The sequence below is a fragment of the Rhipicephalus microplus genome, chromosome 4 (assembly GCF_043290135.1).
Source record: "Rhipicephalus microplus isolate Deutch F79 chromosome 4, USDA_Rmic, whole genome shotgun sequence".
Taxonomy (NCBI): domain Eukaryota; kingdom Metazoa; phylum Arthropoda; class Arachnida; order Ixodida; family Ixodidae; genus Rhipicephalus; species Rhipicephalus microplus.
In genome coordinates, this window is record NC_134703.1 from 87,004,682 (window position 1) to 87,148,860 (window position 144,179).

At 45.5% G+C, this 144,179-nt stretch overlaps 3 protein-coding genes, 1 long non-coding RNA gene and 1 other non-coding gene across 7 annotated transcripts; 1 reads left to right on the top strand and 4 right to left on the bottom strand.

Moving 5' to 3' along the window:
- Window positions 1-3,509: 3,509 nt before the first annotated feature.
- On the bottom strand, window positions 3,510-3,582 carry TRNAV-CAC (transfer RNA valine (anticodon CAC)). Its single transcript has one exon. It is a non-coding gene; the product is annotated as a tRNA-Val (tRNA).
- A 1,657-nt stretch (window positions 3,583-5,239) lies between these two features.
- LOC119172182 (histone acetyltransferase KAT7) lies at window positions 5,240-63,114 on the bottom strand. 3 transcript variants are annotated; one of them, XM_037423208.2, is made up of 20 exons: window positions 62,773-63,114; window positions 61,890-61,950; window positions 60,410-60,653; window positions 58,675-58,818; window positions 53,171-53,286; window positions 51,471-51,555; window positions 50,457-50,620; window positions 48,590-48,740; window positions 45,210-45,422; window positions 44,477-44,559; window positions 39,097-39,174; window positions 33,968-34,059; window positions 27,690-27,783; window positions 26,316-26,570; window positions 21,851-21,940; window positions 20,728-20,868; window positions 18,869-18,962; window positions 9,419-9,565; window positions 9,111-9,226; window positions 5,240-8,986 (listed from the first exon to the last, which is right to left on the bottom strand). In XM_037423208.2, the coding sequence occupies exons 2-20, from the start codon at window positions 61,902-61,904 to the stop codon at window positions 8,882-8,884; spliced, it is 2,427 nt and encodes an 808-aa protein (XP_037279105.2). In that variant the 5' UTR covers window positions 61,905-61,950; window positions 62,773-63,114; the 3' UTR covers window positions 5,240-8,881. The 3 variants fall into 3 exon arrangements, with proteins under 3 accessions (XP_037279105.2, XP_037279106.2, XP_037279104.2); XM_037423209.2 differs by having other exon boundaries at window positions 48,590-48,737; window positions 58,675-58,821; XM_037423207.2 differs by having other exon boundaries at window positions 58,675-58,821.
- Window positions 52,153-63,852, top strand: LOC142814490 (uncharacterized). The gene is made up of 3 exons (XR_012894935.1): window positions 52,153-52,240; window positions 61,089-61,166; window positions 63,785-63,852. It is a non-coding gene; the product is annotated as an uncharacterized LOC142814490 (long non-coding RNA).
- Window positions 63,853-68,328: 4,476 nt separating this feature from the next.
- LOC119172184 (major facilitator superfamily domain-containing protein 6-like) lies at window positions 68,329-79,303 on the bottom strand. The gene is made up of 4 exons (XM_075893259.1): window positions 78,476-79,303; window positions 74,550-75,899; window positions 72,703-72,882; window positions 68,329-71,206 (listed from the first exon to the last, which is right to left on the bottom strand). The coding sequence occupies exons 1-4, from the start codon at window positions 78,537-78,539 to the stop codon at window positions 71,106-71,108; spliced, it is 1,695 nt and encodes a 564-aa protein (XP_075749374.1). The 5' UTR covers window positions 78,540-79,303; the 3' UTR covers window positions 68,329-71,105.
- A 6,673-nt stretch (window positions 79,304-85,976) lies between these two features.
- LOC119172185 (glycine receptor subunit alpha-2-like) lies at window positions 85,977-121,060 on the bottom strand. The gene is made up of 9 exons (XM_075893262.1): window positions 120,860-121,060; window positions 108,666-108,766; window positions 107,415-107,482; window positions 102,566-102,822; window positions 100,734-100,816; window positions 97,809-97,946; window positions 89,973-90,233; window positions 87,101-87,270; window positions 85,977-86,453 (listed from the first exon to the last, which is right to left on the bottom strand). Exons 1-9 carry the CDS (start codon window positions 120,925-120,927, stop codon window positions 86,106-86,108), a joined length of 1,494 nt encoding a protein of 497 aa, XP_075749377.1. The 5' UTR covers window positions 120,928-121,060; the 3' UTR covers window positions 85,977-86,105.
- Window positions 121,061-144,179: the final 23,119 nt, after the last annotated feature.

The following is a 144,179-nucleotide window of genomic DNA, read 5'->3' on the forward strand; positions in this document are numbered from 1 at the left end:
AACATGACTACATGCCACGCTCATGATGCGCTCGCGGCCGTTCCGCTAGCTTGACATATACCAAATTTGATATTACGGAACGTGAATGGATGACGAAGGTATGTGACTGATGCAAACATAATAATCGTGAGATGCGTGTCATGTAACGACATGACTACATGCCACGCTCATGATGCGGTCGCGGCCGTTCCGCTAGCTTGACATATACCAAATTTGATATTACGGAACGTGAATGGATGACGAAGGTATGTGACTGATGCAAACATAATAATCGTGAAATGCGTGTCATGTAACAACATGACTACAGGCCGCACTCATGATGCGTTGGCGGCCGTTTTACTAGCTTCCCTTATACCAAATTTTGTATTACGGGACGTGAATGGATAACGAAGGTATGATACTGGTGCAAACTTGATAAACATGAGATGCGTGTCATTTAACAAATTGACTACATGCTACGCTCATGATGCGCTTGCGGCCGTTTCGCTAGCTTCACATGTACCAAACTCGGTATTACGCGACGCGAACGGACGAAACAGGTAAGTGACACATCCAAACATGATGATCACGACATACGTGTCATGTAACAACATGCCACATTGATGATGCGCTCGCGGCTGTTTCGCTATAGGTTCACATATGCCAAATTTCGTATTATCTGAGGCCAATGTATGACGAAGGTATGACAGTCATCAGAATCATGAGATGCGTGTCATGTGAGAACATAACTACACGCCACAGTCAAGCCGCCAATGCCTTTCGACTTGACGCGGTGCGCGTGCTCAGTGGCGTTAATTTTGCCGCGTCAGCCGGCGTTGCCACGCCAGGGGCCGGTCCTGTCATATTCTCGTAGGCGCGCGCCACGCTGCGTTGCTTTGACGCATGTGCGCTTTAGCGCGTCCAGCGTCTCTCCGTCACAAAAAAGAGGGAGGCGCAGTGTTGTCTGGGTAACGCATCGGTGCGAAATGCAGCATGTCGCATTTCGCGCCGGTGTCTGTCATGCCGCGCCGACAGACGCTGGTCGCGCCTCGTCGCTGTACACGGCGTGCACGCTCGTCAATGCCACATTGGAGCACATTGGGCCCTTCATGACGCGCTCGCGGCCGTTTTGCTAGTTCCACATATACCAAATTTGGCGTTACATGACGTCAATGAATGACAAAATATATGACTGGTGCAAAAGTGAGTCTTGACAGGCGTACCATGTAAGAACATGACAACATACCACGCTCATAGCGTGCTCGCGGCCGTTTCGCTAGCTCCACATATACTAAATTTGTTATCACGTGACGTGAATCGATAACGAAGGTAAACGACACATCAAAACATGATAATCATGACACAAAAGTTATGTACAGCATTATTTACCTCCACCTCGTAACTTTGTGCTAATTTTAAAGTGACATATTACCATTTCTCATTTGTGCTTCGCATATCATCGATTTTCCATGGTACGTGGGATCTGCCTTTTTTTTTTTTTTTGCACGGTGTGTGTTTTTTGTAAACAAAATGCCTTGACAGTTTCTTTCTCTGTCGCCTGACTAATGAGTAATTGTAGCGTTGTACGTAAGAGCACTGTGCCATATTCGAACGGCGTCGCTACGGCGCCTGTCACTTTTTCTGTAGCGTTAGTCGGCCTTCCAAGTGATGCCTAAAACCTTTCCTTCCTCCGTGGTTTGTTGCATCAATGCCTCCTAGATTTCCTGTGCCTGCCGGATTATCGGCGGTCACTTGGGAAGCGGCGGTCGTCGGAACTACGATGGTGGCGCTACTCAAGTAGGGGTGTCTTCAAATAGATTTTTACGTTTTTGAACCTTATATGCAATAAAAATAACGTAAAAAAATTTTAAAAAAGCGTAAACTTAATTATAATTAACCCTACGTAAGTGACGCCGTCATTCAACTAACAACTTTTTTTATTACAAGGCATCCTCTGAAATTAGTACCAAACGCCAAAATTGCTCATCTTAAAGGCCAAGTACAAAAACCCTTATTCCTACGTAGGCAGTGCCACCATAAATGACCGGCGTTTCGCGCTCATCCGGCAGGCACGGGAAATCTAGGAGGCGTTGGTTGCATGGACTAGTTGTAGATCACAGCACCCCGCTGTTTCGGACGGCATCTGTCGTTTTCCGTGTAGCGTTGGATGGCCGCAAGAATGTTATAATACTATAAAAAGAAAACACAAAAATTACAATCACAACTGCCACCAGATAATATATCAATTACACGCCTAAAGCACCCAGAAGACGACAACTTCCGGGACAGTAAAGGAACTTTCCGGTGGCTTCAAAAGCACCCGCATCAGAGAGCAGGGGCGTGATGCCGGTGATGTATATTGAACCGCAGTCGAAATGGCATGTCTGTTTGGCTTAAACATTCTTGCGCGCAGACTTTGCAATGCAGTGTGTATATCACGTTACTGGAGTCACAGTTAGGGGTTCCAGTTATGCTGAATTTGAAACCCGAGAAGTTCGCTTTTGATGCATGTGTTGTGACCACCTGTGGGCATACTTTGCAACGAGCTTTTCGGCAGGGATGGCACCCTGACCGAATGTCAGAGTGGTGTGCTTTTGCTCTGACAAGAATGTCTTTCAAGTTTTTATCCTTGCGTTACACCATATGAGATAGCTCCGCGAAAATTGAAGTCAGTCGTTTGCTTTGCCTGATTTTGTTGAAATGGCGGGAAATTATGTTGTTGACTCGTGGCACTGATGAGTAAGTTATAGTACTCTTCTTGGCCCCTTAATTTCGTCATTCCGGTTCGCGTTGCGAGAACGTAGTATGAAATTATCAATAATGTCTTCGGGATAATTTTGTTTCGATAGAGAATGATTTAGGTGTTCTGCGTGTGTGTCACATTCCTGCATATCGGTGCATATTCTTCGATACCAGTAGGCCTGAAAATGCAATGTTCCGCAATGCTTTAGACTGCTGCTGCTGAAACGTAGGTACTACATTTGCAGATCGGTAGGCTTTTTGTAAAGGTTTGTTGACAGGCGGTCATTTTCGACCGAAACAGCGGTGTCCAAGAAGTTAATATGCTAGTTTTGGAAAGTTTGTGCAACACCACACAAATGTTTATTGTCCCCTTTGATAATGAGTGCCTCATAAAGTAATATCTGGTGTTTTACCTGTCAAAAATCACGATATCATATTAGAGGCATGCTGTCGGGGGAGGGCTGCGGCAATTTCGACAACCTGGGTTGCTTCAAGTTCGTGCACGAGCTTACAGCGTTTTCACCTTCAGTAAAAATGCAACGGCTGGAATTGGACTCGCCACCCGCTTCATAAGATCTAACGTCGTGATAGAAAAAGAACGAATTGATGAGTGCTGAATTGTTCGGGAAAGTGCTTCTTCATTTTTTAAAAGCATTTGCGATATTCAGCAAGGCACGACGTTGGTCTTGCCCTTTCACGTTCATTGCTTGGTGTGCTCTGCGTTGTACCGAAGCCTGGCTCTAAGCTCACTGTATTAAAATATACCTGTAGTAAGGAAAGAAAAAAAGTGTTTCCGCCCGGGATCGAACCGGGGACCTTGCGCGTGTGAGGCGCACGTGATAACCACTACACCACGGAAACCGCCGTGGGAGGGTGGGTCATTTACACCATATTCATAAAATTGCAAACAATTACTGCATAGTTTTGTGTGCATTTCTAGAAGTATTACAATAACCGTAAATAAATTTTTTATATTTGGCAATTATTGAAACCTTTCTTTTTGACTATTTGGTCAAAAAGACTGCGAGAATAAACAGCATTCACTGCGGCGCACTGTTCCCGCACCGGAACCGGAACCGTGACCGCTGAATAGTTTGATCGTTTGTCCCACAGTGGTTTGTCGCATAAAGTTGTAAGGCTGTTCTGTAGATTCGTCTAATCGAGGCGTTGGTAAAGCTACTGTATCGTGGCCTAAGGTCTTGCAGTTAACCTGCGAGAAACCTCGTTATTAGCGAGTGGCTAGCGGTATGTTTCGGCATTGATAACTTCAAAGTAGTCGGTCTGCGCAACAACCCCTAAATGAAATACTGAGGCGCTTAGCTGACGACCTCGCTGGCAAAAGGGTTCTAACGTTTGCTCAACACTGCGGGAGGCGGTAAAAGCTTCTCGACAGATCTCAAGACAGCGTTACCCTCGTGTTGAAGCTTGGTTGCAGGCTTTACTAGAAGTGCGCAAAAATCAACGCTTGACATTCAGCGTGTGAAGCGTTCGTTGCTGATCGTCTGCAAGAAAAGGGCACTGCGTGAGAACGGCTATTTTCAACTTGTGACAAGAGCTTAAGCTCAAGCCGTACCTGTTTGTGCATTCTCTCTCGGCACCGACCTTTGTTGTGGACTTGACTGCATTTCCACTAACCTGGGCACCGACGCTAACCCTGAAGGGCTCCCGATATTACAGTAACCGGATCGCAACATCGGAGCCTTTGCTTTCGCTACCGCCGCGATTGACCTGCTTTATAAGACACGTTAGAAACCTTTGCGAGGACGCGTCCTGCACAGAAATCGCGAGAATCAGTCAAGCTACTCAACGCGTTTCATAAGCATAGTCCGGGGGATCGAATCAACTTGTTTAATACGCGGTATACGGAAAGGGGACACCTTTCTGCGAGACACAAGACGACGGCACGCTGAACTCTGCAAAGCAAGGAAGGCTTTGCTTTGAAAGATTCCTAGTGGTTAACCTCAGCGAGTCGCTCATTCTTGTGGAGATGAAATGTTATCTTGCGAAGGTATCCTGGAAGCGTTACATGCCCTAAAAAAATATTTAGTTTCTTAAATGTGTTGTCAAGTGCTGCATTGTCCAGGAAAAAATCCGTAAATGGGTTGTGTGCTCATGCCGACGTTTCGACAAGTCCCCTTGTCGAAACATTGGCTCTAGCCCAGAGCACTACTTTACAAATTTTTTCCTCACAAGCTTTGATCTTCCCCTTTCTGCCATTTGTTGAATGTCTGGGAAATTATTACAACACGGTATTTTCAGTAGACTGTTCATTTTATGAATAATTCTGTTGTAGAATGGACAAACAAGGCTGCCTCAGAGCTAGCCTTCTAGCATTGCATCGGTTGCCACTTTCTCCTGGCACACTTCGAGTTGGGCACATTCTTGCAGCATGCATTAAGGTGAATAATACGGCTACCATATTTAGTTTTCATTCATGCACATTAGAGAAGGCCAAATCCGAACGTTGAAAGTAACATAGCACAATTTTACCACTTAAGAACTCAAACATACACAAGTCTGAGTTAAAAACGTTCTTTATTCTGATAGGTCGATCTCATTAAAACATTTCATCTATAAAACAAACACTTCCAGGAATGAATAAAACATTTTTTTCTTAGGTTGCCACATCAGCCACTCCATAAAACAGCATTGGCACAGAAAACACAAGAGCAACTAAATTCATCAAACCAGTGATGATACAACAAGGTACTGTTCTGCACTCTCTGAACAACCACACTCACAAAACACAAACAATATGGAGGAAAAGGTGTCTGCTAAGCACAAGGAAATGAGATGGTGGGAACAAATTGCACAGGGATACTTGAACATCAGTCTTTTTCCTAAATCCCCACATTCAGTTCATTTATCTTGCCAAAAACTACTACTATGTCCTGGTTCAGTCCATTCGTATCTGCGTTTTGCCCATCGTAGTTGCTACACTCAGGTCACTTCCACCCCAATGACTTCACGCAAAGATTAAGGTGAAAACTAGGCAGTTCAATATATACTAAAAGATAAACGTCAAAATATGCCACCCAATGGTGCATGCTCAGCATTTAATTCACTTTCATGAAATGCTCAAACGCGAAGGATATCCAGGCACACATAAACCTCTACAACGTGTACACTCATCCCCGCAGATTCGTCAATGCAGAGAATCTCCATAAGAAGGATGCTATTGTAATGCTTGAACAAAACAAATTTCAAGATGTTGAGCGATGCCGAATTAATGCAACAGCGCGAACTTTTGAATAACACTGGAGATCTAACATGGGTGATCTCAAGCACAGAGGCATATAGCATAGCAACAGCAGGCACTAAAATTGGCTTTATGTTAGTACAGCTAACTACTATATGCAATGGACTCTGTAATGCATAAGCAATTTTAATAGCAAACAAACTTAAATAAGAAACCTGATGATTTCTTTTGCAAGAAACTACATCGATGGCTTTAAAATGAGCCTTGCGAGCAGAATAAACAGAACTTAACGATAATAGCGTATAGAACTGGTTATTCACACTCTTGCTCATAAAAGAGAGAAAATGAAACGTGGAAACCACACATGATCATGTGAGGCCAACGTACCAAAGGACTGCAGGGAATTGCGGTGCATCAGTATTGCACTCCTGTCAGCTTCTGAAAGCGCGCAAAAAAAAATTGCATAACCGCAGTCCCCCTCATCAGTGTTGCAACCTCAAAAACCACATTGCAGTTGCATGCGACTCCTTTGAAGCACGCGATTCCAAATTGCCCGATCAATAAAAGCATGCTCTCCTTGCTAATGTTCACAACGAGCTTTTCTTATGCTACTTATGTTAATTTGCCACGAAGGCCTTAGTTCAACTGTTGATGCAGAAATTTGACTGGATGAGATGTGGTTGGAGCAACTTGGCACAAAGTCAGCTTGGCTGGCAACATAACTGGTACGTTTTCCTTAAAGTAAGCAATAGGTGTCTTCCAAGTGGTTTCCTTTCTGAGCTAGAGTTGACTTCAATTGCCTAGCAGTGCATTATCCAGCCTAAGCTGGCAACTGTGATAACATAGTACACGAGTGCTGGCATTACGGGAGTGTAAACTAACCAAATGATTAACAATAAGCTTTGTGAGAACTCTGACAAATGTGGTGTCTCAAGAAATGAAGTGCTCCAGTCAGTTTGGTCTCAACAAATACACAAAAAAAAATTTCACCTGCTCTCATTTTTTCAGAACTGCAAAACAAACCAGGGCTAGGCAGTAGGCTTACTAGTGAGAAAAGTTGTTGACAGAACTATGCATATAAAAGAATCTACAGGAAAGCATCTATTTTGCACTCTCATGCAACTTGCTCGCAGCATTTAAACTTATATGCAACTTCCTCGCAGCATTTAAACTTATAGCATGTCAAAAATAAGTTGACACTTTTTTTACTGCTCTTGAAAGGTATAAAATGCTCGCCACAACGTAAAACTTGTGTAGCAGTTACACTGGCTAGTAATACTTTGGGAAGCTAAGCAGCAGCAGTGGGTGGTAGAACAAGTTTGACATGGCGACGTGTTAAAAAGTGCACTACTTGCACGATGCTGGAAATCTGGACACCCACACCTTGTGCTCAAAGCACACTAAAACAAAACACACATTCACAATTGGACGTTTTTCGCAAAGCTACATAAACACACACACATACTCCGTTATAAAGTCTCTTCCCTCACAGCAAATACACTATATTAATAGGAAAACTGAGAGTGAGAAAGTCTCTTTCCCTTGTTTGTGCAATATGTGAGGTACAGAAAACAGTTTCAAATGACCAACAAGCCTGCTTTGGCATCATAATAAAAAAAATGATAACTTTCTCGAGATAAGTTTTTCGATAAACTGAATAGCCTACGCACCAATTTACTCTTCTTTTGATGCTAGTACACACAGCTTTGTTCACAGGATGATGAAAAAATATGCTTGAAGGCCCGGTATGTAATGCTAAAGGAGCATCAACAACACTATTTCATTCTTGCTACCTTCCCTCCACTCCAGAGTGCTTGAAAGTGCAATTTGTTGAAGAATTCATCACCCACACATATGCTATATGTAAATACTTACTGAAGCATACATCTGTAAAAAGAAAGTTATCCGAGGGTAGCACTGTCCTCTGAACTTGAAGGAAATGGATGATGATGCTGATGAGGTAACAGCAATTATTTAGCAAATAGCACAGCTCAGCTAGTGCTCAGTGACTGTTAAAACAGAAAAGGATCAACTGACTAATACATTCACACGGTGACACCTGGTCATCTATGGTCCTTTGTTGATAATGTTTTCTCTGATAACCACTAGCTTTGGGCACCACAGCTCGTAGTACCTTCAGCTGCAAAGCTCCACGCTTGTGTGCCGCAAACCGCATGTAACTGCTACTGCACACATGGCTGTGAGACACATTTTTACTTTCTCGAAGATGTACTGAACTGGTAGTGTTAGCCCCGGAGCAACTGCAGCACAAACCATCGATTAGCGCAGCACATATACAAATTTCACGACACATCAATTTGCGTGCTGCATAGCGATACCCACAGCCGAATCTCCTGCCCAGTCTTGGCCGCCAGAGCGGGTTGTGTTAACCCCAGAAACTCTCATCCTTGATAGAACTATGCAAATTTTAATGTGTGCTTTTGCTCTGCAACAATATTATCCATCAATTAAGGGCACACTGTAACGGCAGCTTCCAGTGCATGCTATTTCTCTGTTCAGTACTGTTGGGCACCACGAGTTACTGGTCGTAAACCAGTGTGCTTGTGATGCCTCAGAAAGGATGCACGCAAGTACTGCGTACATCCAGGTGGTCACTGCTGCATGACAAGAGCATACCACAAGGCATAAGATGCTTCAAAAGGGCAATCTGCTACGAACTGCGGGCGACCCCGCACATCGGTGCAGAGCAGAAGCACAAAAACCCGAATGTTTCGAAGATGCGGTCACACACGCGTGCAATACTAACAACGCCCACAGCCCGAGCTGACAGGTAGTTTGTGCGGCAGGCTGTTACTGCGCCTGTGCTTCGACTTTCATCGACAAATCCTCCTCCTCGTGCTGCATTTTGTCTACACCGGTGCATGCCAACCACTCCAGATGGCTGGCCTTTTTTTTTTTTTTTTTTCTTTCGGCCAATGCTTGGTCTTGCTTGGAATGGCATTATCGATTGGGCATTGTGTAGGGTTTCCACCGGAGGCACTCGGGGTCCAAGGTGCGGTCGTGGCGAACTTTCTTTACTTTGGAGGAGGAACTTTCAGGCGTCTCCTGCATTTGAGAAAGAGCAAGAAAGAGAGAGAAAAAAGTAAGGCTTCATTCTCACGGCCAGAGAGCAGGACTTGCAATAATGCAAGCAAAACAGACGATAAGAGCGAAGGTCACAGGTACTCACAGTGTTTACGTAGTTTCTGAGCACAAGGTGTCTTCCTTTCCAGTACTTCAGCATCCCCAGGGACTGTAACGTGCTGACAATGTCATACGCGCTTATAGCAGTTTCCTGGCTCAGATCTGGAATGAATTTAACAACAAAGAGACATTAACGACCCAAACTAATAATTCGGGCAGTAGCCCTCAGCTCTAAAAATAGACGTGACACATGACAAAAAGAAAAAAAGAAAAGCAACTATGAGAATGAGTAATTCAGTAAAAAAAAAAACATGGATGCAAGCAGATGGGAACGAAGTGGGGTGTCGTACTGACCCTTGATGGAAATGCCCTTTCCCTGAAAGCGTCGGAGGTAGTCCAGAACAACGCTCTTCCAGTAACTTCGATATGAGATCAAACCCAAATCCGACAGGGGCTTTTCTGGGGAGCCAGACTTGCCTTCTACTTTGCTGAGCAGGTAACCTGGGCACAGTAGAGGGCACATCACTGTCTTTCTGGGCTACAACTGGTCCAGATGGTAAACAACATCGAATAACGTTTAAGCAACTTGCTCGAATTCTCAGGTCTGCATTATGCCATTGTTGAACCATGGCCTCCGAGACAGCGCGCGTGCGGCGTGTTTTTTTCTTGGCTGACCCAATCGCCGCGTTACCCAACAAAATGAACCAGTATCGGCTCGCGTGCTCGGCTACTGTGAAGGGGCACGGATTCCGGCGGTGGCGGAGACCGCGGCTGACAGCAGAGCGCATGGAATTTCAGCGTGCGCATGGTTTTTTTCCCGCATACGAGCAAGAATGATTGCCAGAATATTCTGGCTGCACTGAAGGAAAGTATTTTTTTTTTTCTGCTACTGCATTTATTTTGGTCCAATTTACGAAGAAAAGCATGACAACTGCTGCATTTTCTTGATAGGTAATTGTAATAAGGAGCTATCAATTCGTCTGAGGCAGTATTACTTTTTTTTTCATTACGGTCCGTTTTGTCTGAGTGCTAAATAAACTCTATTTGAGAAATATATAGAGGCATTATAGCGTTCCTCCTTTCTGCAGACTTGTATAGGGAAAAACTGGGCTAATTATCATCGTTGAATGGAATTGTTCTCCTATCCTGACTCCTAATTTTACTATTATATCCCGTACGAATATTTAAGTGGTCAACCGAAGCGCAGCTACACTCTAGGTAACTGAATGCCGTGGTCTATTGTTGAAATAAGGCACGTAAAAAGTTTATTTTGCCTAAAATAAGCTTCGATTAGCCGACCTACATTCACTCTCCACGTCTTTCACCATAAAAGTGCCTGAGTTGCCATTGTCTCCCTTTTTGTCATCTGAATTTCGATTGTGTTTTGGTAGCACAAGCAATATCAGTGTTATGTTCATTTACTGTACTCTCGACTGCATCCGAATCAAAGGGTCGCACAAGTTACATAACCGCCTCCTTGTAATAAAAACTAAGTATTCGTCGAGGTAGACTACTAAAGAAAGAAAAGGTGCAAATTGCCACTGCTATGTAGCACCGCAGTGTTTCACACCAGGTACATCAAACTCTGAACGCGTGTTGCGTACTTCTTGAACAAACAAAGCATTTTGATGTTCGTTCTTACATTGCCCACCGTATCCATTGAAAATCACAAAATTTACAGTGCGAATGGGTGACCATGAGTGACCAAAACGTGCCTGTAACCGGCCCATGGTCGTCGCAGAACCGGTGACGATCAGTCTAAACATAGTCTAGACGCATGGCGACCGCTTGCACCCTACTCCCTGTATCCTGCTTCTGCGGCTCGACGAGAGAATTCTTGAAACGGCGTTACAAAAAAAAGCAGCTCTAGTTCCATGAAAGCAAAGAAAAAGCAACTCGTTTGATCGAGTGTGACCCGTGAGCGTCACACTTCGCTTGTTGATCGGGCTGCAATTTTTTTTTTTGCCAGCGGCCTTCATACTACACAGCATGCAAACTTCAAAGTACAGTAATGTTCCAGCATGTCCAGATTTCTCGCAGGAGCATCACAATTACAAGTGCTCTGATATGGGCGGTGCAAATCTACAGCAAAAAAAAAAAAAAAAATCCAATTTGAAGAGTGACCGCTAGGGGGCCACGGAGTGCGGACGTGTTGCGCGTCGGCTCCGCAACTTTCCTATGTTTTTGGTGGATTGTCGAATTTATTGTGGAAAACGCTTCTCACCATCGATCGGCGGCAGTTTCAAGGACTTCCCTGACACCAAGTTTTGCCAGGTGGGACCACTTTTTAGCCACTTATTGGCGCCTTTTATTCCACCACGAAAGCAAGAACGCCAAGTCCAGCGTCTCTGCGCACGACGCCATAGGCCGGCCGCTGCGGCGGTGGGGCCTGCAAGCCTAACGTGTCGCCGGACCTCCTCGGAGCTCCCGATCCCCGACGGCAGCGTACAAGGCCTTTGCCAGGGCTAAATGGATGTCGTAGAGGTAGAAGGAGAGGACATTCGGCCGGAAGATTTCGGCGAGGGAGCAGGATGGTGCAGCATAAAGAGAACGAAACAGGCCAACGGCGCGTCCGAGTCAGCGCAAGACCAGAAGACGGAGACGCAGCAACAGGCGGCTGCCGCGGAGACTACAGGGATTGCCCCGGATACTGCCACAGCGGCGCAGAATAAAAAGAAGTGTGCTCGTTACTTGCAGCACCTCGCTAAGGCGAGCCGAATGCCAGAGCTACCGCCCGATGACTACAGGATCATTGTGCGCCCCCGCGGCGGATTCAACGGGGCTGAATACAAGATAGATCGCATTTACTGCTGCCTTCGTAACGCGGCAGGTATCGGTAGAGAAGCGGCTAGAGAGGACAGCATCTGCCTCAACGTTAAACAGAACGTCGTGGTGCTCAGCACTCCGTCCGCGGACAGAGCCAAACGCTACGGAGCCATCAGCAAGCTTTGTATCGGGAACCGAGAGTTCGAGGCGAACGCCTATCAGGCCGCCCCGGAGAACACTTCCAAAGGCTTGATTAGGAACATTTCCAAAGACGAGAGCCCGGAGGACATCGTTAACAACCTAGTGACGCAGCGCAACCCCGGCGTGCTGCATGCCAAGCGAATGGGCACCACGGACAACATCATAGTATTGTTCGACGGTTTCCATGTTCCCAGACACGTATACTATGGACCTATGCTTGTGAGATGCTCCCTCTACAGAAAGCACATCGACGTGTGCTACGCGTGCGGGAGGCTGGGCCATCGCTCCGATGTATGTCCCAACCCTGCCGACAAGATTTGCCGTGGCTGCGGAAGCAGTAACCCACCGCCTGACCATCGCTGCGAGCCGCGGTGTCAACTGTGTGGCAAGGATCATCTCACGGGTGACCGCGTCTGCAAGGCGAGATACAAGACTCCTTACATAGTCAAGCGTGGCCGCCTAGAGCGAAAGCGGCGTGAAGAAGAGCAAGCGGCCGCAGCGTCCGACAGCATCTACAACAGCGGCATTAGCACCGAAGGCAACGGAGGTTACTACAATCATTATCCGGCGTTTGACAGTCGTTCATCCAACGCCACCCGAAGAGGACGCTCGACAAGCCGAGACGCGAGAGGCGGCGGCGGTAAATCCCGGTCCCGCTCTCGCAGCCGGACACCAAGGCCGAGAAGCATGTCGAAGACGCGCGGTGGCGCCGTTCCGGGCGCCGCAGCTGTCAATCAAGACACCCAACAAAGTCAGCAGCATCAGACGTGGCGGCAGCCGCAACAACAAGGACCCATGGGCACATGGCAGCAGGTGAGATGGGCGGATGTAGCCGCCTTTCGCGCCGGCGGCGTTGTCTCGGCGGGACGTCCTGGCGGTCCCGCCGTCGGTGGCGGCGGTGGGAGCGAGCTCAAGCTAGTGGTAGAGCGAGCGCTAGAACAACGCCTAGGACCATTACAATCGATAATTTCAGAGCTGAAACGCGAGAACGCCGCCCTTAGAGCGGAAAATTCCAAATTGAAAGGAGAGGCTCCACAAATGCAACAACCGCAGCAACAGTCGACGGCGCCGCCACCACCGACGCCTCGGTCTTCGACTCCGTCGAGACCCGAGGCGGCGGAGATGGACACGGATGACGAGAGCAGTTCGGGAGAGGGGGCAGGCGGACGCGAAGACCGCCCGTGTATCGCGAAAAGGATAGCACTAGACCCTGCCAGGCACGAATCCACACAGCGATTTGGCCGTTATGATAAGCTACAGAAACAAATCGATACTATCGAGACCAGCCTCGATGAACGTTTTGCTAAACAGGTGGCACAGATGAATGACATGTTCAATAGTGCGATAGCTAAGCTCTCTGAACAAATGACACAAATGCTCACCGCGCACACGGCGCGCATAAAAAACATTGAAGCGCGACTCCCGCCATCTGCGGGCAGACCGATTAGAACGGTGAGTAAGCCCTACGCTAGACAGCAACAGAGTCAGCAGCAGCAGAACGCGCTGCCAGACGCCGAGCCGCGGATTCAGCCGCACCCCAGTCGCCTCGACGGCGATGGGCTAAATTAAACACAAGCATCACCATGGCTAGACACGCGCACACTCACACTAACACTCACAAACAACAGTACACGATCTGGCAGTGGAACTGCCGGGGATATAGGAGGAAGCGGGGAAATCTCGAGCAATTTATTCGAAGCCGTGAGACGAAACCGGACATTATCCTTTTGCAGGAAACAAATTATCCGGCAAAACTAGCTGGTTACAAAGCCATAAATGCGGCCGCGGCGAACAACAGGCGGAAAGAAAAACGTGCTACACAGCGCTCGGCGCGTGGTGGGACGCCGGGGGCGGCCGCGGGTCGCCGAGGGCGGGGCGATCCGCTCTCGTCGTCGGCGCGACCGCGGTCGCTGCCGTCGCCCCCGCCGCGTCCGGCGCCGGTCGCCGCCGTTCTAGTTAGACGTAACATCACGGTGGCGCAGCGCGAACTTGAGTGCGTAAGGATACCGCATGTTTTTGTAGAATTAATTCCTAAGCGCGGCCGAGGCCTGTTTGTACTTAACGTCTACAGTAAACCCGCGCTACAGCACCGATTTGGGGAGATGCTCCGGAGAGCAAGCACGGCCGCCAACGGCGCACCTCTGCTAGTTGCGGGTGATTTTAATGCGCCCCATGGGGCCTGGGGATACACGCGTGAAACGCTCAAGGGCAAACACCTTTGGGAAGACTCGCAAGACCAACGGCTTGAACTGATCGCGAACCCCGCCGATCCGACGCGCCGGGGTAACAGCGTGAGCGCAGACACGCTACTGGACCTCGCGTTCGTGTCGAATGTCACAGCGGCGTCTTGGCAAAACACGCAGGAGGACTTAGGGAGTGACCACTCTCTGATAGAGATTACGGTAGACACGGGCCCGAGCGTTCGTAGAACATACTCTGAAAGCACAGGCCGTAAACTCAAATTAGTGCAGTGGGACGCGTTCCGCAAAAAGAGAGCAGAAGGCGGGCGGGGCGACGAGCCGATCACGGATATAGACGAGTGGACCGCGACGCTCAATCGGGACGTAGACGCGGTAACGTGCCACATCCCGCCCGAAGCGAAGCTCGAAGTAATCGACAGCAGGCTCCTACACATGTGGGAAGCAAAGCAAGCCCTACTCAAGAGGTGGAAACGCCAAAGACATAACCAGGCGTTGAGGAAACGCATAGCACGGTTAGACAGAGAAATTGAGGAACATGCGTTCCAAGTCTGTAGGTCACAATGGGAAGACCTGTGTAACGGCCTCGAACGACAGATGCGAGGGGCGAGTGCTTGGCGCCTTTTCCGGCACCTATTAGATCCGGAAGATACTCGTGCCGCTCAAGGCCATAAAACTCGGAGACTTGTGAACGATCATAAAGGCGATGACCTGCTCGGTGCAATACGTGACCGTTACTTTAAGTCGGCAGAGAGCGTCCAACACCCAGATTATGACGGCGTTGCTAATGAGCAACTAGACGCCGAATTTAGCGAAGCGGAAATTCGGGCAGTCCTTTTTGAACTAAACACCCGATCGGCGCCCGGCCTGGACCGGGTTTCGAACAAGGCTCTCCGCAACTTAGATGACGAGTCAATCTCCCGATTTGTGACTTATATCAACGAGTGCTGGCAACGCGGTTCCCTTCCTGAAGCGTGGAAAAGAGCTCGAGTTATCATGATTCCTAAACCGGGCAAGCAGGTTGCGCTTGATAATCTAAGGCCAATTTCGCTCACGTCTTGTGTAGGAAAAGTTCTGGAGCACGCAGTCCTCAAACGCGTGACTGACTTTCTCGAAGTCCGCGATGTATTTCCGCACACCATGCTAGGATTCCGCCGCAATCTCTCCGCACAAGACGCGTTGCTTCAGCTGAAGCACCACATTGTTGATGACATTACCAGCTCAACCAAGGCGATCCTTGGCCTAGATATTAAAAAGGCCTTCGACAGCGTTAAACGCGAAGCAATTTTAAACAGAGTTCAAACATTAGGACTAGGACAAAAAACATATAATTACATACGTGACTTCCTTGCCGGCAGACGCGTACGCGTCGTCGTTGAAGATGTGGAACTGCAAGAATTTGAGTTGGGCTCGAGGGGCACGCCACAAGGCTCCGTAATTTCGCCATTACTCTTTAATTTAGTTCTATTGGGGCTACCCGAGTAATTATTAGGCATACAAGGATTGTATCACAGTATCTACGCGGATGACATCACCCTCTGGGTTCCCGGCGGAGGTTGTGATGGTCACGTCGAGCGTACGCTCCAGGCAGGTGTAGACGAAGTTCAGGAGTACTTGCGAGGAACGGGCCTCGAATGCTCGGCAACCAAGTCGGAACTTCTAATCTACAAACCTACAAGTAGAGGTCGCAAAACCCCGCGCGACGAGGAAAGGGAGTGCTACAAAATAAGCGTTCTATTGGCAGATGGCACTCCCATTCCACACGTAGACAAAATTAGAATTCTGGGGTTACACCTGCAGGCAAACGGCCATAATGGTGAGACGGTGCGAAGACTACGTAGTTCGGTAGACGACACGATCCGACTCCTACGTCGTATCACGAACAGACGTACTGGTATGCGCGAACACTGCGCGATCCGTCTAGTGCAGGCGTACGCAATAAGCCGTATAACATACGTTGCCCCCTACCTCAAATTGCTAAGCTCAGAAAAAAACAAGATCGAATGTATAATACGAAAGGCTTTCAAGAGAGCAATTGGAGTTCCACTGAATGCGAGCACTGAAAAGTTACTAGAACTTGGACTGCACAACTCACTCGACGAGTTAATTGAGGCCCATGTCCTTTCGCAAAACGAACGCTTGTCGGGGTCTAAGACGGGTCGACACATCCTCGAGTCACTTGGCATCCGGTACCACACTCAGCAGGGAGAAAAAGCGGATGTTCCTGCCTCGGTTCGCGACCGCCTAATTGTTCCGCCGCTTCCTAAGAATATGCACCCGACGCACCACGTCGGGCGCCGTAACCAGCGAGCTAGTGACCTTCAAAAGAAGTACGGCACTAGCGACGAAGTTGTGTACGTAGATGCCACGAGATATGGGGACGGGAGACACGCACACGCCGCTGCGGTCGTTGACCGTGCGGGCAAATGCCTCGCGAGCGCCACGGTGACCACGGGACATACGGAGGCGGCCGAAGAAGCCGCGATAGCCCTAGCAATCGCCACGGTGCCGAACGCTACGATCGTAATCAGCGACTCGCAGGCAGCAATCCGCGGCTTCGCGCGCGCCCGCGTCTCGCGGGAAGCGGCCCGCATCCTTAAGAGGTGTGGTGATGGTGACTCAGCGTCGCGATCGCCACAACAAAATTTAACAGTCTTCCTCCTTTGGACCCCGGCACACACCGATGTCCCGCTTCCGGGCAACGAGGCGGCCCACGCCGCGGCTCGAGGTCTCACTCGCCGAGCCGCGGCACATTCCGTGGACGCCGCCTCCGCTCACGAGAGCGGGGCTTCTGATCTGCCGGATCGAGACACTTTGACAGACACGCAGCGACAACACAGACCACAATGGTCGTGGGGTGATCGTCTCATCACGTTCCGAGATATTACGCAACACTACAGACTGGAAAGGCGAAAGTTCCCGCCACCGCATGACAAATTAAACAGACACGATGTCGTAAGCTATCGCTTACTACAAACCCACTCTTACCCCAGCCCGGTCGTCTTACGCCACTGCTACCCGCACTTACACATTACCGATCTATGTAAAGCATGCGGGCACAGAGCAACGCTGCGCCACATGCTCTGGGAATGCGCCGATAACAATGGTCGAGAAACGGCCGCCGTTCGCGATGCGCCTATGGCGGCTGCCAATACCAGGCAACAGGAAGCCTCGAGCTCACTTGTTCCCGCCGCCGTCCCGTCTGCGGGAGCCGCGGGGGACCTTCTCCGTCGGCGACGCCGCCGCTGGGAGGCGGCGCTCAGAAGCTCGGAGCTCAACGACCAGCTCTGGGCTGTCCGGCAGGCCGAAGATGCCGCCCGAGTTCAGGGACTCAGCGCCGCCATCTGAGGCCACCAAGACCAAGCTGCCGGCCAAGTTCTAATAAAGTTTCCCCTCTCTCTCTCTCCCATTTGAAAATATATACCCCCAAGGATTGACTTTGCCTCTTGTACACATTGGCCTGACAATCCCAACTGAGTGTGAAGTTATATAAAAGCGCAAAACTATATTTTTTTCACCACATACAAGTTTTGCCAACAGCACGGCAGCCTTTTCGACCATACGAAGGAGCGCTGCGGTGCGGAGAAAAAAGCAGGCCATGCCCACCCTTTCTGTGCGATTAGGACAACCGAAGAGGAAACCCTCCCCCGCACGCCATCTTGGAGGCTTAGGTCGAACATTTACAGAAACTTCAGGGGATTTATATGCCAGAACCAAGATGTGATTGCGAGACCCACTATATCGGGGCACCCTGATGTAATTTTGACCTCCTGGAGTTCTTCAATGTGCACCTAAATCTTAGTACTACACAGGTGTTCTTTCATTTTGCTCCTGCCAAGACGCAGTCGCTGTGGCTGGGAACTTGACACATGTCCCCGAGCTTGGCAAAGCAGCCCTTGCTTGCTAAGCTACCATGGTTTGTGCGCAACAGCTACAGAAATAAAAAAACACAAACAACAAACACAATACGGTCTCAATAATTCAAGCAAAAAAGGAGCCAATGATTTTTTTGTTTGTATGAGAAGTTTGTTTATAAGAAGTTGGAAATACCATAGGTTCTCACAGATATGACTCGGGCAACATACCAAATTGTGTTGTAGAAGTAAAAAAAAAAACATAAATGAGTGTAATATAATTCGTCTTGCTATGTTTTGCCTTTAGTTATAATGTCAAGAGCCATGGAATCTGCTTATTGAATTTGAAGCTGACAATAGTAAATGTGTTCAATCAGATACTTGTTCACCACAACTGCTTCAAAACTACCACGAATTTAAATGCGAACCCCCAAAAAATGCTGAAGGGCATAATAGTATTCATTTGAATATTACAACATACATAATTACATGTCTGCACAAACCAAAAAGCTAATGCGTCACTACAAGGGCATAGTTGCACTTTTGCAAGCTAAAGTGCTTGAATTAGGTTGTGGAAGTTTGCGACTGTGACTTTCTCTGCTACACAATTCTTGCACAGCTGGTGATCTAATAGTTATAAATAGGTTTTTTTTACTAGACGAGGGTCAAAAAAAAATTTCAAATGTGTACATGTAAAACACCTTTAATATGAGGCAATCGGACAAGGCAAGAGCACAGGCCATGCTACCACAACAATACTATGAGATGACTGAAGTGGTACTCACTGAAGTCAATGAGCATCCTTCCATAACCTTGCCGTTGGTACGGCGGTAGCGTCAGGATGCAGGACACATTGTAGTTGAGGAACGAGTTCTTCTCCTGATCCGGGAAGGGCACAGGAAGCGAAATACGGAAATGTCAAGAATAAAAAACACATGTACAGGAGCTCCGGAAGTATATCCAAAGTGTGCGGGCAGATCCAAAGTGTGCGGGCATTTGTGGGCAGATATGTATATATGTATATATATATATATATATATGTGTGTATATATGTATATATATATATATATATATATATATATATATATATATATATATATATATATATATATATAACGGAAATCTGTTAAACGGAACTGCTGCTTAAATAGAACAACTTTCTCTGATATGACTGGTTTCATACTTGAACGCTTCGACCCACTTAACCTCTCAGTAAGCGTGTATCCACATGATGGACATATCCGGGCAAATCTCTTCCACGAACGATCGTTCCGCCGCCCGTCCGGCTGCGAAGCACATCCAGACGACGAACAAAGTGAGCAGACAAACACGCTGGCGAAAAAAAAAAATACATAGCACTGTCTGAAGCAAGAGCTGCCTGCTTCAAATCTTTAAGCTCTTGGTCGCGCATTGCATGGGCTGTTATTCCCAAACTTATGGCTGTGTCGGCTTTAGGTTTGTGCCCTCAAGCTTCAGTGTCAACGTATACATGATAATTTGGTACTGTTTCCGAGCGCCGAACTTGTTTTCTGAGAACTGTAGGCTGAGCGACTGAAGCCATTGGCAGAACATGAGCTCGATGATCTGCGATAGTGCGAGGGCTACCAAACCTCGGAGTTGATTGCGAAAAAGAGCTTGGCATTTTCCGTCTGCGACGTCCGCAGACCTTGCACGGATGGCAGGAATCCGCGACATGGAGTCACGTGATACGCCATCCACCGTGGAAAAGACGGATTCAGTCCATCGTGTGGATACACGCTAAACAAAACTCCTGTTAAATGAAACACATTTTTCCATACACACACGCACGCACGTGCACACACACACACACACACACACACACACACACACACACATACATATATATATATACATGGGCATGAATACATATCTCTGTTGTTTTTGCTAAGGCGAGAAAATGAGGGGGAGGGCTCTCATAGCAGCTGTTAGCCCCACTGCCCCCCTTCCCACCCCCTCCCCCCCAAGTTCCGGAGCTCCTGCATATGTACGCAAAGAAAAACAGACCCACTTTCAAAGATATGGCTGAGCCCCGATATCGCGCAATTCACCTCAGTCTAACATATATGAAAAGCAAACCCACTGACACTGGTGAGCAAAAAGCCTTTTTAAATAGTATATGCTTAAAGAACATATATTTAAATACGAACGAGTTGGCATGATGTCCACAACTTATTTTTGAATTGTCATTAACCAAGGAATCCTAGGCTTTCAAGTGACCATTTACACGTACGCATTATTAGAAGGCCGTAGGTTTGGGCCCTGCTAGCGAAAAGTTATTTTTTCGTCCACTCTACTTGCTTTAGATTTACACCACGGTTACTACGAATGACATCTATACTTTCCTCGGCTTTTTCGTCAGTCAGTTCTCGTTAATGTGGTGCTTAACAAAAGAAAAATGAGCCCTTAAAATTTCTCTTTCTCTCATTTGTCTACGCCATGTACACTTGGGTTAAAGCTCTCTGGTAAGTCAGCATAAACATACCGTCAGTGAAATAAGTTTCTTGTGAATAGCCGATGAAGATAGAAGGAAAGACGGCAGCAATTTAGATGCGAGTAGGCAGAAGCAAGGACAAAAACTGCAAGTGCACGTAACAGTGCACTGGCAAAACCAAGCAGTGCTTACCTTCGAGAAATACCCAACGATGTGACATCCTTCAGCATCGGCGTCGGTCATCACGTAAAAAAGAAAGGGCTCAACATCAAAGTAGAGAGTCTTGTGGTCGAGAAATAGCTTAGCAAGCAGGCACAGGTTCTGGCAGTAGGCCTAGAGGACAAAGAATCGTTACGAAGAAATGGGGTCAGGTAAGCCTCCTGTCACTCGAAGCCACTGTCCCCATAAAGCCTAAATACTTAAAGGTAAGTAGTTAGTTTGCATGTACTGACATGTAAACTGCAAGCTTACAATGACCTCCCAAGCTGGATCAATATTCGCATCTCTCATATTCCTTCACACATCATCACAATGTATCATTTACGAGCGATATTCTTTAATTCTGCTGTTCCAACACCAAACGCATACTCATTTTGAATTCTTTCTCGCACCCGTGGTGCATAACGTGACGTGACGTGTATTAGCAAAGAATGCCGAATCAGTCCTCACATGTGCTGCATACCCAGGTGCAAATCACAACAGTTTCATACAGGCAGACTGGGTCTAATCTTACAATGCCATAACCGCATTACTGCAGAAAAAAATTGCAGTTTTAGTTGGTGCTGCAAGGCATGCAAGTCTGAGGGTGCAACAATGTGCAGTAGACTACCTGTACACTTAGAGACCACATGTTGTGACACTATCAAGTTTAGTTGTACAGACGGCCAAATGTTTAACTTTCGTGCATGAGTGGCAGTTTATATTGTGTACCTTTGCCATACGACTGAATTAAGTTTCAGTTGAATTAAAGACAAGTGTATGCCCATAAAGCACATGTCCTTGAAGCAATTTATTGTAACTTCGTTCCATAATATGGCGCTGGCAGACAATAATGTGGCCGCAGCACACAATGGCTAAGGTTTCGGGCGACTTTACATGACCTCGACAGCACATGGACTTTCCTTTTGGGTGCAGTTTCAATTGCAAAGCAACTGCTTCGGAACTGCAAGGGGAACATTCCTGCATAGATGTTCTATACTGCACATAATTACAATACTACACTTCACGTTCATTCTTCGCACAGAAATTCCAAGTTGAGACACGAGCTGCATGCAAAAATCGAGTAATATGCAATTTGCGAAACGAAGACACAAACCTTGTTTTTGGCACCGTCCACCTCAAAGAAAGAGATGTTGCCCTTGCGGTAGATCTCATCACCTGGTGGGTGCCGCCACACACACTTCGCCTAGAAGAAAGTAATAAAACGAGATGCAATAACAAATGAAAATTAAGTCATCAAATTTGAAGCAAATATACTAAGGCATGGAAAGTGTTCAAACACAAAGGCAACATGAACTGCAAGCCAGGCAGCTCTAATAATGGCAAGTAGCAGCACAAAAATGTCCAGATGCTTTACATAGCACAGTTTTTTTTCTTGTAGCATATTACTGCATTTACTCGCATAATCCTCGCACTTTTTTTGCTGGAAAACCGATGCAAAGTTGGGGGGTGCGAGAATTACACAAGGAAAACTTTCCACGAAAACGTACAGAGCGAAAAAGAAAACGAAGTGGTCGCAAACCGGGATTCTCACACCAGCAATTAACAGCAAGTTTTAAAAGTACTAATTAAAACTTACCTCAACAATAAAAGCAGAGCTTAAACACAAGGCAAGATTTATTTGAGACACAAAAAGTGGAAGCAAATAGTCGAGAATTAGAATGCCATACACAAAGCTTGTGGGCGTTGCGGGCGTAGCAGTAGTGTTCGTCGCTCAACGGGAGCCCTCATAAGGTAAGCGTAGGACATCAATATTGGGCTGATGGCTATTCAACAGAATCGTCCGCAGTTTTTTTCTGAAGAAATAAAGTTTACCATCAATCCCAGTTTTAGGCATACGGTAGGCTCAACGCGTCTTGGTGGCTTCCAGCTGCCGTCACCAGTAGCGAACACAAAACTCGTAGACTGAAGGGCCTAACGGCGGCCCTGTTGCCATTGTTTAGAGCATGATCTATCACTTGCAACTTGAAGCAGCCGTGTAGCTTCAGTTCGCCCCATAACGTGCCAAATTACCGACACAGCATACCAAACACGCCGCAACGCTAGGGTGGCTAGAATGAGAAAGTGTGAAAAGCGAACCGTGTTTCCCTTGCCAAGCGGCGCCGTGGTGCGCGAGAGCTCCACTAGGTTGTGATTTAGCGTGGCGATTGGAGGCGCTGCTGCTAGCGTGGCTACTAGAGTGGTGGAGACGGCGGCAGGTGCAGTGTATGCCGGGGGAGGCTGCTGGTCACTCCCGGCAAGTGCTTCTCAGCAACGTTTGTGTTCCATGTGGTGCGATGACTTTGTTGTGTTTGGCCTTAAAATACTGAAAGGCTTCTACAAAGAAGAAAAAAAAATGCTGCGGACTTTTTTTTTTTTGCCTACGTGCAAAGCAGAATACAGATTGTGCGCTGAAAATTTTGCCCTTTTTTGCGCGCTCTGGCATGCAAAGAAAGGTTAGCAAAAAGGGAGCGGACCATCGCAAGGGTGCACAAAGTGCTCTAGGAAAATACCGCCATCAGCGAAAAACATTTCGACGCATGGTAAATATTTTCAATTTATTAACAACAGAAAAGACTTGTGTACATGTGTGGAAGGCATCAGCAAGTGAAGATATTGAACACTTTGTGGCGCTCTTAACACCTCGGCCTTTGCTTTTCGACAAATACATTTATTTACCTGAAAATTATGTCTTCTCACTTGGTTTTTAGATTCAGCGTGCGAGAATTCGTGCATATTGTCGAAGTACAGGAAGAATGCAGCGTGAAAAGACTAGTTTAAGAGATGATGCTGTCCCACCTTATTCCCAAGCCTGTCCAAATATAATAGAAAAGTTTGCCTAAAGAACGAAAAAGACGAAATGCTGCTTCATCGAACTACGTACCAGCAAATAAGTGACCCGATAACCCTAGCAGTTGGAGGATTGCCCAAATGACTCGACAAGCTGCCAAGGCAGGCGACTAGATTGGGATCTAAGGGGACTTCTGTATCCGTCAGAGTCTCTCTAAAACCTGGTAGAAACTATGGAAACCAAGTTGACACATGTGCTTAGCACAGTGCGCCTGAATTCGAATTCAGTAGCCAGTCTTCTACGATCTCTAAGCAGTTTCCAGAAATAGGCTGTGTTGAACATTGCAAATAGTTGAACAAAGCAGTGGTCAGATGATTTCACATGACGAGAGTTCTTCTTCTTTTAAGGGTCTGAACCAAGCAAAAACCAAGAAAGAAGTCAAGCAATTGAAGCCCTGTGACACGGAAGAAAAATGTCTGTTAGTTACTGTAATAAATTGTGTTGCAGCCATAAAACTAAGTGTTGTCTCAGTTTCTACACATGTTTCAGAATACTGTCTCAAGTGTAATACAAGTCCAGCATTGAGAAAATAGCAATGCGTAACTGCACGCGGTAGGTCGCACTGCCCAGGCAGATTTAGCAGCAAACGTCACAATCTATCGCGGGTTAGCACGAGGTAATGTTGGCAAACTAACGTCGTCAAAGATACCCCGCTCCACTAGAGCAAGCTTTTTTTTTTTTTTTACTTCGTTAAGATGTAGTTCAATGTCACAGAAAAAAAATGGCCCCGTATCTGCATGTAAGCTGCAAATGTCGTTGAAAGACGATAGTCTTGTGTGTGGAGAGAGTGAACAAAACATTTATTTGATGTTCTGTGCAAGAAAATCGGTGAATGGTTGTCTGGAGGCGCTGCGTTAGAGTGCCTTGAGCGTGCAGCGGAGGCGAACGAACACATCAAGTCACGTCACACGTGAGACATGAGCGCCATTTAGCAGTTTTCTTGGAAAATGGAGCGCGTGGCTCTGAGACAGGTGTACGTGCCCGTCTCAGAGGTGATAAGGTGTAGAACGCAAGGCGAAGGGTAGGTGCCACCACCCTCTCGTTTTAGCAAAGCATTGGAAACACTCGCTTGTTCGTGCAAGCGTTGCATGGTCAGGGCAGCGTGATAAGCGCTACAGTCCTTAAAACTACCTATGTATGCCTTTTCTAATAAAAGACGATCATGCAAAATTTATACGTGTTGTTGTGGTGCCCCAGACATGTGCAATAATCGCTTTTTAATCGACAATTGCACAAGTATTAACGCTGAACCTTGAGCAACATTGGTGGGCGCTGTGAATGGGGTAGGCCATTTCAAGTACCCGATGCTGTTAAGAGTGGATAAACACACAAATGTACAGACAGACCAAAATTTTTGCGTCGAAGGTCCCCAAGAAAGACTATCGTCTTTAATAAAACAGTTTTAGTTTCACCAAGCGTATAAAGAGTGGTGCAGTCGGAATGACGCTCCGTCGAAAACTTCGCTCGAATGAAATGTTCGTTCAGCAAATGCGTGTATTCATATTAGGTGAAATTGCTGTTTGATATTTACTTTGACAAAACTCCTGTACTGGCGAAAAACTCGAAACGACCATTGCGGGTTCATTGCAATGGAGAAAGCTGGCAGCGCCTCCGACTACAGCGCCACCGCTGCAAGCTCGCGAGTGGGAGCCGCCTTGGAGCGGCCGGTTTTCACACCTCCCAATTCTCGCCAACCTAGCAACGCGCACTGGCCACTTCGGCTTGGCTTGGATTGGATTGAAAATCCGTGCAATGGTACGCTGGATGGTTAAGAGATGACGCGAGATGGCGTATGAGATGACGCAGATGGTGATGACGCTTTGGCTGGAACGAGCAGACGACTTTATTGCGGCAGTTTTCAGGGGTGTGATAATTACTCGAGGAAAAAAAAAATTGTATTTTTGTTGGGCGATGTGAGGGGTGCGAGAATTATGCGAGTGCGAAGATTACGTGAGTAAATACAGTAGGTACTAAAAACCAGCAATCAAGAATTGAGGATGATCACTGTTTAATTAATAAACAGGAAAATCGTGCACATACAACATTTACACCTCATGCACCCTTCACACTTATGAAACCTCAAGTATTTCACATTACCATTTTTACTATAACCACAGCCCTTTAACCACAGCATCACAATTAATAACATTAGTTGAAAGTCAGCTGCAGTGTTGTGGGTACCCTTAATCTTTGTCAGATTTTGGCGCACTTTACAGCGGCGTGACAATTTCACACGCAGGGGTGAGCCTTCGTATCCTATAATTGCAATGCATTATTATAACTATGTATTGTTATTTTTTTTTTTGCCAAAGCTTTAAGGCAACCAGGATCCATCTAGAAATACATATCTACAGTGGCGTCCCACATAGACCAGTTTGTCTCACGGTGTTGTGCTAAAGGCTTCCCTAACTTGTTTATGATAAAGAAGATGCATATGTAGGTGTGCGCATTGCTTCTCTTCATATCACACTTGGTAAACCAGTGCTTCGGATGGCTGGCTAGCAACATCGACAAAATCGCCTTCACGCTGCCAGGGGAAACATCACTGCCTCTCGCTGTAGCAGTCCAACGAAAGGCAGTGAAAGGCAGTGAGTGTCTGCTGAGGCACCACCCAATAGGGGAATACTCAGAATTACCGTTAGTGGCATCAATCACTCGTGACTAGCATAAAACTTCAGCAGATAAAACCTATCAATCAACCAAAGCACGAGAAAAAAGCGAAGTCGCTTACGGTGTGCCGTCGCAGGATGGTGGGGCTGCCCATGTATTTGAGGCAGAACTGGCACAGGTACAATTTGGGTAGCGCCTGGTACTCCTCCGGGTAGGGAGAGCTGTACCAAACGTCCATCTCATACCGGCCCATCTCCAGCACTCGAATGCCCTGCTGATGGTGATGGTTGTGGTGGTGCCTGTGGTTGCTGCCGTGGCTGCCAGAGGACGAGCGCGGGGCAGGGGACGCTAACAGCGATGCCGCTCGCTGATGCTCCTGCGGGGATCGCCCACACACAGCTGCTTTTACAACGTCTAACTTGCTTTCAGAGACAGCTAACGCGCGCATTTCATGCACTGCACTTGTTCACAAAAAATACCATGACCTGCAAACTGTTCCGGCATGAGGACCGAGCAGCAATTATCGTACTTACTTGCGTAATGAACGCACTCACATAATAAACACACCCCCAACTTCAGTCATCAAAATTGGGAATTTTTCCCCTCCCCCACGTAATAAGCGCACCCTCTACATTTATTCGCCGCAGTCCCACTAACCGACACCTGGCACCTCCTCAATCGTTGGACCTCTTTCTTTTTTTTAAAATTATTTTGCCGACCCCCCTCTGTCACCTCGCCTCGCTCCCTCGCCCGTTGCCATGTGCCATGTTGTTTTTCTTACTATCTGTGCCCGGCACGTCCCCAGTCTTTTTTTTATCTGTGCGCCACAGCGCGGTTCATGAACGGTGCGAAGCGCACAGCGAGCGAATATCACGAAACTGCCCGCGCCAACTGACGATGGCTTCCTGCGAATACGAAAAAGCCCAACCACGTGCACGTAATTTTCGAGCGACGACGACAAGATTTGCTGTCGGGAAGGGTCCTTAGAGAAAGGATTTCGGTCTGCTGCTACTAGCGCAGTAAAGCCGGGCAACGTTGTGCATGGCAACAGTGACGTGAGACGGACCAGTCGGTCCGCTTCTTGAGGCAGGTGATTTGAAGCGCGCTATCCCGATGCTGAGCACTAAAACGTGATGTTATTTCAAAATAGGCCCTTCCTTCGCACGAAAGTAACACTACGAAGTTTCTGGCCCACTATTTTAACAATCAACGTCGACTTAATAGCTGGCTTTAGTGCCCATTTAATTGGATGCAGAAATGGTCACATATGCACGCAAAATGGTCGTGTTGGCAGAAGAATATGGAACACTGCTCTGGTTTCACTGCTGAGCTGACTGATCTGGGTATGGCAGCGGGTAAACTAGGGCTTTATGACTTCCATATTTTTTCTCCTCCAGAAACAAAGTCGTCTTTTGACAGTGTCCACACAATGGAGATGACAGCAAAATGCCCAATTAAACAAAAATCCATAATGACTCTCATGGTCAGTGCTCACCATTTCCTCTGCTGCTTTGGCTTGTGCTTCCCGAAACATCTCCAGGTCATACACAGGAGCCAGGCCATTCAGGTCTGGTTCACGGTCGGAATCACTGAGTAATATCAAAGAGAGGCACAGACAAGTTTACAGGACAGAACAAGATTTCCATTATGCATACTGAAATTTAGTGATCCTTTAAAGAAAACTACTATAGGCAGGCAAACAATTCCAAGTTTTCGGATGGTAAGTAAGAGGTATACTTGTAATGATACACAGTTGCACTGGGCTGGGGTGTCAGCCATCTATTTATTTCTAACACCTTCTTCCTCTTCGTCTCCCTCCAACCCTGCCTAACGTCCACGTACACTCTCCCTCTTTGAAGACTCATCCCTCCTGGGGCGATACATGAAAGCGTTTCCAATGGTAGCAAACTCCAGCACACCGTCATCGTTCGTGTAACCAACCCTTTTGAGAACGCTCTGTTGCACTGCGATCACACGATAAGGTACCATGTACACCTTCTTTGTGCCTGGAAGGCCTTTTCTGACGAGCACCAGATCGTTCAGTTGTATCTGGGGTATTCGCGTGTTGTGGCGGCGGTCAAAGCTTCTCTTCATATTTTTCCGGTATCGCTGGTAGGCTTCCGAGGTTTTTCGTTTTTCGCACAATTGCAGGCGGTCTGCAATGCAAAGTTCTTGATCAGCAGGAAGCATGGGTACCTGTCCGAAAGCTGCAAAATATGGGCTACAGCCGATGCTCGCAGTGTGCAACCGATTGTGATGAGCAACAGCTGCCTCCAAGCAGCACTTCCATCTGCCCTGAAAATCTGGGTACATCGAAATGAACTGCTTCAAATCCCGAATGATTCTTTCAGCCATTCCATTTCCTGCAGGATGGTATGGAGCACAGCGACGCAATGCAACTCCTCGTTCTTTCGCCCAATGTTGCAAACGCTGACTGAGAAACGCTGGTCCATTATCTGATATTACTATTTTCGTATTCTTGAATATCTCTCGACTCAAAAGAGCGATAACACTATTTGCGTCTTCCCTTCCCGTCCGTGCAGCCACTATTCTTGTGCACTGGTCTATTGCCACTAGGAAAGATTGCGTTTTTCTTACTCCTGCAGCCTTCTTCTTGAGCTCTGTGAAATCCAGATGAATGACTTCAAATGGTATGTCAGAATGTTGAGGCAAAACCATCTCATCCGTTCTCTGAAGGTACTTGGCTTTGTGAACTTGACATTGATGACAAGACTGAGCATATTGTTGAACGTACTCTTTCATGCGTTTCCACTGGAAACGCTGACGAATCTTGTGATATGTCCTCCAAATGCCGTCATGTCCACCTGAGTGCGGGAAGTCGTGATAGAGTTCCAAAATTCAAGGCCCCATTGTTTCTGGGACTGTGAACTTTCCATTGTGGAACTTAAGTTCTTCAGTTCTCTCCCACAACAATGTTGCGTTGACATTTTCCTGATCAGGAATTACCGAAAGTCTTGAAAGCGCATCTGCGTCCTTGAGGTGTTCTCCAGGCCTGTGGTGGACCATGAAAGTAAACTGCTGAAATTCACTCGCCCACCAGCAATTTTTCCTCGAAGTTCGGCGAGGTTAAGGATATACGTTAAGGCTTGGTGATCCGTGAAGAGTGTGAAGCTCCTGCCATCCAGGTAAGGTCTAAAATAGCGTACGGCCATTAAGACTGCCAAGGCTTCCTTCTCTGTAGTTGTGTAGTTAAGTTGCGTTTTTGAAAAGGTGTACGAATAGTACCCGACGACCCTCTCTTGGCGGCTCCGTGGAGAGCCGGTATCTTTCTGGTAAAGCACTGTGCCTGTGCCATAATAAGAAGCATCGGTGTGCAGTTCAAAGGGCAACTTGAAGTTTGGAAGAGTCAGGACCGGATCCGACGAAATAATGGTCACAAGGCTGTGATAAACAGATTCACACTCTGCTGTCCACTGAAATGGCACATTCTTCTTAGTCATTTCTGTGAGGCATTTGATTTTCGTCGCATAATCTCTAACGAATGGCGGGAAATGCCCTGCAAGACCCAGAAATACCCCCAAAGAGTGCAAGTCATATGGCTTCTGCATTTTTGCGATTTGTTCGAATGATTTCTGTTTTGTTGTTTTGGTTTGGCCCTCAAATACTCTTCCAAGAAACACCACTCTACTTTGGAAAAACTCACTCTTCTTGTCATTAATTTTGAGCTCGGCGTCACAAAGTGCTTGAAGTACACTAGCCAGATGGTTTGAGTGCTCTTCCTCGTTGTGGGAGTATACTATTATATCCTCTATGTAGATGTTACAAAACTTCCCGAGAAACGGTCCCAAGACATCGTTTATCATTTTCTGGAACCAAGTGGTTGAGTTCTTCCATTCAAATGGTAGTCGGTTATACTCATAGATGTTAAAGAGCGTGATGAAGGCAGAATATTTCTTGCAATTTTCAGAAATTAGGACTTGCCAAAATCCTTTACATAGGTCAATGCGCGAGAAAACTCTGCAGCCACCCGTGTCATCTATGATAGAGTATATACGTGGCATAGTAAACGGAAAAAGCTCAGTCTGCTTATTAATTTGTCTGTAGTCCGTGCAGAGTCGAAGACTTCCATCTTCCTTTGGTGCAATGGTGATGGGTGAAGCAAACGTAGACGTGGATGGACGGATGATCTGCGCATCCAACATCTTTTGAATTTAATTCTGAAGCCACACTCTCTTCTCTCGTGACATACTATAGGCCCTTTTTCTCACAACCGAGGTATCACTGAGCTGGAATGGTACCTCAAACTTTATAGTTGCCGCAGGATATCCTTTCAAGCACAGCAATTCCAGGTAAAGCGTTCTAACATCTTCACCTGACGATGGCTTCCGCAGAGTTTTAGAAGGCGAAACTGCCGCATTGATAGCGCGGCGCTTTTTTTCTATGGTAATTTCTCCTGTCCAGTAGATATTAAGGCGAAATTAGCTGATGACTGGACGTGAAAGCAGTAATTCATACGGCACTCCGTTGAGTACCAGTGCTTGCGCAGTGTCAGTGTTGCCGAGACACGATATGGTTATACAAGTCCATTTATCGTGAACATCTCGCCTTCCATCATATCCGTGTACTTCTACTGGCCTTCCCTCTTTTACTTTTGCCGTTTCAACAATATTTTCGTTTATAACAATGACGCTAGCTCCGCTGTCAACTAACGCGCTCCGTTCCTTTCCATCAACAAAAACAGATATGTACAATAGACTTGTATGAGACAGATAAACAGCTTCTCTTAACGTCGTCGGGTGGAAGCCGAGACCCTCTCTATTTAGTTTTTTGTCACGTCATCTAGCTCTTCGCCATGGTCTGAGCCTCCCTGGTCGGTCAAAAAAGACACTGGTGTTGCAATAGGTCTCCAGTTTGCAAGCGGGCGTCGTTCCTCAGCTCGTGTAGTCCCTGTATTCCTTGCAGCAGGTGTCATGGGTTGACGCTGGGTTCCTTGGTCCTGAAGGTAGATGTTTCGCATTCCCCGCAGGAGTTCTTCGACCGTCTTGGGTCCTCCCATTTGTATTTGCTTCTGTAGGTCCGGACTTAAACCATGGATGATAAGCGGAACCACAGACGTCTCAGGCAAAGACGAGTCCGCCAGATGTAGCAAGCGCCTTTTCTCATAAAAATAGCTGAGTGCAGATTGCCGGGAATGGGTGCGATGCGCAGTTGAGACCTGATGTTTCTGCGAATCTGCACGGAATCAGGGCACTGGTCAATAGAGTTGGGGCCCAAATCGTCGAGTAACTTGAGGCCCGATTTGGTCCCAGAAAGCCTGAGAAGCTGTGAGAGCTCTTGCGCCTCTATTATCTCTTCGAGTGTATTGTGAACACCGAGCTAGCAAAGGTTTCCAGTGCTTGTGCTTACAGGCAAGCTGAGCGCGAGCATGAAGACCTTTGTTACTCCTCTCTGCAACATGCCAATTATGCATAGCCGCCGAGTATGAAAGGTGGCAGAGCACAAACGCATGTATGATGCAGATGAGGCCGAGAGCACTTTCCGTCTTGGTAGTGATCTGCCCGAGTGCAGCTCCGTTAGCGCCGTTGGACTCGATATACATTCCCAATATTCGCAGCGAATCCACTCTGGGCACTGGGGAACTGTCACCAGTGAAAAGCCGTATTTCACTTTGAGACGCAGGTTTCCAGTCACGGTGGCCGCCGCCTCGGGGTCTTTTCTTGTAGAGCAGAAGTTCACATTTCGATGGGGAGCACCTGAGACTGGTGGGACAGAGGAAACGTTCGGTCATGTCGATTGCACGCTGCATGGCTTCCTCAACTTGACCATCGCTCCCACCGGTGCACCAGATGGTTATATTATCTGCGTAGATGGTATGATTGATTCCTTGTACCTTCGCGAGTTCCTTGGAGAGCCTGATCATCACAATGTTAAATAGTGTTGGTGAAATAACTGAGGTGTGCCGCGTGCACCGAGGTTGATCTCTCGTGAGAAGTACCCTTCGATCTTGAGCTTGGTAGTTCTCTGGCAAAGAAAGGATCTCACGAAGTCGTAGACCTTCTTCCCTAGCCCTAGGCTGGCAATAGACTGGAGAATGAATTCGTGAGAAACGTCGAAAGCCTTCTCCAGGTCTAATCCAAGGATGACTCTGGTATCACCTGTGCTCCGGTCGACGATCTGATGCTTTATCAGCTTCATGGCATCCTGTGTCGAGAGGCCAGCTTTGAAAACAATAATATTGTGGGTGTACATGTCATTGGTCTCGAGGTGCACCTTAAGTCGGTTCAGAAGGGCGTGCTCTGCGACCTTACCGACATAGGAAGTTAAGGAAATCGGTCTTAGATTATCTATTCCTGGTGCTTTACCAGGTTTCGGGATTGTAACTGTGTAGGCCGTCTTCCACTGTGCGGGGACCTCCCCACTGCGCCACACCTCATAAATCTTTTCCGTAAGGAGTTCGATGGAGTCATCATCAAGGTTCTTGAACATCTTATTGGTTATACCATCAGGGCCATGATAGTAGGCTTCACGCCGTTTCTTACTGGAGTCAGCACGAAATTCTCATAGTACTGAAGTTTCATGTTGATCCTCACCGTACTTTTAGCAAGTAAATGGTCTGGAGTGAGCTTCATTTTAGTGCTTATATAGGAAACAAATGCATCAGTGCTCACTGCCTCCGGAAGAGGTAGTTCCTCTTCATCTTGAGGCGTGGCAGTCAAGATCCGCACCGTGTTAATTTGCTCCAATGGTGAAGTCCACCCACATCTTGAAAGTCCGCACAGAAAGTATACGCGGCTGCGCCGATTTGTAATGATACACAGTTGCAATAGGCTGGGGTGTCAGCCATCTTATTTATTTCTAACACCTTCTTCCTCTTCGTCTCCCTCCAACCGTGCCTAACGTCCATGTACAATACTCATTAAACAGAAAATGCATTGCAGGCTTATTAATAAATTGCTCATCTACAAAAGCCACTCTCATTGTGAGAGAGGCTTGCTAAGCCAAAAAAGACACAACAGTTGGAAGCGATTGTGATACAACCTTGAAGGTAATGCATAAGATTTCCGGGACGTCACACGTTTTGAAACACCTACCTACCTACCTACTTGGTCCCGGTAAATTTTTAATCGGTAGAGGAGGACTACATTGCATTATAGAAAGACCAAAGACCAGACTATGCAGGTTTCCAAAGGTTTTGCTAAGACATACATGCCAAAATATGAGAAGAATACTTTCAAAATCAGCAATATTGGTTGCCTTTTACAATAAAAACTAAACAAGTGTGCTATACTTCACAGCTGGTGTAAATTCGAAGCAAATGTACCGCCCTTTAAACAGTTTTTTCAACAAGAGAATACACGGAATAAAAGAATGTGTTAGAAAGCCGGAAGAACAATAATGGCTTTATCCACAAAGATATAAGCCCTTGAAATTGCCATCTTTTGTTCATTCAAGGCTGGAATAAGCACCGCACGATATCTCTACCACTGTCCAGAAACCAGATATCACGCAAAATGTTATCGCGTAACCAGAATACTCAACACAAGACTCTCTAGGAATCGTGACGTAATATAAGACACAATATGTATGTAATGCAGTCTTCAACGCACAACTTCAAGCACTCATGCCATATCAAATCAATGTTCGTAGATAATATATAGCAAAGCACAAGTGGCTACTCTAGATAGATTTAGTAAGTGTGCAAGCAAAATGCAGACTGACGCTCGGCTCTCATGTTTTTTTTTGGACAGGCCGCACTCCTAAATATCACGCGGAAGGCTCAAACTTGCACTGTTGCTAAAAAATCTCACTCACAGCATGCCTCTGGACCTTGTTCTTGGAGACATCTTCTCCCTTCGATGTTCCAAGATCTTTTGGTAGCGTTCCTTCTGCTCGGTAGTTTGCACCTGCCAAGCAATTTGTACAGCTATGTGTATTCTCATCGGCGGGGAAAAAAAAAGGTAACAACTAGTAAACACTGCAAAAGCCGCAAGATTACTGCAGAGCAGGAAGTGCCACAGCAATGCCGCTGACCTCCGTTGATTCTAATCTGTACGACAATACTCACTGGTTCAGTGGACGCAACAGCGAGTATCAAATGCAGCTAGAGTGTTAGATTAACATTTTGTAATGCCACAAGACTAGGCTTCTGCGAATAGCAAATTTTAGGTTTGATTTTGAAGCGAATAGTCATTTTGGTCGAATAATTTCTAATCGAATTCGAATAGTATATATGACATAAATAAATGGGCATATTTATCACGACCCAACTAACCTACACAATATTTTTTTTTTAATCGAATGAAGGCCTCTATGCAAACGCCTTCTTTTTTTTCGTTCGAAGGAAGTCAAAAGAACTTTGGTACAACTTCAGATAGGATGTGAGTGATAACCTGTAAAATACATAACCATTTAAAATTTATTATACTTGTAGCATATAACCTGTCATAACAAGCTTTCATGCTTCAAAAAATTATGAATCCATTTGAGAGTAATATGTTAACTTAAAGGGCCCTGCAAGTAGCCAAGGAATAAATTCACTAAAAAGCTGATTGCCTCACAAATTCACTGCCGCAAACATTTTTAAAATCCGTCGAGTACGAGCGTAGTTGCAAAGATTTGTCGCACGCTGCAATTCCATTCTCTTTTCTCGTCCCCACAAAAGCACTGGAAGCTAAGCAGGGAGGGATAGCATGGGGAAAGAAAATAGGTTGTGTGCATCTAGTGACTTCGAGCACCTTTTCTCTCCTTTTTTTTCCCTTTGAATACGTGTCTTTTCAGGGCAATCGCGCACATACGCGTGGACAAAGGGCGGCCTCCTGCGGCGGCTCAGGTAACGAACAAGCGCGCCATGCTCAAATCAGACAATCGCTGATACAATGGCTGTGACAAGCGATTTTTGAGCTTGTGGCGTCATTTGCAGAGTGAAGAGTAAAGATCTTTAGCTGACTGAGAATTTCTTGTGAATAGTAGGCTGCGTGCTCCGCTTTAATATTTGGCTCGCCTGGTCTCGTTAGCCTTGACAACCGATCCACAGCCTTTTCTGACCACGTTCAAAAAATGTTGCAGTGCCCCTTAAGTCTGAAGTGGGGCTTCGCGGCAGAACGAATTTCCCTAGGCAAGGCGCTTTCACAGCTTAGCAACCCTAGACTGCAGCGAAACCACCTTTACAAGTGATTAGATGTGGATTAATATACATTCATTCGTTCATTTCAAATACTTTGAAATTTTCACTAACTTAATTAGGAATACCCTACAATTCATTCAAATATTCGAGCACTCAAATATTCGCACAAGCCTACACAAGACATAACTTTTACTATGAACAGACCTCTTGTAAGCGAGAATCACAATGTAATGTAAGACACAATAGGTAATGGAGCATGCCGTCCTCAACCGAGTCAACAACTACCTCGAATCTACGGAAGCATACCCGCACACCATCTTCAAATTCCGGGCACGCCTGTCGACTCAGGATGCGATGCTCCAGCTCAAGCATTAGGTCCTGGACAACAAGTCTCGCAGGACTAAGGCAATCTTGGGCATGGACCTAGAGAGTGCTTTTGACAGTGTCAGCCATTCTGCCATTCTGAAACAGATCTCTGAGCTCGACCTCGGAGAGAGGGTTTACAACTACGTTTGAGATTTCCTCACAGGAAGAAGAGCCAACCTTCTAGCGGGTGATATCGTAAGAGAGGAACAGGAGCTTGGTAGCAGTGGGACCCCACAGGGCTCGGTGATATCCCCGATGCTATTTGATTTGATCATGATTGGCCTTGCCAAACGGCTCCAAACAGTGAATGATGTGAATCACACGATATATGCAGATGACATCATGATCTGGTGCTTCAGGGGTAGTGACGGCCAGATTGAGACGGCCCTGCAGGATGCTATTCAGATTGTCGAGGGGTACCTTGCTGGCACCGGTCTCTGATGCTCTCCCAAAAAGTCTGAACTCTTGCTGTACCGGCCTACCCTTTTAAGGGAAGGCCTTCCAAGAGTTTCATTAAAACAAGAGCAAATGAAGAGGTTCGATTGCACACCAAAGGTGGGGGCACCATTCCTATTGTCAAACACATCTGAGTCCTTGGAATGATTATCGAATCCAACGGGGTGAAAGGTAAGACTGTTAACAAGCTCTTTAACAAGGTCACAAACAGCGTCAGACTTATCAGGTGAGTCACAAATAGAAGAGATGAACTGAAGAAGGCCAGCCTCATTAGGCTGGTACACTGCTTTGTCATTTGCCACAACGCATACGTAGCGTCTAAGCACAACTGGTATAAAGGCGAAAAGAAGAAGAGTAGTATCATCATCCGTAAGACATACAAAGTTGTCCTTGGCCAACCAGAATCACCCAGCACTGATAGATTACTCCAACTGGGAGTTCTTTGGATGAAATAGCGGAAGAACAGCGAATTTCACACCTCGAAAGGCTTGCTCTTACCAAGACGGGAAGACATATATTACAAGAGTTGGGCATCACATATCACAGACAGCATGGTGACAGGGTGGACATACCTAAGCCAATTATAGAGAAAATACACATTGCCCAGATTCTAAGAAACATGAACCCGATTCACAACCCAGGTCGCAGAAAAGCCAGAGAACTACACTTCTACTGAAAACATACTGCAACAATAAATACACGCGTTTCACTGATGCAGGGTGCTATCCGGGCGGGCGGTGATTCGCTATCGTCATGATTAACACCGACAAAACGACAACGCGAGCAGCTAGTGTTAAGACCAAACACCCAGAGATAGCTGAAGAAATGGCCATTGCTCTAGCTATAACTGACCCTCAAACTCAGACTGTGCTCAGTGACTCACGCTCAGCAGTACGGAATTTCCCTAAGGGTCAGATTTCGACTGAAGCCCTTCACGTACTGGTGCATGCCGGCCAGATTTCCCAGGCTACCTTGATCTGGATCCCCGCCCATATGGGCGAAGTCTGCCTGCCCTTCCCCAACCTTAACGAGGTAGCGCACTCCGCCACACGCAACGCTACAAACCATGGAGGAGGCGATGGGCTTGTTGAAGAGTATGTGAACCGTGATCGACCTACGGGATACAATGACCTGACCAAGGCGTTCTACTTGGCCCGCCGATGCTATTCTCCGCCTCATGACAATTTATGCAGAGCCCAAGCAGTTACCTGGCGACAGTTGTAAACGAGCACTTACCCTAGTCTACTGATATGTCATCCAATATACCCCGAGATCTATAGTACTAACCTCTGTAAGGTCTGCCAGACAGACACAGCTACGATAACACATGCTCTGGGAATGCGAGGCTAAGGCGAAGCGCATTATTCCCGATGTTCTTTTGGCGAGGTGGGAAACCGCTCTGCGGAGCTCCAAGCTCGCCGACCAACTCTGGGCAGTCCAGCAGGCCCGTGAAGCGGCGGAGAGGCAAAGCCTTGAAATCCCGACGTAGAGATTTGAGCCCGGGCCACTAATTTGCCGGACAATAAATAAAATGTTTTTACACCACCCCCACCACAATAGGTATGGCCACTGCGAAGTTATGGTACCCGATTCTTTACGCATTCACAATTTCTAACCAATGGTAATAAAGAATAGAATATTGAAACACAAAAGAATATGTAGTTACATCACTTTTTGCCGGATTTGCCTGCAGCACCACATGTATGAGAGCCGTCACTAAGAACAACCAGCTGCAAATCAGCTTAAAGCTATGCTGCTGCATTCCAACTAAGCCATCATCCATACCCCTAGTACCGTAATTACTCGAATCTAACACGCACCTTTTTTCCGGTTAAGCGAGTTCATAAATCGCATGCGCGTTAGAATCGAGTACGAACAAAAAAATTAGGGTCAATCTATTGCCATCAGCAAATCCAAAATGGCTGCCCCCTACGTGCGTCGTCATGGCGCATCGGCCATTTCTGCCTATGTGTTTCCCATGTGCGGCACTTCGTACGTGTGCTGAGGAGTTTGTCATCTAGTAGTGCATTAGCATCGACGGCGTGGAAGGGCAGACTCCAAAAATTCGAGTGCACCACAATGCCGCTTTTAAAAAAAAAGTCATCGCGTGTGCAGAAACGGACAAAAATCGGGCCGCATCGCGGTCGTTTGGAGTTCCCGAAACGTGCGTGCGGGACCGGCGGAAACAAAAGCAGGAGATTGTCGACAGCAAAGCTTCACGCAAAGGCTTCAGTGGACCACAGCAGGGTCGGTTTCCGCAAATTAAAGAGCTGCTCGGCGAGTATGTGCTTGAGCAGCGAGCGGCACAGCGGCCCGTGACGACAGAACTGCTCCAAGTGCGGGCTATGCAATTAGTCTTAGAAAAAGGTCTAATGCGGAGCCAGTTTAAAGCGAGCAGGTTCTGGCTAACTAACTTTATGAAAAGGAAAGGCTTTTCCCTCCGAAGGGGAACCTGCATATGGGAAAAGCTTTGCGGAGGAGTACGATAAAAAGCTTCGCAGTTTTCAGAGGTTCGTCCTAAACTTGCGGCGCAACAACAGCTACCTGCTTGGGCAAATCGGGAATGCCGATCAGACGCCTCTTTACTTCGACATGCCTGGCACCACAACCGTCGAGAAGAAGGGGACGAAGCAAGTTCGCGTGCTGACATCGGTCCACGGTAAAACTACCGTGACGGCAATGCTCTGTTACACATCAGATGTGCACAAGCTTCGCCCGTACCTCATATTTAAATGGAAGACGCTCCCGAAAGGAGTCGTTTTTTCGAGTGGTGTGATCGTGCGGGGCAGCGAGAAAAATGGGTGCACGTTGCAATCGATGTCTTACGTTTTTTTTTTTCGCGGTGGAAATCGAGTGCGCGTTACAATCGAGGGCGCGGTAGAATCGAGTAAATACGGTACTTGAATGCAACATCGCACTTCTGCAGCTATGTCATCACAGATTCATCAGCTGTCAGATTGGTACGCATCTATGAGTGATCTTTAGAAATACTGACGGGCTTTTTGAGGTTGATCTGCCGGCTCATCTGCTGCTGGCGTTCCACCTTCTTCTTCGTTCGTGCCCTGTACTGCTCCTGCATGAAAAAAGTGACACAAGCATAATGAGTATAAATGCGATCATTAAGCACGGCCAAAGCTACAGTCCATCCAAATCATCAGCCATCCAAGTTAATTAACCCCTTAAATGCCCACTTTTTTTTCCAAAACTTCCGGTCAAAAAGTGCCTATATTTTTTATTGCAGATTTCAATTCTGGTTATATTAAAAAGTAGCTAGTCGATTTTGAAAAAATATTTTTACCACATACTTAGTCAAACCAATAGAATAAAGTTTATTTCTGAACAATACATAGAAAACGAGCTACCTGCTGCTGATAAGATTAAAAACCTTATAAACAAAACAGTTACAGGCGCCACATCTTTCTTCACTTGTGTAGGCAAGCACCCTTGGGGTATTTCACTCTGTAAGCTTTGGGGCTGTGCGGAAAATTTCAAAATGCGGAATAACACAAGGCGGCTTCACTGGCGGGCACTTGCAGTGTTTGCGTGCGAGCTTTGTTCATCATTATCAGAGGAGCTACTCATTCACCGTCATTGCTGTCTTAACTTCAGGACACAACATAAATATATGTACTTGAATCATTATCCCTCAAAAAAGATGAGGAAAACAAATAGCTTCTTTTTTGTGTTCACGGATTAGCTATGAATGGGTCGCCGCCACCACCGCATGCCGTTTTTTCAGACAAAAACCGCGCTTCTGCTGCAAGAGAAAACTAAATCCTTGAGAAATACTGCCATCTAGTGGATGACACACGATGCGACCCGTAAATGAGTGCTTCTTCGCCTGAACGCTAGAGGGGAGTACCTGTTCCGCTAGAACGAGTTCTACTCATCCAAAGCAGTTTGACGACAGTTTGGGTAGAACGAGCTCTGCTCGTCCAAAGGAATTAAGGGGTTAATCATAATCCTTTTTGTTAATCTGCATACAGTGATGCGACCGAGGTCTCCTGATTTGGAGCACTTTGGAGCAGCAAAAGTCTTCATTTTGGAGCAATCTGGAGCAGCTAACTTCACATCCTGGAGGAGAAGTAAGTTGCATTTACAACCCAGGACATGAATAATTATTTCAGGGCTCTTGTCAAGAACTGAAAATATTTTGATTCATTGCAAATGCCATAGAGTTAATAATCTTAAGGAGCACTCCCTATTTCACGCGATGATGCACAAATAAAGGCGTCATGCTGTTGAGCGTTCTGAAAAAACTGGTTGAATAAAATTCTAATTCATGAAATAACATACTAAACACCCCTATGTAGTTATCAGCCCATATGGTAAAGAAACGCTGTGATGTACAACTCTAGAGACTCACACAGTTCTAACTGCATTTCCTTAAAGGGCCACTCAGCATGCCCTATACCAAATTTTAGTTAGATTGTTGAAATTGTTGGGTGTTCGATGAGGAAAATTTTGCTACAAAAGCTTTTAGAATCGGTTCATTACGAGCCGAGAAAACTGTTTTTTTGAAGCGATGCAAAACAAGGATGAGAGGAGGCGAGCTCGAAACCCCTGCCGCGCAGCCTTCGCAAGCCAAACATTTTTCCCACCCTCTCTAGTATCCGACCAAGAGGTCACGTGCGCATGACGTGCCGAAACGAACCCAACTACCGAACACACGAACGGCGATTCTTCTTTTATTTATTTTTTTACTAGCGTTGTTTTGAGGTCTACTGCCTGTTTCTGCGGGATGGTTTCGAAACGCTGGCTTAGACGTGGTAGAATAGATGAGCACAATGAGGGCGCGAACGTGCAGGAGTGTTCCAAGGCTGTCGTCTGCTCGGTGCGCTGACCGCGGAATCGCGGGGACACAAACGCCAGCACATTAGCCCGCATCTCATTGCAATTCACGGTGGAAAAAATGAAAAAAAAAAAAAAAAACGCTCACAGCCTCTTACTGCATGCTATTATTTATCTAGAGATTTATTAATCTTTTCGAGCAACAAATACATAAACTGCGCATGTTGTGTTAAATAATTTTTGCCATGTCACGTGCCACTGTTAGCAACGTCAGAGCATAGTCGTCTACAAAGAGGCCTATCGTCACTGCATTGGCATGTACGTAGGGCCATTCATGCGCACACGTCATGCACTCATTCTCTGGGCGTGCGCCCGCAAAAGGAAGGGGGAGCAGTGTTCATCTTGAAATTTGACCTATTTCCGCGGCACGTAGCGTTGCAAATTTTGGCAGACGTGATCATGAACGCCTCATCTACGCATTGCACTTGTCAGCTCAAAATTGTCAAACCTGGTGAGTGGCCCTTTAGGATGAAATCAACGATAAAGAAAGGTTCATTTTCTTCACAACCGATTATATTGCTGGGTGTAACATGACGTCATTTAGCCAGTCTCAAAGAGCCAATCTCCTCCGACACTCATCTCTCTGTGGTGTAACTACACAATTTGACAAACTCGTTTTCTTTGTGCAGCGATGTTTGATGTGACTAGGGTGGTCTAAATGAACTCCAAAACCCCCTATAGTGTCCTCTAAAAAGCAGTGCACAATGAAAAAAAAAAGAAAAAAAAGAAAACCTTGCAGGGTACCTTATGCATATGCCTAAGACAACTCGAAGACAAGATCGAAGGAGAGAGCCATTTTGATTTTATTGCGACATCAATTATATGGACATTTTCGACTGGTTTTTGCCATTGCCAGTGGAGTACAGAAATGTTTTCTTTTTTTTTGGGGGGGGGGGGAGTAGGCTGCACCTTAGTCTGAAGGGGGAGCCGGGCAGACATATTGCCGCTTGGCACTATAATATGCCATGGCGAAAAAAAATTCGGGGGGGGGGGGGGGGGGGGGGGGACGACGACGACGACACACATTCTCAATGTGCCACCAGCTGGCTACGCAATGTCGCAATTGATAACATCCCCCGCACATAGTGTTTTACATGCTGTTACAAGCGGGCGAGCACCGGGCGACCAACGCACATAGTGTTTTACATGCTGTTACAAGCGTGCGAGCACCGGGCGACCAACGCGGCTAAAGCTAAGATGCCTGCCAGACCTGTCATTGATTGTTACTCAAGCTGAGAGGTCAATGCCACCCCTCTGCAAGGAGCAGGAAGGGACTAGGAATGTGGGGGGGGGGGGGGGTTATGAACTTTGACTGAACTATGAACTATGCCGAAGCGCACGTACACTACACCGGGCAGAACATCATTAGGATGTAAACAAAGCAAAGAATGTGTTACAGTGCTGTTCGGTGCTAATGTGACAGGGGAGGACAAGCTTCCTTTGCTGGTACTGGGGAAAGCATCAAAGCCCTGGTCGACTAGCCGGCCGAAATAGTCAATTTGCTTAGAGGCCCCGACGAGGAAGATGAGCGGCTATGCTGAAAACAGCCTCGCGAAATACCAACAGTGGCACAAACGGAGGAGAGCCTCTGTCTGTTGCGAGTGCGCAGGCAGCGACCACGAACTCATAATTTGCCTGAACAAACTGGAGCAGCCACTCCTCACGCCCAGCCGAAGCACCGGACAAAGCAAGCTGACTGATTTTTTGTGCGTGAATGAAGATTTGCTTCACTGATTACCACTTCTGGGAAGTTGTCATGGCTAATTTAGCTGTACTTGCTGAGCTTTTATGGGGCAGTCACTCACATAGAATTTTCTTGCCGTCCCACTGACTTCGTTATAACAAGGGTTTACTGTTAGGGGTCACTCTAAATTCGACATTGACTGCATTAGTATTTGGGAAGTTCGAATAGTTTAAACAATAGAAATTAAAGTGCAAATCGAATAGCAAACACCACTAGAAAAATATTCGAAATTTTGAATATTCGCACACCCCTACTTCTAAATACTAGTTTGATCACCTTGTCCCACAAATAGAACAAATGTAATGAATAAGACAAAGCACTACCTTTTCAACCACACATATCTTTTTGAGCGATGGCATCCTTTGCGGCACTGATGATGTAGTGAAATGCTTGCCAGAGAGATTTACTAAACATAAATGTGCGTACATTTTTCCTTCCCTTCAAACAAACCAGAATTTGACGTTAATCCGCCTTATGTTCCAGAATGGTCATTCAACAGCACAAATCTTCTCATCCTTTCTTTACTCATCGTAACCATTCTTTTCATTACTGACAGGTTTAGCGGATAAACAAGCACCACCTCGCACAAGCTTTTGACAATGTGTGAAAAATGGGGTCCCGACAGCAAATGCTGGTTACTGGTAGTGGAAAGAATAAAGAAGCTGTAAACAGCACTCCAGGAAAAGTGCACACAGCAAAACAAAGTAAGCATACGGGTGTGCCTTGACTACGGATGTTCTTTTGTTAACCGGGCATTTAAAATGTCAATCTTCGCAGTAACCTGTGTTAATGTAACACATTTAGCCGAGGAAGCTTGCCATAACTATCCCAGCTGAATTATCGTGCTTACATTCACTTGACCCGATGATCTGCAATGAATTGTGACCAACACAGACAGAGTGGTGACTAACTAAACAGAAAAAAGCTGACAAATCCAAGAGCTAAAGAGACAGAATTGTTGAGACCTGCTTAATGCTAACAATACAGGCCTGATTAAACATTGATTAATGACTTGCTGCACAAATTATTTCCTACCCATATTGCATAAACCAATAGATGTACTTGACTTAGAAAAACATGCAATGCAAAAGCCAGCTTCTAAAAACTTATGCACACTGCATAGCCCTTGAAAGGTTAGAAAACACTGGTTTTAAGCAACACACTTACGGTAACATCAAGTGGCTTCTAAGAACGCTGAAAGTGGCGAAGGAACATGTTAGTGCTCTGCTAGTTACTTCAGACTCTCTAATTGTTTAGAATGTTTCTGCTTCTGCAAGAAACCGTTCACATAACAAAGTGAGGTTGGAATGAAAACAATATGAGCAAACATGAGAAATGGACAGCATATGGTCTATTTTGTTTCTATTTTTAGTAGTGATCAGCACCTACAAAGAGTCTTAATTATTGCATGAACCCTGAATGCTTTTCTCAGGTTTTTTTGGCCTATCCCGCAAAAGTGCCTCAACGGATGCCAAATCGATGGTTTTCAGCAACTCTTTGATCACTTGAAGCGATGTCACACAGGCACTTCAGATCACGATCACGGCTGATATTAATTCACTTTACTGATTGCAGTAAACGGTGTTCCAAAATGTACCTCATTGAGTTTGACACGAATCGTAATCATCTTGACACTGATTGGACCTTACCGCAATCACAAGTGCCCATGCTGGCGCCGGCAGTGCTTAAGCTCCTAGCTTCTCCCCTTTATGCTTCCCCCTGTTCCCATCACAGTACTTGTGCCATAGTGACAAACAGACACGCAGAAAAAAATGTGCACCTCACAGTCCCCAGCTGTGGTGTTGTGATACAGTGGGCAGCAGTCGATTGTAGCATGTGACGGAAATCTGCCACTTAGATGACCTGGAACAGAAGATAAGAGCAATGCACAAACTTAGTAAAACTGCTTTTAAAATACTCCGCTGCGAGTGCACAATCTAAGAAGAGCCCCTGATCCACACAAAGGGGCAAACACTACCGTGATTTCATTTCATTCAAACAAAACGTGACTGCAGCACAAGTATAAAATCTCACCATTTATCCTATATAAGAACTCTTTCTATTCACTGACTAATAACTTGAATGAAGTGACTTGACATTCTGAAGATGCACAAAGACGACTGAGATGACGGGCATTTACATCTAGAAACTGCACATGGTCCATGAGACAGAATGTTAGGGCTATCAGTTATAGCAGGGGGCTTAAATTACAAACGACATTAACACAGCTGCGATTGGCACACAAATCCTAGAGCCTATATTATGAGCATATATATCTACCAGATGCTCACGAGCAAGAAACATTCAAGATTGAATTCATTATTATTAGTGTTCATAATACACAGGTCTGACTGTAACACCAATAATTGTAGGTTTTATAGTGAATCTAAATCACAGTGCACATATTTTAGTGTTCTGCTGCAGATGGAAACTTATAGAGTAATAACAGTTTCAGAGTTGAAGGGTGCAAAAACAGTGCCTGTATATTCTCTAGGCCAAATTTTCTCACTCACCCTTGGAGTTGCAGCCTGACACAGTGCAGTGGGGTTCATCTCCTTCCCTTGGAGACTGGCCATTTGCAGCAGGCATCTCTCGAAGGATGCTGCGTGTAGCCCCTCGGCCATTCTTGGCTGGCAGGCGGCCCTTGGCAGCTCGGCGCCTTGGGCTCCCTTCGGTACCGCCAACTGGCGACGGATCAGCAGTGGTGTCCTTGCTGCCAGCTTTGCCTGCAAGAAATGCAAGCCTTCATATGGCTCTTCATACTCGTGCCCCACAATCAATGAAGAAAGCAGCACAGTAGACACTGTAGCAGCACAACAGCCTATCATTAGACAGTTTAGTATAGCGGGCTTAGTGGCATAGTGGGCTTAGTGGAGTAGCAGGATCGAAACGGATATGAGCAGTACGCTAAAAGACTCGTGCCTACACCGCACACATGCCATTTTTCAGATCTAGATTTTCCGTGTTTGTGTGGTCAATGTAGTGCAAGTAAAACATTGTACTGGTTCTGGATGCCCGCTTCTAACTAAATTAAGCGTTGGTGGGAACGGATCCACCTCTTTTGTAGCTACCAACTATCCAAAATGGCTTCGCTTGTCTTCAGCTAGCTTTGATGACCGAGAATTACGGATAACTGAGCCTAGATTTTAAGATCCCTTCCATTTCCAACGTCCGTAGTCCTAACTAGAAGATCAGTGTAAACAAATATGCAACATGAAAATTCGCACTTTTGGTGTGTGGTTTATACTTATTTACTTTTATTATTACTAAATAAAAGTAATAATATTGCTTCATGTGGGTATACACTCGAAGAATCTCAGTTTTTATCTTTTCACTCTTTTTAGTGCATTCACCATCTGCTAGGTGATGCCACAGTCCCAGCTTGGGTACGTAAACGCTATCCCTCTAAACTATAACGCGCTGTCCGCAACAAATGTTTGCGGCACGGTAACGCTACAGTCGAAACCCGCAATAACGAAACCCCGCGAGTACGAAATCCCCGCGGCAACGAAATATTTCCAGAAGCCTGGCGAACGTTCATAGAAGCCCATGTATTACGTATCTCGCGGCAACGAAATGTTTTTGGACAGCAATCCTGCAATCCAGCAATTTTTCGAATTTTCTACCACGGTACTTCGTGATGGCGGGGCCGGGAGTCGGCTTCTTGGGCTCATCGGAAAGAACATTTCTCTGTGTTTAACTTTCCCGCCTCAGCTGGCTCCTCCCTTTAAAAACAAGCGCACAAAGAGCAAATGTTTGAAGGTCGTTTCGAGGCCCTTGATTGGCTGTGGCCGCCATGTTGCCTCAGCTCGCCTCGCCATTGGCCTGATGCTCGCTCCGGGAGATCGTTGTCTGCTGCTTGTGTGTCGCAAGGATATGGCTCTCGAAAATTGCTACTTCGTGACGTGTTCACGGCTTGATGATCACTTAAGATAAAATTACACTTTGGTTAGGAGCAGTAGGCGTATGTGCGATCAGGTTACTACGAGCGCGGCGCGTCATCGTAGTCGTCTTTAGCCCTCACTCCGCCGACAGCGAGACTACGGGCAGGAACGACGCGCTAGCGCACTCGTGGCGACATGCTTCGTCGCAAGCAACGAAGCTGTAAGCGGCGGCACGGTCAGATTACTACGAGTGGCCGCACCGGATGCACGATCAGATTACTACGAGCGGGTGCGCGGTCTACGAGCGCGGCGCGTCATCGGAGTCGGCCTTAGCCCTTACTTCGCTGACAGTGAGACTGCGGGCAGGAACAACGCGCTAGCGCATCCGAAACAACCCTAGGGTTGTTTTGGATGCGCAGGACACCCTCCGCTCCTTCGACGCACATGAAGACGACGTAGCAATGAACCACTTTTTCCAGTGCGAAGGCAGAGCTTTGAAGTTGTTGCATGGCAAGGCTCGGCAAAGTAAGTTGACCGACTTCTGGCAATAAATTTTCGTTCTGCTCGTCGTATCACTGTTTTTATGTCTCATACTCGCGGCAACGAAATTCTCGCGAGAACGAAATTTTTCGGTTTCCTTGGCGATTTCGTTATTGCGGGTTTCGACTGTATTCCCTTAACTCCCGCTATCACACTCACGCTAAACTATAACTGTCTATCAAAGAGGTCCTAAAACATTTTTCTAAGTAATCACCGAATGACCTCAGTATTATCCGAATTTATTGCATCAGAAATCCAGAGAGAGAGAATGAACAACTTTGCTGAAAATGCGTGCAGAATTTACCAGCCTTCCATCACACACAAAGGATAAGAGTTTATCGCGACGCGGCCATTACATCAGTCTCGTGGGTTGAGCTCCTCAAGGTCTTGTTCCCTTGCTACTACCGCAGGTCGATAGCTGCAAAAATTTCTTGAATTCGTCAAGAACGAGTGAAGTTATGGGGGAACCCATCACACATTTTAATCGCTGTCCCTTTTTTGTCGTCCCGATGAGCTCGCCAAAAGCTACACATGGAGGGATGGTAGGAGGGAAAAAAGGTTACGTCAGCGCGCATCACGTGTTTGAGCTTGCATAAAGAAACGCGATCACTCTTCCAGTGTGATTTTTGTGAGCGAGTATGGCTATTGTGTGACGTTAGCACACTATGAGGTGTGGTGCTGGCATGCAACGACAATAAACGCATATGATCGATACACCACTCTTGATTTATGACAACTATTGACCTATAGTCGCAGTGATCTGCTGTAAGACGCCATACAGCAGCTGCCAGCAGCTTCAAAGAGAGAGAGGACAAGCTTCTGTATGAGAGAGGACAACGCACGACTACATGATTTGGCTGAGCTATTCATAGCAGTGTTTTTTTTATCAAGCCCGAGGTATTGTTCATGAGCGCTCTAATTTGAGATACAGGTCACTCTTGGGCTGCATTGACTTTGTAGTTAGGGTGGTCCCCCGATACAGCCATTCACAGCTGTTCAAAAGAAATTGTGCAGGTTGTAAAGCTACCATTTATGATCAGTTGCTCACAGCTGGCTGATTTTTCATTTTTGTGTCGGGAGTCACAAAGCTGCTAACCAATCGAGCATGCAAACGGGACAGCGAAGCATTCTGTTGGTCTATCGCAAAAACCATTTTTGCCATTTGACATGTGGGAGTTGCGCGAGAAGTTTAGAAAAGCATTGATGGCCCATTTTGATGTGGCAACGCGCAAGCTGCATTTGTCGAAGTAAATGTCAGCCATTGCGAGTCATTTCGTGATTAAAAGCCATTGTAGGTCACACCAGGTCCATCAATCACTGGTGTGAATGTGGCATCACATTGAATGGGCACTTAGTAAATAACAGAGGAAACAAAAATTTTCACGCAAGCTTTTCACAATGTGACATCACGAAATCTAACAGCGACTGAAAAATATCATCGTGTATTGTATGGCAATAAAAGGCCTTACCCTTCGGTCGGCCACGTTTTGGTGGTGTCACATCAGCCTCACTGCTTGCATCGGGTGCCTTTGTGCCGAGGCTGCGTGGACTAGAGGTTTTCTGCGGTGTGCACGGGGCCACTACATCTTGGTGCATTGGTTCATTCTGGCACTGGTTCTGCTGCAAAAGAAGGCATACCAATATCTTCAGTTATGCTACACGTTAGCGATAGTATTTACTTTGGTTTTAAACAGGCTCTCAACATACTGATGTTGGCAAAAGCTTCCCAATGTGACATCGTGGTAAAAGACCAGAAAAATAAGCATTCACGTTACATGAACTCTATTCATCATCATCATGACTCTGACTGTCCACTGCAGGGCACAGTGTCATGTTTTGCCAGTCAACATAGATTATACTCTCAAATTTCTTGATCTCATCTGCCCACCTAACGTCCTGCCTCCCTTCTCACGCACCTGCCTTCTCTTGGAATGTCATCAGTTACACTTAATTACCAACGATTATCTTGCTCTAATGCTACATGCCCGGCCCATGCCTATTTCTTCTTGGTTTCGACTAAGATGTCTCTCACACAATGTCGTTACTTCAGTGCCACTTTGTTGGCATTGAAAGTGTCGTTTGAGTCGTAGGCTGCCACGTGGTCCTTAAGCTGCATGTCTTGCCAGTATTTCACAACTTCTTCGCCTGCCTGACCCCTCTCTCCACACACAATCTTGAACACGAGGCTATGCCGTTCTTTCAAACACGCAAGCCAACCCTCCGATGCCTCATTCAGTGTTCATTCATAGAGCGTATCTCTCTGCTTGCATGCATATAAGTGGTCCACTCAACGGCAGCTTCGACTCGCGTGCAGTAACGATCCACTGCAACAGCGCTTCCTCTAGTTGTGGGTGGAGTGCGATGCGTAATCACCTTCGTCGGTGAAAATTTCTCACTCTCAAACGCTTTCATTATTCAAGCCTTGTTTTTCGCATACTTCGATAGTGTGCTTCTTTTTACGTCGAACTGACACATCACCTCTTCTCCGAAGTACCGTTTTTGAGTGCCTTTAGTATCTTCTCTTTAGTTGCCAATTTATACCCGCGTGCTTCGCGGGTTTCGCTGGTTCCAACATCGGGACAGGGTGATATATGACACCATGACTATGGCCCGACAACCACCTCGCGCACTGACACTTCCGATACACCGATATGTCACAGCGCACCGAAGAGGAAAAAAAAAAGCACGACCTTGGTCCGCATGCTATCCGTCTGAGGCCCTGTTTCTCTGTTATCCATTATGCGCCGATGATAAGACGATGCGTGCTCCAAGACGCCACCTTTCGTTCTCTTTCATCAGTTCTCGAAAAAAAAAAAAAAATGCAGTTTTCCTTGGCCTCCGCGATCAGCATACACAGCTGTTGAAGCCCATCTCGGAGACCATAAGTTTGCACATGTGTGGCAAAGAAAATGCAATGCGATAAATGCTGTGACTTCTAAGATGCAGTTTCAGTTTCTGACTTTCTGAATGGGAGGCAAGCCAGAGACGCCTTGCCTCCCATTTAAATTAACCAGTGCGCGTGCAATTTTTCATCGAATCAGCAAATGTTTGTTGCTATAAGACTATGAACATTTATGAAGGGAGGGTGTGGGAATGACGAATCATCCAAATCAACAAGCTCCAAATTAACAAGATTCTGCTATTTTCTATCAAGGGTCTTTGAAAGCTCAACTACCAGAACAATAGAAAATCTGCCATGATTCTAGCAGAATACTACATAATGAAGCTTTTAAGCTCCTTGCTGGTTTTAAATACTCTGCCACCAATATACAGCTTGTACACTAACACACACACACACACACATGAACACACAAAAGAAAAAGTTACACTAATTACATTTTGGTGATTGCCACGATGTGCGTGCCTTGTCATCCTCGGCCGTTTAGGCGTGGACGACGATAAGTTGCTAACATCATTCTTTTCTTCCTCCGAAGCATCAGCCGGAGCACCATTGACTGCTGATGCCTCAGTGGTGGCTTCACTGCAGCGCCCACAATTTTCTGGAACCCAAGCAAACAATGCCATGCACGGTAATCATTTGCCCCTTTGCTTTGTTCAGCGCACATAAAGGAAGAGTAAACAAACAAATGGAGAATGATGCATCATCTACCAGACAAACTAAATAAAGTGCTTGATTTTAAAGAAAGACTGTCACAGCAACTCATCCTTCCTGTATATATAGTAGAAAGCCTGTTGGTACATTCTCAGCAGCTCCAAACTTCTGCTAAAGTCAAAGGCCACAGATGCATCAATGCTACACAAATGCCAGAAGACTCTAACACTTTTCAACAAATTCACACTAGGAGCCTGTGGTAGTTCAGTGCCTCTAACTGTTTCTTACCTGCAAGCAAGATAAATCTGAAAGATGATAAGATAGCTTTTTGCAAGGCTGCTTTCAAGTGTCTGTTTCAAAGCTCCAATAAAAAATAACATTACCTGCTTGCAAATGCACGTTTGCAAGCGACTGTATAAAGACAGAGTGATTTTGCCGCCATGCAGCATCCATGAGAAGGGCTCACTATAGGACAGTGTGTGATGTAAAAGCAGTGCACACCCCAAAAAGAGCAGTTTGAATTTACTGAGGTGGTCTGGTGGTTACTAAGCTTTACTCCTGACCTGAAGGTTGCAGGACTCACATGGCCAAAATTCAGTTTTGGCAGCACACATCTACGCTAGTAACGAACAGTACAAATAATGTCACAATGTTTGAGAGTGACACCTAGGAAGATACCTGTCAAGTTGCTTTGGCCCCTCAATGCTCTGTGAACCACTTTTGGAACACACTAAAATGTCTGTCCTCCAACCGCATGATCCCTTCAACCTAGTTCAACGTTGAGGCTCCTGACTCACCTAAACAGGACTTTGTGAGCGCTTGAGCAGGGAGGCAGTTCGGGTGGAAGCACCGATCACAGTTTTTGCACAGCACGAGAAGGGCCTGGAAAAAGAAGAAGCAGAAAAGGCTCAAATTTTGTCAGACATCATGCCAAATAGGTTATAGTATGACAGTATTGATGCAGCATTAGTGCGCTGTAGGTGAAAATTAAAAACTCTTTAAAAACACATCAGGGATAAGAGTGTTTGTACTTCCTTAACTCATTGTAGCTGTGTCGCATGGCATACAACTTGGAGTAGTACACAAAGCATACATTCATTGTTAAGTGTGCACACTAAAAAGACAATAGTTGATTAGACAAAAACAGTCATTAATACAGTCTACGCTCATTATAACAGATTCGCATACAAAAGAGATTTGCATACAATGAACTATTATTCAGCCTAAGTTTTGTCTATGTATTAAATTAATGGAGTGAAGTTCGCTTTTAGAGAACTGCAGTACAATGAATTATTGGCTATAGTTGATGAAATTAGCAGCATTTTTCTCTAAATTAGAAACAAAGTGTACTTTTCATGTGTTGATGCAGGATGATAAGTCTTGACCACACTGCTCTCTGCACGCCAAGAAAGCCATGTAAATTTGCATTGCAGCATTGCTAGCTTCTGGCCAAGCCAAGCCTTCAGCAAAGCCAGTCATGAAGCACGTTAGTCACACCTATGGTTCAAGCCGTTTAAGTGTGGCAAATGACTGAAATGCGGCAACATGTGATTGCATCATCGCTCAGGTGAGCTCGCCAATCTCTTATAGCAACTTTCTTTTTCAGCTAACTGTAAATAAACATTTTTTTCGTCTTCCATTAGACGTTCGTCACTCATTACGGTAACATTGTAAGGCACCGTCCCCAAAGACATTTTGGTATTCCAAGCAGGTGAGCCCCACTGTAAAATCAGAATAATAATGTGAGAAGTGCCCTAGTGCTGCTCAGTTCAGAACTTTCAGACCAACTTTGAACTGTCCATCCAACAAGCTATGGGGGTTGCGCGCAGGCAACAGCTTCCGGAAGCCAATAGGTGGCCCCAATTAAGCGTATAAGCCTTTCCGTCCACACAAAAAATTCATTCTAAGCTGATCAACAGAAATGTCCAAAAAAGCCTGTAGAAACGCTTTATTATCAGGCTACGCGTTGCTGCTGTGAAGGGGCAACATAGCATCCCTGCACCTACCATAACGGCACTTGCTCATCGATTAGAATTAGCGCTGCAATTTTATTAATAACTGCTGCTGGTAATTGGAGTCTTTTGTAATCATGCTGTCAAATTCATCTGGCATGTACCAGGGGAACTAGCCTGCCCAATGCTGCTGAACCAAATCAAAAGGATTATCATCCCGCGGCGCGCATTCTCTCCCCCCCCCCCCTCTTGAACAAAGTTACAGACATTGGATAATATTACAGACATTGGATAATGCGGGCTCGTTTTGCCGGATTATGATGGCCCCTTCTAACAAGAGTAGACAGTAGTACCTGGCAGGAGCTCCTTAACTGTTACAAATGTACTAATAGACAGGGCAGGTTCTGTTAGTCTATGTATTGATTTTCCGCATTGGGAGACACTATTGGTCGAGTTGAATGTGGTGAATAGTCAAGTGTACAGCACAGCACAAACACAGGCACAAGAACACATTCTTCCACACCATTCAGTTTGGTTCCACTCACACTCTGCGATTCTGGCTGGTGGCACGTCTCGCATACTCGACACCGGTGGCACTTCCAGTCATAGGTGGTGACCACCTTGGCTGCTTCCTCGGAGAGGCCCAGGCAGAAAGGGTGAGCTGAAATGCAAAATGACAGACTTCGTGACTACATGGCCTGATTTGTAAGCAGCACACATTACAGCTTCTTTTCTCCACGACATGAGCAACACATTTCATTAGGTAATAGAAACAACTCGGTGCATGACTTCAAACTTTTGTGCTAAAGGTGCAAACATTTCCAAGGGAAAATTACTCAAACATTTCTACCACATAACAATAGCATGCACAGCACTCACAAAATAAGACACAACAGAAAATCTTTTCATGCAGAACACTGAATACGTGAAATTAGTCATGAGTGTGATCACACTACACTGCACCTCAAGTTCATGTGGGTACATAGGAAACCCACTCTTTAAGCACAAGAGCTCAAGACGGTGGTTTTCTTTAGCAGGAGTAGTGTTATGTGCTGCGCATAACAATGTTATGCTTTGAAACTTGCTCTAACTTGCTTGGTTGTCTGCTATGCTGCTTCAAAATGTATCAGTTGGTGTAGCAATATGACAGACAGAAGTAAGAGTCAAGGTCTCACAAGAAATGAAATTGAAACTAGCCAATAAAAAAAGCTATTAGGGTGCTCTAAGGCTTGGCAGTCTCTCGTAACAAGTTTTGATACAGTGCTACAATTCCACAATAAAAAATGAATGATTAATGAAAAGTTAAGTCCACTTAAGACACCACTGAATTTGTATGATAACATTGGAATTAGCACATCAACCATGTAAGCCCATAGAGCAAATCCTTCTTTTCAAGCATTTAGCAATACCAATGTTGTTCGTCAAAAACACAGTCATTCTCGGCGAGAGAGTAATCTCTGGAGCTGTACAGCCGAAAACCACAATGCGAACATGAGAGGCTCCGTAGTGAAAAGGTCCAGAAATTTCGACTATGTGATGTCCTTTAAAGAGGGAGACGTGGCAATTTAAATTACTTTTGTTATTATGGAAATAAAGTGATGAAATTCGGTGTGCAGATGTAATTTCTTGCACTGATATCATAACTAAATTCAGTTTTGAGCAATCTAATATACAGTAGAGCACGCTTATAATGAACCTGAGCATGACGCGGCATCCGTTCGCTGTATCCCGAAGTTCGTAGTAAATGAAACACAGCTTTTAAAAAAAAGTTGTGCGTGAAAACACAAACTTTTTACGCCCTCAAAAGTCCGTGATGCACGTGTTTCGAATAGCAGAAGCGATAAGAACGGTCTCGCGTTCATTTAAAATGGCAGAGCGCTTGTTCGCCAAGGCCTCTGGCATAAGCTGCATGAGGCACTGACTCCAAAGTTTCATCGTTCTCGCAATCCGATTCCTCCAAATCGCTCTCGCCACGTATTTCATTCACAATGCCCTAATCCGTGCACGGTTCCGCAGTGTCGGCATCATCATCGGCCATAATTAAACCATCACAACAGATGTCCCACCCGCTCTCCCAGGTCGGAGTCGACGACGCGCTGCCACAAATCGCCGCCGCAGTGGTCCTGTTCGGAAGCTTCAGGCTCGGCATCGGCTCGACGTCGACGAAGTCGGCCTTGCGAAAACAGTTTCGCGGGCATGTAGCCATCACCGCCGCCCACGAAATATTTACCATCTCCACAGCTGCATACCGGGACGCCCGAAGCTGCAAGTTGGCTGCCAGGTGGTCAACAGCTATGAGCAAGTGCTCCGCAACGCGGAACCTAACGCGCGGATTACGCTCAAGCCAAGTGGTCACACTTTCAACGTTTTGTTGAGCGGCAGGAAAAAACGTGCTAGTCCTCCCGTCGCTATCAGGCCATCATGACCACACACGCACACCAAGAGCGAGCAAGAAGCGCACACGTGACACACAAACCAGAACGCGTGGAACATCTCTGGGCGCGTTTCCAGTCAGAAAAAAATTGGCAGCATATCCACGGAGTGAATGATGGAGAGTGGGGTGAAGCATTCGTCCGTCCATTCGTTCTTGCTTCTGCCTGTCCATGCGTCCGTCTGTGTGACCGTCCATGCGTCCATCTGCCTGTCCGTGCATGCGTCTGTTCGTGCGTCCATGCCTGCGTTCGCCCATGCATCTGCCCCTGCGTCTGTTAATGCGTCCATCCGTGCATCTGTCTGGGTGTCCGTTCGTCCATCTATTCAACACTCCAAATACCACCATCTCACATCTTTTCACCATATATTCCCCATATAGAAACGCCGTCATCTAGCGAACATTTCAAGGACTAAACGAGAGGTGGTACACGCACACTTTCTTACGGCTAGCGCTTCGAATCTACTTCCCACCTTTAACCACGTTGAGTTCATAGTATATACTAGTTCACTGTGTTCATAGCACTGCGGCTCAACGCTCGCAAAACCTTTCTAAAACCAAGGAGGTTACGCCCAGGGAGTATAACGTGGCAACCTTTTCCTGTCAGTGCTCAATGTACATGCCAATGGCTGCTAATGGGAAATGAGAGACAGGAGAATTCGGCTTTTACTTTCTTACGGCTTGCGCTTCGTATCTACTTCCCACCTTTAACCACCTTGACTTCATTCATGGTATATACTAGTTCATTGTATTCATAGCACTGCGGCTCAACGCTCGCTAAACCTGTCTAAAACTAAGGAGGTTACACCTAGCGAGTATAATGTAGCAACCCTTTTTTTGTCAGATAGTGCTCAATGTACATGCCAATGGCTGCTAATAGGGATCACAGCATGCGCGTTATCTAAAAGCTGAATGCTCCTGTCTCTCATTCCCCATTAGCAGCCATTGGCACGTAAATTGAGCACTATTTTTTATTGTTCAACAAAGCACAGAAGAAATCTCTCACCGGCACCACCTTGGAGGTCAAAATGTTATACTTCTTACATACTACAACGGCTACGAGTGACGAACAGGTGCCGCTATAGGGAGCTTCGCCCCTAAACTGAAACTAATTCGAGCCAGCGTTGCGGGCGTCGCGAGGAGGTGGAGACAGGCGAAGGGGTTGTGATCAAGAGAGGAGAGTAGACTTGCTAGAGAAGGGCAAGGAGTTGCGATAAAGAGAGGAGAGGATGCGCCGGGTGGCAACCTTGAAAACCAAAGCACACAGGAAGGAGGCAGGTTGGGTAGCTTGCTTGAAAGGCCCGAGAAACTCTCACGTAGAAAAACTTGAAACGAGTGCATGACCGCCTGAATCGGTGCACGTGGCGGTGTTCGAAGAATCGGCAGTCGTGGTCAAAAATCGTTTTGTTGCGCCGGCGAGTTTGCGTGGCCTCACAAACTTCGACATTTCGCGATTCGTTCCGCGCAAATTAACAGCCGTTTTCGCGCTTCCACACGCGCGCGGAAGGCATGCTGAGTTGAGTGCGAAGTGAGCGAGAACAAGTCCTTAACACGAAACGAATCACAAATTATCACATTCGGTGGGGTAGCGCACGAGCGCGCACTAGACGCAGGCTATCGGATACAGTCGGTGGCCGACGATGTTGGCAAATGGTCTGGTCACTCCAGGCCAGTGACGTCGACAGTACCAGCGATCAAAAACGGGGTAGATGGCCGACCGGTCTTCGAAAGATCGGTGTGTGAAAACACGGGCCTCATCTGGCGATGCGGAATGCTCAGAGTAGAGGGGGGGGACAAAGGACGTAGGGGTGCGTAACAAAAGCGGTCGGAGAGAGTGGCAACTAGAGGGGCACGGAGACAGGGTCGGCGTTTAACAATACGAATGTATGGGCACCTCGCCGATGCCTGATCAATGGTCGAAATTGGTTTCCCAGGAAGTCAGCAGACCGCTGACTGCGTTCGCTGTAACTGATCAGCGGTGCTCAGAGATGTTCGTTGTAAGTGCGATGTTATGCCATTGAACCAATGTATATTTTCACGGTCACGCGGATATTGTTCGTTTTAAGTGGGGCCGTTATAGTATGTGGGCTCGACTGTAGTTTTTGAGTGACAACACTTGATAGACTCTCATTTTCATCCCAAAAGTAATTAATTATTTGACAGAAGTTCATCAAAATTTTTGCATAAGAATATTCACAAGGGCCCATTTTGTGCCGTAATGCTATTGGCTTACTTATTATTCAAGTAAGCACACACAAAAAAATTGAAATGTCCTGGTCATATTGTCTTACTAACAACTTTTACGGAAGGCCAATAACAAAAATCTGTATGATGTGTACACAAATATGGACACCTGTATGGCACTCATCAATGTCTTAGGATATAAGTACAGAAAACAGAGTGATTATATCTTCATTAGTTATAAAATCGCACAAGGATGACTAGACAATGGCTCAAAAAATGAACGCTGAGAAAACGGAGCTTAAAGAAATTGGAGCTAAAGGCTATGAAAACAGAACTCGGAAGTGTGCTGGCTTTATTTTTCATTATAGAAACGCAACTTTGTGGCTATCTTGAGCTGCGATCTATCTGTCCTGTCTACAATGATGCCAATACGGTGGCACTATGCCAAGGGATAGCTGGAGATTCGCATTAACAAAGCCCACTTTTCTCACATATTTTGATGGCAGCCCACCAATAAAATGCTTTTTCTCAACTTATACTACTTTGTTTGGTCTAATATTGCACCATTGATGTAAAACAGGGTCTCAAGATTGCAGAAAAAAATCATTTAGAAACTGAACATTTTGACCACATTTACCATTTCCATTGCCATGTCTCCCCTTAACCGAGAACGCACAGTACACGAGCCTTGACCATTTTACCTCCACAAAAATGTGATCACAGCGTGCGGGACTGAAACAAAGACTAGCGGGTTAGCAGCCAAGCGCCGTAGCCACTGACATGATGCAGCGGTTATGATTTCATGCAGCACAGTCCTAGTATTACTGAATAGTAGCTGCATCAAGGGTTGCTCATGAAAGTGGAAATTCGCTCATGGACAAAGCTAAAAGTCATGAAAAACACTGTGCATGTTTGGCAAGCCATGACATTTAAAGTGTTAGTAATAAGATGCTGCAGAATTTGTTTCCAGAAAAGGCTGTCGACCGAATAAGAAAAAAAAATTCTTTTTGTCGTATATCAACAGAGCAGAAAGCTGCAGACCAACCACCACAAAAATTGTGAACATAAAATGCGTCTTCCTACCCCTCAGGCACGTCCACAAAACATTTTATATTGACAGCTGTTATTTTTTGAGATCACACACTCACCAGTGATGGAATCAACCATGTGACTCCATGGCGGAACTGGCAAAAAAAAAAAAAGCTAGCTGATTCCAGCTGGAATTTCATTCCGTGCATACAAAGGATCAGCTCACTGCTACCACCACCACCCTGCTGTTGTAATTCTCATGATCGAGTCACTGCATTGGGTGTTGCTCGAGCCATTTGCAGAAAAAGTAGAAAAAAAAAACCTTGTCTAATGTTTCTTGCCACCCGACTGAGACGAATTGATTGGCATGAACATGGCAGGTGGAGGACAGGTGGCCCCACTTACCGCACGTCTCGCATTGAGAGCAGGATATAAGCTGCGCGGGCGGGCTGCGACGGCTCTCGAGCAGTGCCTGGGAGCATACGCTGCACAGGGGCTCCGAGGACAGGCGCGACCGCACCTGTCGCAGCCGCTTGTTCGGTACTTCCCCTGCTTCCAGTGGAAGAAAGCAGGACAGGAGACAAACGGAAAAGTTAAAGTCACTTCTGTGAATTCCTTTTATTTCCAGCTCTAAAAAAACTCTTATGCACTTGCATTTATGGCGAGCACCTTCTACTTTTTTTTTAATGTAATGAGTACCGTAAAGAACTGTAGAAGGCTGTGAGAGCTTTGGGTAAAGAACTTTGAGTACTGGACTGTAGAAACGACTTAGGTGTAGCAATCTGATACTAGTAGGCCTTTGTATAGTTTACTCCTGTTAAGAAAAACCTGAAGGGACCAGAAAAATGTGTTTCGTTCAACAAGAGTTTAATTTACTGAGAGACAAACAAGGGTAGCGAATTCAAGAGCACAAAACCAATCATACAAGAGCCAGTTGTTCCATTTAAGCAGCACTTTTGCGTAAAAGAGCTCTATTTGCTGAGATTCTACTGTGCTGAGCCTCACTTAAATATCAGTTACTGGAGAACTTCTGACATCAAGATTCCTCAAATCAATCAATGAGAACATGTAAAGAGGGGTACTGATATGGCAACAACAAGAAGGCTCGCAAGCAAGAACAACATTGCTTTCATTTAGCCACTGGCGATGACTGGGCAACAATCCAATGCTTCAGTATGAACACGTATGAAATTAGCCTAACTTAGAAAATACAATATGGAGAAAGTTTTACGCTGCGATGCCATGATGATATTCCATGTCAAAACAGCCAAGTTTTACACTGTTTCCTGTTCGTAAGGCTCTCACATGCTGTGATGTCCTCAGCACATGTGTTCCTCAAGTTCTCACTTGAGAACTTTACTATAACTAACCAAGCATTCTGGAAATGCCTGTAGGCAACCTTGGTGCACCAGTAGATAATTATCGCTTCATTTTTTTTTTGTCAAAACAGTCCTGTTCCTGACATACCTGCAAAGTGAACATTGCATGGTCTTGTGTGTGCTCGTATTTTCCGCCAGCTTTACTGACCCTTGAGTAAGCGGCAGTTGATATTAATAATAATTTTATAGAGCTTGAGATTTATTCAATATGCTACTGTTTCAAAATTAATCAGTGAGAAATCAATACAGTACTAAACCTTTCCTTTTTCTATGGTTCCAACCAAAAAGTAAATGCCACTGGTAGCATAGGAGTGTTTTTATCTATGCCAAAGAAATAGCTCAACTCCACAGAAATAAAAATTTGGTACAATATGGTGATTACAAACAAGACTTTATAAGTTATTTCACTTTCAACTGAGAAAGCTTGATATGGTCCAAGAAGGTTAGGGTACTTAGCTGTCTCTTAGGTAAATGTTGAGAACAGCACAATTAAGAAAAGCTCAAGGAGAAGAGATAACTGATTGTTTTAGGCTGATTATAGTCGATTAAATATCTTGCCCCACACTGTTTGCTCCGATAACCTAAACTGACACTATCAGTGCCATATTTTCTACAACCTTATCCTTGTTGCCGTGCTGTTGTGGCCACAACTGTTATGGTTTGCCTTTAGTGATCGTGGTGATCGCTGACGATCACTGAGGTTCAATGCCGTCAAAAGCAAACAGTAAAAGAAAAGGAAGTGCTCAAAAAATGTTCTTTACCTTCAGAAGGCTCCTTGGTAGGGGTACGCGGAGGTGTTACCGACTTTCCGAGCACTGCACCATTACTATTGGCAACGGCGCTGCCAGTCAGAATAGCAGGGACAGGGGTATCAGCCTTGACGATGGGGACAGTGGTGCTCGTGACAGAAGACTTGCGCGACTGGCCCCGCGTCACAACGTGGGGTGGCTCTATCTCGCTCTCATCTGAGCGAGACTCCTCCGAGCTCGTGCTCCTGAGCTGTCGCTAAAGAAAATCGCAAGGTCAGCAACAGCGCACACAGAAATGTACGTACACCCTTTCAAATCTTTAACATCACTGAACGTTGACCTCTGGTCATGGTAGCCCGTAGTATTGACACGATGTATGGATATTTGCCACAAGATTCGCAAACACAGAAAGCACACAATCCTGTTACACTGTTTGTTTAGAGATGCGCACAAGCTTTAAGTCATACTGGCAAGATCACACGAGAAGAAAGCTGGTGTGCATCGAGTGCCCTACGCTGATCCAGTTGCTTCTCTCTGATGTTGGAAACTACTCTATCCAGCAGTTGACGCGTAACATTATTAGGTGTGTACACTTATGATCAAAGGCATATAGGAACAGAGTTTCCATGAGACAAACAAATAAATAATGATAATAAACCATTAAATGATATTTTCTTGATTCTTTGCACAGTAATCTGAAGTTACATGCTGCAGTTCGGACTTGTCCTTGCAAATGTTGCAGTTCAATTGACTGCATCGGTCTGTCACTGTGAGTACGCAAAGAGTTCTTATTATATTACATATATGCTCTTCCACGTACTATCGCGTTCAGTAGGAGCTACACTGTGAGAGTGCATCGGCAAGCACATTGTAAGGTTGTACATTGATGCCAATCGTGACGTGTTTTCGAGCTATCAGGGGGATGGTTTGGCTGTTCTTAAGAGTAGGCATCGCCTCCACTTGCTTTCCACGCACCCTAGTCGTGATATCAGCTTCAAAAGTGAGTTTAGGTTGACATCCAAACTTCGAATGTTTTTTAGATAAGGCATTGCAAGCAAAAAGTTCCTTCAAGTAGGGGGGGGGGGGGGGGCTTGAAAGCAAGCAGGTGAAGGATTTATGATTGCAGGAACAGGCTGACTATCCCCAGATACCTCAAAAATATGCCCCGGTCGGCGCCACTATACAACCTTGAAGTGTACTCGTCCATACGATTGTGAGTTGTAGCCCATTCTGAGCGCGATAGTTCTTCGATCACGGGTACTAGAGAAGGCACATACAGTAGCAGTGGTTTATAAAACATCGGCAAGAACAAGTACTCATAAAGAGCAACACGAAACAAACATAAAAGTTGGTTAGTAAAGCGAGCTGGTTGGTTCTGTTTCGCTATACAAAAAATATCGGCATAAAACACGGGCCAACAGCGAACATGATAGTGAAGTGAAAATCGAAGTATTCATTCCCTATTTAGCGCATGCGAGCATAGTATACTTACCCTTCTCTTTGGCATGGTGTGTTTTGTTGCAGCTGTGCGTCTTTGTAGCTACATGAGAGATCTGCAAAATATATAAGGCGATCATATTGCAAATGGATGTCTGAAAGGTACACAGAGTGAAGAGGACTATGTAAATATACGAAACCAACAACATCGTGTACGTTACATACGCGAACATGTGTTCGAACATTGTTTGAGCGGTTGATAGATGAAGCGTATCACAGCATATTTTTGCACTTGGGCCGCTTAAACGGCTTCTCCAGCGAGCCCGAACGCTTACCGTTTATCGCCAGCGATGTAGGGCGCTAGAGAATTGAAATAGACGGTATTTTGCGCGAGGGTACATGCCATTTTATCGCGCCGTCCGGCGCTTTGCACAGTCTAACGCAGCGGGAAACAAGTTGGACGCTGCTCTCGGCGTGACTGGGCGTGACGGAGTGGTTGTTTACAAACGGCCCGAGTCGGTTTTCGCCCGTTATATCCCGAAGTTCTCATACGGTACTCGAACAAGTTTGGTCGCGTTTACAACGGGCAAGCGCTAGTTTTACAAATGGCTAAAACAGAGGCGTTACTCACCCGGGGAGATCGGAGCGCATCAGTGCGACTCGAAACGCGCGATCGGCGCGCACGGATAGTAAACAAACATACTCGAGCAACGATCACTGCTAGTCGGCCCTATCTCAGAGGAATTCCAAGACAATAAGCGGTAAAATCACTAATTTTAATCCCGTTGACTACATACGGAGCTTCCTGGCTCGGCAAAACCACTGCCACGGAGACCCATTTTTTTTCGGCGCTCGTCGAACGCTCCCGAAGAGCGATCGTAAATCACGGATCAACGAATATCGCGTTGAGATCGTCATCATAGATAACGCGTACTTACCGTGAAGTTATCCAAGTGTCACCTACTCGTCCCAAGGGTTAAAAAGCTACAATATTAGGCCGGTTTGATCGCTTTAACGCATCACCAACGTTCATCGCTCTTGGGTGAAGCTCGGATAGGCTTAGGTCGTCCGTTCGGCGCAGCAGCGGAGGAGGTTAAAAACCTTTAAAATGACAATTTAAACGTATCAAAACTCTTAGTAAAGTCTCAATGTTCAAACTAATTTCTTCTAAAAGGCTTAAATGAGAGATATAGTGCACAACTTGTCGTTAAAACATCATTCCGTTCAGTTTATCGCAATAATGCAAGTGGCGACCCCTGCTGCGTACTTGAACTCAAAAACAAAACCGAAATTCTTTACAGAATAATTATTAGCAGCTCACGGCAAACACGCCTTACTGTTTTGTCAAACTGAATAAGAAAAACATTACACCATGAAATCTTTTATACATCAACACAAAATTACAAACTGAATCATGAAATTATTTCTAATCAAGCATGCAGAGGCTAGTAGAGCTCGCAGAGTGTGTTTTCAGCATAGATGGTTTTCAGTACAACTTTTGAATACACCAATAACTTACAAAAAAAATGTTTTGTAATCGTTTCGTAGTCTGCATTTATTACTTTCTTTTGTAATTTTTATGGATTAGCAGACGAACATGCACGATGTTGTTTATTCTTGAATACGCGCTTAAAAAAAGCTAATACTATCATCATTACCGTTGCAATAGAGATCGCAGGAGATTCTCGCGGCAAATTCGACTGTCAAAAATCGAAGCATGCGATTACAGACCTGTAAAGCACTGATCGGTTGGCGTTTCCGTCCAGCCTGTAACTTGGCCAAGATGCAAATAGAAAGTGGCCGTGAACTGTGATGCACTGCATCAGCCGATTCCTAGGGCGACACCGGTGGCTGGTGCCTTTAGCCTTTGAGTAAAACTGATTGATATGTGTACGGCAGCTTATAGCAAACGAGTTTGTGTATTTATTCTTTGTTACTTTTCTATTTAAGCATTCCACTTGTGACTCAGGATACCATGCTTCGTGAAACGGCATTCAAGTGGTCATCGTAGGTAAGCAGGACGACATCACTCCTCGTAGACCGTTTACAATATATTTAGTAACATTGTGCAGAATCGGTGGTTCGATATGCGTACTCCCTGTACATGCGTGTCACGGAAGCTTTGTCTCCAACCGCCGGTAGAAGCAGTGATGGTTTGTTGAAGTGGTTGACCACATGAGCTGGGCAGTGTTCACGATATGATTCAAAGCTACGAGTAGCCGTGTACATGCTGTTTATCGAGTGACTTCGTGCTTTTTCAAATTGCGTCGTGCTAAATAAGTGACTTGTTGCGGGGTTTGAGTGCTTTCTACTGTCTAGCGACACAATCGTGAAAATGCGAGTGGTGAAGCATGTTTCGCGTTTAACGCTATCACCAACAACTGAATGTACACATGCGCTGCAAGACAGGGTCTTACCCCCGTATTCTAGAACGCCCCTTCACTCAACGCTACACCTTTACTTGAGAAAGACGATGGGAGCGCTATCTCTAGGCAGGGAAAGTCACTGCATATTAGTGATAATTTGCTGCTATTCTTGAGTAGCGCAGCGTCATTTTCAGCTGAGCAGCGGCGCAGTGCGCAACTCTGTCAAGTGAAGGGTGAAAGTCGAGTCGAAGAGCGCTTGCGAATATAGGCCCGTTTACATTGACCCGACGAGGGCGCGTTGAGTCGAAATAAACAGGTTTTCTGGACTCGCCCTCCCCATGTATAAGCGGACGTGTCGGGGCGGAGAGTCGTCGCGGCGAGTCCCGTCGACCCGAGGCCCGTGTACATGGACGCGACGGGGGCGGGCTGAGTTGAGTGGCGGGTTCAGCTTACCTCGACGCGCCCGAGTTTATATGAACTCGCACGGACGAGTTGAGGTGAGCGGTGATTGCAGCGACGCTTTGCGTGGAGCCGAAAGCCCGTCTTCCGGTACCGGTTTCTGCTCCTCCAAGCCTGCGCTCTCGCCGCTGTGGGCTGCGGTTGTTTACGCAGTTGTCGCTCCGCCACCGCAATGGCTGTCTTGGTATTTTTTCTCAGTTTGTACCAGCTGTACTTTATGGTTGTGCTGGTGTCTTGGCTAACACTGCACAACGCGATGGCAGCAGTGGTTCTGTTGCGGCACAGCGCTCGCCGCAGGCGTATCCGCAGCCTGACGCACCGTCCCCTGCTCACCCCTGGCTGGTCTCTCCAGGAATTCGCCGTGATTCGTGGTTTGTAACGCCTTTCATTTGTGTACCTGATGCTGTGGAAAATCCTTTGAAGCTCTACACGCGAGTCATTTTTTTGCAATAGTTGTGGCTTGTCGCTAATACGAATAAAGCGGCGCCCTGAACCTCGTTGAAAATTTTAAATTGAAAACAATAAGCAGTTTTTAAATTAAATTGACTAAAGACCCTCATCAATTGTTGGAACAAAGTGTACAGTTCCACCACAATTAAGTGCACAGTGTTCCTCTTGCCTCATACGCTCACCCTGTTTGGCTAATCTGATTTCTGTGGCTTTTGGACTAGACAGTGAGATCCTTACACGATGAATTTTCAATCTGAGGGCTTGTAATTTCAATTGGAATGCAATATATATTTTTGAGTAAAATTTCTATCGGCTTACGTAAAAATTCATACGGCCGCATACCATTTTGCCGTAATTTTACACCTCTATTTCTATTGTGCCTCGTTTATGCTTAAAAATGAAAGTAATTTGCTATTTTTTATATTTACTTGCAGGATTGGAGCAAATCACTCAGTTTTTTCTCGTTGACTAAAGCTAGCAACGTCGTTATTTCATCATTTGTCCACATGGTGCGTGGAGCCCGCGAGGATGTCATCGCACCTAGCGCGCGCGTACCCGCCGACAGAGAAAGAGCAACGTCGGAGTGATGGGGACAGGGGAAGCAGAGACGGCGACGGGCGGTCACGAGCCGTCAACTCAGCGCGACCGGTTATACATGCCCTTTCTGAGCGCGGCGAGTTCGGTGAACCTACCCCCTGTCTCCGGGTCGACGGGACTCGCCGCGACGAATCTCCGCCCCGACGCGTCCGCTTATACATGGGGAGGGCGAGTCCAGAAAACCTGTTTATTTCGACTCAATGCGCCCTCGTCGGGTCAATGTAAACGGGCCTCCGGAGACAGGGGGTAGGTTCACCGAACTCGCCGCACTCAGAAAGGGCGTGTATAACCGGTCGCGCTGAGTTGACGGCTCGTGACCTCTCCCGCCCGTCGCGGTCTCCGCTTCCCCATCACTCCGACGTTGCTCTTTCTCTGTCGGCCGGTACGCGCGCGCTAGGCACGATGACATCCTCGCGGGCTCCACGCACCATGTGGGCAGATGATGAAATAACGACGTTGGTAGCTTTAGTCAACCAGAAAAAACTGAGTGATTTGCTCGATAGCAAGCGGCAAAAAAATATAAGGACATATTCATGGACCTGGAGAGATGTTTGAAGGAACAGGGCCTGATGTGGACGTGGGAGCAAATAAGGACCTGTTGGAAGAATTTGAAGAAACGCTTCACGGCTGTAAGCACCTCCCTGTTCGCTTTGATTCGAAAAGTTTTCAGGCGCTTTAATTTATAATGACTTTTTTGGCATTCGCAGGAACGCCTGCTCCTATGCAAAAGTGCGGGGAGCCGTCAAAGTGGAAGTGGTTTGACAAAATGAGCCTTCTGCTTGGCGACCACCCGATGGTGCAAGCAAGAGATTACGGCGTTGACACCGCCGCCGAAGACGAGGACATCGTTCTGTTATGCGGTAAATGCAGATCACTTTTACGTTTAAATCTTGCTTGGCACGTCCTACGAGAGCTTGTTGGTTATCGTTCTCACGACCGGCTATTTTGCTCTGCCCGTAGCAGAAAATCGGCTGGTGCGCCAGAAATCTCAAATGCGTGCACATGAACGCTTTAATAAAGTTTCTGATCACCTCGCCAGCAGAATACATTTGCGTGAATTCATAGAATTGTCTACTAATGCGCAGCATTCCAACTCCGCTTGCATTTATTTTGCGTTCTTCACAGCCAGGTTCGACTATGAAAAGGCAAATACTTTCGGGTATTTTATTCTTTGTAAGTTTTGTTTTGGGTTTTTTGCAAGTGGTGTAAATTGACTTTATCACAAAAATTAAGTGCCTTTACCAATACATGTAATTTCCCCCAGAGGAAAAGCGTAGTCCAGGGTTGGTTTCGCTCTCTTTAATTGTGCAGTGTTAGCCAAGACACCAACACAACCATAAAGTACAGCTAATGCAAACTGAGAAAAAATACCAAGGCCAGCCATCGCGGTGGCGGAGCGACAACTGCGTAAACAACGGCAGCCCACAGCGGCGAGAGCGCAGGCTTGGAGGAGCGGAAACCGGTACCGGAAGACAGGCTTTCGGCTCGCCTCGACGCAAAGCGTCGCTGCGATCACCGCTCACCTCAACTCGTCCGTGCGAGTTCATATAAACTCGGGCGCGTCGAGGTAAGCTGAACCCGCCACTCAACTCAGCCCGCCCCCGTCGCGTCCATGTACACGGGCCTTATGAGGGTTAGTAAAAATTTTTTTTCCTTGGTGGGGGAGGGTATAGAAGGAGGGTCTGACTCCCATTTATGTATGCTCGTGAGTGGGCTGGTATGTGCATGCACATATACACAAATGATACAAAGCCCGCTTGGCGGGGGGGGGGGGGGTGGAGGGTGTTGAGCACCCAAGTCACTCCCCTAGCTATGCCACTGTCAGAAGGTTATAAGTGAATGGTGGACGCACTTCTAGATGAACAAAAGAAAATTCTTTTTCGGCTGATCTGGAACGTTCAGCTGAGCTTCACAGATCTGACGCCAACTATGTTTGCGATAGATTCTGAATGCTGGTGAATCTGGTGATTCATCGTCATGCAGTTGCTTCGTGTACAAGCATGTATTCCGTTTTAGGTATAATATATATATATATTTTAATCTACACGTGTTCATCGTTTACTGAAGCTGGTTTTACTGATAGCATCATTGGTTATTTCTCTTGCTTGCTTGTGAGGTAAAAGAAATTTTCTCGTTGACTCAAATAACATACAGTAGAGTATTTTGAACTACGCCCCCCCCCCACCCCCTTCACTTCTGTCATTGAGGCTTCATCAAGTGTTTTTGTCTCGGATATTTCCGCAAAAAAAAAAAAACGCGTAATTTGAAAACAGCGGATGATACATTTCGTAATCACGCATGAAATCGAATAACATATATTGTTCATTTCATATTTGCAAAATACCTTCTGTCACCTTCGCCTGACACCATGCGGACAGCACAGAAGGATGTAAAACGCAGAATATTCCGATGGAGAGCGGACTGTCGCAAGGTGGTCGGCAGAACTCTGTCGAGCAGGAGAGGGGAAGGGGGTGCAATGCTAACTCGCATTGCGTCTCGGCTGAGAGAGGGAAAGAGGGCTGGTAGAGCGCAAGTGCCCCTTTCGCAGCCCCCGGCCGACGCTTATGGGCTGTCGTGAATTTTATGGTGTACTTGTAGCCAGAGTGACGTACAGTGCAGGTCTCTCAATTCCATTCTTCATTTAATAGAGTAATTTAGATAACGGCTTCCTCACGCGAGGCTTCACAGGTTCTTGTCATTCAACAAAGCGTGACACTTCTGTAATAAAACGGCTAAATCCTGTAAATTAAGACGTGGGGAACATGTATAACAACAAACAACTCATTTATTTTTGCTAAATGTGGATGTGAATATGCGTCACAGGTTGCTGATCGGTACGCTTTCCACATGTTCTTGTCACGTAAGGTGAGCGTACCTGTCAACCGTGCGCTGATGTTTTATACTGCTATGACTCATTTTCCTTTAATTAATATTCAGAAGATAGGGCAATCTTTCAATACCTATCATGCAGAGAAGAGAAATGTTTGCGAATAGGCATACTACATAAAAGAATATTTTTTTACGCGATCGCCAACTCTGAACGAGGAGCCGCCATGGCGGTTATTGGCGCTGCTGACCTGAAAGACGTGGGTCCGCTCCTGACCGCGGCGTCAATCGATGGAAGCGAAAAGTTAGAGTCCCATTGACTTGGCGATTTCAGTGTACGTTAATCCAAAATGGATGAAATCATCCGGCGCCATCTGCTATTGGCCGTCCCAGATAGCCTGAGTGGCTGTGGCATATTCGAAACAGTCATACGAAAAAGGTAACGAAGCAAGATAACGACAGAAAAGAAAAAGAGCCGGTGGACGGCAGGAAGCATTTTTTTGCGGCGTGAATGTTAAATCACGGGGCTAGGCCGAACTGGGAAAGGTTCAATGCTCTGCACAGAGGTGACGAGAGGACTTTTTTAGGGGGGAGGGGGCCACACGTGACAAGTAAGTTCTAGCGGGTCAGGAAGGCGGGTGACTCTTGCTTTCTGTTTTTTTTTTACATTTGCTCTTGGTGGGCGTGTGAGGGGTGAGGAGCAGGTGAAGATTAGGGGGAGAAATCGAGCCCCCACGACCCCCCCCCCCCCTCCAAAGCGCCACCCTGGCTCTGCGAAATTCCATTCCAACCATAAGACCTTGTCTTGTGCATAGCTCGTTGCCTGCGCACCAAAAAATAGTGCTATGGTCATGTTTATGAGCTAGGCGCAGCAGCCGGAACACTGCATGCAAGCATCGCTTGTCTACTTTTATGTGTCCATGATATCGCTGAGAATATATGATCGCCGCAGGGATCCCGTTAATTGCTGTCAAGATAAGCGCTTGTTGCACGGATTGCTGGCGGTTTTCGCTCCTGCCTGGATGACCTAGCTTTGCTCCTTTTCAAGGATGTATACTTCACGGATGGCCGCCATAGCACAGCCAATTGCATTCTCTCTTCCCTCGTCCCGACGAAAGCACTGGAAGCCAAGCAGGGACGGATGGCAGAGCCACAGAAAAACGTCGCGCGCGCTTCGCGACCTTGAGCACTTTTTAATTTTTTTTTCTACGATTGCGGGGCTTTTTTAGTGTAATCACGCGTGCGCACATGGACAAGTAGCGGCCTCCCTCGGCGATATCTGTAACAAGCGAGCGCGCCATGTTTAAATCAGCCAATGGCTGATAGATGGATCATTGACGTGTGATTTTTTGGGCTTATAGCGTGATTTGTCGAGAGAAGAGAAAGCAATACTTAGCTCACTTTGATCATTTATTGTGAATTCCAGGCCACGCGCTGTGCTATAACATTTGGCTCGCGTGTTGTCGGGAGCCTCTACTACCGATCGGCAGCGTTTTTTGAGCATGCTCAAAAAGTGTTGCAGGGCCCCTTTAATAACCTGCCAAAACCACGATATGATTACGAAGCATACCGTAAGGGAGTGCCCTTGAAATTTCTGTCGTCTGGTGTGTTTTAACGTACGTGCATTGACACTGCACGGTACGCAGTTCTCTAGCATTTCACCTCCATCGTAATGCTACCACCACGGCTGGAATTGAACCCACGACCTGCTGGCCAGCAGTGTTGTTGATGATTGCGGATGGGCAGCAACATGAAGGAGATATAGAAGAGGAAGAAGAAGTGGTTTGCAGCAGCGGAATAGACATGGAGATCTTGGTCTAGGGCTCGAGTTCTTATTGCGCGAGATATCGTTCTTGTGCTGAAACCCGGGATCTGTGATCGTAAATACATGTAGTCATACACAGGCACAAGCAGCAGAGCACCACCACCGTACCACCGCGGTACACACACACGTAGGCATAGTTATCAGTACTGTATGTTGGTTATTTTCTTTCACTTTTTTATACGCAAATATAAGACCATTGTTTATGCATACGCCGTAACTGCTCAGTGCGATATCTTTTCGGTGAAGTCACATGAGAATATAGCCAATAACACTATACACAATACACCCAGATTCACGGGGTTAGTGAGAGCGATGCGCTTGAAATTCGGACTAGTAAGGCATGACATAGAATACGTCACTGAATTTCACAATCTTCTACATTTGCCACAATATAGTTTCACAACTAGGTCCCGTTCACCCCATTGTTGATGCTACAGTGGACTGAAAAAAAAAAAGAAGAGAGAGGGGGGTGGAGAGGTCTGTACGTCTGCGAGGTCGGGAATCACATGGGTTTCGTTCGATCGAGTCATGGTCATGCTTGTCGGGTATATCGTGTGTATAACTGTGAGCGGGGTCTTTCGCCATTCGTCGAGGATATGGGCGGTGTCGAGGTTCGAGCACTCCTGAGCACACGTGGCTGTTCGTGAATCACATTGGAACACTGCGGATTTTCGTTTCCGTAAACGAGGCACACTGCCCGCTGCGAGGGATCGCTGATCAGTCCGAGCACTTGGTGTGTACATACGTGTCACACGTTTGTTTCTACGGGAGTGTAGGCGTACGGTTTCCTTTCCGCTGACACAACATCGCTGCCGGAGCCAAGAGCTGAGGAAAGGGCAGCAGCAGCTCCTGCGAATAGAAAAAAAAAAGGAGTACGTGGTTACAATTAAAGCTTGCAGATATATACGGCAGACTGAGTGAGGAACTTTCGTATTTGCTCAGACATTATTTGTGTGAGCATAAACGAGGGCACAGAGGGGGGGGGGGTTCTTTTTTTTTTCTAATCATCTAAGAGGGCGCCAAGGTCACCTCGATGTTTTTACCCAGTCGTACCTGTCCTGTAATTGTTTAGTGCGTAGGGTTATGGCTATGCATGCTTCTGATGGTAATGGCGGCCGACGACCACTGATGTTTTAACCCGCCACGGTGTTCTAAAGGCGCGTTTACACTAGAGAGACACGACACTGATTTTGGTCTGCGGGCTGTCTTTGGGAGTGTATTTTGTCTTGTCGTCGGCCTATGTACCCTGCAAATATACAAACAGTCCGCCGGTGGTCTCTCGAAGACTCCGCTGCGCCTTGTCGTTGGTCAATTCCGTAGTCACATTGGAGGCACACACGGCAACACCGGCTAAACTTGCACACCTGCATCTCATTTTCAGTCATGCTCTCTGCTCTGCCATTGTCCCTCTCCAGGTACGCGGCGCAGCCCCACGCCATAATCCATGGGAACGAGGGTCGGGGGTGCTTAGACACAGTAGGGAAGCGAAGAAAAGACTTCCGTTGGGTGCTGAAGCTGCTAATCCAGACGCCACAAGAGGAAATTGTCAAGTTTTCTAATCGAAGAAAAAAAAATAACTCAGGCAGATTTTAAAGGGTCTTCCTCCTTCTAAAAAATTCATTTGACTCTTCTCGGCGAATCCTGACTCGCCACGTAAATGCCGCTCTTTGAAGAGACACGTTAGCTCTCTTTTGAGCACCACGACTCTCCAAATAGTAGCGGATCCATAGGGCGGTGGTAAGGTCGATCTTCCCCCTTCCCCCCAAAATTTGTCGGCACCCCCTATCCTCTCTGCTGTGCTTGGCGTCCACCTGCTATCACTAATTAGGACAAATGAGTGGGACTACTTTGAGCACACATTAAAGCGTCCACCCCCCCCCCCCCCAAAATTGAATGGCTGGATCCACCCCAGTTTCCTAAGAAAGTATAATAGCGCTAAAGAGAGTTCAAGTGTTCTCTTTGGAGAAAGTCACATGCGTGGCAAGTCGCGACTCTCGGAAAAGAGTCAAATGATGCTTTTCCCCCCTTAAAGAGCGCCTATCACTTGCAAAATGTTCTCTGGTTCCCTGTGATGGCATTACTCAACACGAATCGCTGCATTACCGTACATGTATGAGTTACAGTAAACTGCCTGGGCTCAAAATGGCGCCAACATTGCGAAGTGGCCCATACATAAAAAAAAAAGAATTAAACTCTCTCAATCAGCGGAACTTCTTGAAGCAATTTGACGTTCGCCGGTGTCATTGTTCAAGCTTGGGGTCACTTTAATCACAGCCAGCGTGTTGCAACTAACGTTGACCACGCCTGTTCATGATGGTAGGAGTGGGTCAACAGGGTCAACTCACTCTGCTTGGCTTTCGCTGAGCGGCCCTGTCTGCCTGATCGTGCGAGGTAGGCGAGTGAGGAGTCCAGCGCGTACGCCAGCAGGCACCACGCGAAACCGGCCACGGCCACCAGCTGAAAGGTGGAAGCACCACCCAGCCATTCGAAGCCAGCGCCACCCACCATGCCGCCCAGCGCAGTACCTGTATATGCAGCACCAAAAGGGTGGTTACAACAAAGCACGAATTGAATGTAAACATTCGACAGACGTCTGGCTGGTTTGGTAGGTAAACTGGGAAACATATTTCAACTCCAACTAAAGTAAAGTACGTGAAAACACGTAGGAATCTGACGTTTCGGAACCGACTTGGTTCCTTCCTCGGGGGTGACTGTGCACGGTGACGTTGGAGCGGTGTCTTGAAGGCACTCGCGGGGTGGTTAATGACCCCCCCCATTTGCCGCAAAGCATAGTCCGTGTGCACCCACCGGGCGAAGGGTTCCAAGAGAACGATAATACACGTGACTATACTGCTTTATGGCGGGATGAGATAAGAGAACGAAAGTTCGGCAGATGTTCCACATTTGCAATGCAAAAAGGCAAAAGTCTGGCTGCACTCATGTAAGTCAAACTATCCGAAATGAGAGAATACTTATGTTCTACAATAACCAAAATGGGCCCTCTGAACGCGTCATGCCAATACTTTTGTTAGATTAATTTCGTACTTTCTGTCTTTTTCAAAGCTGTGTAGATTTTTGTTCACGTTTCAGTGATTTTCCGCATCCGAAAAGCCGGGTTCTACGCTTTTTTCCCGCAATATTGCATTCGTTAATGTGGCTCTCTTGCCCGATATGACGACTGTATGGAGTCCATTGCCGCAGCACTTTCAAACATGGCCGTTGCTCAGTCACACAGAAGACGCGTGATCGATTGCGGCTTAATTACATTTTTTTTTGCAGTCATTGAGATTGTTTTCCTCGCGGCACCTTCCGCATCAGTCATCGGCTTTCTGACGGGATTTCCAACATAGACATTTGAAAATTTTGTCTTACTAACCTTCATTTCACAAATTTAAATAGCGAAATATGTCTGTGTTCTTCCTTGCTGATTAAGAGGAAGGAAAGAACATTAGTTTGGTCCATATATGACTCAGTTTTCGGTGGTTGCCAGAATTTTCATTGGAGTACATCTGATCGTTTGACTATCCGTGCAAACATGTTGTATTAGCTATACGAGGATAGCTCTTGCAGTTACATTCCACAGAAAGAAAAGGTGAACGCTAAGGGATCACTGGTGTCGACAACCAGCCACGCATTTCTCTTTTTTTTCTTTATTTTTTTTCCTTGCATTGGCATGTTCTCTCCAAATGGCTCGCATTCCATGACCCATCACAGCTTGATATCAACTGTACTTATCGCGCTTGCTATGTAGGAGAATTCAAATGCCATCTCGGGAGAGATGCCGTTTCCATAATGTCGTTCACATGCTTTCACGGTGTAATTAACTTGGCATCAAAACATGTGTCGTACCTTTAGTTCTGATCACTGTTCTGCAGGATACTTGAAAGCCAAGTTAAGTACATTGATTCGCGAATCATTCTATTAGTCTCGACTATAATGTAAATTTATATTCCAGACATTTATCAAGGTATTTAGGAACGCGAAATCACGAAAAAACATAAATATATATAGTCTTTGTCACTAAGTTTCTTTACAACATGAACTGTGGTTGGTATCAGGAATAACGCAGACAGTTCGGAAACACGGTGTGAAAAAAAGTCAAAATCTTAATTGCTGGTGTGAAGGTTGGCATTTGATTAATGAACTATTTCTGAAACTGATTTGTCCGAGGCCTCCTGGTGTACCCTCTTACCGATGCCTTCGAAGAAGCCCATCACGAGTCCCATAGTTGTGGCCTCGGTTCCAGGTGGCGCGACCTCCTCGGCGTAAGAAGGAATGGCCGTGAAAAAGGCTCCGAGAGCCAAACCGAGCAGTAGCTCCACAGGAAGGGTCACCCAGGGGTTAACAATTATCGAGTACAACACGAAGGAGACCGCCATCGATACAAGAGCGGCGCGCAGTACGAACACGTGTCCCGTCTTGCCAATGGTCCAACCCGCGCAAAGAAAGACCGGAAGTTCGGCGAAGCTCCGCACGGCCACGGTAGCGCCCATGAGCGCCGAGGAAGCACCCAGGTTGTCCAAGTACCAGAAGTGGTACTGCCACACAATACCCACGAACACCCCGCCGATGGTGGCGTCCAGGAGGAGGAACCACACGCGACTGTCTTTGTAGACGAGCCGGAACACGTCCTTGGCAATACTCTCGGTGCTCTTGCTTTTCCTTATGTCGCAGATGCGGACGCAGGCTGCATCGACGAGCATCAGCGCGGCAGCTAAATAGAAGCCCGCAGAATAGTCCGTTCTAGACGATGGATCATTCGTCCCCTTGAGGCCATCGATGAGATATCCGCTGCCGGCAGCAAATACGCCCCATCCTACGGTGCCCCACAACCGGTGCAAGCCGAATCGATTCTTAGAGTCGGCACCTTCACTTTCAAGAAGCTCGAAGCACCCTGTGTCCGTCAAAGAGTTGGCGCAGCCTATGGCCGCGTAGTTGACCGTCACGAAGATGCAGTACAACCAGAATACCGCCGTTGCTAGGACAGAACCCGATGCAAGTTCTGGACCACTGTCTATCAAAACACAAAATGTAGTGCAAGCTCCAGAAACATTTTCGAAGTCACTGAGAGGGAAGCTTAGCGTTAGGTTCATCTCACTGACGTTAGCACGCACTCTTAGATTTTCGTGCTGCACGTTGTTTACTGATTGATTACCTTCCTGGACGCAGGACAGGTCACAGGACGGGTTCACTAGAGCTGTTTGCGTAAAATTTAGTGCAGCGATTGGTATCACGAGATGTCTACTGGCAATGTCTTCGGGTGTGATGGATATTGACAAGTTGCGAGTGGAACTAGCACCTCCTGTCACCCCTCCAGTTACGGCGGGCAGGAAGTTTATCGCTGCGAACGTTCCCATGATGCAGATAAGGAAAGACAGGATGACGACCTTGATCTTTTTTGAGCGGTCGACGATTGCTCCGAAGATGGGTTTTGAAGCCGCGGAGAAAAAGGGTGCCACGGTGTAGATAAGGCCCACTTCGACGGCAGACACTCCACGGTCCTTAATCAGGACGCCGATAAAGGGCAGGAAGCCAGAAAGAGCTGTGAAAAAAAGAAACAGTTTACGTGTATAAGCAAACAAGCTCGGTTCTTGTTTAAAGAAGCGCATTCCATGAAACGTGAGCTGAATAGTAAAATACACTGTATACTCCTCGCGCAATGCGTAGTCTCGATTTTTTTAGCTCCGTATTCAGCGACGTGCCTCTCTGTAGGACATGATGCATGCAGATCACGTTAAAGAGGGTAACACAAGCGGGCAAGCAGAAAAAAACGATGTATATGGAGACTGGACGACACATATACAAATTATATATAGACGTGTAGCTTCTTGCCTACTAAATTGTGATTTTTTCATTAACCATCCATAAATGCGTCGGAGTGGACCAACGAAACTGCATATGATGCATTCTTGTATTTTTCCTAAGCACACAGTGTTCTTAAACGTGACATGTTCCGGAAGACGCATTCTCGTGATCGTGCTTACAATGCAGCATTGTAATGTTAAAACAGACTCAGACTCGTGTATTACGTCAGTGTAGCGCTCAAGGAGTAGATCATTTCGTTGACGCACTTGTACGGTTGTTTAAAGCGCCCCGATAGAGCCGCTGTGGACGAGTGCATATGCACTAAAAATGCTTACGTAATGGTTACAATTGATTCCTCCAGGAATGTGCCTTTACGCCAGTCTGTCGAAGAAATGGCCTGGCTTCGTGTCGTGACAAACTGGCCACTCTTTATAGCCGCTCTTCATCTGAGCAAAATATTTGCATTATTTTTAGCTCTCTTTAAAGTGAGTGATAACATGAAAGCAGGTGACACATATATCCTGCAACTTATTAGGACAATCCGGCAACTTAAAAAGGAACCTGCTGTTTGGCGCTTATGATCGGATCATCAGTGAGCAGAGCTTATTTTGCTTGTTAATTCCTTGACAGATTCGGCAAAATGACTCTGATTTCTTTGGCGGACACTGGCTACGCTGGTAAGCGTCAGAACGACCAGGTGACCCCGTAACATCCAAGGCAAAGAAACACGTACACAGACGTCTACTAACGCCGTACTATAATAATTTTAACCAGATATATTTATTATCCGGCCAATGATGTATGCTTGATGCTGTACGACGAATCTTAGCCTGACTAGAGTGTTACGTTGTTACGGATAGAGTATACAATGGAAGGCTTGAACGTACAGCATATCATTAGTGTGCACACACCATGGATGTACGCTAGCTGGTACGGAATACAGAGCCTCGCGCTGCTACATTTAGTCTTTTGCATATTTGAACACACGCCAATGAGCGATTGCGCCAACTTTAATTAAGCGTCATGTACAAGATACCATTTTTCTTCATCCTGCTGCCACAATTTGAAAATAGTCCAGCCGCAGGAGAACGTAGAGGAGTAGCAGTGGATTTTAAAGTGCTAAAAAAGGGACTAAATTCATATAAGATTTCAAGCAAATCACAACCCTCATTTAGAATAATTTATCTCGATGCTCACTATAGCAGAACTGCACTGAGCCCTAACCGCGCAAACTGCGGAACTCGCAGCATCGCCCGGCATAGATGAATGTTTAACAGTTCATCGAGTGCTGTGCTAACTAAAACAGCGCAACAATATTGCACCACTGAACGCGAAAGTTTAGCTTGTTGGCTGATGAGGCAAGTCTAGTGAAACTCAACGTGCAGGCTACAAACAGTGTACGTGCCGCCAATGGCGTGTAAGAATATTTCGTTTGATAACAGGCACCCGTGTTGGAAATAGTCGGTGATGGATGTTGATTCAGACACAATCGCTGGACTTTGTTTACGGAGTGAACGTTACGTTCATATTCTCGTTGTGAAGCCGAAAAGAGTCTGCTATATTGTTTCCACTTAATATATTATTGAAGAGAGCGTTAATGGCCAGATTTGTGCACAAAAGCAATGAATGTAAACATGCGGAAATGAGCTACACCTCCGAAAATGTTGTGACATCTCGCTGCGTACTTCCATCTTGAACATATACATGGTGTGCTGATGGCCATGCAGTGTCTTGGAGGTCAATTTTTCATCCCCCCAAAAAAGGTTTTGGTCAGTGCAGTCCATTGCTCGTCAGAGCGGTGACCAGTTATTACAAGGAAGGGCCTGCATTATTATGTGTCAAATAGCTGTGATGTGCGCATCTCATTTGGAGCGTGGCGCGCAGTGCTGAACAACTGTAGCTTTTCATTAATGTTTTCATTAGTTGTTGGTGTTTCGTGGAGCTTTTGTTCATATTTGATGCATTTAGCCCGTGCTCTCTAACCCGCCTCTAGATCTTATTGAAATTTCATTCGTTTGAACTTCACTGTTGTTCAGCGAAATCTGTGCGCATGTGTCGAAAAGAGCTGTTGTGCAGTTAATGGTAGCGTAGGTTATTCCTGAGAGAACATATTTCGGAAAAGAGAAATGAAAAAAAAAACAAAACCAAAGTAAACGGCGTACTTTACACGTACGTTCCCCAAACGACTCGATGGCATCAAAATAGCGGCATGCGGGGCCCTGTTCTTTTGACAATGGGCGTGAGAAACAATGTGGGCTGTGAAGCGGTTAAAGCGAACATGTTATAGAAGTATAGCAACTGCCGAGCACTTACCGCCGTAGTAGAAGAAGTAGTGCGCCTTCATCGGCAACTCCTTCAGGTTAATTTTCGCCATCATACGACTACTTTGGGTGGTCCTCCCGCATCACAAGTGCTGCGTTTTGGGCTGTCTCCTAGCTGTACTCACTTGAGTCGCTTCTTCCTTCCATTTTATTTTTGTCCTATTTTCTCGTTCTGTCGCGACGCGCACCCCGAGGTGCGGTCACTTCACCTTCCGATCTCCGCAAAGGAGTTTCGCACTATCACCTCGGGCGTCGTTGAAGGCTGCGCCGAACGGAAGGTGGTGGAACCCTGCAGATAAAACGGTCGTCAAAGGTCGATGAGCTCGGCTGACGCTCCATACCGGAGTGAAAACAGAGAATCCTAAGCACGCCTGAACAGATGTCGTTCAGTCAAATTCGGTAGCTCTCCCTTGCCTCGAAGTGTGAAATCTTCGCTCGTTCTCCGGTGGATCTCGTGGTGCCGGTGAGTTTATCGCGATGTCTCGCACCTCCTGGGCTGCCGTTTTTACAGCTGTTATAGCTTTTCCCCGCACGCCTTTGGCGTTATCTGCCAAGTCCGTCGGTCGTCTGCACTTTTTTCGCTCTTCTTCTTCGTCTTCTTTTTCATGACCGTGTCTCTCCGTTTTTCTTTCTTTGCCAACTATTCTCACTCTCCGCGTACGTGCCAAAAGGGAGATGTTGCCAGGCGCTCTCCCGTCCGAATCCTGCACCTCGTTACAGTACACTCTAACCGCGTGAGTGCCTCCAACGCGCGTATGCGGACTGATTCACCGACAGGAACGCGACGTGCTCTGCGAAATTCTCGCTTCTTGCGAGTGCCGCTCAGCTGACGGCGGCGGCGCGCTTGCGCAGTCGCGGAAGCCCCCGAGCAACAACATCCTGCCGACGAACCCGCGCCTGCAGGCCAGCTGTTTGCAAATTCACGCTCAGGCCATCGCCGCGACCGAGAGCTTATGCACGGAACGAAAGGCGGGCGCTTGTTTTCCTGCTTATCCCTGACGGTGGATCACTTTGCAGTTTGGAAAAAGTGAGACAAAGAGGCGTTTGGGACGAGGGTGCGGCAAAGCGTCGTTTGTGTGAGGTGAAATAGAGATACTTTATTTCCTTGGAAGGTCCACGAAGGACTATGTTAGGTGGTGTAGTTGTGCAGTAGTTTTTCTAGTGGTCATTGACCTAAAGTCACTAGATTTTTTTTCTTCAAGGGAAGAATCTATAGGGTCTTCACACTTACTAAGCTAAAAAGTGAAAAGTTTCGGAACATTTACAAGCTTCTATGTTACTTGATGGCCCGACTTATGCATCCGAGAGCCTTCATTTTCGTACTGCTCTAAATTACCAGGACGCAAACGATTTCACCGTCGAGAAAATATTGGGACGATGGAAATTCCGTCCCAGTTCCGAAGCGCAACAAAAGCGTGGTTGCGTTTTTTTTTTCTTTCAAAGATACCGGGCTGATTCACCGTCTGGGATACAAACGTGGAAATATTACGTGGGCCGAAACAATATTTGCATTTTCCAATTCGCCTCTAATTTTCTCTCCCCCTTACCCTTCCCGAGCGCAGAATGGCCTCTGGCTCTGCCGTGGTTAACTATTCTGTATTACTTCTATTCTTATTCTCTATTTATGTCTCTTGTTCACAACGGACAAGTGAACAAGAAACTTGTCCACGATGACAGGCGCTGTTCCGTGCTCCCAATCGGGCTGCAGAAATTAGGCGCCTTCTTCTTCTAACCAGTACCATCACACTTGTTAACAAGGAACAGACTCGTACAGGTTCCGAGAGGTCAAAACAATTCTTTACTTTTTTAATGACTGCAACTTAGGTTAAGTGCAATATGCTACTTGCCGAGATGAGCTTTCGTGGAACTCTTCACTGTGTAATGGAAGGTTTAATTAACTCGGAAAATAGCGCTGTTAAAAGAGGAATTCACTTCAAGAAGAAACAGCGAGCGATAAATGCACCAAACGTCGAAAAAAGAAAAGCCATATTTTATCGAATCTGCATGACAGAAAGGAAAGTATGATTTCTGAAGCATATATACTCCGTATACGATGACTAAGTCCGGCGTACATGTAAAAGAATGTGTTAGCGCGTGTGTTCGTGCAAAGTTCGAGCGAAGAAAGTAAGAGAGAAAACGTCAATCAATCTTTGCATGAGACTCCTATTGTCAAAAAGGTGCGCATAGGCAGCGCATGCCTGTTCTTTTATCATTCTACATTCAAAAGCATGTAGTACTGACATTAAAAAGAAAAACTATATTTAGAACTAATGGACAAGAAAGACAAGGAAGGTATAACGGATTTGTAATAACTATGGTGTAAAGGAGAAGAAAGTAGAGCGGACTGACAAATAACTTGTCGCCGGTGGGGACCGAAAAGTTACCTCACGCGGTGTATTGTGTGCAGATGAATGTCCCTGTTCGTTACTGCGCGATCAGTAAAGATAATAAACAACCGGCTCATACTGCACCGTTACGGGTTTAACTGCAGGCATCTGAGGTTGCTATCGAAGGGAGCAGCTTTACTGAAATTGAAATGATTATGCGAACCAGCAAAGGTCTGTTTCCCTATTTTCATAAGAGGGACGCGGACCGGTGATTACGTATAGTAGCACTATTCTATATTGAATGTTTTTTTTTAAACAAAATTAGCTATATGGCAATAGTTATGGAGTGCTACATATGCACTTAAGTTACCGGTGTAAGGAAGTATCATTGAGATCTTGGGCTTATCATTATGAAGGCGCTGAATAGTACTGATGGGGTCTCAGGCGGGATACATGTGGTGCTGCACTCTAATGTGACTCAGGCTGTTAGCGCAATTCTGGCGCTGTTTTGTCACGTTATGAGCGAAGACGTTCCTGTTGGCCGATGACAACTGCAGTCGCGCTTTGTTCGATTGCGTACAATTGTGGTCGTTTACGTGTTTTATTACCCGCTACTTCAAGATAAGAAAATTACGCTTCTCTCAAATACCAACGGTGGTCCTCCCTGTCACCCACGCCCTTGTCCAAGGCTGCCCCCCCCCCCCCCCCCTTCCCGGCTCCCCGCGCTCAAGACCATATGCTTATGTTCTAGCACTGGCTTTCAATTTTGGCGATCTCTAAAGCCATACCGGGCAATCTTTTTATACTCCTTGTTACATGAGCAGTTGGCGGAAGGCATGGCTCGCTGGCATAGCGCATGGGCGGCGACCCCATATTGTGGCGCCGTCTGTCGGAATCTCTATGCGACATGTAAAACGACATCGCGTGGCACCGACTGCGTGAAGAGTTCGACTATACTCCAGCGATTCAGGCTGTTCAGCCAGGGCTTTTCTCAATCTTCAAGCGTTTACTGTGCTTGTATTGGCTGCTAAGCAAGCTATTGTGTTTGGCAACAAAGGCTTTTCAGTGAGCCAACGTGCGGTCATCGTCGCGTCGTGCACTTTCGATGGAGCACGTGTACGTGTTGCCATGGACGCCTAGGTTGAAGAGACACTCTGGTAAAAGCCGAGTTATGAAACTCACCTAGTAATCTGTAAACCGAAGCATTCTCATATCTCGTGTATACATTTATGTTTGCTGAGGCAAGTGGGACGGCGCGTACCTCTTTTTAATTGATATAATATATAAGGAAATGTTGGCGCATAAGTAAGGCGCCGGCTACTCCGTAGCCCTTGAGTCAATGTTAAACTTGCTTTTTCGCGGAATGTGCGTGGCCAAGAGGTAGCAATTTGATTTGGAACCGTAATTACGACACATAACTTCTCCCGTACTTTGCTCGGCTTTGGTGTCGGTTATTTCAAAATAATGGTTTATGTATAGCGAGGTACTCCGAAGGAACCAACCCGGCCCTGAAGGTTGTGGGGCCACGTGGGCCGGAACCGGTGAAGCAAGCACTCGTCTGTATTTCATTAATGGCCCTTACGCCAATAAACGTCATATATCATCATCATCGTCGAGGATTTTAATTTGTTACCAAACAGATTGGTGAGGAGTGGGGACTTCACAACAAAATAGATTACGACGTTTATTTTAGGCCTTTATTTGCACACGCCAAACTTCATGTGAATTCACGCTGTAACTTTATACCTTTCTGCACAATAAACGTCGAATTGTTTTCTTTCCACCCAAGATGCATACATTACGATGCCCTTCGTCTTACGGAGCCTTTCCTTCAGGGGGAAATATGTGCAGCCCGTGTTAATGTGTTCATACTGTAACTTGCAATGAAGTTGCACTGAGTGACGTTTCAATCATTCGGGTCTATTTCTTATTTCGTGTTGTTTGCTGATGAATCAGCACGTAAACTTGGAATGAAGATTTAGAAAACGAACTAATAAGATAACTATCGTATAAGCGATTTCTTCCAATAATCGCCGTCATTAGTAGCGCACTGCGTAACAGTACGTCTTATACCAGAGCAGTCAAGCAACGCGAGAGCGAATGTTCTTTAGAATATTTCATTAAAGAGGCATGAACATTATTATCAAAGAATGATATAAGATGTTAGTTTTACGATATAATGTATTGCTACAGCATGGCATATACAAATTGCAGACAGATTTCCATTTAATGCCACGCAGAAATACTAAGCTACATGTTCATGTACAAAAAAGATGAGCATATGGTTCATATTTTTTGCTACTATAGAGGCAGTCGAATAGTCAGAACTAACGAAAGAAACTGTGAAGAGCGCCAATACATTTCGTAACACATTTTGGAGCTGGCTATAGCACCTAACTTATTCTCAAATAACACGGTCTAAGCACTTGAGGTAAGGCTAATAATTAAAACGAAAATCGGCAATTTTAAATATCCGTAGGAGCACTGTACGACACGACCTTCCATGTAACTATAATGTGCGTGCTTCATAGGCGATTTCTTGAAAAAAGCCTTAGTAAAACTGTTTGATAGCCCCTAGTGATGAACTCCAGGCTATCGAATCAGTGAGCGATGTGCAATAAAGAAGGAACTGTTGGCAACCGCAACAGCGGTGAGTTTCTGCGAATATATTTATTTAGAACAAACATGTATTTACACTCGCTTCAACACAAAAAACGCGGACACATGTATGAGTTATACACAAACAGTATTCGCAATTAAATCTATAAGATACGGGTCTCATGACAAGCTCTTCACGGAAGAACATACATATACTTTGGCAAATGTGCGTTTGCCTTGACTTGAAATAAAAAGGCCTAATAAAACGCATGGATATCGTTCTGTCAATAACAGTGGCAAAGCTCCCAGGCATGTTGCCGATAGCAGTGAGGGGCGGGGTTGAGGTATTGGGGGGGGGGGGGAAGTCAATGTACATGCGCCCCAGAATTGTGTATACGCATAGGCTAATAATATATGGTATGATGACATTTTGTAAACTCCTTGATGGTAGTAAATTTGTACCACTGCTGTTGCAGTCCCGTAAGTTTCGATACGGCTTTAAGCAGCTTTCTTCTTCTTTTTTTATGACTGTGCTCGTAAAGGGAACATGGGGCTTGTTCATATACGTCATGCTAAACGAGTAGATCAGCAACCACTTCCTTCTATTCTTTTGGTAACCAAGCTTAATTCAATGTGACAAATGGTGTGGCGGACATCTAAATTAGGTGACCGTAAGCGGAGATATATAGTTAGGCAATCCTGCAGACATGAATTATTCTTGAGGACTTTATTTTATGACAGAGAAACATTAAGGGTGTACTCATAGGCATTCGTAAGCGAGAAAAAGGATAGGGGGGGGGGGGGGCTCGTAGTGGGTAACCGTGCCCATCATCTCCCCCCATTGATACCTCTTCGTCGCGTTGCACCATCATCCTGAGGACATCAGTGGGAGGAAGTTGCGGATAGCAGAAGGAGAAAGCCGCCCTGAAACTGCTGCAACTCTTACTGCTTTGCATGCATAATGGTGTGGAAATGATGTAGGATGTTCCATGTGTCTTGACCACGGTCTGTGAACGTGTACCCTGACGTTGCTCTCTTACCTCTCCTCCTTTTTAATTTAACCTCCTCACCTTGTCCTCTAGTGCAGGGTAGCAAACCGGACGCGCGTACGGTTGACTTCCCCGTCTTCAATTTATCCTCTTCCTTTTCATTCCTCCTCGCCGCCTCCTCAAATGGAGAACTTCGTGCGCCACGGAAGTACTGCGAATTTCTAGCAATAGTTTAAGGGCTACATGCGCTGGTAAAAAAGAAGCCCTCTATAGCTCGGTGCTTTTCTGTGCCAACTGGATGTTCGCATACATGTCCTAACGGATTACTTTGGCTTATAGTAAGACTGTTAGCTATTCTGAATGAAGCTAAAGCGACCAAGGTATGGCACTTTACCAAACTTCGTATCGTGAAAAAAAGACTTGAATGCCGCTTGGCCAAATATTCGTCTCCAATTTCAGTACCTCACACCCCAACAGTTACATATACACAAGCGGATAGTCTTTGGCGTTGAAAATATATCAAGAAATTGCTACTGGAGCACATAAGGCAAACACTACCACGAGCGGCTCACATTGGTAAGGCGGCGTACAGCTGCGCCTTTAGTACGCGTGAGTTTATTTGTTCGTATCACGCGGTGTAAGGAACACGCAAACACACATAAAAATGATGTAGGAACTGCCTTTTGAAAGCTATTGTCGCAGACGTAGAACTGACAGAATTCTAAAACCTATACGCGTGCATTGCGCGCGCCGTTGTCATGGCAACATACTTCTGTCTCTTGTAACAAGAACAAGGAAGAGTTTGTAGTGGGTAAAGAAGGCATCGAGAAGCCTCCGGCAGTCATGGCATGTAGGAGTAACTGACAGATATTGGAACGATACACATAGAAGGCGATTGAAATAACTGCTCACGCGTAAGTTCTCTGCAGTCAAGGCGTGGCATAGACACGTTTTCACCGGCACTCCACGACACACTGAAAACTTTAAGAAGAATGGGTCTTCAACGTGGTTGCATTCACATTTAAGTCGATATTGCCTATAATATAAAACATGACTTTGAAAACGACCAACGCAAATGGTATAATACATAATGCGAAACACATTGTGTCTCACTAGATTGTCGAGTTTGCTCAATATGAGCTTGGTTCGCCACGTCATTCGTCACGGAGTCTTGCTATCGCTGAGCACAACCATGCCGCCACTTATGTCTATGATGAAGCCACGAAGAATTGAAAGATAGCGTTGAGGACGAGTTGCAACTAATGATGCTGATGCTTCCTTTCTCGCCGTGGTTTTCTGTTCACGACCTCGTTCTTTCTCTGGAAAACCATCGTGTAGCAACTGTTTCAGTTGCTGTAACTCCTGCTGTCATGTATAATGGTGAGGAAACGATGTAAGGTGTTCCTTCTGTTTTGACCATGGCATGCGATTGTGATGGATGTTGCCTGGAGAGGATCGATGATGAAAATGACACACCATTGCCGTCACAGGTGATGGGTGGCCTAGTAGGCTGTAGCGAAGATGACGAATACCAGCACTGAGGCGTAGTATAGATGGTAATGAACACGACGGATACTATCCCTGTTGGCCACTGTTCATGAACACTACACAGCCACCACACTTCTTCATCTCAGCATCATCCGGCGAATGACGTCGAAGATGGTAGACATCCGGGTGCGGTTATTGGTCGCGGTGCATCTTGACCCGCTCAAGACGAGGTAAGGACGGACCAGTAGACGGCGTTGAAGATGATGAACGCCAGCGGGAAAATGTAGCGGCAGTGGCGGTCGATGCCGTTTGCGATGTCGCGCGGCGTCAACGGTGTAATGAGCGTGCACACGAAGGGAGGCTCATCGCCTCCGAACGAGCGCAGGGACATCGGTGACCGCGGTGGCGAGTCCGGCAGGTCTGTCAACGTGTGTGGCTCGAGGTCGGTCAGCCTGAGCACGTTGGGACCCCCTGCCTTGCCGTTGTTGTTCTTCTTGTACTTGATTTGCACAGCGCACTGGCCCTTGCCGTTCTGGCTCGGAGTGAGAGTGCCATGCTGCTGAGCGTGCTGCGAGACAACAAAACGAGGAATGCATCACGCACTAGGCTGGCGCACTTGTAAGTTTGCGAGAGTCAAGTGAAGGCGACAGTGCACGGACCTGTTCATTGACGTTTTCGAAAGTTTCAGTAACCAAGTATCTTGCCTGTATGTGGTGAAAGCTGCCATAAGTTTTCGTTGGTGGAAGCGATGTTGAAAGCAGTCAACTTATACTCCGACTCGATGTATTGATCGGTGCCTATATAGGCTGAACTACGATTGGCATAACTGCATTACCGCCGCCAACGCAGGCTTCTTCACTAAGGACACGGGCGAATTTTCACCGCAACTCTTTCGGCACGTTGTGTTCACGTTAACTCAAATGAGAACCAGGGAAGTACGTAATGACGTATTATGTAGCTGCATCATATGAGTGCTGTCCCCTGCAGCCCTGGTTTTTAGTCTAAAGTTCATGCTGAAGCACGAAATAAAATAATCGAAAGATTCTACGAAAAAGAAAACGCGGCAAATTCACGGCAAACGTGAAAACACGCTGAACGATTGCGCTGCATGTTCTTTAGCTTATTGGGGCTAATTTTATTGCAAACTTTGCATGCGTTATTTTCAGGAGACGAGGCCACCGGTTTAACCCCAATAATATCGATCTTGAGTCTCACCTCCAGTGCGTTGATGACGTTAATGTAGGTGCTTCCGTTCACCGAGCCCCCGGCAGAAGCCAACGAGGCCTGGCTCTCAATGCGACGCATTCCTCCCTGGCGCCTTCGGTTGTCCTTGTGGTAGATGTAGTTAACCATGGCGTACTCCAGGAGAATAAAGAACACAAACGCTACATGAGACGGGAGGAGAGAAAGAATAATTTGATTCACATAAGCGGCAGCAGCGAAGAAAGGAAATAATATTGTAGGTTAAGCTCAAAACTAGCAGTATGCTTGCGTCTCATTTTTTTAGACTTCAGCTGTTCCTAACACAAACGAATAATAAAAATAATTTGCCGTGAAGGAAAAGTAACATAGTTTTTTTCCTTTTTGAGGATTGAAAGAAATCTGTCGAAAATACGTTGTACGGCAAAACAAGCTAATGATAATTATAGTATAATTATCTGCTTCACTAAAGTGCCCCGATGCAGTGTGGTGATGAGAACCACGCGTTGCGTCAGCCAACCAGTGACCGGAGCCACAACTCATCATTTGTTAGGAACTATCTAACGCTTGGAAAACTTTTTTTGATTGTGCAGAAAATTATATGATCGCTCATCACATCGGTGGCAACGAGCATGTTTTTGTCCCATAAAAAAGAATGATAATTTTAATTTGAGGTTGAACGTCGACAAAAAATTACCGCAAGCGTCACTTAACAGTGACGTGTTCAATCTACTGACAGGACAAAATCCTCGCCTGTAGACTAAGTTTGCTTAAAAACAAAGATGTATAACTTATAATTGTACTTTACCCACTTGAAGTTAATTTAGGCTGCGCCAGAGTGTTTTTTTTTATCACGCGTTCAAAGAGGCGCCTGGTGGCGCGGCCAGCTGCGCCTTTGCCTGCCCTGCCGCTGAAAAACGCGAGCATTGCATCAAAGAGTGCTCATAGGAACGAATAAACAAAAAAAAACCGTCTTCGGTGAAAATCAGCGTGACTGAATTCACAGAATTTTCGAATCATGTCCGTGAATACAACGTAGTCTAGTAACGTTGCGCGAGTCTGCATGCTCTTTTAGATGCGGAGCATCTTATACTCGCGCCTTGTAGTGCGCCGTCCGCGTCGTCCGCGCCGTCCACACCGCTTCTCGAACATTCGACAGCTGACGCGTGCGCATGCGCCGTCGCGCCGTCGCTCACTCTTCCACCATCTGTGCATCCCTTCCTCCTCTACACACCGCGCGCGCTTCACTCCTCCACCATCTGTGCACCCTTCCTCCTCTACACACCGCGTTCGACATCTACAATTCTCCTGATTCTCCAGTGGACGCGCATGTGGCGTCGCGCTTCGAGAACATTCAACAGCTGACAGTGCATGCGCCGTCGTGCTGTATATATACTCAAGGTCGGCGCTCGCTCGCTCAGTTGCCGCTCGTCGGTTGGTTTGTACGGCGCGTCGACGTCCAAGGTCGCGGTGAAATGAATTCCAACGAATCCACAAACAGAATGATCGACGTCCCTTCGACCAGCGCCGCCCTTTCGCATACGTGTGTACGTGTTCACTCATTTAACACCCCCTCCTACAACCACGTTAACCAATTTAGCCATCGCACCAAGTAAGTCGCAGTTTAACACCCCATTTCACAACCACGTTAACCAATTTAGCCATCGACCCAAGTAAGTCGCACTTTAACACCCCGTTAACCAATTATATGGTCCGCATCCTCCTCAGTGTTCCCCCGAGGGAAGCTGTGGGCAATTTTTTTTAGTATTAGTAGCACGTGTGGCATGAATAAAACTACTATATATATATATATATATATATATATATATATATATATATATATATATATATATATATATATATATATATATATATATATTCACAGCGCAGGCGTGCCTGTGTTACTGGAACTAAAGCTCCTAGATAAAACAAGTTCATCTAAGGGTCTTTGCCTGAACAGACGAACCTTTTCGCTAGACTACGGTCATGGTTTTGGCTGACTAAACAAAGCAGGAGAAACTGTGGTAATAAGACTTTGTTTGACAATTTGCGTGCTTTAAACGACCCCTACAGTATTTGTTTTATTAGAGAACTAATCTCGACGAAGCCTGAAAAAGTGCTCACGGTTTCAGTGTCGGAGTTTCAGCGGCACTACTATCGCCATCTCCTCCACCAACCGATGTGTTGGGCATTCATCACACCAATTTTTAAAAGGAGACCGAGCGCTGATATGAAATTTCTGTTTTACAAACTTCTACTCACTTTTCAGAGAAACCGTTGCAAGATTATACACTTCAGATGGTACGTTTTTATTGTGATACAAAACATAAAAGTGACGAAGAACGCTAGACAGTCTCTTTAATGCCATATGACTCATGCGCAATGTCCACTTGGCTAAAATAGCTCTATAAGAATTACCGACGAAAGCTATGGCTAGCCTCTTAGAAGTTCATATGTGCTCTTTGTTAATTGGTTGACTGTACAGGTATCATGTTTATTGAGCAGATCATAAAGCAGATAATGTGGATGTATTTTTAGACACTGTATTGTTCCAGGATCGTGGAAGGATGAAGCTACTGTAAGCAATAACAGGTACCCCTTTGTATCTTATCATATACCTATGTGGACAAAACATATTGGTCAAGTAGTACTAAGCTAGCCAACTCCATTGCAGCATATGGTATTGTCACCATTTTAAATCGCCGGATTTTAAGACATGGCGTAGGCTAGATTAGTGACACATCAGCAGTATATGTTGTTCACATACATGGATTCTTGGATACAAAGGGCTAGTACATGCGTGTGTCGTTTCGTCCTTGCCAGCACTTCGGTCCTGCTACGGTGAGTGTCCTTAGCTGGTACCTTTGAGACTTGCACGCGTACTTACCGGTGCAGGCGAGGTACCAGACGTCCAAGGCGTGCACGTATGGAACCTTAGGGAGCTTTTCGCGAATGGACTTTCCACCGGTGACGAGGGTGAGGAAGGTTGTCATGGCCAGAGTGACTCGAGCAGGTGCAGCCGGGATGTCGATCCACAGCGAGAACCACGAAGTTATTACGAAGGTGATGCCAGGGATGTATATCTCCAGCAGGAAAGGTCCGAAGTCGCGCTTCAGCGTGAACTCGCACATGATCATTGAGAAGTTACCTGTGGTCAGAATGAAAATCACGGGGAGTTAGTCCACGTCGAGATCGTAGATCATTATGTTAATAAATTTGTGCTTCACACAAGAAGAGTGCTAGTAGATATATGCGCGCAGTGGGCTGATAATCTACATGAAGTAGAGCGAAGCTCCTTTTTTATGCCCCTGTTTGTGTTTCCATACCCGTCTCTCTCTCTCTCTCTCTCTTGTGCTTTCAACCAATAGCTCTCATTGGTACTTAATATACTCCCCTGACTTGTTTGTTTGCAGACTTTGCAGCATATCAAGAAAAAATTAAAGACGTAACAACCCTAGTCAATAATGGGATAAATGCAGCGCTATACGAGCTCTGTATTGTGTTTTCGCTTCAACACCTGTCCTTTTAAATGCGAATGCATTTCTTAGTCGGGCTATGTCAGGCATCCGGCGTTGTACTCTGCGTGCCGGCAGCTGTCACCTCACCACTCCCACTCTTTCTCCAATAGCAACAGCAGCGGGCGCGCGCCCTTATCCTCACCCCTAGCAACCGGAACATGTGGTGCGAGAGAGTAGCAGAGGGCAGGTGCAGTGCTACGCCATTCCTTCTTTCGCCGTTCACTCTCCTTCACGTGCTCCACTCTCCAGTAACGACCGTATGTCCAGTCTAGACCTCACTCTCGACCGTTTGCTGGCTGGGCGCCTCTCAAGAACATCCGGACATATGTGCTCGAGACGCCGCTGTAAAATACCAATGCCGAGCCGAGAACGATGGCGCTCCGGTCACTATCGCTCACTCTCTCACCATCTGCACGCTACTCACTCTCTACCGTTCGCTGGCTGGGCAACTCTCAAGGCAGTGGCAAACGTCGGTGAAGGCGAATATTTTACGGCAACGGTACCTTCTGTCGGCGCAAGAAATGCATTCGCATTTTTTCACGATTCTCTTCGGGAAAGGGGGGGCATTTGCTTCATGCGAATGCATTTCTTAATCAGGCTATGTCAGGCGTCCGTCGGAATCCGTTCACTGTCCTCTCCAATAGCAACAGCTGTGGGCGCGCGCTTGTCCTCGCCCATAGCAACCGGAACTCCCACCTGCTTGACTTGAGCGTGACTTGCCACCGCCTCAATGCATTGCGTTTGAAACGCGTTTGTTGCGTTTGGCTGCCAGCGTTTGTGTTGATAAGACGCTGACATTATGGCTGTCAGGTACAATGACAACAAAAACAGTTGCTGATGAATGTGTAAATAAATGGCTACGGTACAAATCCTCGTCTCGTCATTAACTTATTTCATTAAAATTACTACTCGCGTACTCTCGGCGCAAGAAATGCATTCGCATTCCTCACGATTCCCTTCAAGGTGGTGAAGGCAATTTTTTTGACAATCATTAGTATGCCAACTCTTAAAATACCGCACTGGTATGTTTTGTTAGCTTTGAGTTTTCAGTAGCTTCACATATTTCTTCTTATTGTGACGTTCACGTCTACTTAGAGCGACTAATCCCGTCTTGTTCGTGGAGACAAGCTTACTCTTCTGGTGTTACTTCTAACAACGTGTAAGGTACCAACCAGCAGCAGCGCTACATATTAAACAGTGTGATAGGATGAAAAGTTCAAACAGAAGATGGTTCACGATTGATAGTTCATCGACAATAACACAAACATGCCGACATCTTAGCATTCGTGTGTGCGCTTCAAGTGGTGTAGGGAAGTTTACTGCTCTCTGGGAACTTCTCGTGAGATGTCGTTCTTGTGTTCCTGCTTGTGAAATTTCATCAGATAAATGGTATTACGGTGATACCGCTTGGTGATACCGTTCAGTCACGTAACGAAAGAGCGATTTCGGTAGTTTGGTTGGTCGACAATTCATCAAAGCCTGTATGCTTCAAAGCAACAGTATCTGCCACTGCATCACCGGACCTCAACGTGCGCCGACCACTTGGCGCATCACTTCATACCAGCGCCACCGCCCACCAAGCTTATAAATTGCCTACCCGCCAGCACCGCAGCTATTGGGCACGGCGGCTCTGCCAGTATGGCGTCTAATCCGTTCGTCTTCCTACTGCAGGTAAGAAAAAATTACGGAAAATGCTATCGTTTAAGTGACCCGTTTTTGGTAGTGCTGCCGTGCCCATGGCTGTGTTGTTGTATCTATGAAACTGCAGTGTCTGTGCGAAAATTGCTCATGCTAGCCGGGGATATCGAATCAAACCCAGGCCCGGATTTAGCTGCCATTGCAAAGCAACTGCAAGCAATAGCGGCCGACATCGGAGCCATTAAGGAAGAGCGGCTAGCTAACATCGACAAGAAATTAGATGGCCTGGCTATACTAGAAGTTAAAATAGAATCTTGCCAAACTGAGATTGATTCTATGAGTCGAGCCATTGAAGTTCTGGAAAAGAAAATGGATGACTTGGACAACCGTAGCCGGCGCAATAACTTGATTGTGTACGGCCTCTCAGAGGTTGACGGAGAAACAAGCGATACGTTAGCGGACACCGTGAACACGACTATAATCAATGAGATACTCGAGTTAAATAAGGTTGCCATAGAACGGATACACCAGTTAGGTAAACCTGCACCCCCCCCCCCCAAAAAAAAAAAACACGGCCAGTAATTTTTAGGCATTTTGGACTGGAGAGAGAAAACAGAAATTCTAAAAAGAGGATTCAAACTGAAAGGTACTTCATTTGCTATCGGCGAAGACTTCTCGCCGAAGGTACGAGAAGTAAGAAAGAAGCTACGGGATAGTGCGAAGCCAAACCGTGAAAACAAAGAAAAGGTTACCCTTTCATTTGACAAATTATACATTGACAAGCGCGCATTCGTTTGGAGCGATGAAATGAGCGACAAGATACCGATGAAAAAAAAAAAAACGACCAAAATGCAAGCAAAGGTCCAATGAAAGAAACCAAGCAAAAAGAAATCCCGAGCAAGCCGGCGACTCGAAGCAACGCGCTGTTAAAGAGCTAACCTTGCTGAACATAAATGCCCGGAGTATACTAAACAAAATAGAACAACTCGAGCATATCTTACTTGATTATGATCCTAACCTTGTGGCTATAACGGAGATATGGCTTTCCCCAGACGTATCCAGCCATGAAATTGCTCCCCCAAACTACTCAGTTATCAGGAAAGATAGGCCAACTCAAGGCGGAGGGGTAGCTTTATTAATTAAAAACTGTATCCCTTTCACATGTTTGCCCGAGGTAGCAAGTGCGGAGGCTGTTTTTTGTAAGATAGCTTGCGGCGGCCCGAGTACAATCACTGGATTCGTCTATCGTAGCCCGTCCTCCGGTGAAGACGGTATATCTTTCATCCAAGAATTTCTTTCGCAGCATGCACGCAGCAATCGTGTGATTATTATGGGTGACTTCAACCTCGCTGATTTTGACTGGGCTGCTATGCACCACACGTCTCTGTCATCGAAAGCACTGGTTAATTTAATGCTTGATTTTAACCTTCATCAGGTAGTAGCCGATGCAACACGCATACAAGGAACCACTGAAAATATTCTCGACCTCGTCCTTCTGAGCGACCATTTTTCAAACGAGCAAATCGAGATAAGCGTTGCTGACGGGATATCTGACAACAAGATGCCTGTTTGTCGGTTGGTACTTGATTGTAAATTCACAGTTCGCCCTACCACAGTAACCATTATCAATTATCAGAAAGCCAACAATGACAGTATTCAAACGTATCTCGCGCATGAATTCCAACCTTTTTTTGAAACTGCCTCAGACATGTCCGCAAATGTAAATTTGTTGTGGCTCCAGTTCAAGGTCATTGTTCTTCACTGCATAAATACCTTTATACCTGTGAAACACAAAAAAACCAACCTAAAAAACCCATGGATAAATCCAGAAGTTATTCAAGCGAAACGTCAAGTAAAAAGGTTACGGCGGGCAGCGAGGATCAACCCCGCCAACTCACCAGGTAACGAGAAGTTATTAAATGCAGTCATGAGACTGAAAACAAAGACGCAGCAAGCCAAACAGCATTACTCCAACGTAACCCTTCCAAACTTTATCACAAATAGCCCGCAGAAATTCTGGAGGAATTTTCGAAAAAGTCCTGAAGCGTCGTCTACACTAACAGCAGAAGAGAAGGTAGCGAAGTCGAATGCGCATAATGATTTCTTCCGCTCGGTATTCACGACAGACAATGGCATTTCACCTTATTTGGAACAGCACAATACTGACAAAATTGACGAAATTAACATCACAGACGCTGGAATTATGCAACTATTGCTTAACTTGGACCCGAAAAAATCCACCGGCCCGGATGACATACCGAATGAATTCCTAAAAAGATATGCAGAATGGTGTAGCAAATACCTCGGCCTAATTTTTCGCAAGTCGCTTTCAACATCTACCCTTCCAGAAGACTGGAAAATAGCAAAAATGTACCAATTCACAAATCAGGAGACAAAAATGACGTTTCAAATTTCAGGCCTATTTCATTAACAAGCACGTCATGCAAATTACTTGAGCACATAATCCTGAAGCATCTAACTGTTTACTTGGAAAAAGTGAACTTTTTATCACCTCATCAGCACGGCTTCCGCAGCGGCCTATCAACTATTACACAGCTAGCAGAAGTAGTTCACGACCTCGCACTATCAATAAACAACCACGCGCAAACAGGCATCATTCTGTTGGATTTTTCCAAGGCGTTTGATTGTGTAGGTCATACTAAATTAATTGGGAAATTGGAAAACGTGATTGGCAAAGGCGCAATATCGGCATGGGTAAAAGACTTCTTCTCGAACAGGTCCGAGTTTGTTGTCTTCGAAAACACACCATCTGAGACCGTACCTGTGACATCCGGGGTTCCGCAGGGGTCAGTCCTGGGACCGTTATTATTCTTAATCTTTATTAACGACATAACTTCCAATATCGAGTGCAACATCAAGTTATTTGCAGATGACTGCATTATTTACAGGGAAATTATTAGCTATACGGACCACCTAATGCTTAACACGTCGCTTAGTAAAATAACGAAATGGTGTTCTGACTGGCAAATGACAATAAACATTAAAAAATCCGTTACCATGACTGTTTCAACAAAAAAACAGCCTTCTATGTTTACATACTTCATTAATGACATACCCTTAAGTAAGGTTTTGCAACACAAATATTTAGGAATTACGCTTACTTCCGATCTTAGATGGGATTCACACATCACAAATATTACCGCCGCCGCGTTACGCAAACTGTTCTACCTAAAACGGTGCCTAAAGACGTCCCCCACTCCTACCAAGCTGTTAGCTTATAGAACGTTCGTAAGACCGCTTCTGGAATATGCAAGCACGATATGGTTTCCGCACTCGACTACCCTCATGAAAAAGATTGAAAGTGTCCAACGAAAGGCTATAAGGTTCATCTACAATAAATATAAACGGACTGACTCTCCCACTAACCTCTTGGCTGATTCAGGAATAAAAAGTTTGTCAGTTAGAGCGAGGCACGCTCGCCTAAAATTCTTGTTCCAGATAATTCATAACAGTTACAAGATTGATACGCATAAATACATATCTTTTTCTCAGACCCGCCCTACACGTCACAAATACGACCGCACCATAACCGAATATTCCTGCAGTAACGACACGTTTATGTACTCTTTCTTTCCCATGGCAATACGCGAGTGGAATAAACTCGACCCCGTGATAACAAGCACTGACTCGTTATCTAAGTTCGTCGAAATGCTAGATTATTCAGTGTAGAAATAACATTTATTGTTGCGCTAACCGAACAGCACACGTGTAGCATTTCCAGCTTACAAATCTGTTAATTTCTTGTGTATTTCGTTGCTGCAGCCGTGTATTGGAACTATTCTTACCTTTTTGATGGACTTGTTTCTTTGGTTTATTTCTTCTTCTTGTTACTACAGCTTGTAATATAGGCGTGTTTATGCGTAAAGTTGTGCAATTATTCTGTCTTTGTGTGCATATGTTCTTTTTTGTTCTTCCTCATGAATCAAGCCTGCAGATTCACATGTTTCTTGTACACACATTTGTACGCCCTCCTGCTATGCTCTCGGATGAGAGTGGCAGTATTGTAAATAAATAAATAAATAAATAAATAAAAATAAATGAAGATCGCTTTCTGCTGTATTACCCTTTGAATGGAAGACAAGCTTACCGTAGTGACCTCAACACAGATTTTTTTGCCGCTGTAATTTCTCGCTTTACATTTCTTCCCAAATGTATGGGCCCAAATTTAAACAGGCGCTCAGCAGTTGAACTAAATATGTCTGTGTAGTCAAAATATTGTTGTGAAAATGGTGGCTCCTAAAACCTTCTTTTTTATACTTCCGTTAATTATTACATCTCTGTATTTATGTTTATTTCGTTTTATTTAGAGTTCAAAGATGTTTGAATCAATTCTGAAAATTTTTTTTTGAATGATGTGCGACACATTTATTAGAAGCAATGCCTTGTACTTTTTCAAGGCAGAAGTAGTATGTGGCAAAGCAAAAAATATATTAATTCTTTTGCTTGTTGTTTTCACTTCGAGCCGCCCAAGACAATTTAGTATTTGACCCTCTTTGATACAAAGAATGGCGTGTAAGGTTGAAACGTTAGGTAATTTTCACTCTTTTTTATTTTAAAAATTTTATTTCATTTACTTCCAGCCCAGTGGATGACGGCATCGCATACGGGGTTACATTAACGCGTTTTTTTATATGCTTATGCTTCGCTTATTCTTCATCATTTCAAACTTCGTTGACTATTGCACATGGTGATGCTGGTTTGGCTTTTTGAGTAATTCGCCACTGGCAGCCTCACTCATAGCTGTCAGCAGTACATAATCATAGCTGTAATCTCTGAGACGCAACTTCGCCCCAAGACTCACTCATAGCTGTCAGCAGTACATAATCACAGCTGTAACATCCGAGACGGAACTTCGTCCCAAGAGTGGTCGGCAATCTTGACACGCTGTTTACAGCTCTTTCCGGGCGAGTTGCTAAAATACTTGCTCGTGCATCCTGTTTACACGTCCCTGCGCGTTGTGGGGTTGTATACGACATGCCTCTCAGGCCATCCACCAAGTTCGGTGCACAAGGTAACAGATATTCGCCTTCAAAGTGTCGTGGAAGTTCTAACTTCTTTTTAAAAATTGTTGTACATTATTATAAGTGGCGCTGTTGATTGCCAAGCTAGAGTAACATTCCTTACGAGGCTTTTAGAGCATGAGTTTAGGGTACGAATAAGTACTATATACAGTGTAGTAAAATAAAAGATGAACAACCAGACAAAGAATTTTCTTCCTATCCTCTTATACATAATAGCCTTTAATGAATAAATATTGCATCACCCTATGCAAAAGTTTCTTAACTTGATAACGATAAGGACAGCCACCCCCAAGTAACATGCTTACGGAAGTGTAGAGGTTCAAGATTTACCTCACAATCCTTGCATTCTCAGTAAGACGAACAACATCCAGTTATTGAGGCCTTTCCAGAGAACTTGTCAGCTTGCTTCCACGTGAAACGTATCGACAGGGCCAGAGGTCTCAAATGAAGCCCCATAAGTGAGATGTACGGTTCCCATGTTTGAACGAATAATGAACAATATTAGTTTTTGAACGATGTGATTACCTATTTTGCCGTAGTCGCTGACGTGGCTTGAGCAGTTAAAGTCCAGCATCTGGAAGCCCGTGACGTCAAAGTTATCCCTGAACTGCAAAGACTCTTCCAGGTCCCAGTTGAGAACCATGTTGCTCGCTGACAGCGTACCTGTTTGCGGAGAAAAACGAATGTTTATGAGTGTATTATTGTAAAACAAACTGAGGCGCTGACACTGGCGAGCGCGATTGATGCATAGTTTCGAATGAGCTTAGCGAAAATGCGGTTGATCCTACTGATATAAGAATCTGTATAACACACGAATGTGAAACGGTTATTCAAAGACACACATTGATTTTTAATTCACATTGATGTATATTGCTGCTTAGTGGCTACAGTATCCTTAAATGTTGATGCACCCATGTAGACACTCTGTGGAACATTTTCTCCATAACGAAAACTAATGACCCGCGCCCCGCCGCGGTGGTCTAGTGGCTAAGGCACTCGGCTGCTGACCCGCAGGTCGCGGGTTCAAATCCCGGCTGCGGCGGCTGCATTTCCGATGGAGGCGGAAATGTTGTAGGCCCGTGTGCTCAGATTTGGGTGCACGTTAAAGAACCCCAGGTGGTCGAAATTTCCGCAGCCCTCCACTACGGCGTCTCTCATAATCAAATGGTGGTTTTGGGACGTTAAACTCCACATATCAATCAATCAAAACTAATGACCCGCGACCGAAATACATTTTCCGGAGACGCTGCATTGCACGCAACTGAGCATCGCGCCAATCATACTTGTTGCGCGGCGTTTGTAAACCGTGCAAGTGAAACCGGACGGGTTTTCATTCAATAGTTTTTGAACTCATGGTCTGCTGCAGCGAAAAAGCGCGATTTGTGGGTCGGCCACCGTTCTATAGATATGCGCTTCACATGCAGCGTTGTGCTGATATGTCGCTTCGGTGAAGATACGATAATTTCGGTCCTATATCAATGTCTGTGCCGCGGCCAGTGGGGTCACGATGCACTCAACTTCACAAACGCGAGAAACAGAGTTCTCAGCTTGTGCCGCAACTCACATCAATCCATCGTGAAAGACAAAGCACGTGACTGCGTCGTCACCGAGTCATATCAGCGCGCAGAGTGCCTCGCAATCGCACAGTGTTTGTGGCCTGCGCAATTGGCCACAGAAACCTTGTCGGAGCTGATTGCGGAGGCAATGCTTAACATTGTTTCAAGTAGGGCCAACGCCACCTAGGCGGTGTTGGTAGGCTCTGATGCTTCGCTGATGTCAGAGCGGCCGTTCGAATGCTGGCATCGAGGCGCCAAAAGGCTGAGACTACCGCAGCGTCTCTACCGGTGTTAGTTGGTGTCATAATATAGTACTTCAACTCCCGGCTCTCAGGTGGCGGAAACACCCCGACAAATGAAAGACGCGGATTCACAGCGAAGGAGCGTGAGACATATAAGGCGCGCCCGAAGGGTGCCTCCAAAATGCGTGGATAGTTTAGTTGGCTAAGTGCGCGCTTCCTATTATCGTTGATCGAGAAGTCACGGATTCAATTCCCGAATATATGAAATTTTAACTTTTTCTTCTGATTCATTTCCTTGTATGCCGCTTATGCAAATTTTAGCAACGTCATATTCATGACAGAAATACTTCAGTGAAATCTTAGTCGACTCCGGCATAAAATGCCTTAGTGTTAAAAAGCTTTTGAAAATAACCAACTCTTGTGAACTTAGCTGTGACAAGCTGAAGGTATGTTTGGGACTTGGTTTCGCACTGAGTTTTACCTTTGAATATTCACCTAGTCACGCGGTACCGCAGCGTTGAAGCTCTGAACGAGCGCAGCTGCGGCGCCTGTCCCCAGTGGATGACATCATGTGACGTCACGCCTGCCACACCTTAGCTCCGGCCCCTCAATGTTATTGCGACGTGATAAATAACCCCGGAAGTTGTGGCGTAGAAGAGCTTTTGCCCTAATATTACACAAACATCGTTTTCTAATGGACAGTTACATACCTAAAGGCTTGAAAAATCGTAAGTCCCAGGACCATGCCTTAGTTTTCAATCTTCAAGGAGCGTTATTTCAGAACAGCTGGCTCGTAAATTGTGAAAGTATTGGATGACAATTGCATCAACAAATGAAAATCGGTGACTTCTAATTTGACGCCAGGTAATGTTCACGCCCCGCCGCGGTGGTCTAGTGGCTGAGGTACTCGGTTGCTGACCCACAGGTCGCGGGATCGAATCCCGGCTTCGGCGGCTGCATTTCCGATGGAGGCGTAAATGTTGTAGGCCCGTGTGCTGAGATTTGGGTGCACATTAGAGAACCCCAGGTGGTCGAAATTTCCGGAGTCCTCTATACGGCGTCTCTCATCACCATATGGTGATTCTGGGACGTTAAACCCCACTTATCAATTCATCAGGTAATGTTCACGTAAAGTAGTGACAATGCAATGAATAAAATTGAAACTGACATATATGTTATCACACTTGTATTGCGTTATTCATAAAATCATTTGGTCTCCACGACTGTGTTACAACTCTGCCACTATTTGGTGGTTTGGAGTGTTGAAATATATATTTTCCTTGGGCATTAGCTCCACCATGAAACAGAATGTGACGACTGTAAGTAGTGACAACCAGCGCAACTAACTCCGTTACGCACTTCTGACAGTCTCTGTTACTTTTTTTTTTTACGGGAGGCACGTAAGAACCTCGAACATTTGACTGGTGACAAAACTGTGCGCTGTCCAAAAGCGGCATTCCAGCTCAGTTTCATACATAAACTTTAAATAAAAGTTTCGAGGATGTGGTGGGAATTTCACCCATTAGGACCGTTCGGCCCGAAGTTTTCTCGAATGGTCCACTCCCGTCCTCCTAAAAAAAAAAATCATTTGGACAAGTTCCAGCACGTAGAAACAAAACGCACAAAAGATCCGTTGTGGGTAATGTACTTACTGCTTTGTATCTTGAGGCTGCAGTGCTGCTTGTCCAATGGGTATTTGTGGAATTCCATCTCGCACGTCAGCTTCGGGTTCAGTCTGGTTGCAGAAAGATAAATGAAGACATTATTTGTTACCTAGCTTTGAAGGTAACTTATTCTGAATAAAACGTGCACGTTGTACGAGGGGTGTAAAGGTAAATTCTGAAGATGGTTTGCTGAAGCCATGCTCGCAGATTTCAGAGTGCTTATCTCAATAAAGTGATGAACATGGTCAACTGCAGTTGACCATGTTCGTCGATATAACACAACACCATGGTGTTGTGTTATATTCACATGTGTGTGTTAAAACCACATGTGTTAAAGCCACTCCATGGCAGTATATATATATATATATATATATATATATATATATATATATATATATATATATATATATATATATATATATATATATATATATATATATATATATATATATATATATATATATATATATATATATATATATTGCTCTGCCTAGTAAGAACTATCAAGAAATTATAAGGCCACTTCAAATGATGTATACTTCCGCAGTCTTTTCAATGAAGTTACGAGGACCGCGTCACCATGTTTGTAGAAAGCACTTTTATCCAGCGCTTGAAGCTGAATTACTTTTCAGCACACTACCGTGTAGCGAATAACATGAAAAGGATTCAAATTATGTACCTTTCATATGCTTTCAGCATATAAAAACTACGAACTTCATTTTCAAGTATCCAAAAAATTAGTTGTCAAGCATTCCGGCTGAGAAAACGCGAAGGTGCTCAATAAACGTGACAAAAATTGATATACGTGAATTCAAGACATCTTCATAAATATAACAACGATTTTTTCACGCATTCAGCGCCTTATACTTCGGCTACATGCATTGTCGATTTTTCTTTCAACCTGAAAGCAAGAGGCTGGTTCTTGAAAAAAAAATGTTAGGTGCTCGGCATGCACACTAAAATTCAATTGGCTTTTTTTAACTAAATGGCACCTTCGTACTCTACTGAATACTTGAATGTCATCACTTCGATAAATGATATTAAAACACTGACTAGAACAACTGAGAGGGTCACTGTTGTGACAACAACCAGCTAATTTGCTGTGGCTGCTGCCCCGTGGGAGCTGCCGCTACTCGTTTCTCCGTCCTCGCCCCGTCGCGCTGCAGCAGCCGCAACTACAACTACGGCTGACGCACTCTCTCATAGAAAGCCGCTCGACGCGGCAGGCCGTACAGGGAGGGACAAGCTCTCTAGATTTCGTGCCAACCGGTTGTGCATTCACGATCTCCGACGACAGCGCAGCTCTAGCCGACTGGTACGCATTACGCCATCTCCTGACGCCGACAAGAGTTCTCGCTGAGTGGTGCCCCGTCCTCGGACTCCTGTGACCATGTCCATCTTTCCTATCTTCTACCTGCTTCTAGGTGTCGCTGTCCCTGTGCCACACCGTCTTTTTCACCTCTCTATCTCTATACCTTTAATCCCTCCTTACCCCCATCCTTCGTGAGCTACGTTTGAGGTGTCGCACTATGAAGCAGACAATTACTGGGCTCACTTTTATCTTCTTTCCTCCTTTAAGAATCACATAAGAAAAAAGGCCGTACTGCGCGCTTTTTCATCCAGCGGCCGTTCCACTACCTAGAGTGATTCTTGGAAAATTAACGCATTGCACGCAGGGTGTATGTGCTGCAGAACTCAAGTCTTACGAATACTCAAACAGTGAATGCGTCAGTGCTTGCGTGCGTACGGCGCTTAAATCAATGATGCGGTATGAGCATACCAAAAAGCTGGACAACGATCCTTAATGAAAGAACGCTTACTTCCTGCTGAGGTGCACAGTGCCGTCCGGCATCACGATGACCAGCACCGAGCCGGCACCGGGGTCCGTGGACGACTCCAAGTGGTCGGCGGCCGGGCCGTAAGTGATCGTATTGGTCACTTCTATGCTGGGCCGCCAGAGCCGCTCGGCGTGCCAGTGGTCGCCCTGAATGCGCGAATCAGGCTGCAAAGACTCGGCATCGTACACCAGCCGCTGGTCGTACCACGTCAGCCGTAGACGCAGGTTGGCCGTGTACTCCTGCAAAGCGCGTTTAGGAAAGCATACAGTCAGTCAAACATTAATTGACTAATTAATTCATTAGTACGTATTAGAAACAACTACTGTACATGCAGCTGGAGGTCAGCGGTACACACTATAAGTCACTGTGCACGTGGTAATTCACTCCACTGTTAAAAGCGACTGCCGTCTTAAATGATGGTGAGTTTATTGTATATTAACCGATCGGCTTCCTTACGAACACGGCACTCGCAGCGGCGAGCCTGAGAGAGAGAGGGGGGGGGGAGAAAGAGATACGAAGGGGGCAAGGCAGGGAAGTTAACCAAGCCCTGGCACGGTTGGCTATTGCCAGCACGTGGGGTTGTGGAAATGATTCAATAGATAATACAGAAGAGTAACAACAAGAGTAAGAAAAAACAACAACAAATTAACAACTAGCAAGACCGGATACAATACCAACTCGCGTTTGTAGTTCACAAACGCTCAAAAGCGCTGCATCACGAAACGGCACCCCAAGAAGTAAACTCATTTTCGTTTCCCTTAACTCACAGGTTGCTTATAAACTGGAGAAATAAAAAAAAGGCTTCTTGCGCGTGCTCTGAAGAGGAGGTATATGTATGCTCGTAGATTAGCGCCTCCATAACTGACCCGACTGTACAAAAGACATTTAGTGCCAGCACGTGATGGCTTGGTACACGTATGTTTGTAATAACCCGTCGTGCTCAAGGAAGGCGTTGAGGCACAGAATATATTTTGTTTATATAGTCCTAATGTTTGTTGCTCTTAGTTGGTCAACATTACCCACGGAGCTTTTGGATGTCGTCCAGGTGCTCACTACCTGTACTGAACTGTTCAAAACGTGGCCTGCGAGTGGTTTCCTGTCTTAGCGGCCCTAACGCCGGAGTATTGAACAATATCGCGAAGACTACGTTGACCGCACGTGTAACGATGTCGCTATTTTTCTAGAGGTTTCATCACACAAACAATTTGTCGGCCGCCATCTAAAGTTGCACTGGCTTTTAAAGGAGACGTAAGAGTGCAAGAAAATGCACGCCCAAGCGAAGTGATTGACTTAGATCGAAAAAGCGATGTCACAAACTGCATTTAACGTTTCGTGAAGATGAATTCGGCATCGCCAAAACTAGCTGCCTTCTGCCTTTTGTCAGCCAGCACACATTTTCGTTTTGAGTGCAAGTTCAATTTAATGTTTGTGTGTTTGCCACTAAATGCGAAAGTGAAACCGCTAATATCTTCCACATTAAGCGATGTACGATTAGCGAGAAAGACGGGGTGGCTTGGCACGCAGAACGAAACGTTTGTCAAGCTCCGTCGGGCTTGCGCCAAACACTCAAACGTCCCATCATGCATACCTTCATCGCCGTATGAAGAGGCAGAACACGGGGAAAGTCACCTTCGCTAAGGGAGAACGACAAGCGTGCGTGGCTTAAATTACTTTCACGTGTTGCCGCTAGCCAATAAAGCGTGTATGCAGTCGCAGCTCAATCCGGTGACCGCCAGTCGCTGTAGCTGCAGACCAAAACATGGACCCTGGCTCCAGCGCATCACTTCAGAGCTCGTATATTGCAGCTCCTTCAGGGGCAATAAACACAAGTATAAAGCCACGAGGACTCCGACGCACGTTTAGGAAGTTTTTCTACGAATATGCGACCAGTATTAACAAGTGCTTACGCTGGTTTTTGCATGCGCTAGTTAGCTATAATTGTCTCTTATGTTTTTCTTGTTTTTCTTATCTTGAACGATTATAAGATAGATGTTTGGACAGCATGAGCTTTCAATTTTTAAAGTTGCGTATGTCTTTTCCCTGTGCTGATGCGAGCTGTTCTACAAAATATGTCGTTTTAAATTTTTTACAAAACTTTTGCGTAGGACGCGTGGGGTCCCTCCAGCGCGTTCTTTGAACGTGAGTGAAGTTCGTTCGTCATCATCACCACCACCACCATCGTGTCTTTCTTCTTGAAATGACTCACGAGTCAAGTAAAACTCTATATATGGAAGTGAAAGTAGAGTGTTTCAATCATTGTCTCCGTAACCGCGTTCTGATCAGAGAGGGGAATATAATACGACATATGTGTGCGAGAAGGGGGACATGCATATATAACAATAAGCAAGAAAAAGAATGCCTCACATAGAATCGCAGCTACAGTTCAAAGCACATGATAACAGTTGTCAATGCTAATGTTCCATAAAAATGGTAGCGACGCATGTCAACTTCGGCCGTTTGTGAGTTCGGCATTATGAAGGAGCAGGTGGAAAAAAATAAGACCGGAAAGTTAGCCAGTTCTCAGACTGCCTGGCTACCCTGTGCCGGGGAATGGAGTACAGGTAATAAAATATGATGGTTGAGAGAAGTTTCGAAAAGAAATGAGAAATAAAAAAATAAAATAACAGGACAGTAGACACTGATTTAAGTCTTTTTGTGAGACTGGTTGTTTGAAGAAAACACAACAACACTTTTAGGTCACTGGCCGAAACTGTCCTCGGCACGGATAACCATAAGACCTTATCCTCCGACAATTGACGATTGTCAAGTTTATCGAGCACTTTTGAGGATTGCAAAGGGATTCGTCTTTGCTGCGGCTTGCGTTTAGCACCAAGTAGCACTGTCGGAAACCATCGTGTCTGGACAGATACAAAAAATTCGTTCAAGTATCTCTTTGCGGCCGCAGTCATCCCAAGTAGCCTTGCGAGCCCTGTTTAGGGAGCTCATAGAGAGGCGTAATAACCAAGCGGAACATCTGATACAAAATCTAACAAACAAACGTTCAAGCCATTGGCACGGAGACGACGAGTTACCTCTCACCTTGCCGGACAAAATGTCGAGCGAACTAACATTTTGAGCAGGGTTGCCGTTGAGTGGACTTGAAAAGGCGCCAGAACTCGAGCCAGAAAGTAGTGAAAGTAGCCATTCTATTTCATAATATTGCCAAATTTGTAGCCAAATAGAGCAGTAGTGGCATAATGAACAGTATTTACTATTGATGAATAGACAAAAGCAACTTGCGTAAGTAAAACCAGAAGTATAAAAATAACGAGAAGCCATGGAGCCAACTGGAAATTTCTGTCGCGAAAGGGGGTTGAAAAGTGGCCAGTTTGGCAAATAGCCACCAATGGCAACCCCGGTTTCCGGTGATGGTCACTGTCCCCTGCCTGCTCGCTCCAAAACGGCAAAATTGCGAATATTCCCCCGCATTCAGAAACACTCCTTACTTGAGCTCGTCTTGAAACTCCCTTGAATGCAGCGCATTTGAAACGCGTCTGTGCGTTTGTGCTGCCTTGGCACCGCCTAAAGACAGCGCATCGGAAATGCGTTTGTGCTGCATTGAAGTCGGTGGCAAGTCAAATTCAAGTCAAGCAGTGCTTCAGAATACCAGGGTTACAGTTTGTTTCCATACGCCGCTATGATAAACGCAGCATTTAAATAATATGCTTGAGCAAGCACTATCACCGCAACCACCGCGCGTGGTCAAATAAATTCATAATACATCAGAGACGGCACATCGCCTCCAATCTGCATCCAGTTCGCAGCGGCTTATCCTAACAACAACTGCTTGAAGATTGCGTTGTCGCAATGTCACATGCAGCGGTGGCTTCTGTGTGACTCTTCCTTGTTTTATGTAATGCAGTATTACCCTTGAGTGAGATAGCATGCGGGTGACCTTGCGTGCACGAGCTGTGAGCCCCAAGACATGGGTACTAAAACTGTCTCAAGAGATAAGGAAAAGAGAGTCGGCTGCCTTATTGAGATTCAAACTAGATTCTATAATTTTGAAGCAAGTAGCCTTTGTGACTGCTGCGGTGCTTCCTTCACAGTAAGGCGCTGAATACAGCGGGTGCGCATATCTCGAGTTTGCGTAACTACCGTCTTCATTGTAGCAATCCAACTCTATTGATTTGATAATTACCCATCTAATGGAGTGAGGATGAAATGCGCGATGATTCGATAGCAGTAGAAAGGCTGCTAACAGCTGGTGCCCACAGGCATTGTATGACCAATTCATCCGGCTCATGCGCTTTTTGTTGACGCGTCATTGAAAATCACATTGTCATGGCAGTTGCCGCAATAAATAAACTATTTTACTGTGCTAACAGCTGTCATGACGGATTTCTTTGGAATCGTTGAGCTGTTCAAAAGATTAGACATATCAAGTAAGTTATCAGCGGTCATTCAGAAACAAAATATCATTTCTTTATTATTATCAATGCCTTCCCTTGTCACCTTGCTTGATGTAATGAATTACGCGTGACATAAGTCATCATCATCATCATCATCGTCATCAGCCTGTCCACTGCAGGACAAAGGCCTCTCCCATGTTCTGCCAGTTAACCATGCCCTGTGCTTGCTGCTGCCAATTTATACCTGCAAACCTCTTAATCTCATCTGCCCATCTAACCTTCTGTTTCCCCCTAACTCGTTTGCCTAACTCGTGACATAAGTAGTTTACGCGTATATTTGTACCACAATAGAGTAGCTCAATTATCGACGCAAGAATGGTCGCACCCGCCCAGATACATAATTTTTGGGAAACCTTGATACTATCTCGGTCAATGTGCTTTTTGGGAGTACAAGAATAAAAGTTTATCAATCAACTCACAGTGTGGAGGTCATTCGAGGAAGCCAAGCTGTAGAGGACTATGCTGGTGTTGACGACAACAGGAACACCTGTTGTGACAGAAAAGGTAAGAAAGAATGTGTCTTCAGTATTAAAGATGTGTCATCGTGAATAATAAGTGCGCGACCACACATGTTGCGGCACGTGAAAGTGAAAATGGTCATGAAGAACATGCTGGCATGGGAATCTGTGCACAACACACTCAAGCTCGACTGACGTAGCTTGCAAGGACAAGTTATCTACAACACCTAGGCCGACGCGTAGACTTTTCGGGATGTGAAAGGAAAAGACATTGCTTGAAAAAAAGAACTTTGACCATCTCCCGCTTAAGAGAACCATGTGTAGATGCGGAGCAGCGGGCGCTAACGCTTACAATGGCGGCGATGTTGACGCTGGCGCTTATAAAGCGAAAGCTTAGTAAGGACGCCCTTGACTGGATTCTGAAGACACTATACGGGGTAACCAGTGAACAATTGTGCACACTCGCTCACTGGATTTCGTGCCGACCGGTTGTGCCTCCGCTATCTCCGACGACAGCGCTGCTCTGGCCGTCTGGGCTCGCCTTACGCCATCTCCTGACGCCGACAAGAGCTCTCGCCGAGTGGTGCCCCGTCCTCAGATTCCTGCGACCGTGTCCATCTTTCATATGTTCTCCTTACTTCCGTCGTTCGCTGTCCCTGCGCCTCGCTCTCTCCCACATCTCTCTTTATCTCTTTACCTTTTAATTCTATCCTTTTAATCCCTTCTTCCCCCCCCCCCCTCATGAGCTACTGTTGAGGTGTCATCCCCCTGAGAGACAGTTACTGGGCTCACTTTTCTCTTCTTTTCTTTTAAAATCACTCACACTCACACTCACAATTGTGCAGCGTGAGCAGTCATTTTTTTCCTTACTAGAAGACGCTGCCTGCATCGGCCTTGTGAGGTGAGAGAGAGGGAGGGGAGCGATGGTTTTGACGGTGTCTTCCTGGACCCGCACGAGACGCGATCATGCGCTGTGGGGGTGTACGGTGGAAGAGCGTTACACGGGCTAGAGTCAAACATGCAGCTGCATCGCATCTGAAATTCTCGTTAAGTTTAGTTGTCCCTGAAGTTGCTTGCTGTCACGAACACTAGCGCGTTCATAGCGCCTACATGCTTGGCCAGGCGAGGTCATATCGTGCGCGCTGTCGTTTGCGCAGCTGTCAATTGTGCGCAGTAATTTAGGAAATATGTGTTGCTGTTATTATCGCTTACCTATTGCGTAGGCTGGCCTCACTCGCTTGTTGTATATTGACGGCGACGTGATGTTGGTGAATATGATATCCTGGGCTTCGATCATAGCTTGAACGCAGTGCCTGTACACGGAAGCAGATAAGACAAGGGTTAACCTCGCGTTTTCCTTTTTTTTTTTTTTGCTCTATAAGCATCTCATGGTCAGAACACCACGAGAGTCCAGTTTTATCTGTGACGTTTGCTAAACATTAATGGGAAATAATGCGCTTATCTCTCATAACTATGGAACGATGTACAACAGAGAGGGGATAAATTGAGGAGCCCATCTCTTTCGTTAGACACAACGTAACGTCCATAAGCGTGCGCAGAGTTCTTTTTCAGCGGGTGTGGGAGGGGAGGGCAAAGGAAAATCACAGCCCCCACTCCTTTCTCTGTAATGTCAATGTATCAGGCTGAATATACGCCTCCTTCCTATAAGGTGACTGCAGAGTGAAGGCGGCCACCCTCCTTCCCCTCACCCTGGCCACGCGGGCGCCCATGGTAATGGTGACAAAATATATTAAAGCTATGGGTTCCCCCGCATCTTTTTCTGTTAGGTTGACTGAGTTAGAGCACTATAAACAGTAGGATGCGATAGGTGACATGCTGTATTTGACTGGTTTCGTGATGGCGTAACACACAATTTCACTTCATAGCAATTCATTACAACCATACATGACATCACTAATTGCATACTCGAGAGAGTATGCAATTAGTGATGTCATGTATGGTCAATTAGTGATGTCATGATTCAATAAAACTGTAATGTTATGCTTTCTGATATAGTGCAATGTTAATGACCTCTGCCATTACCCGATAAGCTATTAGTGCCATTAGCGAAATACCTAGCACGTCCACCACGAGGATCAATGAACGTAGTGTTGCAAGTCATATCGCGCTTACTTTTTCCTTCAAGCGCAAGCAAGTGTTGGAGGGAGTTAGCAACACTCTCTTTCCAGCACCTATATACTTCTCTTTTGAATTTTGTCGCCATCTGGGGAACTTTGCCCTTGAAGAAAAAGGGAAGTGCAATATGGCTACGTCTATATTCTTGTGGTGGACATGCTAGATATTTCACTAAAAGTACCGAAATTCAAAAGACAATGATTTAAGTGTGAGACAAGTATGTGCAGAAACTCGGTTTAGAATAACAATTTTGCCGCCATGGCAACAAAGAAAACCTTGTTGACTAAAAAGCTGACTACGTGAGTCAGTGATTCTGTCTGTAGAAAACACGATTACACCCGAAACATTGCGCAATGACCTTCAGTGGCCGACAGGTGTCATATGTCACGAAGAATTCTGGCCAAACAAGCGCAGTTGTCTCTCAGTTGTACGTGGGTGATGCCGCTAGACCTAGCCCATGTCATCGTGAAGAGAGAACAGACATCTCAATCTGTCTGTTGATGCAAACAGACAGCATGCCGTCGTCGTTTTGCCGCCGTCAGGTTTTGCAAAGTGTATGGCATTGCTGACCAGACGCTCTCTCCCTCTCTCTCTTTTTTTTTTCGACATGTTTGGAAGAGTTCACGTTTTGTGCGTCACACGCGTCAAATAAATGCATTTTTCTCTTTTGTGGTTCCCTTTGCCGTTGCCCTGCACGAGATGCAGGCACACTACAACTATATCAACGGCAGGAACTCACTTCAGCGTGATAGGCCCATATATTTCGTGTTGCAGAGGAAGTTGCAAATGAAAAAAAAAAATTGCCGTGGCCCTAACAAAATACCCAGAGATGTAGTTGATGTATTAAGTGTGCGCCGCGGATGCCTATCTATCTATCTATCTATCTATCTATCTATCTATCTATCTATCTATCTATCTATCTATCTATCTATCTATCTATCTATCTATCTATCTATCTATCTATCTATCTATCTATCTATCTATCTATCTATCTATCTATCTATCTATCTATCTATCTATCTATCTATCTATCTATCTATCTATCTATCTATCTATCTATCTATCTATCTATCTATCTATCTATCTATCTATCTATCTATCTATCTATCTATCTATCTATCTATCTATCTATCTATCTATCTATCTATCTATCTATCTATCTATCTATCTATCTATCTATCTATCTATCTATCTATCTATCTATCTATCTATCTATCTATCTATCTATCTATCTATCTATCTATCTATCTATCTTTTCTAAAATGAGCTTTTGTCCTGCTTAACGAGGTCGTTCTAAGTTGTAGCAAGTACACGAAGTACTCCATGGTGCCTTTAGCAAATGCCTTTTCGTTTCACGACGACGTTCTTGTATTGTACGTAGGATGCACTGGACGCGTTTTGTTGTGAGGTTCAGGGCCGCGGGTAATCTTGGGGGCCGTTCGTTTTCGCGCAGTTCATTGCTGAGCTGTAATCGACGTACAAGGTCATCATAGCGTCATCTTAAACGACAGAGGTTTTCTTTTGCAGCTCAAACAGGCCTTATAGGGTACTATGAAGACACCAGTGTCATGAAAGACAAGCAAACTGTGGCTTGAAGAAGGAAAAGTAAAAACGCCCAATGTCATGCAAGCCATTGCAAAACCAAACACCCTCTCTCGAATGTTCTGCGCAGCGGAGGGCCTCCAGAGCTCTATAAAGCGCTTCCTACAGTGGACATTCCACCTTTAATTGTTGCTAAATGAGCATAAATTGCCCCTTTATCTCAAGACCAACAGCCGCCAGAGGCGAGGTATACAGCTGCACCAGTTTTCAATTGCGAAACATCATACAAAGAGCGAGCCGCTGCCTAATCTAATGGTCGTGTGTCACGTCGTGGTATCGCATACATACATACGCCTATTTGCGCTTTCATGCATGTGACGACGAACACCTAAGCTTCTATAAAACACCGACAAAGGCTGGGGAACCTAGGTGACGCAGGGTGACCTCTTTGGTGCCTTGCGTGAATGCACCTCAAGCGTACTTCCTCGTTTTACGACGCAAGACATGATGTCGCAGAAGGGTATAGGCTAACAAGGGCAAGTCCTCAGGTCATCCCCGGGGACTACCTCTTGAAAGCGGTATTTCGCGCCGCATGCACCTTCATGCTGCATTTCGAAAACCAATGATAAGCGCTAGTAGCTGTGTTGTGGATGATGTAACGCGCATCGTTATGAGTTGTAAAGGACGCGTACAAGGGCGCACCTCGCAGCCCGCATTGTTTTACTACGTAAGACAAGAAAGGCAAGGCTCAGAAAAATAAAAGCTAGATGTTAGGGCATTCACCTTATAGTATTTGTGTAAAATATGCAGTTTTTATTTTGACTCTGGCAGATAAAACTAGACTTTTGGATGATTGCCTGTCGCACTTTATGACTTGTGTGGTCCGCCTCAAAGCACGCGATGCCCTGATACACACAGCGTACGATGCATCAAGACCTGCCTGCTGGTGCTGACCCCTAATGTAATGGTTCTCACCAGAAGCGGCTCGCTTAGCTGACGAACAATCATAAGGGTGGACCCTCTACATCTGCTCTTCAGTGTCTGTATGTGTGCACTTACACATACTTATGGAAACCCCCCTACTACCCACTCTGGCAGCCCCAATTTTTAAGCGCTAGTCTGACGAAGGCAAGACATTTGTCGAAACGTCGGTCCCAACAACACCTGTTGAACAATTTGTTACACCTGTGATTTTTGTAATCAGCCGATGCTGATTGCCGCATAAACACCAAGTACACTCAAATACCTCGGTACGTAGAATTGGTAACATAAAGTTAAAAAGAAAGGTATGCGTGGTAATCCGGACACGATGATTGTACATTAGAGTAGGCACAGTGCTGAACTGAAAGAGCGCCACCACTTGTTGCTAGGCCAATGTTCTCCCCTTTGTTCACTTGCCCGGTACAGCGGGTCTCGTGTTCGCGGGAGTTTATTGCGCAGCCCTTGGCGCAATCAGGATTAAGTGATAACGGAGCCCTTAATAATGCTTCTTGCCTGGACAAGTTCAGCCTTCTAGTGCCTCTACTTGTGACCAAGGACAGTAAATTCGAGTTGATTGGTGTAGCTTTTTATTAGTGCACTTTTTCTGTTGTAGAAGCACCGCAAGCTTGCTCGGTTTTTGTTTTTCAGTCTGTAAACTGACGAAAAGCTAAATACTATAGAAATATCCCAGCAACGAGGACACGTAGACCTCTTGTGCCTAGAGCTTTCAGGCAAAGACCAGCTAAAAAATTTACCGTGCTAAAATCTTGCCGATGACGTTGCTCCAGCAAACCTAGCGTTATTTTAACAGCCTTGGTTGATTCGCGAACTAAAGAGAACAATTCTGGTTCCATGGTTGAAGACGTTTGTTATAAAATCTCGCAGTTATCACCATAGGAGAATTGCCCACGAGTTTAAATAACATGTTGTAATAAATAAAAAAACTTATACGAGTCATGTGTGACCTTATGGTCGAAATTGCTGGGCTGCATTTTAATCTTCCCATTCGGACAGCCATAACCGTGTGCGAACGTGTCCTTGCACGCAGAGCACACAAACTCGCTGCACAGTATTGCAAACTCACAAAGCGACGCTGCGTTGAGGGCAGCTCAGTAATCAACCATTTCGTTTTTTTAACCTGGCATGCGTCCCTCATGCAGTTAATTGTAAACTCTTACCGGTGGTAACAAATCAACGCTGGCGCACTGATTCGCTTTTCTCATTAACGCGTCAGAGCGGCTCGCTGTAAATATCAGTCAATATGCCGTAATGGAGCCGCGAAGGACGCAATCCGCAACCGCTACGAAGCTGACAGAGTCTCTCGGTGAAACTTTATCGCAACATGATGTATAATACCAGCGCAAAAGACAACACACAAAAGGAGGAGGACACAAAACAAGAGCTGAACAAGCAACTGGCATCTTTTTCACAAAAAAAAAGGAAATAAATACAATCAGTACCGCTGCGTGCGCATCCTCCTAACAGCACGCAATTGTCACGCCTTTTCAAGTATCAGTTTACTTGAAAAAGCGTGACAATTGCGTGCAGCTTGGGAGATGCGCACATGGCGGTACTCATTGTATTTACTCCCCTCTTTTGTAAAACAGATAGTTGCCAGCGCAGTGCTTGTCCCGTGTCCTCCTCCTTTTGTGTGTCGTCTTTTGCGCTGGTTTTTCACATCATGAACATCAACCAACTCGCCCAGTTTTGTACACTGCTGCTTCATCGCAAGTACGGACGTTTCCATTTCGAGGGTCGCCCTGCACGAATGCTGCGGCGTAGGACGGAACCCATTACCTTTTTCTCAGTGGAATGTCATAACCTCTGAACCACCGGAACTAATGTGTACCTTAACGCCGTTCGTTAATTGCACCGTATTCGCCGGGCTTGTGAGGCAAAACGTACACTGCTGTATCAAGGCTTTCAGCGATTTACAGCAGTCAACAAACGAATGTCAGTGGAGTGAACGTCTCGACAAGGAGACTTCTCGAAACATTCCTTTGTCGACAGCGTTACTGCAGCTAAATTTTTTTTTGTTGAACTGCTATAACTTAATACAGGTTTTATGGGCCTTATATATCAGTTATGTACAGTGAGCGTTGAAAGACCGGGATACACGAGAAGGAGAGAGAGAAAAAAAAAACCTAGCCATTCCCGCATCTTCTTTGAGCAGCCTTCAATTTAGATTCGTGGCCTGTTCTAAAACGTGCTAAAGACATGCACTGTGCAGCTCAACAGAATGCAGTCACAAACTGTTAGAAAATTCAAACTTTTTTTTCTCAGACCTGCAGTGATCTCTAAACACATCACGCCGACTGTACGCACTGAAGTCGGAATGCTACGTCTTATACTATACGCTGACGGCAGCTATACAAGGTGCAATAGTAATTTACACTACATGAAGGTCTCTAACGCGCCTCCACTTGATACATATTACTTCCAGCTCTATCTAAACATGTTTACGCGGCCTTTGGAAATATGTCAGTTGTGTGTATCACGCAGATGGCAAATGGCAGGATTTTTAGTGCAAGCACGCTACATACGTATATAGTCGCCGCGTGTCTCAAATCCTTATCTATAGATTCTGTGAGTAAAACAGCGTGCTAATAATTGCACAGTTTGGTCGTTAAGGTCGTAGTAAGCCTCAAGAAGGGAAACGATACGGGTGGCGGTACGCTTTGACACGGAGTGACGAAGAGATAGCGGGAGCGGTGACCGAGACGGCGTCGTTAGCATTGTAGAAGCTCGGTCTCGAGATAGAGATATCGTAGGCAAAACAGGATCTCGCACAAAACTGAGACGGTTGGCTAGACAGGCGATACCCTAGGTTTCTTCGGTGGACGTTTTTCTGTTTTATATTCATATGTTTTGCGTATGTGCTAACTTCCATTCGTTGATAGTGATTATCTCATGATAATACAATAATATCTGTGGCCTAACTTCTAAAAACCACACTATGATTACGAGGAATGCCGCAGTGGAGGGCTTCGGGAATTTCGACCCCGTGGGGTTCTTTAATGTGCACTTACATCGCACACCATCTCACTTCCTTTGAGTGCGACCGCCACGGCCGGGGTCGAACCCATGACCTTGGGGTAAGCAGCCAAGTGCCGTAAGCACTCTTTCACCGAGGGGTACGACTATCGCAAGCGGTACTACTACCGACGAGGAGTACGACTATCTTATTTACCCGATACACCGAAATACTGGGCTGACCGATAACCCAATTGTATTACTGCCCATTTACATAGTATTAACAGTCTCTGCTTTTACGCTGAAGTGCATTACGGTGCATGGTGCAGTTTATTGACTGTAACAAATCAGTTAATGCGCAAGTGTTCGCTTAAAATGACGTTTTGAGAAACGCATTCTCTGAACCTGTGACCAAATATCACATTGAGTGGTTGTCTTGAATATTTTCGAGTTTGAGTGCATAAAATAAGTTTTCTGAACGAAATAAACAGAACGCCGTTGGCGTAGCTATATGTTTAAATTCTATTATCAGGAAATGGCACTGTTTTCGAAATTAACCGCAAGTGAACGTGTTTGAATATTTGTTGACTTCAATTCGGGTACATGGTAGTATTTGAAACATGTGCCCTCAAGTAACTAATAAAATGGGTTGGCACGCGAATATGGTATATATTTAGTAATGCATTTTGAGTATGACTTTATGTGGAAACCATAACCACTCCTTCGAATGATTGGGCTCAAGGAATTTGGTGGTTTAAAGCTTACTTTATAAATGAATGTTAGATAGGAAGACCTCGCATATTCGCGGGCGCCTGTTTGTACCGGCGTTGTTGATTACCTCTTTCGCTCACGATATTCACAGTGATAGCTAAAGGAGGATGAAAATATAACTTTTCGCTTAAAATTACTAATTGCTAATCTTGCGTGTGATGCAAACATTAGAATAAACGTATGACGGTGTGGAACACATCCTGATTCAAATTGTTAAAAGAGCACTCCAAAGCTAAATCGACAGTTTCAAATGCGTTCTTGCAGTCTAATTGTTCGCATTTCGCATGATCGCTGTTCTTACAGATTGTGTGAAGTAGCTTTACACGAGAACACTGTGATTAGATTGATATGTGGGGTTTAACGTCCCAAAACTAGCATATGCTTATGAGAGACGCCGTAGTGGAGGGCTCCGGAAATTTCGACCACCTGGGGTTCTTTAACGTGTACCTCAATCTGAGCACATGGACCCACAACATTTCCGCCTCCATCGGAAATGCAGCCGCCGCAGCCGGGATTCGATCCCGCGACCTGCGGGTCAGCAGCCGAGTACGTTAGCCACTGGACCACCGCGGCGGGGCGAGAAGACTGTGTTTCTGCAGCATTGTACTGGCACAATCCAAAGAGGAACCAAATAGCGATAATGATAAGTGACATTCTTGCTTGCATATGAGTGGTATTACAGGTGTCTCTGAAGAGGAGACTTCATTTTGTTTCTTAATGCAGCGACCCACTGTTTCACCAACAATGAGCCTGATGGAATGCCTTACAGGTGTGCGCGTTGTCCGCTGTAACCTGGAGCTGTTTTCCCGTGCCGACGCTGGCATTGGCGTCAGTCGTACAATGCCGAAAGTAATCCTTTCTCGAGGACGTGGCACTCGCGGTATATGTCTGCGAAAATTGTGGAGCTCACTCAGACTCACTAGCGAAATTCATTTTGCGTTTAGGATTGACTCAGACTCGGCGAAATTTTCCTGTGCCGGACTAACTCGGACTCACGGCCACGAAAAGTTTCCTCAACGGGACTCATTGGGACCCAAACTCACCAGATTATTACTCACCGGGAGTCACTCAGACTCAGACTTGTGGTTCGGTCTGAGTCTGAGTCCGAGTGAGTCGACTCATGAGTCAGGAAGTCTAGAATGAGCTTTTTTAGATCGTGGTGTCAATGGTCTTCAACATCAATTGGTACTCTTCTTGGCGCCTTTTGACACAGTACTTTCGAATACGTATTATGACTGGTTGCGAGCCAGCAAGGACATTTTTTTAGTGATAGATGACAACATAAGACACATTTATCAATAACTTTCTCAAAAGAGTTCGTGGAGGAGAAATACAATGCCCTCCTACTGAACTCCCGCCTATAATCAATAAATACTGAAACGGTGTATGAAAAATACTGTTTTGGTATACTTGTGAGCAGGTGTGAGCATATATATAAAGATGAATCCAGGTAAGACTCATTGTAAGGCTGAAAATAAGTAGATAGGACTATAGGTAGGCAAATATAAGCGGTATTCACTCAGACTCGCCAAAGAAATATATCTTGGGCTTTGGACTCACTAGAACTCAGACTGGTCAAAATGTTCCTGAGTTGGACTCACTCGCAATCAGATTCACGACACTTTTCCTTAACCTGACTCACCAACACTCAAACTAACCAAAAAACTACTCATCCGAACTCACCGAGACTCAGAAATATGGCTTGATCTGAGTCTGAGTGAGTCCCAGTAAGTCGACTGACGAGTGAGTTCGCCGACCTATCCTCACAAGAGATAGTCGTGCATGCAGTGACACTGGAAGGGAAGGACAGCCCCAATTTATAGTTGCATTGTTTTCGTTATCTTGCAGGTGCTCTTCTTACTGAGCACCTGTAAGATAACGGTGTTAAAGGTTTGCGCAGTTAAGAAAAAAGAAGTTCATGAAAGGCACTGGTCAAGTGCCACAGCATTGTTACACTTTTTTGTATCATCAAAAGGTTCAAAAATTGGTAGCGCGCAATGGTTCTTAGGCGGGCTATAGTCGGTTCGTGAACATTGTGGCACAAACAGCCCAAACATAACGGAACGCAGAGGACAAAGCGCTAACTTGCGAGTTTCAGTGCCCCTAAGTGTTTTCCTGTTTCCGCTGTGAAGTTCCTGAACCAACTATCTCACTTCACAACGCTTGCGCACTACACGTTCTTGGGCCGTTTGATTACAACGAAAAAATGTGCGGATGCTGTTTTACTCGAACCAAAAGATGCACTAATGTATTCATATTGATCTGGGGTCAACTAAAAATCAAACTGATATGTCTAAAGGAAGGGAGGAGTAACAGCAACAAAGAAGGCAAGGAAGTTGAGCAGGCTCAGGTTAGCAGGTTAGCTACGCGGATTATCTTGACCGCACCGACACGCGAAGTGAAGGTCGGGGACGGTGGGAGCGGGGACACTGTCAGGGGTGAGCAGTGAGGAATCCAGCCAAACTATACGCGTCAGCCTTCTACAAATACAGAAAAATGTAGTTTACACGACAAATGTGCATGACGCGTAATACAGCGAAAGCTGTTATGAGATCACTTTTCGGGTCACGCGCAGTTGCATGTTGTCCGCCACCATGCACCGCCAGTGTCCGTAAACACATCGCACGGACCTAGCACCAATGGCACAGTCGGGCTCGAACCCGGGTCTACTGGGTGCCAGCCCAGTATTCTACTAATGAGCCACACCGGGGCTTGGGACTTGATGTCGGGACATCTTTCCCGACATCAATGCAGGCTTGATGTCAGGAATGAGGCTTGATGTCGGGAAAGCAATCGCGTTAATACGGCTTATGTAAAGCGTTTTAAAACAGCGAAAAAACCAGCAGTCGTCGCACAATGTGATCAGCATAACGAGTTGGCCGTCCAATGCTCCAACCCATTACAAAAGCTTGTTCTTGCTTCCCCATTAATCGTGGCGCATACCTACTACAGCCATAATTTCTCATCGTCGTCAACCACTGCATGGACAATTGGCACGAAATTCCTTGCAAGTGTTTAGCGGATACCTTGCTTTTTAAAAGAATGACAAAAAATAGCATAGCAAATGCCGGCCTACTACCCAAAAGTTTATTAATAATGCCCTAGTGGGTGTAAGCAAGTGTGCTTGCAGTAGTTACCCAATGAGTGTTTTGAAAAAGCTCTGAAAGGCCGCTCTTCTAGCTTTCGCTGTGACTGTGCTGCGATTACCGCGCAGGCCTTGCGTTTTTTTTTTTTGTACGAGCCGTGTCCTAATCTACTCAGGGTGTCGGTCGCATTGCATGGATTACGCGTCTTGTGTTCGCCTTCATTGTTCAAGCGAATGGCAGGAAGTTGGCTACTTCGTTGAAACGATTGGGCAACAGGGCAGTGTGACTAAGCTTACGTCCGCAGGACTCGCTCTAAGAACCTGTGTGCCACCCCTGCGTGCCGAGAATCGCGCCTCTCGCTTGCCGTGTCTTCTATATCGTTTAGGCCAACGAGGAGCAGTTCTGGAAGCACTCTACGTAAACTGTTCGTCTCAGGGGCGGTAGTTGCATTGGGACTGACACAATTAAAACTCTGGCGAGAACACCTTGTGTGTGTGGTCTTAATGTTTTAGCATTGATGTAAGTGGCTTTCTGGCCAATAGAAATGAAAGCGTTTCCCGGTCTCGGTTGTGGATAACGACGGCTGTGGAACATCCCCGACGCCGAAAAAAAAACTCATGAGCTTCCGGAGGCACCATAGTTTTTTTCGCCCTTTTCACTAGTAGTCCCCAAGTTCATACGCTTTCATTGTATATTCCTGACATGTGTTTCTTCTTGCTGGGCTGATGCTGTGGCTGGGGCGCGCACAAGTTTTACGTCATGAAACCACGGTAGAATGATTATGCGCATGAAATGAAACGCTTCTTAATAGCGTCTATAATTTGATGAATTGATGCACTAGGCCACACTATCTCAAGCTGCGAGTTTTTCGAAGGCGGTTGCAAGGTGCCATGAGAAATTGAAACTTGTCATTTCAGGATCGCGGTTCGAATTGTGGGATAGCGTTCGAAATGGCCACTTCTGTTCTGTCATTGCTTTCGCTCGCAGTGATCATCTTGTCACGACACGCAATCATTTGTGCAGAGCGCAAGGCATAACATTTATAACATTTCGAAGCGGAACCGAGTTCAGTTCATTTCTGATCGACATGCGAAGGCATACAATCTGTCGTTTTGTGGAATTACGAGTTGCACCTCAAAGACTTGTCTTAACGACTCATGTGCATCGTTACCTATACAGGTTACGCATTCTGGAAAGATATCTTGCTTTGTAACACTGGCATTACTCCTTATAGCTGGATGTGACGTAACAGTCTCTTTTTGCCCTAATGACCATTGCGTATTCCGCAAATTGCAAAGATGCATGGTACTGCGAATCGTGCATAAATGTTTATCTATATCTTTTACCGGAAAGGTATGTGTCCTTACAACGTTTCTGACTTCATAGGTGTGAATAATTTGCACACTATTTTATGTATGAATGATGGATTACTCAGACAAAAGAAATTTCTAAGACCAAAATAATACACCTAGAAAGGAAAGAAGGAAAGCAAAGAAGAAAACGTCAATAACAGTGAGCGGAAAAAAAAGTTGACAATAAACCACACACACAAACCCTGTAAAATGCAACTGCAGATACTGTAAACGCTCTCAACTACTCAGCAGACCGTAATATATGTGATGCTAGTAGCAGTTGGACAATGGTAATTATGACAATAACACAACACACGTTAAGTCATAACAAGCTCAAAATTACGCATAAACGGAGAAAATGAAAGGAAGTAAAACTTAACAGGCATACAGGTGCTAGAGTGTATACCATTCTACGCTCTAGCTTCCAATTATTAACGTTACAGTAAACTTCATCTAACGATGTGCAAAACGGTGCAAGCATGCATTGTCGGCACATGCAATGCCGGAAACAAAGCGATGCGTATAAAGCTAAACGCCAGAACGCACGCGGCGCGGCGTCTCTCACCTTTGCACGAGCACTGCGACGAAGAACGCCAGGAAGAACGCTGAGAAGACGCACTTGTGTGATCCCATTGTCGCTTTCTAAACAAAGGCGAACGCAGGATGCGCGCAATCGGCGTCCCGCGATGACCAGGTGGCCACGACTTCTCCGGAGACGTCCAGGAGGAGAGGAGATGATGACCGTTCCTCCCTTAGGAGCGTCTGCAGTTCCGGAAGGCCCCTTATATAAGCGGCTACGTCATCACTATCTGTACCGCAATCACGGGAGACGTCATCCGCTATGTTTATCACCTTTCCCTATCTGTCTTCTCTCTCCCTCGTGCACTGCAGCGGCACGCGAGCGACGAAGCGACATCGTCGGTGGCTGGCCGAGACGGCCGCATACGTGCGCGTATGGCAAGCCTTACCGCGTGTTTGTGTGCGACGTGCTAGGAGAAAGGCGTACATAGTCGGTGGCATCAGCTCTTATTCTTTTTTATTTTGTTGTGAAGAGGATATCAGGCGCCGCTGTCACTGGTCAGTCTGTTGATCGCGTGCCGCATTCCGCGCTTGCTGTGCCGAAATGTCGACCGGGGAGAAAAAGCTGTCCTATCCTATACGCGTTAGTATTGCAGAACCGCGATGCAGCTGTGCGCTCGCGCAGCTGGACAATCGACTCTCAGCGTGGAACCCCTTTACGGGTTGCGTTCTGAGAGCTTTGCGTGAAACTAAACTCGTTCCGGCGGAACATAGACATTGCATGGACCACGGAGGCAGGCGAATTTGAATTCACAATGTCACAATCTCGTCAAGTCCGTCGTCACTTTTCGCCAGACAGTGGCACATACCATGGGCGGGTATGTACCACTGGTATGCGGGTATGTGGCACCGGTGATAGACACTTATTATCTATCTACCCTGGAACGACGAGAACGCACACGGGCAAATTTTAACGCGTGAGTGTTAAGAGAAACCTTGCATCGGCAGCGTTTACCCGACGTATGCAAAAAATGAATGCCAGGGTTCCAGGAACAATGGAACCCAAGCATTCTGCGTGGCGATCAAGCATTCTATACCACAGTCATTGCAGGTCTCAGAGCAGCTTTTCAAATAGACCCTAATGTCCGTGAAACGTCAGTTGTTTGCAGTGCTGGCTATCTGATTTTACATAGCAAACATGTGTGCTCATTTCACACAGCCGTCACGTCGGGTTAACGTCAAATCTAGTTGGGCGACGTGCGCTGGAGTTGATCTATATGCAGCAGTGTCCAGGACTACCATTCTCGCGAGCACCAGCGCTTCATATGAGCTAATACTTCTGGTGTTGCTAATATTCATGTTCCTGTTCGCATTATTGCACAAATGCAAACAACTGGTTATACAAACATTAGCAATTCGTCAACATATCTCTGTGCGTGCAACGTTTAAACGCTTATATATATATATATATATATATATATATATATATATATATATATATATATATATATATATATATATATATATATATATATATATATATATATATATATATATATATATATATATATATATATATATATATCGTCACTTCATGGCCTGTCGCTCAGTAAAAAAAAATTACAACGCGGTCTTTTTCACTCCGCACGCTTCGCATAATGTCGATTCTAAAGCTACGTGGGATCTTCCGAATTTTTTTTAAAGTACTAAGTAACGATACATACTGTGAATAAGTTCGCTAACTTAAATAGTGCACATGACTGAAATAAATAAATATATAAACCTCACAAACGTATATGGATGGTAGGCACATGAAAAACTTTGAGCGATCTATCCTATACATTGTTCAAAAACTTACCCAATACTGTTTGCTTTAGAAATCACTCCTTATTTTCTTTGCCCAAGTCGGTAATGAGTGCGTGGTTCAAAGACGATGTTTCCGTAGTTTAGACTTCTATCTAGCTCACATAGACGCCGACCAGAGGACAACCCGTTCACCTTGTAAGCGTGGAAGTTACACGATGGACTGGTTGCATTGCTTTTCCGCAACCATGTGCATTCGGTGCGGCCTGTCATAAACGGTGAATAAGCGTCGACAGGTGCGAGCGACAGAAGTGGGTTGCTTTAGACTGGGAGACACTGCAGGTAACGCATGCCACAGAGGCGTGCAGATTGCGAGCTATATCGCTATGCTGGAGTCGGTTCAATGTCATTGACCCGCATGCAAAACCGCACCACGTGCACGCATCATAACGCGACGCGACAAGCCCTTTTCAAGACGGGCGAATCGAAGTAAAATTTTACTCCTCATTGTGCTTCGCTAGCAGTTCCAACGGTGCTGTGGTTGACAAATGATATCGATTCGAAGAACTAGTATAGCATTTTCAGACGTTCTCAGAGTGCGTGCTTGTGTGTTTCTCGTATCGCCGGTTCCACTTGTTATTGACCTCCCAATGAGAGGGTCACGAAAGACGGGGCGGCAGCGTGTTCGTAGTCGGAGAAAAATATTCGCGCGATTAGATTAACGGCGTGAATGGCTTTACGGAATTCAAGGAGCTTCGAAGCAGTGCACTCCTCGAATGCAGGACTCTTTACATATTGCCTCGGCTGATCGTGACCACGTGACTACCACCCTGGTAAAGCCAGTAGGGGCTAAATGTATGTCAATGCTTTCGGAAAGAAGACACGCACCCCCATGGCTCGGCCAAATCCATAGGTGGTTATCTAATTGACTCAGAATAGTTAGTATAGAACACGTGGGTTGTTGTTTGTGCGAAAATCCCTAACTTGTGGTGCAACCCCATAGGCTTCAATGAGTTAGCGGCTCTTCTCTTTTCCCTCTTCTTTCTTTCTCATTTTTCTATTCCCCTTCTATTTTATAGATTAGTCCACAGGAGGCTTCACTGGTTCAGTGTGCTCAGATTTGGGTACACGTTAGAGAACACCAGGTGGTTGAAATTTCCGGAGCCCTCCACTACGGCGTCTCTCGCAATCATGTGGTGTTTTCGGGACGTCAAACCCCACAGATCATTCAGGTTTCGCTGGTCAACTTCCTTGCTTTCAGTATTTCTCTTTCATGCCTTCTTTCCTTTGGATTTTCAGATCTTACATCGCTTTCCCCAAGAACAGTGTTACTATATATGTTCCTAAACGTTTTGTTATTTCGGTCGTTACGTCGTGTTTCACTGGTTTCGGCATAGCACCTATAGGTTGCGATGTACTGGGAGCCCCACTATGAAATCGTTACTGTGGGACCGTTCCCGTATGATACATCGCGATGTGTGCTCTGAGCCAGCCGAGCCACCGCGGAAGATACTTTCAGTTTGCCGAGTACAAAAACGTAGCCTCGAGATCCATATTGCATATGGTGCCTGCGACGGGATTGCTCGCGAAAGTAGGCTCTTCGAGATTGGCGTTTGCTTCCACCGTTGCGTTGGCGTGGACTTATCATCATCATCATCGTTACTTGTTTGAGAAAATGGTTGGAGTTCGTGCACTGGTTGGACTCATCGCACTGGTCGTGTTCTGCGGGCTTCATTGTTTCACGCCTACTTTTGGTGCGGAAAGCAATCCATACGCTCATCAAATCTCTGTGGTTGACGCCGTTTTCAGATCCGCGTTTTTATCCGCCGACTAGATTGTGGCCGAGTGCGCCAATGTGTGCACCAGTGCGAAATTTCTTGGTGGAGCGGCATTCGCTTTCAGGGATACTTTCGCTTCAGCGAAACATTCTACCGTATACCACATACGTGCGACGGTGATCCGACGCGACGCCAGCAGCGCTACACTAATGCTCGGAGCCGCCAATGCATCCAGCGACAAGCTCGCCAAGGTATCGCCATAAGCGATCGCTTGCCAGGTGTCGGCTGTGGTGCCGCTAGATTTATCAAAAGGATACGGCGCTGCAGGGGCTAGAAAAACTTTTCGCACTGCTCGGGCATGACTAATGCACCAGGCAACGCCGCACGGGTTTTTCAAGTGTAAGCTTCGAAATTGAGTTCTGTACCACTGAGTACATTTTTTTTTGTGTGTTAATTGATTCACGAATAATTCGGCTTGTGGGTTTATTTCTTGCGGTTTCTTCATTAGCGTTCCAGTCAAGTTCTACTGTATATGCATAGCCATGCCATAACAGATGCAGCCTCTGTCCCACGGGGAAGTGCCGTAATGTTCAAATTTCAGTTGTGCCATCCTCTCGCATTGTATTGATGAAAAATGGAGCGATGTATTACTGTTATTATTTTTAAGTGTCGCCACTTTCCTGAGAGACGGACAAAAAAATATCCTACGTTGCGAAATGGGCATACATGGCTGTGCGTACAGACTCACGTGATGTATCAACATTGAACCAACAAGTATCCAAGTTTTGTCTCTTCTACAGTAGAACTGACTGACATGATTCGCTAATTTTGGATAGACTTGTTTTATTTTACAACGAGGCGTTCTCTGAGGTTATTCGCGGCTGTTTGTATTAGAAAAGTTCATTTGGAAAAGTTCATTCATTTGTATTAGAAAAGTTCAATAACCTTAGTAACGAAGTTGTTTCCCAGTCATCCTTGAACCTTTTTGCTGCGCAGCTCTAGCAGCGAGTGTCTAATTTCTATGACATGTGCTCCTGTTGTTTATTTCAATCACTGTAACCATTCTCCACTTGTGATCATCTTGAATTTAGCGCTCATTTCTCTATATGTTCTTATGCCGGTTTATTACAAACAACTGTTCTTTTTTTTTTCGTTCTGAAAGTGTGTAAATGCCTTACCTGTTTTATATTTATTTTGTTTGCCGATCTGTAAACTTATCAAATGTATATCCACCCTGCCAAAACCCTATGTTAGGGTTGCAGTATTCATAAATAAAAATAAATAAATTTGCGGGAAGGTCTCTCGTTGATTCTGAAGGTTAAGTTCAAATTAAAGCGACAGCTATGACACGATGGAGTAAATAATATATTTCGACAAGTTCTTCGAGCAAGTACGTGCAATGGTAGCACAACAACGCTGTTTGTTTGGTAATGTTCCCTGAGAGCACCACCTCCCCCCCCCCCTCCCGCCACACCAACTGAAGTTTTTTTTTTTCTGCTGTCACCTACCTGCCTCCCTCCCACTTCAGAAAAAAAGGTGCCCCCCCCCCTCCCCTGCAAAGTTTATATGTGTTTAGAAAAAGTTTTCAACGATTTAGAGTACCTCTGTCATTCTCTTGGTCTGTCTGTATCTACGCCCCTGCTCTGAAATACCACCTACATATGAAGGGTACTACCAAGGGACGTCACTTGCTTTGCTTCTAAGGTGGCCACATGTTGTCACACCTTATGAAAGAGGATGGCCGTAAAATTAAAAGCATCGTGATTGTCGTCATATTATTTCTGTTGTGACATCTTTCGGTTTCTGCGTCTTTTAAATATACCCAAGAACAAGTAATTTTAACTGAATGGAAAGGCTGCTGTTCAACTTGATCCCTGTATATCAAGTTGCGAGACCTTTCTTACTGTTACTGCTCCGTTTGACAGGTGAATGTTAGAAATTTAAACTGACGTCACAGATGCGATAAACGACACAGGTACGTAGGTAGTAGCAAAGCTACGCAGGTAATGAGGTTTCGCGAAACAGTGACATATGATTGCGCAGCATCATCGGCGTACGGCACCAAAACATGCGTACTTCCCAACATCTATGCATCCACAATGCAGGGTCAGGCTGCCGTCAGAAGTTAGCAACTAAGCGAGCTGTGCAGGAATGAAATCCAATTTGCTGAGATGGTATGTTTGTTCCCTGATATGAATTTTAATTTCAGGTGCAATTTGCTGCTGCTTGCTGCTGCTTTCATTTTTTTGTACTGTAGGCCTAATAATACCAATTGTTCGAACCAAGAGGCTGCATGTTGGTGTCTATTCTAGAACAATTATTTAGTTCGATTGTAGCCATAAAACTTGAAGAAAGCAATAAAGTTTGGCTAGTCTATTATTGTAAAACTTCGCACATTTTCTCGCATTTTTTTTTCACTTTCGCCTTGATTTCACACGTGCCAAGGTTATACAAGTGTCCCTTCTGCAACAAAAAATATACACTGTGAAACTTCACTCTAAATATACTCAAGGAAGCCCAAACATCGTTGCAACTTGTTACGAGGAGACGAAAAAAATCTGTTGAAACAAAATTTGAACCCTATTATTATCAATGCGAATTTTCGCTTACCCAGCACGCACCAAACTCTGTAGTTACATATTGCTCTGCTTGTGCACTCAGAACTGCAGTGCCATAAGTTGGTCTATGCCCTCGATAAACCTTCCCCGCCATAAAACCATACTGGGTAGTGACTTACTTCACATTTTTTTAAGTACATTAGTGCTTCTTTAGCTGAAATTGTGGGCGATTCCTCTATAGAAGGGATATTTGGTCTTCCTTCTTTTCTTGTTCGGGGTTTAATGCTCGCTACAACTCTTTCTCCAGACAGAGTGGGGTGTGTCACACTACCAGAGTGACAGGGAACAGTCTTCAAAACGCAAAGTATCAAACTATTTCTTATCAATATGAGTTGGCAGGCATTGTATGGTGTCAGAATATATGTTCTTAGAACAAGTACACCGCGCACTGGTTTCGTTATACTTGATCATTATAGCATTTCGTTCAATAACGCTTTGATGAAAAAAAAATGATCTCATCTTTGCGTAAATGGAACCCTGAGTAGTATGCAAAGCAGCCATGGATCGACTTAAAGTTCTGTGAAGAGGTGCTCTTTATTCATTACCGTAGACGTTTCTGGTTCCATACACAGTCGCTTTGCGAGGCCTTGCCTCCGCCGCAATCGAGCTCATGTCTTCATCGATACTACTGCGCTGTCTGTGTGTGCGTGAAAGAGTGAGAAGTAAGCGCCTTTTTATTATACAGAGCAGTGCCGCGCTGATAGCAGTCTCCACTGATGCCAGAGCACGCGCTGGAGTGGAGCGAGTGCTCTACCGCAGTCATTAAGGGGATGCTCCAAGTGCTATAGTGGCTCCACGACGGACGAGCGAAGGGCCCCGACTATAAGCTGCTTCGCATCTAAAACGTTCGTACGGCTCAATAGTTCGTTTAACTGGCGGTCGTTCAAGTAGTATGTTACTGTACTACAGGAACAGTATAGGTAGCGTGTTAGCTGAAGCACACAACACGAATAAATGCCAATGTATTTATCTGTTCACTTAGACAAAACTGGGTCAGAGGTAATTTAGAAGTGTGGCAGCTTGGGCTAGTTGGATTGGCATGACGATAGTTATTGCGCGAGAACAAAACGACGACACGACTTCGTGTCTTTCGTGTCCTTCTTGTCTTTGTGTCGTCGTTTTGTTCTCGCGCTATAACTATTGTCAGAGGTAATGTTGTACAGTTACACGAACTAAGCTTGTTGATACTGTGAACTGGGCTGAAATTTGCGTTCGGGCATAAACCGTCAGTTTAATTGCGCGAATGAGATTTTCAGCTAGCAAAGATTGTACATGTGGCATCTTCGCTGTAAATTACTGAGCTTGAGGGATCTTTTTTTTTCGAAGCCACAATGAACATTATCAGGTGCTCTTACTCCTTGCGTAGGCGTCGCATAGAAGTCGTGTGTAAGAAAATGCTTTGTTGAATGTCAAACGAAGGCAAGAAGCACCGGGAGTTTTAGAAAAAAAAAATAGAGATACAGAAAAATCATTATTAAAGGAAAGAAGTGATAAAATGAATAACGAAAACTCAGGTTATTTTTTTAGCAAAATACGATGTTTTTGTGTCACGCAAATGGACGATGTTTATTTACTTAGCTCTTTTGGGGCATCTTTGTTGATGACTCGGCAGATTTTACGTGTTAGAAAAATATATATAAAAAAAAGCTCTCATGGCACCTGTCAAACAGTGACATTGTTTTGATCACATTTTGCTGTATCGCAAGTTAGGTTTTCTTTCGGGGAATGAAAACGATAACACCCTGCTTTTGATGGTTTTTCTTGGGTATGTTTAGGATTACTCTTGTGCCTTGCATTACGCTCAACAGAACCTCGCGTGTTGGAACGGTTGGCGAGTTGTAAACAACTGTGACATCTGATCATCGGCAGCAATGACCTTGTTTTATTGTCTCTCTCTCTCTTCGTCGTGTCATGCAAACAGCAAGGGAATGTTATAGTGAACTCCAGGGCTTGTGTACTTTTGGAAAACAAAATTTTGAGAAGCTTGGTGTGATAAAACGCTACAAAAGAAGCGTAAATTGCGGAGACATTGATATTAACTTAATAAAAAACTGAACGCCACACCAGATGCCGAGCAATTACAACATCAAAAGCGTCATCTTCTGAGTGGAAGGGAAGACGGTACATACTGCTCGTAAAATTCAAGGAGACGTTCATATCAGAAAAAAAGAGGCACGAATTGTGTCAGTGGCATGGACATTTGTTTGTAAGGCAGTCATACACACCTTTTCAGTTATCTTTGTAGTTGTATGAGGAACATGTATGCATGCACACGACTGCTTTTGTCTTTTTCTTTTTCTTGATAATCTAGACGACCCAATAAACGAGCTGTGAATGAAATTTCTCTCGTGGTGTGAAGTCTTTCACTTTGCTAGCGTTCCTTCGGAGTACAATGACTTCTTTGCCTCCTTCCTCTACTTTGCACTGTGGAGATGCCTTCCCCACTTTGCTCCCAAAACCTTGTAGCTTTGTTTTGAATAGTTTACCGACGATCCCTTGATTTAGGTGTCTGGTAGTGGCATTCACGCAATAGCCTGCCTGTGCCGTTGTGGTTTTCCCGAAACCGAAGCGGATCTTGGAGACCATGTAGCAGGTTGTGTGAGGTTGATTAGTGCTCCGCCAGGGGCCTCAACGATGCCAGCTGCTCACAGGCTTTCAACAAACTTAGTTACGTTTCATTACAGAATTTCAGAATTGGGGCCCGAAAGGGCTTGAGAACCCCCAAGAAACTTGCAAGCCGCCAGGGCGCATGCGCAGAACTTGAGTTTCTCTTTGGTGAGATCTAACGTGGGTCCCTCTTCGGTTACCAGCGAGCCACGACACAGCGTTGCCCAGGGCTTGCATAATGTTTATCGCTACGTGTGACGCTTCGTACGTTTCATACAACGCCTCCCTCGTTTCACTCAATGAGAGTGACCTATAAATTCCAGTACACTCCGACTCAACAATAATGTACTATTCTTGTAAAACATGCCTTCAACTCTCAAAGCCCACCGTTCCTCCGAACACAAGAGCAGCCTATCCAATACATCTTGGGGACCGAGTGTCTTGGGTCCTCAATTCTAAAACTCTAATAATTATCATGCCAGTCAATTGGTCATCATATTAAGCGAAGATATGATCGAATGTCGTATGTATCCAGTATAACTTCTAAATTGAACCTGAACCACCAACGTATGCATCTTTAGAAAATGTATTGGGAATATTCTAAAAAGTGGATCTAATTGGTAGACAGAATATGTTTGGAAGAGAAAGAAACAAGAGAGACGCTTGCTCCATGTGCACCTCGTATTGCTTTTACTCAATATTGTTTATTTTAAGCACTGACTGCGCTGATGGGACCCATTTTTAGAGTGAGGGGGCCCGTCAGCACAGTGTAACGGTAGTAATTCGAAGCCCGTCATAAACGTGTGGACAATCTCCCCGAATCACCGCTGCTGCTTCGCATCCCATAATGGGATTCAAAGAAGCAGCGGTGCGCACGTCGTTGACCTGGCTGAAACGGACGTCGACGTGGGTGCTGTAAGAATGCTTTAAAGCGAAACTCGGTGCAGCCTTTACTCGAGTAAACGTTTCTTTGAAACGCAAAGACGCGGGAGGCGGGTTAGGTTTCATGTAAGTTTCATGGCAGATAAACGAGCTGAAAGAGTGTTTTCACTCGATGTGCGCTCGAACGTTGCGAGTGGTGAAGAGGTCGAAGCTATAGGGTTATTGTTATTATTGTTATTATTATTGCCCAGATATTGCCCAGATATTGTTATTGTTATTTTAGTTTGGGCAATGTTGACAACTGTAAGGTGGTTGTATATCTATAGGGTCAGACTCTCGAGGTGCGCTAGCAGAGCTACCACGTTTTATTAGCATTTGTTTTGAACCCACAACACGTGCAATGCCACGTTCATTCAGCAACATCTGTGTAGGAAAGCCTGCTTGTGAAATCTTGCAAATACGCACCCTGCGAACAAAATTGTCAGCGCACGAAAGACGAAATTCAGCTGACACGTCGTACACGTGCAACCTACAATGGTCAAGTCGCGCAATATCGACTATTGCAACAGACAGAACGCTTTAATACTTTCCGTAGGTGATAGGCAGTGAGAAATGGCCTGTCGTAGCAGCCAGAACACCTTAAAACATCCGGCCATCCATCCTACGTCATAACAGCTGTGTGTTAGACGCACCTGCAAAAAAAAAAAAAGAAGAAGACAGCCCAGAAAGAAAAAAGGGATAAAAAGAAAATAATTGAAAGAGGCATTTCATAATACCGAATGTTGACATGTTATCGTATAATCTATAAATGAAGTGGGCAACAGTTTCGTGTTTTTCACTCTCTGGAAAATTTCGTAGCTTCGCAATGCCGTGAAACACTGGAAATGCCGGTTATGCTCTGCGAATAACAATGCACTTTTAACGTCGTTTAAACAACACTATTAGTTGGTGGGTGAGTTGACTCTGTATTTTTGCACGAATGACTACGTCGTGAAGGACGTGCAGCCCGTTACGCACAGAGGGGTTCAAAATTTCTCATGCCATTATCCCATGCATTCTTATGGGAGCGTGGCCTGGAATCTTTTGACCCCCCTGTACGTCTTGCGGCTGCTGTGAGCCACTCGAGTGCTTAATTCTAGAGTGACCCGCATTCTTGATTCAGCGAGCACTGCTCAGCAAGGAATATAAATTTATTGGATTTCAGTGCTCGAGCCTTGATGATTACCCGTTCCCGGAAGAATGTGCCACTCGGAGTCACCAGACCCATCGCTTTTATAAACGGAATAATCAGTTTGACTACTCATTTGTGCATACGTTTCTGTTATGTCTTCTGTGTCTTCCCGTTTATTGTGCATACAAACCTAACAAGAATAAATTAATAATAATAATAATAATAATAATAATAATAATAATAATAATAATAATAATAATAATAATAATAATAATAATAATAATAATAATAATAAAATTGTTTATTTATAGAGCAAATCTACAAAAAGCAGTGTAATGTAAAAAACCGATACGGCAGTTATTTAAGTGCGCATAGTTGTAAAGGCAAATGTATCAGGATAAAAAAAAAAATTCGACCAGTAGGTGCACTCACGCTTTGCCATTCACATTTCTTTTGATGTGGTTGTGTCCTGGCTGGTAACTAGAGGGCGCTAGAGTCATAAATGGCACAATAAATGACGGTCCTAGTGAGTTATTATTGGTACCAGGCTACGGGTGCAATGAAATCAGGTGCGCGCCGTGTTGCTCCGATTGATTGATATGCTTGATTGATTAGTTTTCATCTGCTGTGTGTGCCTATGTTAAGACACACTGGGTTCCCGAACTTACACAACGAACAGAAAAAAATAATGATAATAATGATGTCTTGAGTTTTACGACCCAAAACCAAGATGTGGTTATGAGGGACAATGTAATGGAGGGATATAAAGGTTTTGACCATACGGTCAGGGATAAACACGGGGCATCGCAAAAAACCTCTATCGTTTCGCCTGCATCGAGATGAGACCACCGTGGCCAGAGTCGAGGACGTGACATGTTGTTCAGCAGGTGGCCACCGTGACCGCTACACCACTGCGACGGACAGAGAAGCAAAAAGAAAGCAAAGTGGGATCAAAGAATGGTTAAAACAGAATATTAGCACGCCCACACGGCGTCGCTAGGTTTCAATAATCATCAGATAAACTTCATGAATAAACACCTTGACGTATAGAGGATAGACATGCCTTCCAACTTTCAGTTATCGTTCGCGTTTGTTGACGTGAAAAGTGTTAATCCTTTATGTAAAATTTTCACTTCACAGTTTCACGCTCGTATTCTATTGAGTGTGTTTAATGTCTGTGTATGCGGCGTAACAATCAGGACGCTCATTTGTTTAGCGTGCCGTTCCCAGTACGATGTGACACAGTATACGGTTGTTTTCTAAGTTTAAGCCGTTCTTTTCGAAATCTGATCAGGTCACGAATGTGCTTCTCTACTTTTTTTCGCGAACGGCACAGAAATGGTTCTTTCTATTATTGTTCCGGTTGTCGAGAAAACTGGGTGACATCCATAAAGATGACAGCCAGTAAAAAAAAAAAAAAAACGTTTACGACAATGACAAAAATAGTAGCCCTGCTCACGAACCTCTTGAAAAAAAAAGCAAAACAAATTGGCAGATCCCGCGTACAGTGAGAATCGATGATATGCGAAGCACGATTGAGAAATGTTGATATGTAACTTTAAAATTAGAACAACTTTACAAGGTGGAGGTGAATGATGCCGTACATGACTTCCGTGTCATGACTATCATGTTTGGATGTGTCGTTTACCTTCGTCATCTATTCACGTCACGTGGTACCAAATTTAGTATATGGGGAGTGAGCGAAATGGCCGTGAGTACGCCATGAACGTGGTATGTTATCATGTTCTTACATGACACGCGTGTTAGGATTAACATGTTTGCACCAGTCATATATTTCGTCATCCGTTGACGTCACGTAACACCAAATATGGTATATGTGGAGCTAGCAAAACGGCTGCGAGCGCGTCATGAAGCGCCCAATGTACTCCAATGTAGCGTTGACGCGCGCGCACGCTGGGAACAGCAACATATACGTTGGCAAAACGCGAGCGCTCTATAGTCTGACGCCAGGCGCGACCAGCGTCCGTCGGTGCGGCCCGACGGCAACCGGTGCGAAATGCGACATGCTGCATTTCGCGAAGATGCGTTCCCTAGACAACACTGCGTCTCCCTCTTTTCGTGACGCAGGGACGCCATACGCGTGGCGCGCGCCTTCGAGTATAAGGCAGGACCCGCGCCTGGCGTGGAAACGCCAGTGTGACGCGATGAAATGAACGCCGGCGAGCACGTGCACCGCGTCACGTCGAAATGTATTGGCGTCTTGACTGTGGCATGTAGTCATGTTCTCACAAGACACACACCTCATGATTATTATATTTGCACCTGTTACATACCTTCGGATCCATTCACGGGACGTGAATGGATCCGAAGGTATGTAACAGGTGCAATGGCCGCCAGCGCCGTGAATGGCCGCTAGCGCATCATGAGCGTGGCATGTAGTCACGCTGTTACATGACACGCACTCATGATTATCATGTTTGCACCAGTCATATACCTTCGTCATCCATTCACGTACTGTAATATCAAATTTGGTATATGTGATGCTAGCGAAACGGCCGCGAGCGCATCATGAGCGTGGCATGTAGTCACATTGTTACATGACACGCATGTCATGATTTTCATGCTAGGGTCGGTCGCTTGTGTTCGCCATGCAATCATGCCATAGCATATCAGTTTCGCAACATGCAATGTAAACCAAATCACCGTAAGAGCTGCGGGACCATGAAATGTTAATGATGACATTCAACGCATACATGTCATGATTTTCATGTTATGACTAGTCAAATATGTTCTTCATACAATTATGCCATGCTATGCCATACCGAGTTTGGTATCGATACCATTATCGAAACGGCCAGAAGCGCTAAAAGTCGTAGGCGGCTAGATAGATAGATAGATAGATAGATAGATAGATAGATAGATAGATAGATAGATAGATAGATAGATAGATAGATAGATAGATAGATAGACAGACAGACAGACAGACAGACAGACAGACAGACAGACAGACAGATAGATAGATAGATAGATAGATAGATAGATAGATAGATAGATAGATAGATAGATAGATAGATAGATAGATAGATAGATTGATAGATTGATAGATAGATAGATAGATAGATAGATAGATAGATAGATAGATAGATAGATAGATAGATAGATAGATACCCTCAAAGTCGCCGAAGTTCGCTAAGAAGTGCTTCGCATTTAAAAAGAGAGAAGAAAATCAAAAGGTGTCTTCTGAATAAAGCTGGGGGAATACAAGAAAAATCAGAAGCGGTAATGCTAAAATGTAGGTCCGATATATAAGTTCACAGCGAGGATTATTTACCTCCCGCTATCCCATGCTCTGCATGACGTATATTCGAGATTTCTTTCCTGTTTTTGTAAGCCCATTTTGTTGGCCATTCACCTATGCTGGCAGTTTATTTGTTATCGACGTGTAGTCCATTAAATGCTTTTACCTGGAGGCAAGACGCTGATGGTGCTTGTTTTGGAAGTTCTTCCTGTGGATGTTATCAAGTATTGAACCGGTGACCTTTGCTCACTGGCTTCTCGTTCATTCAGCGCACTCTTCTAACTCCATTTGACCACGTGGGTGATGGTGGGTCTTTTCCATATGTATACACCTATTTTGACACTTGGCCTCTGTATCGAAGTGCAGCACCTCATGACAGTAGGTAGCAAGCTGGATGCGAATATCTGGTTAACCTTCTAGCCTTCCTCCTCATATCTGCCTCTTTGAGGCAGTGATACATGCGCGAAACTTTCAGAACGACGCTATACAGCGGGGCCAGGAAGGAATACTTACCAGCTCCACTCTGTTATCGTTGTTGACCCGTCGTAGGGCTTTCGCCCAGAAAGTTTCAATGTGTCAAAAAGCTCTTGTAATATCGGAAGCTTGTTGATGTAGTAAGATATGTAAGCCACAATAAGCGTCACTTACATGCATGCTACGAGAATTCCCGCTCCAAAAAATGATGGTTGTGCAATTCGGAATTAGTTCTGTATCTTTGAAATGAGTGGCACAAAAAAGGAAAGTAGAGCACAAGAAGAAGGCGCTGTGTGGTGTGTTGTACTTTTTCTTTTGTCCTCGTTTTTCTGGCGCTACCCATTTTCAAAAATACCAGCTCTAATACAAGAATCTGCAATAAATAAATAATTAATCAGTTAAAAAAACAACTTCTATTTTCGCCCTAAACACAACAGTGTTACAGCGAAAAGTACGAGGCCAGAGAGAAAGAAAGGCGGCTTTCAAGCAGCTTGAAGCGCTAGTCACCATTTCAGCCACCATGACAAAATTATTTGTTATGTAGATCAGAACGATGACTAAAAAACAAGAAAAAGACGACGATGGTCGTCGTTTTGATCTCGCGCTATAACAATCGTCATGTGATACCAACTAGCCCAAACCACCACGCTCCTATATACAGACATGGAAGATACCTCTGAAGTGAAAACATTTTTGTGAATGTACACGTTAATGCTGAGAGTTTCAACAGCGAGACCTTCTCGTCGAGATGGCGCTAGCCTGATGCGCAGCTGCCGCGTCGACGATGAGCTATGGGCCACCCAGCAAGCCCGCTAAGTGGCGAAGAGGCAAGGCTGTACGCCAGGCTTTCGGAATGCTGGTTTTCAATGAAGTTTATTTCTCTTCAATAATCCCTAAGTGCCACTTTGTTACGAGGAGAAACGCCAGGTTGATAGTTGCTGGGTTTGACTGTGGGATCCTCGCCTGTATATTTTACAGCGAAGTCATTTAACCCCAGACAAGGAAAAGCTGCTCAGGTAGAGAACAGAAAGTATCATCCATATCAAGGGCTTCTTTTTTATGCTTGGCGTGTATAACGCAATAACTCGGCCGGCACACACTATTCTCTTCATCTTCTGCTTCAGTCCTGGAACACACGTGCCGATTTGTCCTAAGTTGATGCAATATTTCTGATGGGTGAGAGAAGAAGCACAAAAGAGAGAGAGGACGATAAAATATGCAAAGGCGGAGAAAAAAGGTCTAGAGGACAAGGAGGAGGGGAAACAAATAACGAAAATAAAGTTTATGGCAAGGCGGGATGCGAACTCTGGTATCCCCGGTCCGAAGGGTGTCGTAACTACTCTGCAATTCAGGCGCGCTGTGAAGACAACCATTTATGTGAACCCTGTGATGGCCGTGCTTCAGGTTAGAGAATGGGAAACGAATAGAGAGAAAAAAAAATAAAGTGAGAAAGAGAAAGAGGAAGAAAGTGTAGCGTAGCAATGCTAAATATAATATAGAGGGGGAAAGTATAGTACATTATAGCAACGGTACATTACAGCAAGCGAACGGGAAAGGTAAGTGAAGGTCCGGAGGAGAGATGCGACAGTGAAGAGGAGAGAAAGAGGGGGGGGGGGAGGACGCCAGCGTCGCTGTTCCCACATTCTCCAGCACGTAGCTGCCTCAATTTTTTTCATCTCGTTCGTTGTAAACCACACTTCACGCTTCATACTTCAAACGAAGCATTCTAACTGACGTCCTGGTAACGCCTCGCACTTTTCCAATGGTTTGTACTTACATACATACTCGGGACCTCCTTGCGAAGCCTGTATCCAATATGGTTCTTACCAGTGTGTACTTACATCATGTGAGTACAAATCCATCTGTACCTTTGACTGACGGTTCATGTAAAATGGGACCACAGTCATTTGTCTCGTCAATCACAGTGCGCCCTCCGAAGAGCTGAACATCTTGCCACAAAAAACTAAACCATGATCATCATCATAGTCACTGCTTGTTTAACACTAGCGTCAAAACCCGTAATTTAGTCCAACAAATGTAAAGTCTTGTCCTTTATTTGGTTACCTATAAGGATAAAACGTAAAGTGCGAATGATTAGGACTGAGATAGACGGCGCTCGAAACTGTTTGTGCCATATAACTTAGTCCTCGTCCTACCAGTTTTGAGTGTTTTTATAACTATTACTTGGGCAACGTGAAGATCCCTCCAGCTCGCCTAAGCAGGGCGCAGCCGAGGAAGGAAGTTCTTTTTTGTAGCAGTCACTTTAGAGTTCGTTCGTGAAGGAACAAAGTGTATATGCTGGTAGAATAGGTTCACATGCTTGCTTGCTTAATTAATTGATTGATTTTTTGCTGATCACTTGATAGATTCACTGATAATGTTTATCACCCACAACACGTACTCACAGTACAATGAACGCCCTTTACAAAGAGTTTAGTTCTTCGCCCTCATCTAAAAACCATTCTTACAACGTCACGTATTTTATCTTTCATAACTGCCGTATTTCATCGATCGACATCCCTGCGTCCAAAAGAAAACAGTTATACGGAAGTTTATTAAGACATCTTCAATGAAGGTAGTAGGCTATAGAAAAAAATTAGCCTGTGCGCTTCCTTCAAAATAATGGATGTGCATAGAACTTCGAAATTTCTGTAAGAACTTGCTGTAAGCTTTTCCGAGGAAATTCAACAATGCAGCAAACTATCTTTACGATGTGCTGTAATAGGTCGACATGTTTCTATACTCCGCGTATTCTATTGACTTTATACGTGATAGTTAACGAACACGCCACAACGAAGGGAAGAGCCCAAGGCAAACCGTGAACATACAGAATCTTAATCGAGGAGCAGGCGAAAGCACGTGAGCTTATGAAAATGTCACACCAAAAAGAAAAAAATCACAGCATATCCACAGGCTGAATGACGATGAGGGGGGCGAAGCGTCTGTCAGTCTGTGGGTGCTTGCATCCGTCCGTCCGAGCGTGCGTCCTTCCCTGCGTTCGTCCATGCGTCTGTGCCTGCGTTCATTCGTGCGTCCATCTAGTGAACACCACAAGTACCACCATATCGCATTTTTTCATCGTATATTCTTCATATAGAAGCCCCGCCATCTAGCGGACATTCCAAAGACTAAACGAGAGGTGGATACCTAGTGCTACTACTAATATTACTACTGCTACTACTACTACATACAATACGGATGCATCACCCACGAAATAAGGAGCTTGTCCCCTAAAAGGAAAGCGCCCCTAGCATAAACATAATACCTTTTTATTGTTCATGGATAGATGGATTGGATAGATTGATATGGCTATACCCTTTAGATCGGGCGAACGCCACCAAGCCGTAATACTTAGTGAACCAAAAACTAGATTAATTTTTTTGTCTTTAAATAGTGAGGCTGAGGACTCATACTTTGCCGTGAAGGGCTTAATTTTCACTCGTGCATTGCCTTTAGCCACCAATCAGATATGCTGGTTTTGGGACGTTAAACCCCACAAATCAATCAATCATCAACCAATCAGATAACCTCCTTCGAGTTAAATCTACCCGCTTTAAGTCTATTTTGCCCTCCCTGTCCCTAAACACCAGTGCTTTGAAAAACTCTGCGCCATAATCCTTAACTATAGGGTGAAGCTCTTTACAGAACATTATCAAGTGTTCGGCAGTTTCCTCTTCCTCTCCACACGCACTGCATACCGTGCCTACCCCTTCGTATTTGGCCCGATATGTCTTGGTTTGCAATACTCCCGTCCTGGCCTCAAAGAGTAGAGAACTATCCCGAGTATTATCATAGATCTTTTCCTTGGCAATTTTCTGCCTAAATAAATGGGCTGTGCTTTCAGACTCGAAACCAGCCCTACAGAGCATGCAGTCAGTCCTTCGACGAGATTGCCATGAACAATTAACTTACGAAGTCGTCAAGCTTGTTCACCACGTCACACAAACAGGCCACGAGGTCAAGTTTCAGTGGCTTCCTGGCCATTGTGGGATCAGTGGCAATGATTCCACAGACAACGCGGCTCGCACATCGCACCAAGAAGAGCACACCCTTCCAATTCCTTTGTCAAGGACTGACGCTGCAAAGTAACTTCGTCACCTGGCACGTAGTCTGAGTCTGCAGGAGTGGAACACCCCAAACATAAGACATACAAGACTATACCAATTAAACCCTCGACTGGACCTTCGACCTCCATCCGGACTTCGTCGACGTGAAGCTTCATTTCTTTGTCGCCATTGGTTGGGCGTTGCCTTCACAAAAGCATGTAGAACCCTCCTCGGATTGACCGACAATGCGAAATGCGACGTCTGTTGCTCCAAAGAAGACATCGACCATCTGATATGCCATTGCCCTCGATTTGCCTCGGAAAGACAGAAGCTTTCGGACGCATTGCGACAATTGGACGATCGGCCACTCTCTGTACAGATGCTACTGGAACACCGTCATCGCCTTTCGTCGGCTCAAAAAGCAGTCAAAGCTGTCTTGTGCTTTTTGAGGACTACAGGCCTATGTGACCACCTTTAACTTTTGTGTAGTGCCACAACTGCATACGCGCCAGCCGATTGACTGATAATCCTCCTTTTTTTGTTTTCTCTCTCTCTCTCTCTCTCTTTCTCTTCTCTTTCCTCTCTCTGTGATTTTTATGCCCCCTTCCCATTCCCCCAGCGTTGGGTAGCAAACCGGGCATGTGCCTGGTTAACCTCCCTGCCTTCCCTCTTGTTGCTTATCCTCCTTTCTGCTTAAAAGTTCGATAGATCTCTAATGCGGACTTTTTAATCATGCCAATTCTTCACATATCGGTCTCAGCTTCTTTCACCTTCTTCCTAACCGATAATTCTTTTTGGTTTGGCCTCCTGCTGTTTTCCAATTATTTACCAGTCAATTTTCAGGTTTCTTTCCTCCATTTTGTATCGACATTCTTCATGTACAAGTAGCTGAATACCTTCATAGCCCAACGCTCTTCTCCCATTTCCCTCAATCGCTTCTCAAATTTTATCTTGCTGCTAGCTTCCCTGCCCTCAAATGATGCCCATCTCATATTACCTTGTACTCCCTAATTTGGTGTATTCCCGTGAGCTCCTAAGGTAAGCCGGCCTATTCCACGTTGCTTAATTTCTAATCTTGCTTGAAGCTTGAACTTCTGATCTCATGTACAAGACCGCATTGCCGAACGTCACACGAGGAACCATGACCCCTTTCTATATTCCTCTCACAACATCATGCCTATTGTAATTCCGCAGTGCCCTGTTTTTATCACCACTGCATTCCTGTTACCTTCAGTCGTCACGTATATTTCGTGTTCCCTTAGGTACTCGGTCCCATTGCTTATTGTTGCGACTCCGGTTCCTGCGGGACTCAGTTTGGTAGCGGGCCCCCGTCACAGGTCCCATCGGTGAACAAGTCGAATGAGGCGCTCGTAAAAACGACAACAATTTTTTACATGGTTAGTAACTGAGAATTCAAAAAGAGCACGAGAAGTCAAAAACTGTACATGAGAGCTGTTGAACTCTAGAACTTGAAATACATGAAAGTCTTCGGCTTATATAGCGCCTCGTTGCTCCACCCTTGAAGGAGGGGAAAGACACCACACAATGCTTGTGGAGAGGGCACAGTCTACACGATGCCCAAATATGGTCACAAACGCACTGCACCAACGTTTTCGCACACGTCACCAAGTTTCGCGCACGTCCGATGATCTTGGTTTCCAAGATTCTTCTGGCAGCTGGGTGAGGTTTGAAAAACCGGCTGCCAGTACACGTGTCAAACTTGCCTGACTGTGTTTGGGTAGGACAATGTAGTGGTGTGCCAGCATATCATCAAAATATGCCACCCCATTCAGCCAATCCTATGGAGAAAGGGGGAAGAAGGAGTGGTCGACTAATCCCTCGTCCTCGAGGCGGGCTCCCACAAGGGCTACAGCAGGTAGTGCCTTTTCCTTTCCCTCAACCCCACATTCCATTGCTCGTCGTTTGCTAAAAGCTACGGCTTTGCTGCGCATATCCGGGGCTCCGTTTCTCCTCACAAAATGCAGTCACAAGCAGTTAGGCTTTACCTTTCAGCCTGAACTGTAAATACCATGCTGGTGGCGAGATGTCCAGATCCTCGGTGACCTAAGAAATTGCCCAGCTGCCTCCTTATCTGCCTCGAAAGCCTTGCTCGCAGCATACACAATGGCCTTTCTTGAGTCGAGCTCTCTTGGCTCGTGCGTTTTCTTTACACGAACCAGTCCCGAACCCCCTCGTTCAGGTTTCGCCGAGAGGAAAGCAACCCGTCTTGACAGCCCACCCTTGTTTGGAATGTGTCAAAATATTTTCGTCCCGTTCACAAAGGCCGAAAAACTTCAATAATGATGACGGTCGTAACAGTCTCTCGCGCGGTGAGGTGAAGATCTCGATGGGCTGAGGTTTGCAGCCACAGTCCGGAGAGATCAGCGCTGACGTTCGCTCTGGTGATGACTGTCCTTGATGAAGTAGTGACCACCTGCTTCATTTTGGCTCAACAGACATCACATACGCATATGAAACACAACCACTCACTTAGTGAGCACCAGGCAATTCCGTCAAACCCCACCAGGCATATTTACCCTTTTACAACTAATTAAAAGAAGTACACTAGTTGTTTTAAATTCCTCTCCTACGTTTGAGTGAAATAGAATAACAGTACTGGAACCACACCCAACCTGAAACCTTGAATAGTGGTGTCTTCAATGTACTCACCATGAGTTTAATGAACTCTAAAACGCAACAAAACAACAACAAAACCCAATCAATGGTCCTCGTCTAGCCCAGAAAAAAAAATATTGTAGAACTCTCGAGAATGACGTTCGCGTCAGGGACAGTGACTTTAACACTCAGCGTTGCCATGGGGTATCCCTCCCTTTGAAACGTATGTGAAGCGTATACTGTTGCAAAACGAGGCTTCAACGCAGCTTGCGGCCAATCTTAGAGGACAAAGGCAGCAGCTCAGAGAGTGGACAATGCTTCACCTCGATAAAAACTCACTTGGTAATCTAGTAAGCTAGTTTTCCGAGCTTCCTTCAGTAGGATTTTCCACCACCTAAACATAACACTTGCAAAACAACGAAAAGCGGTTCAAAACGAAGAATTATCGCATGAGTTCCGTTTTTGCACAAAGAACAACTTAAGTCTTCGTGCCAGCTCTCTACGGACGCTATAACCCAAGCTCAAACGTTACCGTTATTCACGGCCCTAGTAGGACAGACCTTGACAGACTCAAATATTTCAGATTAAATTCATCTGCATCCTATAACGGTCCGAAATGTTGCTCTAACCTCGACTTTCGGTAACGCTTAACGCTCCGCTTAAACTATCGCACGATACCTAAGCATTCTATCAAAACCAAAGGAACGGAACTAAACCTTGCGTAATAGTCTTGTTTGGTTAATGTTACATTATCATGCTAGCCACTTGGATAAAGAACACGCTGGGTTCTTTCAGGTCCTTTAGCTTTATTCGCACTTATAGAGCGCTGTAACATCTCCCGACCAACGTACGCTTCCGTACCATTCAAAAATCTTCTAAATGCGCGTTTGTTTGGAAATGTTTAGAAAAACAACAACATACCGCATTCGACACAAACCCTTTGAAACCAGTTTTATTTTAAACCTTACTGTCAAAAGAAAACTTTACTTCAAATGATCAAAAGTGGAAGAATATTCAAATAATTACCTTCCAGAACTCTGCAGGTCGCATTCTGCGAAAAGCTTGCAGCTGACCTCCACGCTTTTAGTCTTCCACGTGGCGGTCTTGTTCGCTGCCACTTTCGCAATCGCAACAGACCACAATGAGCGCGACCTCCTAGCCCAACTTTGCTATCGCGCCTCATTCGTGATTTTGAGCGGCTTTCTTCGTAACACCGAAGATTCCCGAAGTGTGGGTGAAAGACTCGCCATTGCCCTTTGGCAATTGGTTCCACCCTGAATTGAGGACCAGAAGCCTCTCTTTTCAGAACCTGTTGACATTGTTGTCTATGCAAACCTGTTCCTTTCAACCACGGCTTCCTTCTTTGGAACGCGTGTCCCTTTCCGCTACTCCTATCTCGCCAATTTCGCCTGACCCTACGCGTCAAAGGACCTTTCGTTGAATTGCCCGATGGCCAACCTTTCTGTTTTCGCTGCGGCGTGCTTTCTGCCTCCATCTTTTGTGGTGCCGCACGTCCCCGTTTCCTTCTTTTGCGGTGAAGCTTAGGTACAACCTTTCTTTGGTTGTTACAAACTTCCCTGGTTGCGTCATCGCAATTTTACAGTTCAGGTGTGCCAGTGCACCACCTTTCTGCAACCTTTGCTCTTCGATTTCTTCGCTCCATTGCTTTGTCGGGCTAATTTATCTGTGCTACCCCTTCCAAAACCAGACTCTGGGCCCTTCACCGATCTGAACTCTTGAAAATTCGCGTCCTTCTCAATATCCGGGTAGTTTTTATCATCCGGCCGATAGTTTGCATTTCGCTGCACGAGCCACATGTCTAACACCTCACAAGCTCTGTCCATGCTGCTGGGATTAGACAGCCTCGCCAGGTACCTTCTCACCCTCTAAGACATTTTCCACTTTATCTGTAGGAAATACTTTCAACAGTAGCTCGCCCTCGCTGGCAGCACTGTCGGGTTTCAGTAGCATTATGTCTTCGCTACATTTAGGACTACCTTCGTTGTCCTCTCTTTACACATACGAAAGGTCATTCCCTTGTTGAGGCTCGAGCGCCGTCTCCAGCTCATCAATCTGTTCAATGACCCCACCAGGGTGACTGGAACTAGCCCC

Bases quoted from the DNA above. Each gene is read 5' to 3' on its own strand.
- LOC119172182 (XM_037423207.2), bottom strand. The intron at 9,566-18,868 runs GTGAGTACCACT...TACTGTGCCCAG, and splicing joins AAGGATGCTCATTGACTTCA to GTTACCTGCTCAGCAAAGTA. The intron at 8,987-9,110 runs GTGAGTACCTGT...TCTCAAATGCAG, and splicing joins TCAGAAACTACGTAAACACT to GAGACGCCTGAAAGTTCCTC.
- LOC119172184 (XM_075893259.1), bottom strand. From the start codon at position 78,539: ATGATGGCGAAAATTAACCTGAAGGAGTTGCCGATGAAGGCGCACTAC. The intron at 75,900-78,475 runs GTAAGTGCTCGG...TTTTTTTCACAG, and splicing joins CTACTTCTTCTACTACGGCG to CTCTTTCTGGCTTCCTGCCC. The intron at 71,207-72,702 runs GTGAGTTGACCC...TTCTATTCGCAG, and splicing joins CTCAGCGAAAGCCAAGCAGA to GAGCTGCTGCTGCCCTTTCC.
- LOC119172185 (XM_075893262.1), bottom strand. From the start codon at position 120,927: ATGGGATCACACAAGTGCGTCTTCTCAGCGTTCTTCCTGGCGTTCTTC. The intron at 87,271-89,972 runs GTAAGTACGCGT...CGTCTCATGTAG, and splicing joins CTGGTACCTCGCCTGCACCG to CGTTTGTGTTCTTTATTCTC. The intron at 86,454-87,100 runs GTGAGACTCAAG...GTTGTCTCGCAG, and splicing joins ACGTCATCAACGCACTGGAG to CACGCTCAGCAGCATGGCAC.